Source organism: Sus scrofa, chromosome X (genome assembly GCF_000003025.6).
Source record: "Sus scrofa isolate TJ Tabasco breed Duroc chromosome X, Sscrofa11.1, whole genome shotgun sequence".
NCBI classification, from domain to species: Eukaryota; Metazoa; Chordata; class Mammalia; order Artiodactyla; family Suidae; genus Sus; species Sus scrofa.
The window spans coordinates 45,836,196-45,968,139 of NC_010461.5; the positions used below are offsets into that span (position 1 = coordinate 45,836,196).

Consider the following 131,944-nt stretch of genomic DNA (forward strand, 5'->3'; position numbering starts at 1 on the left):
TTGTCTTGTCCTCAAGCACCAAGTGGCTTTAGGACTGAACTGCTCAGGCCCAAGAGAGAGGGAAGGAAAGAAATGGCAGAGACGGGGAAAAGGTGAGTATATCCTCATATGATCAGTTAAACAAGGTGAACTGGGCCAAATCCAAGCAATATGATGAAGCCAGTGGGTTTTTTCTCACTGTCTTCCAGCTTCTCCTTCCTGCCCCTCTCCTTTGCCCCAGTCCCTTTCTCATTCCTAAAGCCCTGCCCCCCATCAAGAGTAGAAACGTTATGAGGGGCAGGACTCCCGTATTATAAGTGATGTTGGCTGTTTGGCTGACATTCAGTGTGGATGGTGTCCTCCCTGTGGCTCTACCACTCAAGCCCTCTGTCTCTCATGACGGACTAGAAGGTTTCACCCCTCTTCGGTAATGTCAAGCATAAGCAGGGAGAAGGTGCAAGACACATCTTGGAGCCCCGGGTCCTTCATCTGTGAAACGGGGAGGACCACAAGCTGTGGGACAAAGAGCCAGAGCAGCACCAGACACCAGTTCAATGAGTGCTCGGAGCCAAAGCCAGGGCATCACAGGACTCCTTCTTGAGACCCAGAAGCACCTCAAGTAGATGTCCCCGCCAGGACTGCTGCATCTGCTCCTTCTTCCGCCTGGAATGCTCTTCCTTCAGGTAATCCCATGGCCTTCTCCCTCGCTTTCTCCAGCTGTCTGCGCGATCGTCACCTTTCAGATAGACCTGCCTTTGCCTTTGTTACCCTGAGGAAAACAGAAACATCCTCACCCCATGCCCCTTCCCCTGATCCAGCCTTTTCTGTCTACATTGCACCTGCCACCTTTGATGTGCTCTAATGTGTTTACCGAGCACCTCTATGAAAGGAGAGGCTCTGTCAGTTCTGTCCTGTCCGAAACTCCTAGAACAGTACTCAGAAAACACTTGCTGAGCCATGGCTGGGAATCAGCCCTTTACACTGTTACAGTACACTGTTACACAGGTACTGCCCATGATGGCCATTGGCCCCATTTAATTCATTATGATACATAGTGCAACTCCAGAAGAGAAGTGACTTGCTCAAGACACACAACCAGCACGTGGGGTTCGCGGCTTTGGAATCCTATCTACCAGGTTCCAAACCCCTCCGTTCCTGGACAGAGACTTTAAGGCCAAAACGGTAAGAGACGTTACTCCTGACACCCAAACCCCAAACAGCTGAGATCCTCTACGCCTTTGGACAAAGCCTTCCCAAAGCAGCTCAGAGACTTCATAAGTTGGTAGTCAGAATCGCAAATAGCTCAGACACCTCACAGTCCGGGGTGCACACGCCTACAGAGCAGTCTAAAACCCAGTGACTCCAAAGCTCAGAAAGTGCATACCCAAATATACAAGGCAGACAAAGCCTAAGGCTCTTTGAACCATGGCTCCCAAAATCCAGTTAGATAAACTATTCCGTTCACCAAAAACTCCCCAAAGCGCTCAAAGACATCACATGGACCCAACTAGCATCTATGATGTCAGGCGTAGCGATACATAGCTTCGAACTGCATGACACACGTTACTTCCCAGGGAGAGACACCAAACAAACTCAGAGACCTCTCTCTGGACTTTACGTGAATCTGTGCGATTGACCATGGGGAACCACAAGCTCCAGAATGTGGGCTCGACAAGACTGAAAGAGCTCACGTGAAGACAGCACCGTCACTCCGCACAGCCAGCGACTGAGCCTAACCGCGCTACTGACCGGGGCAGCTACGATACCCCTTCCGGACAGTCAGTAGCACAGACCCGCTCGGAGAAAATGTAGTGTGAAAAATACCCGCACGCGCAAGCGCACGGAAATGCACGCACGCACGCATGCGCAAGCGCAAAGACGCATACGTTCACCTCTCACGCTGCGCTTCAACTCTGCGACCTCGGGGCCCCCCCAAACAGACGGCCAATCGGAACTGGGCAGACGACTACGGAGGGTGGGAGTAGAGGACTTCCGTCGCTGGTTGGGACAACGGAAGAGCAATCTCGCCCTGACCAATCATCACTCATAATCCTTTCCGACCCCTCCCACCGCCTCCGGGAGCCAATCCCTTGCCCCGTTGCCGTCAGCCCCAGCTAGAGGTGACCATATAGAAACGAAGGGGTGAACTTGGAGTAGGTAGAAAGAAGGCTGCATCCTGGTATTCAGTGTGTACTCGTGCTCGAATGCTCCGGGAAGACGGAGAGGATACAATGGGGATGGACCCAGCGGCTCCATGAGAGCCTCCTCCGGGAACTGTGGTTAACGCCCTCCGCAGTGTACGTGAACCCTCAGTATTGGAACACGATGGATTATTCCAGAACGACCGCCTCCTACCCTCTAATGGTACCTTCCGAGTGAATGGTCTTACCTCCGGCCCTGTCAGTGGTACGTCCCATGACAGATGTTCCATCTCGCGCGCCCCTTGGTGGTGTCATCGGGGAACAGCCGATGCAGATGTTAGTGGACTATTCCAGGGTGGTCCCCAAAGGGAGGGAGGGCAAAGTTAGGATTAAAACCTCACAATTCGCTGGAGTCTTGGACCCGGCAAAAAGTCTTGCTAAACAGAAATGTACTTCTTTGTAGTGGCACCAAGCGTTTTCTCTGTGCTGGGCATTGGGCTTGCTTGCGCCTCCCTGGGTAATATAGAATAGGTGTAGTGCGGCAAGCCAGCCAGGGTTCCTCAAGGGGCAGGGGGGAGAAAGGTCCCGACGGGTCTCTGATGTCCTGGTGAGGGGCAGGCCTCTGTCCTTGACTGTGAGTACTAGGGGAAAAAGAGAGCAGGACCTTTGGTTCTGTTAGGAAAAAGGCCCTCTTGGAGTTCCCGTCGTGGCGCAGTGGTTAACGAGTCCGACTAGGAACCATGAGGTTGTGGGTTTGATCCCTGGCCTTGCTCAGTGGGTTAAGGATTCGGCGTTGCCCTGAGCTGTGATGTAGGTTGCAGACGTGGCTCGGATCCTGCGTTGCTGTGGCTCTGGCGTAGGCCGGTGGCTACAGCTCCGATTGGACCCTTGGCCTGGGAACCTCCATATGCCTCGGGAGCGGACCTAGCAAAGACAGAAAGACAAAAAAAAAAAAAAAAAAAAGGCCATCTCCCAGTGGTCTCTCTGTCCCTGAGGACGTGAGATAAAGTCCACAGGATTTGTCACCATCCTGTTACCTCTGAACATGTTCCCTGGCAGAATTCTTGGCTTGTCTAGCTATGCCTCCCTCAAGAACTTTGCATCTGTTTATTCATTCCTTACCTCATTCATTCCTTCTCTCTAAAGTATATGTCAAGCACAATTATGGGTGTTGGGAAAGAGAAGAAAAACAACCCTTGCTCTCATGGAGGGTCTATTCTATTCAGCCCCCAAAGGTATGTGATTTGTCAGGTGTTGGTAACTGCTGTGATTAAAATTAAATCAGAATCGTCAAATAGAGAGGAGGGGGCCTATCTAGAAAGAGCAGTCAGGGAAGGTCTTTCTAAGATTGTGACATTTGAGCGGAAACCTAGAGGAGAGGAACATCTGAAAGAGATGCATGCCCCCCCCCTCCCCCGAGTTCGGTACGGGTCAGTGGAAAAGTTCCGGGGTGTAACTCAGTCTGTCATGTGTGAGAAGGTGAGGAGGCTGATTTGGCTGGCTCAGCATGATGGAGGGAGGGGTAGGAGATCTGGTGAAGGGGTAATGAGGGCCAGGTCCTGTAGAGCCTTCTGGGCCATGGTGAGGACTTTGTCTTGAGCCTCCAGAGGCCTTTTTAGCAGAGAATTCCCGTGTGTCTCTCTGAGGCCAGAGGCCCAAGTCGCCCCCTTGAGGAGGTGGAGCTCTTGGTTTACCCCAAAGAAGAGCCCCCTCCCCAGCCTCTCTGGGGAAGCTGAACATGCTTTCCTGGAAGATTATGGAGACTCAAGGGGAATCCCCCCAACTGCTCCCCATGAATATCCATGTCCAAAGATGATATGCTCATGTGGGGAAAAGCAAGGGCCCTCATGGTGTGAGCGAGGTCACACCCTGTCCTGTACAAAAGCACAGGAGGGAAACGAATAGAGATTGGAACAGAGAGTAGAAGAAGAATAAATATAATCAATGAAACCGAATGTTGTTTCTTTGAAAAGAGCAGTACGAATTCATAAAATTGCACCCAGAGAGACACAGAAAATGATAAATCCTGCCTCATAGCACAGGGTCCTATATCTAGTCACTTGTGATGGAACATGATGGAGGATAATTTGGGAAAAGAATACACACACACACACACACACACACACACACACACACTTCTGGGTCAGTTTGCTGTACAGCAGAAATTGACAGAACAGTATAAATCATTACAATAGAAAAAATAAAAATCTTAAAGAATGATAAAAAGACACAACAATATGAGGAATGACACAGATATAAATGTAAAATGATCTAACAAAATGGGGACACATATTGTGTTCATAGGTTGATAAATGCAATATAATTGGGATGTCAACAGTCCCCAAAAAGATCCATCAATGTCATACAATTCCAATGTAAAATGCCAGCAGGATTTTTTGGTACATATAGACTGATTACAAACTTTCTGTGGTAAGGCAAAGGCAAATGAACGAGAATAGCCAAATTAATTTTCGAAAAGTAAACTGGAGGACTAACACCAACTTTAACATTTACCATGCAGCTTCAGCCAACATATGTTAACGTAAGTGTCCAAGTAAGGATGAATGGGTAAAGAAAACGTGGTGACATACACAATGGGGTATTATTCAGCCATAAAAAGTAGAGTCCTGCCTTTTGCAACAACATGGATGGACGTTGAAGGCTAAGTGAAAGAAGTCAGAGAGAGAAAGGCAAATGCATGTTCTCTCTTACATCTGGAATCTGAACAAAGTCTAAGTCACAGAAATAGAGTTTAGAATGGTGCTTGCCAGGGGCTGGGGGAAATGGTGGTCAAAGGGTACAAACTTCTAGCTATAAGATGAATAAGTTATGGGGATCTAACGTAGAGCATGGTGACGATACTTAATATTGTATTATGTACTGAAAATTAAGTGGCGCAGTGGGTTAAGGACCCAGTGTTTTCACTGCCATGGCTCGGGTGGCTGCTGTGGAGTGGGGTCGAGCCCTGGACCAGGAACTTCCTCATCCTTCAGAGCAGCCAAAAACAAAACAACACACACACACACACACACACACACACACACACACACACACACAGAAGAGAGAGAGAGAGAGAGAGAGAAATAAAAGGAAAAGAGAGAAGAACTGAAATGTTATCACCAAAAAATTCTTAAAAACATAATGATGTGAGTGGATACAGTGCTAACTAACCGTATTGTGGTAATCATTTTGCCATATATGTGTATCAAATCATGATATTGAGCACCTGAAACTTTCATGGTTTGAGTCGGTAATACCTCAATAAACCTGGAAGAATGAAAGAGTCTCTGGTTTTTCAAGTGGGTTGCCTTTGCCTTCAAGCTGTATTCTCTGTCCCCTTGACACATCCTCCTCATTCCTTGAACTTTTCCTTACTGCTGACATGACAAGTGAAGCCAGCCTCATTTATACTCTCCCTCCTCGGCCTGGGAACCCAGCATTTAGTGGAGAATGGAATTTGGAAGCTAGGATCTGGGACGGGGTGTACTTATTGCCATTGGGATCTTGCTGCTTCCACATCTACATGTAAGTATCTGTCTACATGTGCACACTTATCTACTGAAAACCAGGCCTTCTCATGGAGAACTTCCAATTCCAGCAGAACACCTCAGAATGTGTTCTGCTTTACTTCTTTTCCATATCAGAAATTCCCTTTTCCAGAAGGGGCAGACGTGGCGCCCACTATCCTCAAACATTTGCTGAGGTGATGAATTCCCAACGTAAACAAGCCATCCCTCCTCCACTGAGGTCCTCCTCACATGCTGCACTGACCCATCCCTTGCCCTTGACCTCCTCACCCCAACTCAAGCTTGAATCCCTGAGCCAGTTAGCCTGCACCCTCGCCCAAACCCAGGGGTATTCTCCTTACTGCCTTGCGCTCTGACTCTGCAAGTTGAATGTCCCTACACGCCTACACTTGTCTTGTCCTCAAGCACCAAGTGGCTTTAGGACTGAACTGCTCAGGCCCAAGAGAGAGGGAAGGAAAGAAATGGCAGAGACGGGGAAAAGGTGAGTATATCCTCATATGATCAGTTAAACAAGGTGAACTGGGCCAAATCCAAGCAATATGATGAAGCCAGTGGGTTTTTTCTCACTGTCTTCCAGCTTCTCCTTCCTGCCCCTCTCCTTTGCCCCAGTCCCTTTCTCATTCCTAAAGCCCTGCCCCCCATCAAGAGTAGAAACGTTATGAGGGGCAGGACTCCCGTATTATAAGTGATGTTGGCTGTTTGGCTGACATTCAGTGTGGATGGTGTCCTCCCTGTGGCTCTACCACTCAAGCCCTCTGTCTCTCATGACGGACTAGAAGGTTTCACCCCTCTTCGGTAATGTCAAGCATAAGCAGGGAGAAGGTGCAAGACACATCTTGGAGCCCCGGGTCCTTCATCTGTGAAACGGGGAGGACCACAAGCTGTGGGACAAAGAGCCAGAGCAGCACCAGACACCAGTTCAATGAGTGCTCGGAGCCAAAGCCAGGGCATCACAGGACTCCTTCTTGAGACCCAGAAGCACCTCAAGTAGATGTCCCCGCCAGGACTGCTGCATCTGCTCCTTCTTCCGCCTGGAATGCTCTTCCTTCAGGTAATCCCATGGCCTTCTCCCTCGCTTTCTCCAGCTGTCTGCGCGATCGTCACCTTTCAGATAGACCTGCCTTTGCCTTTGTTACCCTGAGGAAAACAGAAACATCCTCACCCCATGCCCCTTCCCCTGATCCAGCCTTTTCTGTCTACATTGCACCTGCCACCTTTGATGTGCTCTAATGTGTTTACCGAGCACCTCTATGAAAGGAGAGGCTCTGTCAGTTCTGTCCTGTCCGAAACTCCTAGAACAGTACTCAGAAAACACTTGCTGAGCCATGGCTGGGAATCAGCCCTTTACACTGTTACAGTACACTGTTACACAGGTACTGCCCATGATGGCCATTGGCCCCATTTAATTCATTATGATACATAGTGCAACTCCAGAAGAGAAGTGACTTGCTCAAGACACACAACCAGCACGTGGGGTTCGCGGCTTTGGAATCCTATCTACCAGGTTCCAAACCCCTCCGTTCCTGGACAGAGACTTTAAGGCCAAAACGGTAAGAGACGTTACTCCTGACACCCAAACCCCAAACAGCTGAGATCCTCTACGCCTTTGGACAAAGCCTTCCCAAAGCAGCTCAGAGACTTCATAAGTTGGTAGTCAGAATCGCAAATAGCTCAGACACCTCACAGTCCGGGGTGCACACGCCTACAGAGCAGTCTAAAACCCAGTGACTCCAAAGCTCAGAAAGTGCATACCCAAATATACAAGGCAGACAAAGCCTAAGGCTCTTTGAACCATGGCTCCCAAAATCCAGTTAGATAAACTATTCCGTTCACCAAAAACTCCCCAAAGCGCTCAAAGACATCACATGGACCCAACTAGCATCTATGATGTCAGGCGTAGCGATACATAGCTTCGAACTGCATGACACACGTTACTTCCCAGGGAGAGACACCAAACAAACTCAGAGACCTCTCTCTGGACTTTACGTGAATCTGTGCGATTGACCATGGGGAACCACAAGCTCCAGAATGTGGGCTCGACAAGACTGAAAGAGCTCACGTGAAGACAGCACCGTCACTCCGCACAGCCAGCGACTGAGCCTAACCGCGCTACTGACCGGGGCAGCTACGATACCCCTTCCGGACAGTCAGTAGCACAGACCCGCTCGGAGAAAATGTAGTGTGAAAAATACCCGCACGCGCAAGCGCACGGAAATGCACGCACGCACGCATGCGCAAGCGCAAAGACGCATACGTTCACCTCTCACGCTGCGCTTCAACTCTGCGACCTCGGGGCCCCCCCAAACAGACGGCCAATCGGAACTGGGCAGACGACTACGGAGGGTGGGAGTAGAGGACTTCCGTCGCTGGTTGGGACAACGGAAGAGCAATCTCGCCCTGACCAATCATCACTCATAATCCTTTCCGACCCCTCCCACCGCCTCCGGGAGCCAATCCCTTGCCCCGTTGCCGTCAGCCCCAGCTAGAGGTGACCATATAGAAACGAAGGGGTGAACTTGGAGTAGGTAGAAAGAAGGCTGCATCCTGGTATTCAGTGTGTACTCGTGCTCGAATGCTCCGGGAAGACGGAGAGGATACAATGGGGATGGACCCAGCGGCTCCATGAGAGCCTCCTCCGGGAACTGTGGTTAACGCCCTCCGCAGTGTACGTGAACCCTCAGTATTGGAACACGATGGATTATTCCAGAACGACCGCCTCCTACCCTCTAATGGTACCTTCCGAGTGAATGGTCTTACCTCCGGCCCTGTCAGTGGTACGTCCCATGACAGATGTTCCATCTCGCGCGCCCCTTGGTGGTGTCATCGGGGAACAGCCGATGCAGATGTTAGTGGACTATTCCAGGGTGGTCCCCAAAGGGAGGGAGGGCAAAGTTAGGATTAAAACCTCACAATTCGCTGGAGTCTTGGACCCGGCAAAAAGTCTTGCTAAACAGAAATGTACTTCTTTGTAGTGGCACCAAGCGTTTTCTCTGTGCTGGGCATTGGGCTTGCTTGCGCCTCCCTGGGTAATATAGAATAGGTGTAGTGCGGCAAGCCAGCCAGGGTTCCTCAAGGGGCAGGGGGGAGAAAGGTCCCGACGGGTCTCTGATGTCCTGGTGAGGGGCAGGCCTCTGTCCTTGACTGTGAGTACTAGGGGAAAAAGAGAGCAGGACCTTTGGTTCTGTTAGGAAAAAGGCCCTCTTGGAGTTCCCGTCGTGGCGCAGTGGTTAACGAGTCCGACTAGGAACCATGAGGTTGTGGGTTTGATCCCTGGCCTTGCTCAGTGGGTTAAGGATTCGGCGTTGCCCTGAGCTGTGATGTAGGTTGCAGACGTGGCTCGGATCCTGCGTTGCTGTGGCTCTGGCGTAGGCCGGTGGCTACAGCTCCGATTGGACCCTTGGCCTGGGAACCTCCATATGCCTCGGGAGCGGACCTAGCAAAGACAGAAAGACAAAAAAAAAAAAAAAAAAAAAGGCCATCTCCCAGTGGTCTCTCTGTCCCTGAGGACGTGAGATAAAGTCCACAGGATTTGTCACCATCCTGTTACCTCTGAACATGTTCCCTGGCAGAATTCTTGGCTTGTCTAGCTATGCCTCCCTCAAGAACTTTGCATCTGTTTATTCATTCCTTACCTCATTCATTCCTTCTCTCTAAAGTATATGTCAAGCACAATTATGGGTGTTGGGAAGAGAAGAAAAACAACCCTTGCTCTCATGGAGGGTCTATTCTATTCAGCCCCAAAGGTATGTGATTTGTCAGGTGTTGGTAACTGCTGTGATTAAAATTAAATCAGAATCGTCAAATAGAGAGGAGGGGGCCTATCTAGAAAGAGCAGTCAGGGAAGGTCTTTCTAAGATTGTGACATTTGAGCGGAAACCTAGAGGAGAGGAACATCTGAAAGAGATGCATGCCCCCCCCCTCCCCCGAGTTCGGTACGGGTCAGTGGAAAAGTTCCGGGGTGTAACTCAGTCTGTCATGTGTGAGAAGGTGAGGAGGCTGATTTGGCTGGCTCAGCATGATGGAGGGAGGGGTAGGAGATCTGGTGAAGGGGTAATGAGGGCCAGGTCCTGTAGAGCCTTCTGGGCCATGGTGAGGACTTTGTCTTGAGCCTCCAGAGGCCTTTTTAGCAGAGAATTCCCGTGTGTCTCTCTGAGGCCAGAGGCCCAAGTCGCCCCCTTGAGGAGGTGGAGCTCTTGGTTTACCCCAAAGAAGAGCCCCCTCCCCAGCCTCTCTGGGGAAGCTGAACATGCTTTCCTGGAAGATTATGGAGACTCAAGGGGAATCCCCCCAACTGCTCCCCATGAATATCCATGTCCAAAGATGATATGCTCATGTGGGGAAAAGCAAGGGCCCTCATGGTGTGAGCGAGGTCACACCCTGTCCTGTACAAAAGCACAGGAGGGAAACGAATAGAGATTGGAACAGAGAGTAGAAGAAGAATAAATATAATCAATGAAACCGAATGTTGTTTCTTTGAAAAGAGCAGTACGAATTCATAAAATTGCACCCAGAGAGACACAGAAAATGATAAATCCTGCCTCATAGCACAGGGTCCTATATCTAGTCACTTGTGATGGAACATGATGGAGGATAATTTGGGAAAAGAATACACACACACACACACACACACTTCTGGGTCAGTTTGCTGTACAGCAGAAATTGACAGAACAGTATAAATCATTACAATAGAAAAAATAAAAATCTTAAAGAATGATAAAAAGACACAACAATATGAGGAATGACACAGATATAAATGTAAAATGATCTAACAAAATGGGGACACATATTGTGTTCATAGGTTGATAAATGCAATATAATTGGGATGTCAACAGTCCCCAAAAAGATCCATCAATGTCATACAATTCCAATGTAAAATGCCAGCAGGATTTTTTGGTACATATAGACTGATTACAAACTTTCTGTGGTAAGGCAAAGGCAAATGAACGAGAATAGCCAAATTAATTTTCGAAAAGTAAACTGGAGGACTAACACCAACTTTAACATTTACCATGCAGCTTCAGCCAACATATGTTAACGTAAGTGTCCAAGTAAGGATGAATGGGTAAAGAAAACGTGGTGACATACACAATGGGGTATTATTCAGCCATAAAAAGTAGAGTCCTGCCTTTTGCAACAACATGGATGGACGTTGAAGGCTAAGTGAAAGAAGTCAGAGAGAGAAAGGCAAATGCATGTTCTCTCTTACATCTGGAATCTGAACAAAGTCTAAGTCACAGAAATAGAGTTTAGAATGGTGCTTGCCAGGGGCTGGGGGAAATGGTGGTCAAAGGGTACAAACTTCTAGCTATAAGATGAATAAGTTATGGGGATCTAACGTAGAGCATGGTGACGATACTTAATATTGTATTATGTACTGAAAATTAAGTGGCGCAGTGGGTTAAGGACCCAGTGTTTTCACTGCCATGGCTCGGGTGGCTGCTGTGGAGTGGGGTCGAGCCCTGGACCAGGAACTTCCTCATCCTTCAGAGCAGCCAAAAACAAAACAACACACACACACACACACACACACACACACACACACACACAGAGAGAGAGAGAGAGAGAGAGAGAGAAATAAAAGGAAAAGAGAGAAGAACTGAAATGTTATCACCAAAAAATTCTTAAAAACATAATGATGTGAGTGGATACAGTGCTAACTAACCGTATTGTGGTAATCATTTTGCCATATATGTGTATCAAATCATGATATTGAGCACCTGAAACTTTCATGGTTTGAGTCGGTAATACCTCAATAAACCTGGAAGAATGAAAGAGTCTCTGGTTTTTCAAGTGGGATTGCCTTTGCCTTCAAGCTGTATTCTCTGTCCCCTTGACACATCCTCCTCATTCCTTGAACTTTTCCTTACTGCTGACATGACAAGTGAAGCCAGCCTCATTTATACTCTCCCTCCTCGGCCTGGGAACCCAGCATTTAGTGGAGAATGGAATTTGGAAGCTAGGATCTGGGACGGGGTGTACTTATTGCCATTGGGATCTTGCTGCTTCCACATCTACATGTAAGTATCTGTCTACATGTGCACACTTATCTACTGAAAACCAGGCCTTCTCATGGAGAACTTCCAATTCCAGCAGAACACCTCAGAATGTGTTCTGCTTTACTTCTTTTCCATATCAGAAATTCCCTTTTCCAGAAGGGGCAGACGTGGCGCCCACTATCCTCAAACATTTGCTGAGGTGATGAATTCCCAACGTAAACAAGCCATCCCTCCTCCACTGAGGTCCTCCTCACATGCTGCACTGACCCATCCCTTGCCCTTGACCTCCTCACCCCAACTCAAGCTTGAATCCCTGAGCCAGTTAGCCTGCACCCTCGCCCAAACCCAGGGGTATTCTCCTTACTGCCTTGCGCTCTGACTCTGCAAGTTGAATGTCCCTACACGCCTACACTTGTCTTGTCCTCAAGCACCAAGTGGCTTTAGGACTGAACTGCTCAGGCCCAAGAGAGAGGGAAGGAAAGAAATGGCAGAGACGGGGAAAAGGTGAGTATATCCTCATATGATCAGTTAAACAAGGTGAACTGGGCCAAATCCAAGCAATATGATGAAGCCAGTGGGTTTTTTCTCACTGTCTTCCAGCTTCTCCTTCCTGCCCCTCTCCTTTGCCCCAGTCCCTTTCTCATTCCTAAAGCCCTGCCCCCCATCAAGAGTAGAAACGTTATGAGGGGCAGGACTCCCGTATTATAAGTGATGTTGGCTGTTTGGCTGACATTCAGTGTGGATGGTGTCCTCCCTGTGGCTCTACCACTCAAGCCCTCTGTCTCTCATGACGGACTAGAAGGTTTCACCCCTCTTCGGTAATGTCAAGCATAAGCAGGGAGAAGGTGCAAGACACATCTTGGAGCCCCGGGTCCTTCATCTGTGAAACGGGGAGGACCACAAGCTGTGGGACAAAGAGCCAGAGCAGCACCAGACACCAGTTCAATGAGTGCTCGGAGCCAAAGCCAGGGCATCACAGGACTCCTTCTTGAGACCCAGAAGCACCTCAAGTAGATGTCCCCGCCAGGACTGCTGCATCTGCTCCTTCTTCCGCCTGGAATGCTCTTCCTTCAGGTAATCCCATGGCCTTCTCCCTCGCTTTCTCCAGCTGTCTGCGCGATCGTCACCTTTCAGATAGACCTGCCTTTGCCTTTGTTACCCGAGGAAAACAGAAACATCCTCACCCCATGCCCCTTCCCCTGATCCAGCCTTTTCTGTCTACATTGCACCTGCCACCTTTGATGTGCTCTAATGTGTTTACCGAGCACCTCTATGAAAGGAGAGGCTCTGTCAGTTCTGTCCTGTCCGAAACTCCTAGAACAGTACTCAGAAAACACTTGCTGAGCCATGGCTGGGAATCAGCCCTTTACACTGTTACAGTACACTGTTACACAGGTACTGCCCATGATGGCCATTGGCCCATTTAATTCATTATGATACATAGTGCAACTCCAGAAGAGAAGTGACTTGCTCAAGACACACAACCAGCACGTGGGGTTCGCGGCTTTGGAATCCTATCTACCAGGTTCCAAACCCCTCCGTTCCTGGACAGAGACTTTAAGGCCAAAACGGTAAGAGACGTTACTCCTGACACCCAAACCCCAAACAGCTGAGATCCTCTACGCCTTTGGACAAAGCCTTCCCAAAGCAGCTCAGAGACTTCATAAGTTGGTAGTCAGAATCGCAAATAGCTCAGACACCTCACAGTCCGGGGTGCACACGCCTACAGAGCAGTCTAAAACCCAGTGACTCCAAAGCTCAGAAAGTGCATACCCAAATATACAAGGCAGACAAAGCCTAAGGCTCTTTGAACCATGGCTCCCAAAATCCAGTTAGATAAACTATTCCGTTCACCAAAAACTCCCCAAAGCGCTCAAAGACATCACATGGACCCAACTAGCATCTATGATGTCAGGCGTAGCGATACATAGCTTCGAACTGCATGACACACGTTACTTCCCAGGGAGAGACACCAAACAAACTCAGAGACCTCTCTCTGGACTTTACGTGAATCTGTGCGATTGACCATGGGGAACCACAAGCTCCAGAATGTGGGCTCGACAAGACTGAAAGAGCTCACGTGAAGACAGCACCGTCACTCCGCACAGCCAGCGACTGAGCCTAACCGCGCTACTGACCGGGGCAGCTACGATACCCCTTCCGGACAGTCAGTAGCACAGACCCGCTCGGAGAAAATGTAGTGTGAAAAATACCCGCACGCGCAAGCGCACGGAAATGCACGCACGCACGCATGCGCAAGCGCAAAGACGCATACGTTCACCTCTCACGCTGCGCTTCAACTCTGCGACCTCGGGGCCCCCCAAACAGACGGCCAATCGGAACTGGGCAGACGACTACGGAGGGTGGGAGTAGAGGACTTCCGTCGCTGGTTGGGACAACGGAAGAGCAATCTCGCCCTGACCAATCATCACTCATAATCCTTTCCGACCCCTCCCACCGCCTCCGGGAGCCAATCCCTTGCCCCGTTGCCGTCAGCCCCAGCTAGAGGTGACCATATAGAAACGAAGGGGTGAACTTGGAGTAGGTAGAAAGAAGGCTGCATCCTGGTATTCAGTGTGTACTCGTGCTCGAATGCTCCGGGAAGACGGAGAGGATACAATGGGGATGGACCCAGCGGCTCCATGAGAGCCTCCTCCGGGAACTGTGGTTAACGCCCTCCGCAGTGTACGTGAACCCTCAGTATTGGAACACGATGGATTATTCCAGAACGACCGCCTCCTACCCTCTAATGGTACCTTCCGAGTGAATGGTCTTACCTCCGGCCCTGTCAGTGGTACGTCCCATGACAGATGTTCCATCTCGCGCGCCCCTTGGTGGTGTCATCGGGAACAGCCGATGCAGATGTTAGTGGACTATTCCAGGGTGGTCCCCAAAGGGAGGGAGGGCAAAGTTAGGATTAAAACCTCACAATTCGCTGGAGTCTTGGACCCGGCAAAAAGTCTTGCTAAACAGAAATGTACTTCTTTGTAGTGGCACCAAGCGTTTTCTCTGTGCTGGGCATTGGGCTTGCTTGCGCCTCCCTGGGTAATATAGAATAGGTGTAGTGCGGCAAGCCAGCCAGGGTTCCTCAAGGGGCAGGGGGGAGAAAGGTCCCGACGGGTCTCTGATGTCCTGGTGAGGGCAGGCCTCTGTCCTTGACTGTGAGTACTAGGGGAAAAAGAGAGCAGGACCTTTGGTTCTGTTAGGAAAAAGGCCCTCTTGGAGTTCCCGTCGTGGCGCAGTGGTTAACGAGTCCGACTAGGAACCATGAGGTTGTGGGTTTGATCCCTGGCCTTGCTCAGTGGGTTAAGGATTCGGCGTTGCCCTGAGCTGTGATGTAGGTTGCAGACGTGGCTCGGATCCTGCGTTGCTGTGGCTCTGGCGTAGGCCGGTGGCTACAGCTCCGATTGGACCCTTGGCCTGGGAACCTCCATATGCCTCGGGAGCGGACCTAGCAAAGACAGAAAGACAAAAAAAAAAAAAAAAAAGGCCATCTCCCAGTGGTCTCTCTGTCCCTGAGGACGTGAGATAAAGTCCACAGGATTTGTCACCATCCTGTTACCTCTGAACATGTTCCCTGGCAGAATTCTTGGCTTGTCTAGCTATGCCTCCCTCAAGAACTTTGCATCTGTTTATTCATTCCTTACCTCATTCATTCCTTCTCTCTAAAGTATATGTCAAGCACAATTATGGGTGTTGGGAAAGAGAAGAAAAACAACCCTTGCTCTCATGGAGGGTCTATTCTATTCAGCCCCCAAAGGTATGTGATTTGTCAGGTGTTGGTAACTGCTGTGATTAAAATTAAATCAGAATCGTCAAATAGAGAGGAGGGGGCCTATCTAGAAAGAGCAGTCAGGGAAGGTCTTTCTAAGATTGTGACATTTGAGCGGAAACCTAGAGGAGAGGAACATCTGAAAGAGATGCATGCCCCCCCCCTCCCCCGAGTTCGGTACGGGTCAGTGGAAAAGTTCCGGGGTGTAACTCAGTCTGTCATGTGTGAGAAGGTGAGGAGGCTGATTTGGCTGGCTCAGCATGATGGAGGGAGGGGTAGGAGATCTGGTGAAGGGGTAATGAGGGCCAGGTCCTGTAGAGCCTTCTGGGCCATGGTGAGGACTTTGTCTTGAGCCTCCAGAGGCCTTTTTAGCAGAGAATTCCCGTGTGTCTCTCTGAGGCCAGAGGCCCAAGTCGCCCCCTTGAGGAGGTGGAGCTCTTGGTTTACCCCAAAGAAGAGCCCCCTCCCCAGCCTCTCTGGGGAAGCTGAACATGCTTTCCTGGAAGATTATGGAGACTCAAGGGGAATCCCCCCAACTGCTCCCCATGAATATCCATGTCCAAAGATGATATGCTCATGTGGGGAAAAGCAAGGGCCCTCATGGTGTGAGCGAGGTCACACCCTGTCCTGTACAAAAGCACAGGAGGTAAACGAATAGAGATTGGAACAGAGAGTAGAAGAAGAATAAATATAATCAATGAAACCGAATGTTGTTTCTTTGAAAAGAGCAGTACGAATTCATAAAATTGCACCCAGAGAGACACAGAAAATGATAAATCCTGCCTCATAGCACAGGGTGCTATATCTAGTCACTTGTGATGGAACATGATGGAGGATAATTTGGGAAAAGAATACACACACACACACACACCACACACACACCACACACTTCTGGGTCAGTTTGCTGTACAGCAGAAATTGACAGAACAGTATAAATCATTACAATAGAAAAAATAAAAATCTTAAAGAATGATAAAAAGACACAACAATATGAGGAATGACACAGATATAAATGTAAAATGATCTAACAAAATGGGGACACATATTGTGTTCATAGGTTGATAAATGCAATATAATTGGGATGTCAACAGTCCCCAAAAAGATCCATCAATGTCATACAATTCCAATGTAAAATGCCAGCAGGATTTTTTGGTACATATAGACTGATTACAAACTTTCTGTGGTAAGGCAAAGGCAAATGAACGAGAATAGCCAAATTAATTTTCGAAAAGTAAACTGGAGGACTAACACCAACTTTAACATTTACCATGCAGCTTCAGCCAACATGTGTTAACGTAAGTGTCCAAGTAAGGATGAATGGGTAAAGAAAACGTGGTGACATACACAATGGGGTATTATTCAGCCATAAAAAGTAGAGTCCTGCCTTTTGCAACAACATGGATGGACGTTGAAGGCTAAGTGAAAGAAGTCAGAGAGAGAAAGGCAAATGCATGTTCTCTCTTACATCTGGAATCTGAACAAAGTCTAAGTCACAGAAATAGAGTTTAGAATGGTGCTTGCCAGGGGCTGGGGGAAATGGTGGTCAAAGGGTACAAACTTCTAGCTATAAGATGAATAAGTTATGGGGATCTAACGTAGAGCATGGTGACGATACTTAATATTGTATTATGTACTGAAAATTAAGTGGCGCAGTGGGTTAAGGACCCAGTGTTTTCACTGCCATGGCTCGGGTGGCTGCTGTGGAGTGGGGTCGAGCCCTGGACCAGGAACTTCCTCATCCTTCAGAGCAGCCAAAAACAAAACAACACACACACACACACACACACACACACACACACACACACACACAGAGAGAGAGAGAGAGAGAGAAATAAAAGGAAAAGAGAGAAGAACTGAAATGTTATCACCAAAAAATTCTTAAAAACATAATGATGTGAGTGGATACAGTGCTAACTAACCGTATTGTGGTAATCATTTTGCCATATATGTGTATCAAATCATGATATTGAGCACCTGAAACTTTCATGGTTTGAGTCGGTAATACCTCAATAAACCTGGAAGAATGAAAGAGTCTCTGGTTTTTCAAGTGGGATTGCCTTTGCCTTCAAGCTGTATTCTCTGTCCCCTTGACACATCCTCCTCATTCCTTGAACTTTTCCTTACTGCTGACATGACAAGTGAAGCCAGCCTCATTTATACTCTCCCTCCTCGGCCTGGGAACCCAGCATTTAGTGGAGAATGGAATTTGGAAGCTAGGATCTGGGACGGGGTGTACTTATTGCCATTGGGATCTTGCTGCTTCCACATCTACATGTAAGTATCTGTCTACATGTGCACACTTATCTACTGAAAACCAGGCCTTCTCATGGAGAACTTCCAATTCCAGCAGAACACCTCAGAATGTGTTCTGCTTTACTTCTTTTCCATATCAGAAATTCCCTTTTCCAGAAGGGGCAGACGTGGCGCCCACTATCCTCAAACATTTGCTGAGGTGATGAATTCCCAACGTAAACAAGCCATCCCTCCTCCACTGAGGTCCTCCTCACATGCTGCACTGACCCATCCCTTGCCCTTGACCTCCTCACCCCAACTCAAGCTTGAATCCCTGAGCCAGTTAGCCTGCACCCTCGCCCAAACCCAGGGGTATTCTCCTTACTGCCTTGCGCTCTGACTCTGCAAGTTGAATGTCCCTACACGCCTACACTTGTCTTGTCCTCAAGCACCAAGTGGCTTTAGGACTGAACTGCTCAGGCCCAAGAGAGAGGGAAGGAAAGAAATGGCAGAGACGGGGAAAAGGTGAGTATATCCTCATATGATCAGTTAAACAAGGTGAACTGGGCCAAATCCAAGCAATATGATGAAGCCAGTGGGTTTTTTCTCACTGTCTTCCAGCTTCTCCTTCCTGCCCCTCTCCTTTGCCCCAGTCCCTTTCTCATTCCTAAAGCCCTGCCCCCCATCAAGAGTAGAAACGTTATGAGGGGCAGGACTCCCGTATTATAAGTGATGTTGGCTGTTTGGCTGACATTCAGTGTGGATGGTGTCCTCCCTGTGGCTCTACCACTCAAGCCCTCTGTCTCTCATGACGGACTAGAAGGTTTCACCCCTCTTCGGTAATGTCAAGCATAAGCAGGGAGAAGGTGCAAGACACATCTTGGAGCCCCGGGTCCTTCATCTGTGAAACGGGGAGGACCACAAGCTGTGGGACAAAGAGCCAGAGCAGCACCAGACACCAGTTCAATGAGTGCTCGGAGCCAAAGCCAGGGCATCACAGGACTCCTTCTTGAGACCCAGAAGCACCTCAAGTAGATGTCCCCGCCAGGACTGCTGCATCTGCTCCTTCTTCCGCCTGGAATGCTCTTCCTTCAGGTAATCCCATGGCCTTCTCCCTCGCTTTCTCCAGCTGTCTGCGCGATCGTCACCTTTCAGATAGACCTGCCTTTGCCTTTGTTACCCCGAGGAAAACAGAAACATCCTCACCCCATGCCCCTTCCCCTGATCCAGCCTTTTCTGTCTACATTGCACCTGCCACCTTTGATGTGCTCTAATGTGTTTACCGAGCACCTCTATGAAAGGAGAGGCTCTGTCAGTTCTGTCCTGTCCGAAACTCCTAGAACAGTACTCAGAAAACACTTGCTGAGCCATGGCTGGGAATCAGCCCTTTACACTGTTACAGTACACTGTTACACAGGTACTGCCCATGATGGCCATTGGCCCCATTTAATTCATTATGATACATAGTGCAACTCCAGAAGAGAAGTGACTTGCTCAAGACACACAACCAGCACGTGGGGTTCGCGGCTTTGGAATCCTATCTACCAGGTTCCAAACCCCTCCGTTCCTGGACAGAGACTTTAAGGCCAAAACGGTAAGAGACGTTACTCCTGACACCCAAACCCCAAACAGCTGAGATCCTCTACGCCTTTGGACAAAGCCTTCCCAAAGCAGCTCAGAGACTTCATAAGTTGGTAGTCAGAATCGCAAATAGCTCAGACACCTCACAGTCCGGGGTGCACACGCCTACAGAGCAGTCTAAAACCCAGTGACTCCAAAGCTCAGAAAGTGCATACCCAAATATACAAGGCAGACAAAGCCTAAGGCTCTTTGAACCATGGCTCCCAAAATCCAGTTAGATAAACTATTCCGTTCACCAAAAACTCCCCAAAGCGCTCAAAGACATCACATGGACCCAACTAGCATCTATGATGTCAGGCGTAGCGATACATAGCTTCGAACTGCATGACACACGTTACTTCCCAGGGAGAGACACCAAACAAACTCAGAGACCTCTCTCTGGACTTTACGTGAATCTGTGCGATTGACCATGGGGAACCACAAGCTCCAGAATGTGGGCTCGACAAGACTGAAAGAGCTCACGTGAAGACAGCACCGTCACTCCGCACAGCCAGCGACTGAGCCTAACCGCGCTACTGACCGGGGCAGCTACGATACCCCTTCCGGACAGTCAGTAGCACAGACCCGCTCGGAGAAAATGTAGTGTGAAAAATACCCGCACGCGCAAGCGCACGGAAATGCACGCACGCACGCATGCGCAAGCGCAAAGACGCATACGTTCACCTCTCACGCTGCGCTTCAACTCTGCGACCTCGGGGCCCCCCCAAACAGACGGCCAATCGGAACTGGGCAGACGACTACGGAGGGTGGGAGTAGAGGACTTCCGTCGCTGGTTGGGACAACGGAAGAGCAATCTCGCCCTGACCAATCATCACTCATAATCCTTTCCGACCCCTCCCACCGCCTCCGGGAGCCAATCCCTTGCCCCGTTGCCGTCAGCCCCAGCTAGAGGTGACCATATAGAAACGAAGGGGTGAACTTGGAGTAGGTAGAAAGAAGGCTGCATCCTGGTATTCAGTGTGTACTCGTGCTCGAATGCTCCGGGAAGACGGAGAGGATACAATGGGGATGGACCCAGCGGCTCCATGAGAGCCTCCTCCGGGAACTGTGGTTAACGCCCTCCGCAGTGTACGTGAACCCTCAGTATTGGAACACGATGGATTATTCCAGAACGACCGCCTCCTACCCTCTAATGGTACCTTCCGAGTGAATGGTCTTACCTCCGGCCCTGTCAGTGGTACGTCCCATGACAGATGTTCCATCTCGCGCGCCCCTTGGTGGTGTCATCGGGGAACAGCCGATGCAGATGTTAGTGGACTATTCCAGGGTGGTCCCCAAAGGGAGGGAGGGCAAAGTTAGGATTAAAACCTCACAATTCGCTGGAGTCTTGGACCCGGCAAAAAGTCTTGCTAAACAGAAATGTACTTCTTTGTAGTGGCACCAAGCGTTTTCTCTGTGCTGGGCATTGGGCTTGCTTGCGCCTCCCTGGGTAATATAGAATAGGTGTAGTGCGGCAAGCCAGCCAGGGTTCCTCAAGGGGCAGGGGGGAGAAAGGTCCCGACGGGTCTCTGATGTCCTGGTGAGGGGCAGGCCTCTGTCCTTGACTGTGAGTACTAGGGGAAAAAGAGAGCAGGACCTTTGGTTCTGTTAGGAAAAAGGCCCTCTTGGAGTTCCCGTCGTGGCGCAGTGGTTAACGAGTCCGACTAGGAACCATGAGGTTGTGGGTTTGATCCCTGGCCTTGCTCAGTGGGTTAAGGATTCGGCGTTGCCCTGAGCTGTGATGTAGGTTGCAGACGTGGCTCGGATCCTGCGTTGCTGTGGCTCTGGCGTAGGCCGGTGGCTACAGCTCCGATTGGACCCTTGGCCTGGGAACCTCCATATGCCTCGGGAGCGGACCTAGCAAAGACAGAAAGACAAAAAAAAAAAAAAAAAAAAGGCCATCTCCCAGTGGTCTCTCTGTCCCTGAGGACGTGAGATAAAGTCCACAGGATTTGTCACCATCCTGTTACCTCTGAACATGTTCCCTGGCAGAATTCTTGGCTTGTCTAGCTATGCCTCCCTCAAGAACTTTGCATCTGTTTATTCATTCCTTACCTCATTCATTCCTTCTCTCTAAAGTATATGTCAAGCACAATTATGGGTGTTGGGAAAGAGAAGAAAAACAACCCTTGCTCTCATGGAGGGTCTATTCTATTCAGCCCCCAAAGGTATGTGATTTGTCAGGTGTTGGTAACTGCTGTGATTAAAATTAAATCAGAATCGTCAAATAGAGAGGAGGGGGCCTATCTAGAAAGAGCAGTCAGGGAAGGTCTTTCTAAGATTGTGACATTTGAGCGGAAACCTAGAGGAGAGGAACATCTGAAAGAGATGCATGCCCCCCCCTCCCCCGAGTTCGGTACGGGTCAGTGGAAAAGTTCCGGGGTGTAACTCAGTCTGTCATGTGTGAGAAGGTGAGGAGGCTGATTTGGCTGGCTCAGCATGATGGAGGGAGGGGTAGGAGATCTGGTGAAGGGGTAATGAGGGCCAGGTCCTGTAGAGCCTTCTGGGCCATGGTGAGGACTTTGTCTTGAGCCTCCAGAGGCCTTTTTAGCAGAGAATTCCCGTGTGTCTCTCTGAGGCCAGAGGCCCAAGTCGCCCCCTTGAGGAGGTGGAGCTCTTGGTTTACCCCAAAGAAGAGCCCCCTCCCCAGCCTCTCTGGGGAAGCTGAACATGCTTTCCTGGAAGATTATGGAGACTCAAGGGGAATCCCCCCAACTGCTCCCCATGAATATCCATGTCCAAAGATGATATGCTCATGTGGGGAAAAGCAAGGGCCCTCATGGTGTGAGCGAGGTCACACCCTGTCCTGTACAAAAGCACAGGAGGGACAATGTAACAGGCACAGAGAAGACAGAAGGAAAGATAAAGCATTAGAGAGACAGGGACGTAGAAACTATTTCTGGGAACACAGTGTCCCCACTTAATTACCACCCTCGCGTGGGCCTGCAGCTCTGTCACTGGATGTGGTGTCTGCTCTGCAGGGGATGAGAAGCCCCTCCCGAGGGACTGTCTCTAGGGAATGACTCAGCTGCCTGTGTCCTGGCCTCAGTCACATTACCTTGACACACATCAGGGCCCTCTGCCCCTCAGGACAAAGACATGTTCCCGTTATAGGCAGGTTCATGATGTACGCAAGTTTCCCCACCTCCCTTCTAGCCCTTGACTGGCCTCCTGTTGATCTCAGTGCCAAGAAGGGCTTGAGGGGGAAAGAAGAGTGAAGGATCTCTACATTTTTGGTGGGTCCTTGGGTGCAGTGATGAATCGGATGTATTTCCCAACCTGCTTGGAGGCTCACCTGTACTTTCACTACCCCCTCCACAGGGAAGGTGAGAGTTCCATTCCATACATCAGGAGTCAAGCAGGGTGTTTGATCCAGAGACACAGAAACATATCCTGACGGTGAGTCGGTCCCAGGGTCCTTGTTGTCTCAGGCCAAACCTCCCCCTCCCCATACTCCCACAGCCTGGCCTGGGCTGTACTGAGCCTTTCCTGCCTCCTCCCAGGAGCCCAAGTTTGCATCCATTTCCTCCTGTCCTCTTGAGCTGAGAACTCCCATCCACCCTGGCCTCAGGCTCCCCATCTGCTAACGGTGACCTCCTTGTTGGGGGTTGGGCAGAGTAACTGCGTGAATATGTGTACATAGGTTTTGTCCCAGGCCCCCTAGCAAGGGTAGGAGTGATGCCACAATATATTGTCCTTATCCTTATCATTACCGTGGTCTCCTGTGAGGTGTACATGACTGAGGACGTGCCCTCCCTGAGGATGGGGACCCTAAGCTTTCATTTCCATGGTCCCAGGGCAGGCATGGGAGACTCACAGCAAACGTGAGATCTCACGCCTTCTTCTAGGACCTGTGAGAGTGAGGCCCATCCTGCCTTCCTCTCCAGAACATTCTGGATTCAGATACGTGAACAGCTCAGAGAACCAACCCTCTGGGAAAAAGACACCCCCCTCCTAAACAGTTCAGAGACCTCATGCCCTGGTACAGAGTCCCACAAAGAGTGCAGACATCTCACATCCTAGACACCACCCACAAACAGCTCAAATACATTACACCTGTCTGCACAGTCCCCAAGCAGCTCAGACAGTTTTGACTGTGGATGCAGAAAAATTAGGATCCCTCAGACAAGGAGAGGCATTCACCCCCCACGGGTTCTGCAAGGGTTAAGGTGTAAAACCCCTGCAGTTGCTGACCAACAGTGCACTCCGAAGGAATTCCGGGTGAAAAACAGGATGAGGCCCTCTGTGCTCTGGACAAGCAGGCCCTTATTTAGTTATGTGCATATCTCAGGAAGAAGTTCAGTGACCCAAGATTCTTCCATCCACAGAAAAGCGTGAACCTCCTTAACCTTAGCTATCTGATTTTTGTGGTTAACAGGAATCTTTTTACCAATACGCATGCTTGACTGCTAGCATTTTCTAGCCCCAGATCATCTCGGTTTCTCCGCTACCTCTCCAGAGCTAACCGAGGAGCTGTCTCCCAGGCTGTAGTCCTCCGGATGACCCCGAGTAAAACTTAAGCCCACAACTCTCAAGTTGTGTGTTTTGCTTTAAGTGCACACCACTCCAGGCAACAGGTCCCCTTCAGCTTAGAGGCCTCACACACCTCCCCCCAGAGCCTAGAGGCTGCACTCTGGGACACAGAGCCACACATCTCCAGTTCTGGGCTGCTGTGTGGGCAGTGACAGTGAGTCTTTGTTCCAACAGGCCAGGGGAGAGGCCTGGTGTCTGCCATCCCTGCAGTCTTCCATCACCGGCATTTCATTGTGACAAAGGCAGGTTCACTCCAGGGATGAGGAGCACCCTGGGGCTGAAGGTTCTGAAGGGCCGTCCCAGGTCTGGGTCCTGGGCATGGCCATCGTCTGACCCATTATTATCACCTCTGGTCATGATGATACTGCATCCTACTCCACAAGGGGTTTAGGGTAAATCCTAGATTCCCAGCGGGAGACCTGTGGAGCTGGTCATCTCTGCCATCTCTTAGCACCCACTTTGCATACTGGATCCTGGAGATGTGAAGTCTTCCCTTCTCATCGCCTATGTCAACCCCCTTAAATCCCTCTGATCATCCCTGTCTTTTCTCACACTCCCTCTCTTGGTACAACTGCCACAACTCCTCTCTCTCCCCACATTCCTCCCACCAGGCCTCCCCTTCCACCCCAGGTGCCTCTGTAGCCCCCTCCCCCAGCCCCATTCTCAGGACATCAGTTATATCCTCACCCCCATTGAGTCCCTTCACCCAGCACCCAGGGCTTCCTCAGAGGATCCCCTCAGGACCCTCCCTGCTCCGTGCTCCCTGCAAGGGCACAACATTCTACAGGACACTTCTCTCCTGCCTAGACACAGGGATTGGTCATAAAGTCCCTGTTAGGGTGGAATTGAACATCTCTACAGGATCCAGGGGAAATCCAGACCCAGACTAGTAGTCCAGGGCAGTTCCTGCAGGGCTGGAGGGAAAGGGATAGGGTTTCTCAGGAGCTTAGCTGAGTGCCCTGCAGGAGGTGGGATGACACAGTGTAGGGCTGGGTCTGTGAGGACAGGGAAGGGGCCCTGACAGGGCCTGGGGCAGCAGGAACACCAGGACTGCCCGCCCCAGCTGTTGTCCTCATGGGCTCTGGCACCTGGCCGAGCTCTGTCCCACCGGAGTTAGAGGATTAAGCAAGCCACTTACGTGCCCTCCCTGGGCCCAAGTGTCCTCATAGGGACGGGGTGACAGGGTTTTCTTCCAAGAGACCTAGTGAGGATTAATTGAGATGCTACCTAAGAAGTGCTTAGGACACTGCAAATCAGATCACTGACTATCTAAAACTCAGAGCCTGGTGCGTGGGTGCCAGCTGACTCCTAGAGGGACATCACTAAATTGGCCACTGACTGCGGTGCTCAGGGCAGAGGCCCCCACTTCGAGCTCCCGCCCCTCAACCTCAGCATCTGACTGTGTGAGCCTGGGGTCTGGCTTTGGGGCTCTGTTCCTGTACCCAGTGAGAGCCTGAGCCAGGTGTCTCTGGTTGGACCATGCAGAGTGGTCCAGGATTCCTCTCCTCCCACGTCTCACAGCTAATCAACTACCCCCTGGTTGGCTCCCGGTGCATTCAAATCTGCAGGAGATGAGCTTGGCCAAAATGGGACTGGAGCCAACTCCCAGGCTGTCTGAGAAAGTGTGGGGGGTCCACCTAGGATGGGATTGGAGGCTGGGGTACCAAGACAGCGTCCTCCCCACCTCTGTCAAAAGCTAGGGGCTGGTTCCCCTGGGGTCAGGCGGATGTTCTTATCCCTCCATACACAGTACTTGCATTGTTACACAATAGAAGCTCCTCCCCTATGGTACCTCCAGTAGTGGTGCCTTCCAGCCCCGCACCTGCAATGGTACATTCCAGCAGTGGAGCGTTCTGTCCTCACACCTCATCCTCTCCACCATCCCTTCCCCCCTCCGACCCTGACCTCCAGGAGGTGTGACCCGCCGGATGGGGGGCTGTTTCTCACTTCAGCCCTGTGGGTTATTCTGGTGGATTTAATGCAAATGTGGAACTTTACCATAGATCCCAGAAATCTGGAGGGCTTATTAAAACTCTGGTCGCTGCCCCCACCCCGCCCCATCGATGCCCCCCACTCCACCCCATCGCTGTGTTTCTGATTCTGTTAAGTCCTAGGTGGAGCCTGAGAATTTGCGTTTCCAACCAGACTCAGCCCCCTCCTACACAATTAAGTGGAGCCTTTGATCCCAACATCCCTTCACCATATCACTAGTGAACTGTTCCTTCTCTTCTTTCCCTCCCTCCTCGCCCCCTAACACACCCAAATGAACAATCTTATCGCCAGACCCTGAAGATCTTGAAGGGAGCAAAGTTCTAAGCATTCTGTTCACTATAGAAGGGCGTCTGCCCCAAGAATGGTGTGAGAAGCTTGTAACAAGTTTTTCTTCTCCTGCACCTCTGATGGACAGCGTTCAGGCAGCAGCTGTCAAACTGAAAAATCCTTACAATGCTCAGTTTGTGAGGGCAGAGACTTTTTTTCCCATCCAATGTAGTCAGTCTCCCCAGTGCCCAGCACGGAGTAGGCACTCACTGGATGATTGATGAATGACTGAGTTTTGACTCAGAAATCCCACCTAAAAATGTATGACAGGAGTTCCCGTGGTGGCTCAGGGGAAACGAATCTGACTAGTGTCCATGAGGACACAGGTTCGATCCCTGGCCTCGCTCAGTGGGTTAAGGATCCAGCGTTGCTGTGAGCTATGGTGTAGGTTGCAGACACGACTCGGATCCTCTGTTGCTGTGGCTGTGGCACAGTCCAGTGGCTACAGCTCCGATTCAACCCTTAGCCTAGGAACCTCCATATGTGGTGGGTGCGGCCCTAAAAAGACAAAAAAAAAAATGTATAATAAACACATTCAAAGATCTGTGTGTACAAGGAAGGTAGCAGCGATCATGAAAAACCACTAAATGTCCATTAATAGTCAGTGATCATTGGATGATAAGTGAACAGCAATGGGTTCATATTATACCACAGAGCACACCCTGGCCATGGAAAAGGATGAGGGGACCAGTGTGTACTGATCAGAGGCATCTTTTTCAGGGCATGTTGTGGGGGGGAAGGGAAGCAAATGGGGAATGTTCACGGTGGAGCCTGGTGTGTGCATGTGTGTGTGTTGTTGTTGTTGCTGTTTAAGTACGGAGAAATATGTTTGAAAGGAACAACGAAATACCTGTAACTAACCCCAGCCCTAGGCACAGGAAAAAGAATGTGAAGGAAAGGGATGACCTGTGTATTCCATGTACTGATGTACTAATGGAATCTTTCACAGCAACCCCATACTCACCTATTATTGAAGAACTCTTTATAAAACAAAGTTGTGTGGTGAAAACAATACCTGCGCCACAGAGCATTTGTGTGAGGGCATCTGCATGGTGTCCAGGACAGGGTTCTCAAACTCACATGCCCCAGAGCCAGGCAGTTAATGTGCACAGGAGAACCCAGCTCTGGGGAAGGTGAGGAAGAGCAGAACATGGTAAATGTTCCCTACCAATCAGCTTCCGGAGTGGGTACAATAGAGAAGATGGGACTGGTGCAGACCCCAGACCCTCACGACAACCTCCTCCTCATCATTAATAGTGGTAGTTGCCAGAATAGCAACAGCTATCCTGACAAGACCTCAGGAGTTTCCCTCAACCTCTTCATCTCAGCGCGCGCGCGCGCGCACACACACACACACACACACACACACACACACACACACACCTCATGATAAAGATAACAGATCCTTTTAACACAGCATTCGGGAACTAGTTAAGACTTACTTAGGAACTGGTTTTGCCCATGATGAATGAATGGGTTTGGATTTACCCTCCCACTGTAAATAACTAAAACTTTGGAAGTGATGGCTTTCAAACCATGCAGGATGTTGATGTCTGAGAGAAGGGGGAAAATGAGGTGAGCATTACAGTTTCCCCCAGCTTACTTCCTGGAGAGAGTTTCCAGACATCGGTGCAGGGAGAGGAAAGCTGAACAGAGGCCAGAATTTCTCCCAGGTGAGGAAATAGAGTTTAGCATTCAGGGAAGCCAAGGAAGCTAGAACTCCTAGAGCAGAGGACCAGAGAAAAGAGAGCTGCATGGACAGGGGAGGGCTGCAGATAGAAGAGAGAGAAAGAGAGAGTGAGCAAGGATCTGGAGTTCTGCAGAGGGTTCCCTGGGACTCTCCTGCTAAATTCAGGCTGGGAAAAGAACCACCAAAAAGGAGTGGGAGTACAGAGCTCTCAAAAGGATAGAAATAGTTTATTTTCTCACCTACCAGAAGTAAGAAAACCTCAAAATAGTTAAGGTATTGGGTAGATTTCTCAGCTAGTTTTTACCCCAGTCGTTAGGAAAATTCGTTCTTGACTAAAAACTATTCTGGTCCTATCTTAATAATGCTTGAGAGCAAGACTCAAAGGGATAGAACTCTTTCCAAGTAACTTAACTATGTCCTGGGATGAAGTTCCCAGAATGTAAAGAAATTACTATTAGTGTAATTACATAATTCAGAACCCAACATGAGAAAATTCACAATGTCTGGCACCAATAAAAAATTATTAAGCATGCACTGGAAGAGAAAATATAACTAATAATGAGGAGAAAAGTCAATCAATAAAAACAGACTCAGAAATAACACAAGTGATACAGTTAACTGACAAGGATATTAAAAGAGCTACTATAAAAGTATTGTACATGTTGAAGAAGATAGAAGGAAGATTAAGTTTGTTAATAGAAGACATGAAGTTATTTTTAAAAGATCCAGATTGAACTTCTAGGGATAAATACACATGGTCTGAGGAAAAAAAAAAAAAAAAACACTGGAAGAAATTCACAGGAGAAAAGACTAGTGAACTTGAAACATAATGAAATTCTTAAAACATCCAAAATGGAGCACAAAAGGAAAAAGAAAGCTCCGTTAAAAATGAATGAAGCAGAGTGCCCACTGTGGCTCAGCTGTAACGAACCTGACTAGTATCCGTGAGGATGCAGGTTTGATCCCCAGCACCACTCAGTGGGTTAAGGATCCAATGTTGCCTTGAGCTGTGGTGTAGATCTCAGAGGTGGCACAGATCCTGCGTTCCTGTGGCTGTGGCTGTGGCTTAGGCTGACCTAAGTCACCTAGCCTAGGAACTTCCCTATGCCATGACTGTGGCCTAAGAAAGCATACCAAAAAAAAAAAAAAAAAAAAGAATTTATTTATAAAAACAGAAATAAACACATATTTCAGAATCAAACTTATGATTACCATTGGGGAAACCACGGTGGGGCAGATGAATTAGGCTGATGGGAATAACATATACACACTACTGTATATAAAATAGATAATTAGGAGTTCCTGTTGTGGTGCAGCGGAAATGAATCCGACTAGGAACCATGAGGTGGCAGGTTTGATCCCTGGCCTCGCTCAGTGGGTTAAGGATCCGGCGTTGCCATGAGCTGTGGTGTAGGTCACAGACACGGCTCGGATCCTGCGTTGCTGTGGCTGTGGCGTGGCCAGCGGCTACAGCTCCAATTGGACCCTTATCCTGGGAACCTCCATATGCCGTGGGTGTGGCCCTGAAAACACAAAAAGCCAAAAAAATATAGACAGATAGATAATTAACAAGGACCTACCATAAAGCACAGGGAAATCTACTCAATAGTCTGTAATAACCTATATAGGAAAAAAGAATGACTATATGTATATGTGTAAGTGATTCATTTTTCTGTATGTCTGAAAATAATACATTGTAAGTCAACTATACTCCAATAAAAATTTTTAAAAAGGCATTATCACACTGAAAACATAATCTAAATAATTACAATGGAAAAAAAAGAATGAATACCTATCTCACACCATATGCAAAAAGTAACTCAAAATGGATCAAAGACCTAAATTAAGAGCTAAAACTATAAAAATCTTGGAAGAAAATGTAGACCTAAAACTTCATGACCATAACATAGGTTCCTTAGGTATGACAACAAAATCACAAGTAACAAAAGAAAAAATAGATAAATTGGACTTCATCAAAATGAAAAATATTTATGCTGCAAGGGACACCATTAGAAAGTGATAAAGCAACCCATATAATGGGAGATTTTTTTGTAAGTCATGTATCTGATATCTAGATTGCAGAGAGAACTCCTACACTAATAATTAAAAGACCCATAGGAGTTGTGGTACCACAGGTTAAGGATCCAGTGCTGTCAGCAAGTTGCTGCTGTGGTGTGGGTTCAATCCTTTGCAGGAACTTCCACATGCTGTGGGCATGTCCAAAAAAAAAAAGAGCCCAGTTTTCAAATGGGCAAAAGATATGAGTAGACCTTTCTCCAAAGAAGATATACAATGACCAATAAACACATGAAAAGATGCCAACATCTTTAGCCATCAGGGAAATGCAATCAAAACTATGTGAATGACCGCATCATATCCACTGGAATGTTGGTGAGGATGTAGAGGATTGGAACTCTCATCCACTGCTGAAAATGTAAAATAGTGCAGCTGCTTTAGGATACAATCTGACAATTCCTCAAAGATTACATATACAATTACCATGTGACCCAGTAATTCCACTCCTAAATATATACCCAAGAGAACTGGAAGTATATATCCACATGAAAATTTGTACACAAATGTTCAAAGCAGCATTATTCATAAAAGCCCAAAAGTGGAAAAAACTCTAATGTATATCAACTGATGAATTGATAAATAATATATGGTATATCCAGTCAATGGTATATTATTCAGCAATAAAAAGAAATGAAATAATAACACATTCTACAACATAGATGAACCTGAAAGCATTATCCCAAGTGAAAGAAGCCAATCACGAAAAATCACATATTGTACAATTCCACTTACATGAAATTCAGGAATTCCTCTTGTGGTTTCGCAGTATGAGCCCGACTAGTACCCATGAAGATGTGGGTTCCATCCTTTGCCTCATTCATTTTATTAAGGATCCAGCATTGCTGTGAGCTGTGGTGTAGGTCACAGATGAGGCTCAGATCCCAAGTTGCTGTGGCTGTGGTGTAGGCCGGCAGCTGCAGCTCTGATTAGACCCCTTAGCCTGGGAACTGCCATACGCCACAGGTGAGGCCCTAAAAAAAATCACATTTATATGAAATTCCAGAACAGGACCGTTGATAGAGATGGAAAGTAGATTAGTGATTGCTTAGGGATGAGGTAGAAGGGGGACTCATGTGCATAGGTTTTTTTCCCTTTGGAGGAGTGATGTAAATGTTCAGAAGTTGTGATTATTGCATAGTTCTGTGAATATAATTTTAAAATTTAATCGTATCTTTAAAACAATAAATAGTATGGCATGTGAATTAAAACTCAATAAAGCTGTTGTTTTTTAAAGGACATGATAGGATGTTTGGGGTGACAGTAATGTTTGCATCTTGTGGTGGGTTTTTTTTTTTTCTTTTTTTTTAGGGCCGCACCCTTGGCATATGGAAATTCCCAGGCTTGGGGTTGAATCAGAGCTACAGCTGCTAGCCTGCACCACAGCCACAGTAACGCAGGATCCGAGCCACTGATCGAGGCCAGGGATTAAACCCGAATCCTCACGGATACTAGTTGGATTTGGTTCCACTGTGCCACAACAGGAACTCCTTGTGGTGGTATTATAATTGAGTGTATATATTGGTTTGAACTCACTGAAGTGTATGCCTAAAATGAATGCATATTATGGAACGTAAACTGTACCTCAATAAAGTTTTTTTTTTTTAGAGAAAAAAGTAATAATATGGTAAAAGATATTCCATACAAATACTAATATAAAGAAGCCAGAGTGGCTATATTAATATCATAAAAAGTACTCACAGACTTTGAAAAACTTATGGTTTCCAAAGGAGATAGGTTGGGGGGGTGAGTGGAATGGGCTGGGGGTTTGGAATGGAAATGCTATAAAATTGGGTTGTGATGATCACTGTACAATTACAAATGTAATAAAATTCACTGAAATAAAAAAATTTCAAAAACAAAACAAAAAAGTAGAAAAGTATTTCAGAGTAAAGGATGTTACCAGGGATGCAAAGGGCTATTTTGTAATAATGAAGGAGTCATCAGCAGGATATAGCAATTCTGAACATTTATGCACCTAATAATAGAGCTTCAACATACATGTAGCAAAAACTGATGGAACTAAAATGCAAAATGTAAAAATTCATGATTACAGTTGAAGGATTCAACCCATCTCTCTTGTAATCTATAGAACAAGTAGACAAAAAAAATTAATTAGAACATAAGAGTTGAAGAACACTATCAACCAACTTTACCTAACTGATATTTATAGAACACATCATCCAACAACAGAGTAGACATTCTTTTTTTTTTTTTTGGTCTTGTTGCCTTTTCTAGGGCTGCTCCCGCAGCATATGGAGGTTCCCAGGCTAGGGGTCCAATCGGAGCTGCAGCCAGCGGCCCACACCACAGCTCACAGCAAAGCTGGATCCTTAACCCACTGAGTGAGGCCAGGGATCGAACCCACAACCTCATGGTTCCTAGTCAGATTCGTTAACCACTGAGCCACAATGGGAACTCTGAGTAGACATTCTTTTCAAGTGCACACAGCCAAGATAGGCCATAGTACTGGGTTTAATAATGGCCTCTAAAAAGATGTCCAAATCCTAACCGCCAGAACTTGTGAACATGGCCTTATTTGAAAAGAAGGTCTTTGAAGATGTAATTAAGTTAAAGATCTCAAGATGAAAGATGAGATCATGCTGAATTTTGGGTATACCCTAAATGCAATGACAGGCACCCTTATAAAAGAAAGGCAGAGAGAGATTTGAGACACAGAGAGGAAGGCATTGCAAAGGCAGAGACAAAGGCTGGAAGGAATGCCAAGGAATGCCAAGGATTGCCAGGAGGTACCAGAAGCTGGAGAGAAGCATGGAACAGATTCTCCCTTAGAATCTCCAAAAGGAACCAATCCTGCCTACCCCTTGATTTCAGACTTCTGCCCTCTATAATGTGAGAGAATAAATTTCTGTTGTTTTAAGCCATCAAGCTGTGGTAATTTTTTATGGCAGGCTTGGGAAACAAATGCAACCATATTCTGGACCATGAAACAAATCTCCATAAACTTAAAAGATTCAAATAATACAGAGTATTTTCTCTCAACACAATGGAATTAAATTAGAGATAAAAATTTCAAGGTATTCGCAAAATATGCAAATATTTGGAAACATAACACTACTAAATGTTGTGTCAAAGAAGAAATAAAAAATGGGAATAGAAAAATTTTCAGCTTTATTGAGGTATAATTGACAAATGAAATTGTAATATATTTAAAGTGTAAAACATGGAGTTCCTGTTGTGACTAAGCGGTAACAAACCCGACTAGCATCATGAGGATGCAGGTTCGATCCCTGGCCTCGCTCAGTGGGTTAAGGATCCAGCATTGCTGTGAGCTGTGGTGTAGGTCACAGAGGCTGCTCAGATCCAGTGTTGCTGTGGCTGTAGCTGGCAGCTGCAGCTCCAATTTGCCCCCTAGCCTGGGAACTTCCATATGCCAAAGGTGCAGCCCACAAAAGCAAAGAATATGATAATAAAAATAAAGTGTAAAACATAGTTCTATATGTGTACATTATGAAAGTATCCCCACCATCACATCCATCACCTCACATATTAACTTTTTTGGGTTGTGGGTTTTTTTGTGAGAACATTTAACTTCCACGCTCCTAGCAAATTTCTATTATATAATGCAGAATTATCAGCTATAGTGACCATGTTATACATTAGCTCCTCAGACCTTATTCATCTTATAACTGAAAGTTTGTACCCTTTTACCAGCCTCTCCCTAGCAATCACCATTCTACTCTCTGTTGATGAATTTAACTTAAAAAAAAAAATTACACATGTAAGTGATACCATCCACCATGCCTTCAAAGTTTATCCATGTTGTCGCGAATGGCAGAATTTCCTTTTCTTTTTTTTTTTTTTTTTATCTTTTCCAGGGCTGCACTTGCCAGATTCCCAGGTTAGGGGTCTAATCGGAGCTGTAGCTGCCAGCCTACACCACAGCCACAGCAACTCTGGATCCGAGCTGCATCTTCGACCTACATTACAGGTCACGGCAACTCCAGATCCTTAACCCACTGAGCAAGGCCAGGTATCAAACCCGCAACCTCATGGTTCCTTGTCGGATTCGTTAACCACTGAGCCACGATGGCAACTCCCAGAATTTCCTTATTTTTAAAGCTGAATAATATTCCTGTGTGAGTATGAAAATACCACATTTTCTTTATTCATTCATCTGTTGACAGATAAGTTGTTTCCATACCTTGGCTATTGTGAATAATGTTTCATTGACATGAGTGTACAGATTATCTCTTTGAGACAGTGATTTCATTTCCTCTGAATACATACTCCATAGTAGGATTGCTGGATCATATGGTAGTTCTTTTTTTTTTTTTTTTTTTTTTTTTTTTTTTTTTTTTTGCTTTTTAGGGCTGCACCCTTGGCATATGGAAGTTCCCAGGCTAGGGGTCGAATGTGAGCTACAGCTGCTGGCCACAGCCACAGCAGCGCGGGATCTAAGCTGTGCCTGTGACCTACACCAGAGCTCACTGCAAAGCCAGATCCCTGACCCACTGAGCAAGGCCAGGGATCAAACCCGCATCCTCATTGATACTAGTCAGATTCGTTTCCACTGCACCACAACAGAAATTCCTGTAGTTCTATTTTTAATTTCTTGAGGAAACTCCATACTCTTTCCCATAGTGGCTGCACCAGTTTACACTCCCATCAACAGTGTACAAGTGTTCCCCTTTTTCCACATCTTCGCCAACAGGTCTTTTTTTTCTTTTTATAATATGTCTTTTTTTTTTCTTTTTATAATAGACATCCTAACAGGTGTGAGGTGATATCTCCTGGTGGTTTTGATTTGCATTTCCCTGATGATTACTTATGTTGAGCATCTTTGAAAAACCTACAGCTAACATCACACCCTATGGAGGAAAAACTGAATGCTTTCTCTTTAAGATCAGCAACAAGACAAGAAGGTCTGACCCTACTTCTATTCAACATTGTACTGGAGGTTCTAGCCCTTGCAGTATAGTAAGAAAAAGAAATAAAACATACCAGATTGTATAGAAAGAAATAAATCTATCTTTTTTGCATATAACATTATTGTCTATAGAGAATCCTAAGAAACATACCAAAAAAACTACTAAATGAGTTTAGCAAGGTTGCAGGATAAAAGGTCAATATTCAAAACCAAATGTATTTCTATAAACTAGCATTAACAATTGGAATTTGAAATCAAAATATCATTTATAATAGCATCACAATATATAAAATACTTAGGAATAATCTGATGAAAGATGTGCAAATCCTGCATGCTGTGCATTACAAAACATTACTAAGAGCAATAAAAGATCTAAATAAAAGAAAAAATATCCTATGTTCACAGACTGGAAGACTCAATATTGCTAAGGTGCATACATTGACAAGCCAATTCTAAAATGTATATGGAAATGCAAAGGACCTAGAATAGCCAAAATAATGTTTAAAAAGAACAAAGTTAGAGGACTTACACTACTTGGTTTCAGGCTGCAGTAATCAAGACAAAGTGGTATTGGAGTAAAGATCAGTGAAAAAGAAGAGAGTCAAGAAATAAGCCCATACATAAATGACTAATTGATTTTTAGCAAAGGTATAAATGCAATTCAATAAGGGAAAGAATAATATTTTCAATAAATGGTGCTGGAACAATTGAATAGCCATATGAAAAAAAAATTTGAATTTTGAACACTGCCTCAAAACATGTACAAAAATTAATGCAAGATGGATCATAGGCCTAGATGTAAAACTGAAAATTACCAAAATTTATTAAAGAAAAGTTAGAAGGAAACCTTTTTTTTTTTTGCTTTTTAGGACCACACCTATGGCATATGGAAGTTCCCAGGCTAGGGGTCCAATCGGAGCTACAGCTGCCAGCCTACACCACAGCCACAGCAACATCAGATCTGAGCCACATCTGTGACCTACACCGCAGCTCACAGCAATGCGGGATCCTTAACTGATCAAGGCCAGGGATCGAACCCGCAACCTCATGGTTCCTAGTTGGATTCGTTTCCACTGCACCATGACAGGAACTCCGGAAGGAAACCTTAATCACCTTTGGGTTGGCAGGTATTTCCTAACTAGGATTCAAAAAGCATGGATATAAAAGAAGCATTGATAACTTGGACTTTATCAAAACTAGAAATTTTTTCTTCAAAAAGAGGCTGCTATGAAAATTAAAAGGCAAGCCACAGAATGGAAGAAAAATTTTTGTAGAGCATATATCTGATAAAGGATTGTGGAGTTCCCTGGTGGCTCAGTGGGTTAAGGAACCCACAGTGTCACTGCTGTGGCTGGGTCACTGCTATGGCGCAGGTTTGATCCCTGGCCCAGGAACTTCCGTACGCTGAGGGTGTGGTAAAAAAAAAAAAAAAGTTGATAAAGATCTTGTATTCAGAATATGTAAAGAACTCTGAAAACTCAGTAATAAGAAATCAAACAACCCAATTTTTTAATGGACAAAAGATCTGAACAGATACTTCACTAAAAAAAATACGCAGATGAGAAATAAGCACATGAAAACATGTGCAATAGCATTGGTCATTAGGGAAATGCAAATTAAAGCCATCATTAGATGCTACCATACACTTATTAAAATGGCTAAAATTTAAAAGACTGAACATTCCAAGTTTTGGCAAGGATATGAAGGAACTGGAATTCTTATACACTGCTGGTAGGAATGAAATGGTACAGCTACTTTGGAAAACAGATCTAGCAGTATCTTACAATGTTAAACATATACCTACCATATGATCTAGACTTCCCATTCCTGTGTATTTACCCAAGAGAAAAGAAAGCATATGTCCATACAAAGATGTGTGCGCAAATGTTCATAGCAGCTTTAATTATTATAATAGACACAAGTGGAAACAAACCAAATATCCATCAACAGGTGAGTGAATAAAGAAACTGTGGTATATAAATACAATGGAATACTACTCAGCACTAAAAGGAATGGACTATTGACACACAACCAAAAAGATGATCTCAAACTAATTATGCTGAGTGAAAGAAGCCAGACCAAAATAAAAGAAAGAGAAGAAAACATACTGTATGATTACATTCATATGAAATCTAGAAAGTGCAAACGAATAGATTATTAGACTTCAGGATGTGGGATGTGAAAGAGAGGGAGGAGTGAAGAATATCTCTAAGAATGAGTCCAGAGCAACCAGAAGGATGGAATTGCCAACATGGTAAGAGAAAGACTGCAGGAGGAGCTGGGTTTAGGGGTAAAGTCAGGAGTTTAGTTTTGGTTTTGGTTTTGTTGAGTCTGAGAATGCCTATTAGACTCTCAAGTGGAGATGCCTACTAGAAAGCTGGATATGAGAAACTGGAGATCAGAAGGGAAAACTGAAGAAGTTACTTGGTAGCCTAATGGTTGAGGATTCGGTATTGTCATGGCCATGGCTCAGATTTAATCCCTGGCTCAGGTACTTCTGCATGCTGCAGGCACAGGAAGAAGAAGGAGGAGGAGGAAGAAGAAGAAGGGAAGGAGAAGAAGAGAGAACTGGGCTGGTGAAAATTTGGAAGTCTGACTCTGGGACTTCCAAGCATAACCACCAAAATATATCATTCCCTGAATGTTGCTGTAGCTTCTTCACAGGCCTCCCTGACTCTTGCTCTTATCCCCCAGCCAATCCATCTTCCCTGCCCACTGTTGGAGGAATCCTTCTAAACTGCAAAATAGGCCTTATGATCCCCTTTCTTGAAAAGTAAAGAGGAAATGAAGGAGGAGGAGGAGAAGAGAAAAAAATTTCCTTAGTGTCCCAGTCCCCTAAGGGATAAAGTCTCATCTTCTTAACCCAGCACCCTAGGATTTCTGTGTGACATATTCTTTGCCTCACTAATTTACTCTACAACTTTATTTTCCCCCCTCCACCACTAAATGCAGTGCCCTCTGACCCAGACTTCCCAAAATGGTAGAAGTTCCTGGCTCCTCACCGTGTTCTCCCCCTGCCTGGACTGGAATCTATATATATATATATCCCCCTCTCTTTCTCATAGGATAATAGGGTGAAAAGGTAATAGGGTGAAAAGGATGGGAAGGAGGATGCAAATAAGGTACAGGGCATGGGAGAGTGACATTTCTCTGGGTATAATTTTTTGTATGGTTTTGACTTTTAAAATCATGTTACCCTCCTACACTGTTGGTAGGAATGTAAATTGGTGCAGCCATTATGGATAACAGCATGGAGGTTCCTTAAAAAACTAAAAATGGAGTTACCGTATCATCCAGCAATCCTACTCTTGGGCATATATCCAGAAAGGATGAAAACTCTAATTCGATGAGTTCCTGTCATGGCACAGTGGAAACGAATCCCACTAGGAACCATGAGGTTTCGGGTTCAATCCCTGGCCTTGATCAGTGGGTTAAGGATCTGGCATTGCTGTGAGCTGTGGTGTAGGTCACAGACATGGCTCAGATCTGGCGTTGCTGTGGCTGTGGCATAGGCCGGCAGCTGTAGCTCCGATTGGACCCCTAGCCTGGGAACCTCCATATGCCGAGGGTGCAGCCCTAAAAAGCAAAAACAAAAACAAAAAACCCCTCTATTTCGAAAATGCACCCCAATGTTCATAGCAGCACTATTTACAATAGCCAAGACATGGGAGCAACCTACATGTCCACTGAGATGAATGGATAAAGAAGATGTGGTACATATATATACAATGGAATACTACTCAGCCACAAAAAGGAATGAAATAATGCCATTTGTGGCAACATAGGTGGACCTAGAGATGATCATACTAAATAAAGCAAGCCAGACAGAGAAAGACAAATGCTGTATGATATCACTTATATGTGGAATCTAAAAAATGATAAAAAAGAAATTACAAAACAGAAATAGACGCACAGACACAGAAAACAAACTTATGGTTACCAAAGGGGGAAAAGGAGAAGGGATAAATTGGGAGTTTAGTATTAACAGATGCCCTCTACTGTATATATAATAGATAAACAATAAGGACCAACTGTATAGCACAGGGAACTATACTCAATATCTCATAATAACCTATAATGGAAAATAATCTGAAAAAGAATGTATACATGTATAACTGTCACCTTGCCATGCACCTAAAACTAATACAACATTGTAAATCAACTATACTTCAATTTTAAAAAATCATGTTAATGTTTTATATAGTCAATCAGTCAACAAGTATGGGGGAGAAAGAAAATGAAATACAAATATGAACAAATGAGTCTATTTCAAATGAATAACATAACTACAGTAAAGGAGAAAAAAATTATAAACAAATATTAAACCTAAGTTAGTAGCTTTATTTTTCACAGTAGTAGGTTGGCTGTTCTGAAACTACTACATGCATATTGATTGAGCAAATAAGTAAATATATTGTGGATAATGAGAAACAGATTTCTCACTGTCAGAGAAGGGAATTAGAAATGCAGAAAAGGGTGGGGAGGCCAGAATGAATCTTGTGGTTTGAGATTAGAATTGGAATACCATTATGAATTCAGGATTTTAAGATGACACAGAGATTTCATAGTTAGATGGATAGATAGACAGGTAGATGGATGGATGGATGGATAGCTAGATAGATAGACATGTTTATGTGTTTAAAACTATATACGTATACACCAGCTCTGTCCACTGAGATGGACTAGAAGCAATGACCCCTAGTTGCAGCAATGGTCACACACTAAGTGCCCCTATCTTGGTATCTCTACCGGAAGGAACCAAGGCTGGATTCTTGGAGAAATGGCTGGTTCCAGAGCTGGGGCAGGAAAAGTACAAGACGCGTCTGGAGCATCTTGATGTTCCAGAAAGTAAGTAAAGGCTCAAAAGATGATAGGCATATCAAAAGGACACAAAAGCAAGCTTGAAAGGACTCCCCTTGTCAAATTCTAGGACAATTTGGGAATCAAAATAAACAAAAGTGTAGCCGTTTATGAACCATTGGGTAAAATAAGAATTCACAAACCATATCACAAAACTAAATGAATGAATAAAGGAAGGAAGGAAAAAAGACAGCTATTCCTCATTGTAGAATGTGAACAAATAAACGTAGAAGGAAAAATAGAATTAGAAAATCACCATTTGGCAACCACCGTAGGAATAATTGTTTCAGCCAAGTGCAGTGAGATTGAGAGAGCGAGCAAACCATGGCTTATTGTTCCATATACTTCTGTGTTGTTTGAGCATCTCACGAGTGTGCATGTTCTCATGCATCACCTGTGTAATTAAAAATATGTTTATTCTTTTGACATGCTGAAGGACAAGTGTTTGTCACTGTCAGTGCTTGCTGCAAGATAGTGGGAGATAAATAAGTCGCACTGAGGCAGCACCCAGGAGCACTGTCTCCTGAGAGACAGAGATAAGAGCAACAGCTCTAATTAACTGTAATACCGAAAAAATACACTAGAACATGGTGATAAGTGGGATCACTCGTGCCTGAATACCTCAGCACAGTGCCAGGAATATAATAAGCATTCAGTGGGAGCTTCCATAAGGCGTAAAACAGCATATCCAGTCAATACCCTTGCACAAGAAAGGGGGGCATGCAAAGTATAAATATGATCTATAAATATACATAGGTACATATATAAGCATTTAAGTAGATACTTATATTTTCAAAAAGCAGTATTGGAAGGATAAACCAAAAACAAGTTTTAAAAAGTGATCTATGAGGGAGAGGGTGTAACAGGATGTAGGGAGGATGGAAGTTATGTAGTTTAGACTATATGTTGGAAACATAAAAATGTTTTTACCTATTCAAAAATTTAAATTCAGTTAAAAATTTAAAGCAATCCCTAAAAACTGGAAAATAAACTGGAATGAAAAGCCCTAACTATATCACATTCATGACATAGCTTACAAAGATAATATATTATTTCCAGCAACTTTAGAACACCGTGTTTTGAATGTATGCCCTTAATGGAATATATTCCAAGGACAAATAGAACTGCTAAGAAATCTTAGACCTCTTACAGGGTCTAATTGCTGGTAGAAATATTGGTTTTTATTACTTTACTGCAAAGAAGCCATTATATAAATGTTGTTAGGAACCAAGATTTTCCCACTTTTGAAGTATAATATTTTTAAATTGCATAACCACTGGAACACTAATTTTCAATTGGAAATATCAATATGATCCAATGACTTTTTTGTTTCTCTCAAAGAAAAAAGTCTTGCTCTGTTCATTGAAAATACCTAGAAGCAGGGACACCCACTATCAATGTGCACACCTAGTACCCTTATTTTTTTGTCTAAAAACATCCCAACTGAAAAGAACCAGGACTCCTTGAAAAAGTGGCTGATTTCAGATATGGAGCAGGAAATGTCTAGAATGAGCCTGAAATATCTTTTTTTCCCTAGAAACCATGAAAACTATCAAAGTTTTACTCATGTTATGTGGAAAATGTACAGAATCAAATTTGAAGGGGTTCCCACTGGCCAAATGAGGGAAAATTTGAACATCAAATAAAATAATTGCAATGGACTGAGCACTAAATGCATTTTTATAAAACAAAAACTATAAGTTAATAATGACACTAAAAACAAGAGGAAACAAGATAAGATTAAACGAAAACCTCATTTGAATCATTGGAACCATAGGGCATCAATTCCTTACTCTAAAATTGGCATTTGTGTAGTTCCCTTAGGGCATAGTGGGTTAAGAATCCGGCCTTGTCACTGCAGCACCTTGGGTTGCTGCTGTGGTGCTGGTTTGATCCCTGGCCCAGGAACTTCCACAAGTCACAGGTATGGCCAAAAAACCCTGGCATTTGTAATGACAGAATTACATCTTTATCTTGTCTTTTCTGTATTTTGGGTGACACAATAGCCTGAGTTGATGAAGGAAAATTGGATGGATTTATTTATTTATTTATTTATTTATTTATTTATTTATTTACTTATTTATGTATTTATTGCCACTCCCACATGTGGAAGTTCCTAGGCCAGGGATCAAACCCATGCCACAGCAGTGACCTGAGCCACTGCAGTGACAATGCCAGATCCTTAACCCATTGCACCACATGGGAACTCCAGGAAAGTTTTTGCTTACATAAAAATGCCAGTTAATAAACGTAGAAAAGTGATAGAATTTTAGAAAAATGGTCACTCTTCAAGTCCTAATAAAATAACTGATTCAGGCAACTATCATCAATAGATGAAATCATTAAAGGAAAGGTTGATGGGGAAATTTTTCATGGAAGGATCTGGCTTAACCCACCGATAAATCTTAACATCATTAAAAGCAGGACCACCAGATATTGTACACCTCCTGGTATGATGAAATAGGAATCTCACAGAACCACCTATGAAGTGTTAATAATAATAATAATAATAAATAATCTGAATGCAATACAACCCTCAGAAATAACTTCTATCTCCAGGAAAAATGGAGAGTAAAGAACATGTTAAATGACACCACAAGAGAGCAAACAGACTAATTCAGAAGATGAGTCCTTCTACTGCAATAAGTAAAGGGCATGACACAAAAAGTGGGAAGAGAGGACTTGCTCTAAATTAAGCGACCCTCAAGAGACGTATTAAGCAATGAAATATGTTCTGATTAGAACAAACCCACTGTAAAAAGACATTTGATTATGAAGACAACTAAGTGATTGTGGACTTGCTCATTATTAGTCATTACCAAGGAATTATTGCTATGCCTAAGTGTAATAATGGAATGATGGTTTTATTTAATTATGTCCTTTTTTTAAGAAATGCATACTGAAGTATATATGGATATGATTTAGTGTCTGGGATTTGCTTTTAAATACTTCAATAAAAGAAAAAAATGGAATACTTTAAATATGGCAGAATCTTATTCATTGTCCAATCTTAATGGTGTGTGTGTGTTTAGGCTACCTACTCTCTTCTCATATGTTTGAAATGTTCATAATAAAAAAGTTAAAGTTTGTTGAGAGAATGAAAGGGGCCCTGGGCTATGACAAATCCCAGAATAAGTTGGAAAGAAGCATTTTTATTCAAGCCTGGGATAAAAGCCTTGTTTACATTCAGTAACTAGGACAGTTAAACATGAGTGAGAAATGTACCAAACCATTCCCAACTGTTTAGACACCAAGTAGAACATTCCTTATGATAAGAATGTGGTGGTGGTGGGGGTGTTTTTGTTTTTCTTTTTTGGCCGCCCAGCAGCATATGGAGTTCCCAGGCCAGGAATCAAATCCAAGCCGCAGTTGTGACCTAAGCTGCAGCTGCAGCAACACCGGATCCTTAACCCATGGTACCTGGCCAGGGATGGAACCTGCGTCCCAGAGCTCCCAAGATGCCACCAATCCCGTTTTGCTATAGTGGGAAATCCCGGAAGTTTTTTGTTTTTAAAACAAAAGAATCAGGCATTCCCTGATGGCCTACCAGTTAAGGATTGTCACTGCTGCAGGTTTGATCCCTGCCAGGGAACTTCCACATGCTGTGGGCGGGGCCAAAAAATAAATGGGGGACTGTGGCTACAAGTATATGACTCAGTTTACCCTGTCTTCTCCCCTACAGCTCTGCCTGTTGGATCCTATGTATTTATCTCATAGACAAGTGCCTTTTTGGAGAACTCTTTTTTCCCCCTGCAAAGGGGGGAGAGGAGGGAAGGGAGCTTGGGTCCAGCTGTCCTCTCTTACCTTCTTTTGCAAGCCCTTCTTTCCTCATCGCTGTTCCTCTGCCATCTCCAGCGACCTCACCAGAACAATCCTTTCTCCAGAGGGCCTTAAAAGGACATTGGTTGGAGGCTAAGGGCAAATCAAGAACAGCAGGAGCCCAGGTCAACATCTCTGTGTTCAAGAGAAAGTCGGAGATCCTTAGCCTGGCATTCAGTGTGTAGCTCATGCTGGAAGAGCATCCCTCATCCAGGCCACAATAAATTGCTTCTACCATGCTCCGATTTCACCTTGCCTTCTGGGACCCTCAACCCTTTGTACAAGCTGTTTCACTTGCCTAGGCGCTATTTTTTATTTCATCAAAATGTGCATGGCTGTAATTTTATGCCTTGGCTTTATTATGAACACTTTACAAATATTACCTCATTTATCTTCCCAACTCTATGTTGTAAGCACTATTATTACCTCATTTAATAGCTAAGGACCTTAAGGAGTTCCCTGGTGACCTAGTGGTTAAGGATTCGATGTTGTCACTCTGTGGCTCGGGTTTGATCCCTGATGTGGGAACTTCCTCATGCCATAGGCATAAGAAAGAGAAAGAAAGAAAGAAAGAAAGAAAGAAAGAAAGAAAGAAAGAGAGAAAGAAAGAAAAAAATGAAGGAAGGAGAGAGGGAGGGAGGGAGGGAGGAAGAGAAGAAACTTGAGGTGCAAGGAAGGGAAGAGGCATGTTTTCAAACCCAAGCAGCCTGGAGGCAGTCAGTGCTCTTAGCCACTACACTACGTGGCCTCTTTTTTTTTTTTTTTTTTTGTCTTTTTGCCATTTCTGGGGCCGCTCCCACGACATATGGAGGTTCCCAGGCTAGGGGTCCAGTCGGAGCTATAGCCGCTGGCCTATGCCACAGCCACAGCAACGGGGGATCTGAGCCACATCTGCGACCTACACCACAGCTCACTGCAATGCCGGATCCTGACCCACTGAGCAAGGCCAGGGATCGAAACTGCAACCTCATGGTTCCTAGTCAGATTCGTTAGCCACTGAGCCACAACAGGAACTCTACTATGTGGCCTCTTAAACTTCTCCCAACTCACTTCCACTTCTTCCTCACTTACCCTGGATATCAACACCTCTCCCCACACCACCCATGGCATCTTCCAGCTCCCACAGCTCTCAGTCTCCACCTTTGTCTTCTGTTAAAATGAAACATTCTTACTGCTTATTTTACAATTTCATTTTTTAAAACTTTTTTAAATTGAAGTTTAACACACATAAAGAAAAGGGCATAAGGAGGAATAAATGTACAGCTCTCAATATACTGTTACTAAGTAACCGCACATTTAATAAACACGGAAACCAAGAAACAGAACATTCTTAGCACTCCAGAAAGTCTTCCCTGCCTCCTACTCAGACCCCAAAGGCGATCAAGATTCTGACTTCTATCACCATAATTTAGCTTCACCTGTTTTAGACCTTTGTATAAATGGACCCATGCACTATGTGTTCTTTTGTATCTGGTTAGTCTCCTCAGTATAATGTTTGTGGAACCCATCCATATTGTTGTATGCAGTTGGGGGGCATTTCTTCTCATCGATGTGTAGTATAGAATTATGTGAATATACTACAATTTATCATTCTTCTGTTAATGGCTTCTGTGTAGTTTCTTATGAAATAAATGTTATTGTATATGACTTTTTTTCTTTTTTCTTTTTCTTTTTTTAGGGCCACATCTGCGACATGCAGAGGTTCCCAAGCTAGGGCTCAAACCGGAGCTGTAGCCGCTAGCCTACAGCCACAGTAATGCCAAATCATAGCCGCATCTATGACCTACACCACAGCTCATGGCAACGCCAGATCCTTAACCCACTGATCAAGGCCAGGGATCTAGCCTGCATCCTCATGGATACTAGTCAGATTCGTTTCTGCTGAGCCACAAAGGGAACTCCTCAAATCTCCCGAATTAGTATTTCTAGGAGTTAGCCCTGGGGATCCCAAACTCTATGGAGGTTCAGATGCAGGTGGGTTGCAGGACCACAGCTTGGTTGTGGAGCAAGCATTTACTAAGGGCAGAGAGTAAGTCTGACTCACCAGTCTCCCCTTGTAGCTCACTGGGTTAAGAACCAGACTAGTATCCTTGAGGATCCGGCATTGCCGTGAGCTGTAGTATAGGTGGCAGACTCAGATCAGATCCCAAGTTGCTGTGGCTGTGGCAGGCAGGCAGCTGCAGCTCCAATTCAACCCCTAGCCTGGGAACTTCCATATGCTGCAGGTGCAGCCCTAAAAAGGAAAAAAAAAAAAAAAGATTCACCTGTATTGCCAGTGCTCACCACTGGACCTAGCATACAGCTAAGTTTAAGAAATGGGTGAGGGGAGTTCCCATCGTGGCTCAGTGGTTAACGAATCTGACTAGGAACCATGAGGTTGCGGGTTTGATCCCTGGCCTTGCTCAGTGGGTTAAGGATCCAGCGTTGCTGTGAGCTGTGGTGTAGGTCGCAGACACGGCTCGGATCCCACGTTGCTGTGGCTCTGGCTTAGGCTGGCAGCTATGGCTCCGATTAGACCCCTAGCCTGGGAACCTCCATATGCCACGGGAGCGGCCCAAGAAATGGCAAAAAGACAAAAAAAAAAAACAAAAAAAAAAGAAATGGGTGAGGGAGAGTTCCCATCATGGCTCAGCAGTAACAAACCCGAATAGTATCTATGAGGATGCAGGTTTGATCCCTGGCCTCACTCAGCGTGTTAAGGATCCAGTGTTGCTGAGAGCTGTGGTGTAGGCCAGCAGCTGAAGCTCTGATTTGACCCCTAGCCTAGGAACTTCTATATGTCATGGTGGGCCCTTAGAAGACCCCCACCAAAAAAAAAAAAAAAGCGGGGGGTGAAGAATTCCCATTGTGGTTCAGCAGGTTAAGAACCTGACATAGTATCCGTGAAGACGTGGGTTCAATCCCTGGCCTCGCTCAGTGGGTCAAGGATCCAGCATTGCCGTGAGCTCCTGTGTAGTTCGCAGATGCAGCTCAGATGTGGTGTTGCTTTGGCTGTGGTGTAGCAAGCAGCTACAGCTCTAATTCAACCCCTAGCCTGGGAACTTCCATATGCCACGAGTGTGGCCCTAAAAAGTAAAAAGAGAGAGAGAAAGAAAAGAAAAGAAAAAAGAAAAGGAAGAATCTGGGAATTCCCTCATGGCTCAGCAGGTTAAGGATCCAGCATTTTCACTGCTGTGGCTCTGGTTACAGCTGTGGTGCCAGTTCAATCTCTGGCCAGGGAACTTTTGCATGCTATGGTGTGGCCGGAAAAAAAAAAAGAAAGAAAGAAATGGGTAAAACCAATGAATGAGGAAGAAAACAAATAAAATTGCTTACATCAAGAAAATTGGAATTCTTGAATGTCATAAATTAGGGGAAACACTATGGAATCATTTGGTCCCAATTTAATTTATTCCGGATGGAAATATTTTTTTCCTTGCCTTCGAACCTCTGCCTACAAGACTTTCTCCTTGCCTGTCCCATTCCGCTGTGCTGCAATGTGGCCTTAAGTATGGGTGCGTGTCTCTCTACTGGCCCAGAGAAAGTAGAGGTGGCCCCGGAGATGAGGTCCTGAGAAGGGCTGTTCGAAGATGGGCAGCTCTGCCTGCCCCGCCCCCGCCCCCGCCCCACCCCATCCCACCCCCATCCACCTGCAGGTCTTGCTGGGGAAATGCCCACAGAACCCATTCTAAATAAGGTTGCCTATCCCACCTCTCAGAGCATTAAGTCTCTCCGCCGAGCCAAAGCTTTGAAAAACTTCCACCGGACCTTTCTGCCCTGACCCCGACCGCAGATCCCCCACCCCTGCCTCCTCTCCACTTGTAGCTTATGTGAGTTGCTCCCTCGGCAGCCTCTTGGCCACCTCTCCCCACCTCCACGCTTGCCTCTCTCCAGCATCTCAGAAAGGCCGAAGTCTGAATTCCCCGGCCTGCTACTGTCCTGGCAGCACAGCCGCCACGCCAGCATCCCCACCCAGTCGGCCAGCCAGCCAGCCGGCTGCTCCCGGACCTCGTCAGCGGCCCCCGCCTCTTCCCCGCCCCGCCCCAGGGAGGACCAGGCTGGCGGCTGGGAGTCTCCCTGCCTGTGCAGCCTCCCTCCTTCCCTCCCTCTCTCTCCCTGCCTCCCTCCCTCCTCCGCCCGCCCCTGAGGCAGGGACCGTGCAAATCGAGGAGAGGGGGGACGGACAGGCCGGATGGGGTCCAGCTTAGTGCCTTGGGCTCCCTCCTGATGCCCTCTCCACGCTGGGTGTTTCCAGCATCTTGGGACCTAAATTTGCGTGAGCTTGGGTGGTTCCCAGGCTGGGGAGTCCCCTCCGGTAGGTCCACGGTGCCCCCGTTTTGCTTCAGGACCCCCCCCTCGGATGCTCTGAGCCACCCTCCTCAACCCGGATCTAAAACCTGGGACAGAGCTATCAGGCCAGCCTCTCTCTCCACCCCACCCCCTCTTTCTGGCGTCCATCCCCTCCCCAACCCCACCTCTGCTGCTGCCTCTGGCTGTGGACCTACACCTCTTCCCCATCCCCAGCAGGCCTGGGGAGCAGGGTGAGCCTGGATGAGAGCTCCCCCAACCTGGGGCTCTCCCAGGCCATGGCCCAAGTGCTCCCAGGGAGGAGCCCCGGACCCTGAGCATCTGCTAGAGGCTTGGCAGAGGCCCCGTGGGGACCGTGTCTTCTGAGGACAAAAGGCGGCGGCCAGCAGGCAGACAGGGAGGGGGAAGGGGGGGACCGGCAGCCAGGCGGGCAGACGGGTAGCAGGGACCAGTGCTGGCCCCCCTCCCAGTTTGGCGGTGGCATGAAGATGGGGGTGGGAGTGTATAGTTGGGGAAGCACCTGCCGGGACCCTCACCTGCCAGCTAGCTGGGCACCCCAAGGCTATGTGCTGCCCACCTGGTGTTCCCCAACACCCACAGCCCTGCCCAGTGCACCCCTCCGGTGCTTGCTTCCTCTGATGTCTGCGATTTAGACCAGCCCGGCTGTATCCACGGCAACAGAAGCAGGAGTGTCACTGGCGGCCAGATCACTTGAGGGTCCCACAATGTGGCCTGGGCTGTGATTTATCCTAGGTGAGACAGCGTGAGCCCCTTCCCTGGATTCCAAGACAGCCCTGCTGAGAGAGACCAGGTAAGTAGTCAGCCTCCCTCCACTGACGGTGGGGGGCTGGGACTTCTCTTCTGCCTCCCCACACATATTTCACAGTCTCCATCACTGCCATGCTCTCTGTCTCTCTCTGACTCTATTAGTCTCTCTCTCTTTTTGCTCCATACAAGGGCTACTTGGGCACCCAAGCCTGGAGAGTCTATTAGCCATCTCCATCTTCCTCAATCCCACATGTCCCATGAGAAAGGGAACCACCACCTGTTCCCCCCCCATCCCCGTACAAGGGTCTGTTTTTATCATTATGGTTGCATTTGAGCATGAGGCTGTGTTCATATTTCCTTGTGTGCTATCTGTGTAAGGCATGCCTGGAGCCCGGCGGTGTTCCCCTCCCGATGCCTGCACCCTGGGCAGGCTCAGGCTCCTGCAGCTGCCTCCTCTCCCTCTCCCTCCTCCTCCACTCTCCGCCAAGTTGCTTGGCCGGCATGCAGGGTGTGTGTGTATCTGCCCGTGTGTGTGAGCAGGCAGGTGGGTAGACATGACAGAAAAGCTACTCTCAGCCCAGACCACCCCCCACTCCTTTTTTCCTTCTTTTCCTTCCTTCCCCTGTCTCTCCCGACAGGTAGCACAGACTTTTGCTCATTCACCACGGAAGGTACAGCTGTAATTCCCAGCTAGGGGAAGGAAGCCACTGTAGGGCTAAAAAGAAGGTGAGGTGGGGGTGGGGAGCACTTCCAGGCCTTAGACTGCCTCATGCCTCTGTGGGAACAAGGACCATGCCACACCACCCTGCAGGGACTAGACACAATATGGTTGTCCCCATAGTGTGAGCCCAAGCCTTCATCCAACCCTCTCAATCTCTGTTTCAGATGTCCATGTTGTGTGTAGGACTCCCCAGATATTATGGTCTTGTCCACAGTGGCCAGTGGTCCCTATGTCTGGAGAGGCAGGAGTGCCTGGTACATGGAGAACATGGATTCTCCAGGGACACCTCCCTCAACTACTGGCTCAGCAACTTTAATGAAAGTGTGCTACTTATTGAACCTTGGTTTTCTCATCTGTCAAAGAGACTGATAACCCTTCCTTCATGGTGTGTGTAGTGACTAGATGAGTTGGTGCATGTAAGTAAATGATGTGTATAGAAGTGGCCCTGGGGCAATATTAGCAAAGCTCATGGTCAATACTGTTGCTGAAGATTCATGATTAATATTGTTATTGATAATCTGGGGGAAGGACTGGTCCCTCTTCTCCAGAGTCTTGGCTGAGATCTGGGGAGGGCAGCAGGTAGGTAAATGGGAGAGGGGTGGGGAGGCAAGGCAGGAACAACTCTATATTGTTAACTGCTTGTTTATAAGTGGTAGCTGAGGACATAGCCTCCTGCCCTTACTCTCCTCCAGGCTCCTTCCCTGCACTTGCCCCTGTCTGTACACACACACACACACACACACACACAGGCTTGAGCCCCCATGAGCTTGCAGAGGCCTGGCTTGCAGCCTGCAGCATTCCTGGCCCTGGTGATGTATGCGTCTCCCTGTTGAGGGGAGACTTGGCAAGAGTTGGGCCTGTGGTCAGTGGTTGGCAGGGCCTAGTGACAAGGCTGAAGCTTCTGAGATCACAGGGCTTTGGGTAGAGCTGGGGTGTGGCCCATGCAGCAGCTAGACCTGTGGGGGACAGGTCTCAGGGAGTTTCTAACATAGAATCTGGTGGCTGGAGGGTTGGTTGGATCTCCTGGCTTGTTTCTGGATGTGGAGATGTGGTGGAACACTGAGTGAGAGGTCAGTGGCTGCAGGAGAATCCTCAAAGCCAGGGGAGGAGTAGGTGGAGGGGAAAGACTGAGACCCAGAAGACCTCCTCGGTTGGAGCAGGGAGGGGTGGGGTCTTGAGGTATAGACTTTTCTGAAGAAACATTTGGTGCAGAAGGGAGAGAACCCTGCCTGTGGTCTAGAGGCATCTAGGACTGAGTGTGAGGGTACATGGGCAACTGAAAATGTATGGATGTGTGTGCAGTCTGTGTGCACATGTCTGCTCATGGGTGTGTGTGTGAGTGAGCAGGTCACATGATGGTACGCAAATGTGTGGGTGTCTGGGTAGGATGGTGTACAAGGGAATGGGTATGACTTAGCATGTCTGTCTGAGTGAGTAAATGGGCATGTTTGATTCTGAACCTGAGTGAGGGTGTGTTTCTCTGAGCCAATAGGCCTGTTGAATGTCTGACTGTACATGTCTGTGGTATCCATTTGTCTTTGAGTGTATATGTCTGATTGCATGTGTATGAATGTGAGGGTTACAGAATGCCTGGGTGTGCATGTCCTATTAGGTGATTGCCTCAGTGTATCTGATTATGTACATTTGCATGTGCCCATGTGTGCATAGGAGTATAGGTGCATCTATATGGTGTGTTTGCAAGTGTAAGGGTGTGCGTGTGTCCATGCATGTATGTGAGGGTAACTGTGTGAACATGCTTCTGTGTGGGTGTGCCTGTCATGTATGTGTATGAGTAGGCCTCTGTGTGAATGTCTTTGTGGACCCTCCAACATTTTGAATTATGTATATGTCTGCGTGTGCATATTGTCTGTAGACAGAGTACATATTGTCTGTAGACAGACCCATTAGTCCACATCTGATTAGGGAAATGTTACTGTAGATGGTCACAGTAGTGTAAGGAGAACTAATTGTGTGGGTAGGGAAAAGTGTGTAAGTACATGTTTTGTGCATAAAAGTATATTTTGTGAGTTTGCCTATGTGTGCACATTTGATTATATATATGGGTATGGCTGTGGGGGAGTATGCCTTTAAGTATATGAACAAAAGTCTGTGTGCATAGGTAAATTGATGCATGTATATATGTCTAGTTGTGTTTATGGGTACACTGTTGCGTGTGAGTGCATGTCTAAGTGTGGTGTGCATGAGTAACTACGTCTTGTAATACGTGATGAACATCTCATTATGTATCTTATTTGAACTTCTGGGCGTGAGTGTCAATGTGTGAGTGTGGAAATACCTGTGAGTGACTAGAGTGAATATGTACGTATATGGTTGTATGTGTGAACATTCGGCTGTGTGTGCATTGTTTTTTTTTTAGGGCTGCATCTGTGGCATATGGAGGCTCCGAGGCTAGGGGTCAAATCAGAGCTACAGCTGCCAGCCTATGCCACAGCCACAGCAATGTGGGATCCTAGCTGCGTCTGTGACCTGCACCACAGTTCATGGCAATGCTGGATCCCCGACCCACTGAGTGAGGCCAGGGATCAAACCCGCATCCTCATGGATACTAGTCGGATTTGTTTCTGCTGCACCACAGCGGGAACTCCGGCTGTGTGTGCATTTGAGTGAACATGTCTATATATTTGCCTGTGTATTCACACACATCTAAGCATATGTGTATGTGACTATGCCTGTGTAAGTGCCTGTTTGAATGTACAGGTGTCTGAACTGTACCAGTTTGTATAGTTCCAGTTATTTACATATGTGTATTTGTATGTATCTACTATTGCTTGTTCTGGAGCATATGTTGTAGAACAGTGTGCATGAATGTATGTGCATGTCACTCTTGACCTATAAATGCATTTTAGTGTATGTGTGAGGATGTCTTTGCATGTGTGTGTCTCTGATGAACATTATCAATTATTTTTGTGCAGATGGTCAAGTGTGTAAGAATATGTGACTGTTCTTCCACGTGTGCATGAGTCTTCTTTTGTTTGCATAGCTTCTCCTACGGGTGTACGAATGTGTGTACCTGGTGTGTGTAATTGTTTGAATGTGTTTTGTAAATATATTTGTGTCTCCATGTCTGATTCCATGCATGTAGGAATAAATGATGTACAGCCTGTGTGTATGTGAATGTGCTTATAGGTGTAAAAGCCCAGCACTGTGTACAAGTTGTGTGTGTTAGAAGGTTCATGTATGAATATACCATCTAACTGACAAGCATGTGCACATCTGGATGTTTGTGTGTATGAATACATCCACGTGTGAGTGTGTGTGATCATACTTATGTGGTCATGTCTGGCTATATGTGTATACATTTTAGAGCTTACCTGTGTGTGTCATGTTTGTTCATTGTCTCGAGTATGATAGAGTCTGCCTGTCTGTGGACATATGTGAATATGCCTGTGTATACACTGTGTTTGTATATATGTACTTATGTATGTATGTATGTATGTATACACTGTGACTGTATGTCTTTCATGGCATTATGCCATGTGAATGTATGCTATACATATATATCTTTGAGAATAAATGTGGGACCAAGTGCAGTGAGTGTGCACTGTTGTGAGTGTACCTGTGTAAGGATGAGTGTGGGTATTTGTGCCTGTCTCATGGTATGTATGTAAGGGAGAGAGAGAGATTCGGCCTTGGGCCTGTGCAGATAGGCCTTATCATTGAGCAGGTGACAAGGGAGGGTACTTATGAGTCTACATGATGCTATGTGCATCCCAGCATGTATTTATGCGTGTGTCTGAGAGTCAGTGGTATCCTGCTAGTCCATGTCTGGCTCTAACTGTGTAGACATCCTACAGGATAGCAAGCCATAACACCTGAGCAACCCATGACCCCATCCGGCCTTGACCATGTACTGGGCTTTTGTGAGGGTCTCAGGATAATTCGAGAAATGAGACCCAATCATGGCTAATATCCTACTAAGGAAGGGGGCCTGTGACTTCTTTTGAAAAGGATTTCTTGAGGCACAGAGACCTCCTTTCGCATCCTTTCCCCCACCATTAAAGGCCCAGGACAAAATGTATTGTATGGTATCTAGGGTAATGATAAACCATTATGTAAATTGTTTTCACACGCAACACCCAAATTGTGCCATCCATGCAGAAATCTAGGTGTAAATCTGAATGTATAAGTGAAAAGTGAAAGTATATCTGGGTAGAGTGGGGTGTGTGTGTGGAGGGGGTGCTATATTGGATGAGAGAGAGAGTTACACAGAGACAGAGAGAGAGAGAGGGAAAGAGAGATGGAGAGAAGGGATTTGGGTTGTGTGTATATACGAGAAAGTCAGTGTTTCTGGGTAGGGGGTGTATATGGGACATTTGTGAGGCACAAATGGACTATATGGGTGGAAGATGGTATGAGTGACAGTTTAGGTGTGGCTGTGTGGGAGTATGTGTGAGGATGTGTATATTTGAGAGGCATGTGTATATGCATGTATCTGGATGGTGCAAGAGAGAGTGTGGGTTATCTAGATGATGTATGTTTTACAGTGTAGACCTATTTGTTATGTGTATAAGAGAGACTGTGGGTGTTTCTGGGTAGAGTAAATGTGTGAAGGAGTCTCAGTGTATTGGGGTGGGGGCAGTCAAGTGTGGGCATGTCTGGGTGGTGTGTAGGTGGGTGAGAACACAAGTGTATCTGGGCAATGGAAGTGTGTGATAGAGTATATATCTAGTTGGTGTGTGTGTTTTTATGTCTGTGTAAGAGAGAGAATTTGGGAACATCTGAGTGAGGGTGGGGACATATGTAAGTGTGTTTGTAATTGAGGATATCTGTAGATGCTGTGGGGGTATATGTGGGTGAGGTGTATGTAGTGTGTGTGAAACAGTCTGAGTATATCTGAATGGTGTGTATGGAGTGTGGATATTCTGGATGATGGTGATTAAGGGAGTGGGGAGCTGGATCATGCACATGTGTAAGAGTGTTTCTGAGTGTGGTGGGGATGTGAGAACGTGAATGTATCTGGTGGGAGGTGTGTATCTGATAGGGGTAGAAGTATTTGGGTTTAATTGGGTCAGCGAGTACTTCGGGGGTGTGAGTGGGTATATCTGGATTATGTGTGTGTGTGTGAAATGGATATATCTGGATGGTGTGTCAGAGAGTGTGGTACACCTGGGCTGTTTGTAAGACAGTGCGTGAGTGTATTTGGGGTGGAGGGTATTTGAATGTGAGTGAGTCTGGATGGTGGGTGGGTGAAAACACAGGTTATTTGGGTGGTGGAGTGCGTACTAGGTATATCTGGATGGTGTGTTGTTAGAGTTGTGGTTGTATATCTGGGAGTATATGTACTTGGGTATGTTGTGAGTGTGTGTATAACTGATGGGGTGTGTGAAAGAGAGTTTGGGGGGCATTTCTGGGTGAGAAATGTGAGTTTGGATATAGGTGCACCTGAGTGGTGTGGAGAGGATGAGAACATTGAATGTGTCTGGCCAGTGGAGTGTCTGGGGAGGTGCACCTGGATAGCATTGTGAAAGTTGGATGTATCTGGGTGGGATGTGTGTGTGTGATTTAGCAAATGTATCTAGATAGTAGTGGAGTGTATCAAGATAATGTGTGTGGGTGTGAGTCTATCTCAGTGTCCACATGGGATGAATCTGGATGTTGTGTATATGCATGAGAGGGTGGGTGCATCTGGCTGAGGCTGTGTGAGCGGGGCTCTGTTTGTGTTTGTGTGTGTGTGTTTGAGAGAGAGACAGAGACACAGACATAGACATAGAGAGAGACAAAGAAACAAAAAGAACATGAGAAGTGTAGGCATATATGGCTAGGATTTGTGTGTGAGTGGGTGTCTCTAGATTATGTGTAGGTAGGTATCTGTGCATGTGGATGTATTTGAGTTGGGTGAGTATGAGTATCTGGGTGGGGTGTGTGTAAGTGTAGTGTCTTTGAATGATGTGTGTCTGTCATTGTGAGTATGTCTTGATACAATGTGTAAGAGAGATTGTAGGCATGCCTGGGTTGGGTATGAGGGCTCTAGGTTGGGAGTGTGTATGAGTTTGAGTGTATCTGAATGTTGTATGTGAGAGTGTAGGTGTACTGAATTGGGAGTTTGCATAAATGTGGCTGTATCTGGGTGGAGTGCATGTGGCTGTAGGTGCCTTTGATGTATGTACATTTGAGGATGGGTGTGTTTAGATGGAATGTGCATGAGAGAGAGTGGCTGTTTCAGTACTGGGTGTGTGTAAGAATGGGTGCATCTGAATACTGCGTGTGAAAAAGAGAATGTGCACCTACCTGGGTTGGGGCATGTGGGAGGGCTATACCTAAGTAGGTTGTATGGGGTTCTCTATGGATGGTGTATGGGAGAGAGATGGGTGTGTGTGTGTGTGTGTGTACATATGAATCTATGTGGATAGTGTGTGAGACCATTTGGGTATATTTGGGTGGAGTGTGTATTTGAGAATGTGGATGCCTCTGTATGTGAGTGTAGATTTATCTAGTGTGTAGGTGGTCTGTATGGGTGTTTTTGTGTTTAATAGTGGGGTATGTCTTGGTGGGTATGTGATTGTGGGCATGTGTATGAATGTGTATATCTTTCCTAGGGCAAGATTACCTCTGCTGGAGTGTCTATAAATGTGAGCATGGCCGTGTGTGTGTGTGTGTGTGTGTGTGTGTGTGTGTGTGACTGTTTGTACCCGAGTGTATCGGTACATGGTTTGTGTGTGCATATACTTGTGCTAGAGTAGTGTGTCTGAGTTATAGTGTGTTTGTGTGTGTATATACTTGTGTAGAGTAGTGTGTATGAGGTGAGTGTGTTTCTACATGTAAGTTGGATCTGCAAGGTCTTGAGCCAGGCTTTGGATTTGCATCCTGATTCTGCCTTTATTAGCTGGATGGCTTTGGGCAAGTCACCTAACCTCAGCTAAGCCCTAGTTTCTCACTTGTAAAGTTGGGTAATAATACTAATATTTCATTGGGTGAGGATTGGATGAGTTAGTATGCAAAAAGTACTTTGGACAGTGCCTGGTACATACTGAGTCCTCTGTGTCATGTAAGATGTTACCCAGTACTAAAATTGTCACATGCACCTATGTGTAGGTGACAGTGTGTATCTGTCTGCAAATGTAAATAGAGTAATTCCTATGTGCACACTTGCCACATTATCAGTATCCATGTGTATTTGTGAGAAAATGAGCAGATCCTGTGTGTATGTGAGAGTGTGTTTCTACATAAAAGTGGGTTTGTACTCATATGTGCCCCGGTTTGTATCTAAAACCATGGGTGTATGAGAATGGAAGTGTGGGTCTAGGAGGTTGATGGAGGGGGTTTGGCCTTATGTGTATGTTTCCCAGCATACACACATCTGAGTGTATGAGTGCATATACCTATACCTGTGGTAGGGGCAGTGTGTTTTTATCTGAATATGTAAACTGGTTTGTAGTGGTCAGGATATAAATGGGTGTGTGCTGTGAATGTCTGTAAATGTAAGATATTCAGGTTTATATGTGATGATGTGGGTGGGCATGTGTGTGTGTGTGTGTGTGTGTGTGTGTAAAGGATTTATGCCTATATGGCCATGTACTAGGATGTATTATCTGTGTCATGTGCATGCATGTGTAGATGTGAATGAATGTGTCCGCATTAATAAGCAGTGGTGGCTATGTGGGTGTGTATGCGTGAATCTGCATTACTCCACATGCCTGCCTGCCTCTGTGTGTATGGCAGTGAGCCTGAGCAATGTGCCTATATATGGGAGCATGTCTGTACTGTGTGCATATGTACCTGTGCCAGGGCAGGGTCTGTATAAGATAGTAGGCTTTAATCTCTTAGCGTAAGAGCCTGGGGTGGGTAAGGACCTGGATCTGTAGGATATGCACAGGACTTGCTCTGCATCTGAATTTTAGTTCTTTCAGTCATGCATGACTGTGTCTGAAAGCATATAAGTCCATATGGTTTGGCTTGTAGGTGTGTGTGTATACATGTGCCCATGTGAATGGTGAATGTGTCAGTGCCTAGGCCTGTATTTCTATAGAAGGGTGGTTATATATGTGTATGTTGTATTTATATGATTTGCTGGTAGGTGAATACCTACACACAGGCCTAACTCTTTATGTGTAAAAGGGGAGGTGTGTGTGTGAGGACCTGATTGCACTCATCAGCTGGGGTAAATGTGGATGTGAAATGCACATTCATATCTCCACGTACACATATGCTTGTGTGCTCGTATCTGTTCGGGTGCGCAAGTGTCTACATAATATGACTACATATGAATGTGTTAGGCACAAAGAGGTGAAATATCTGTATGGTACACCCGGAGTAAACTTAAGATTTAGGGGTATTGGAGTTTAGTGAAAAAAATGCCTTACATATTTGTTATATTATAGAAATTATGGTAAGAAAAACAAAAATGCCAAGTTTTAGGAGAGTTATTAAATATTGAATTTGTATGTGACTTTCAAATGAAATCTTTTCCTATTTTTTTTCATAGCACACTTGAGCTCACTTTTTAATTCATACATACAAATTTGTAGTTGTCAATGTCATGCCCACTTCTTCTGAGCCTTTGGTCTTTGTCTTGATTTATTTTATGATCACTTTCATCACGATTTGGTAAGTCACTTGGTGCTTTAGATCCTTTATATCAAGTTAGTATGTTTCCTGGTAAAAAAAAAAAACCCAAACAAAACAAATTAAGCAAATAACCATCAGTACTTTTTTTCCCTTGCCCACCAGATGGCCCTTTTAAAAAAATTATTATAGTTAATTTACAATGTTGTGTCAATTTCTGCTATACAGCAAGGTGGCCCAGTCATACATATATATACATTCTCTTTCTTATATGATCTTCTATCATGGTCTACCCCAAGAGACTGGATAAACACTGAATTCACAGATACGCTATTTCTACTAATCTGTTTCTGTTTTCTAGATAGGTTCATTCGTGCTATATTTTAGATTCCATAAGTGATATCATATGATATTTGTCTTTCTCTTTCTGACTTACTTCACTTAATATGAGACTCTCTAGTTTCATCGATGTTGCTGCAAATGGCATTATTTCATTCCTTTTATTCATTATATCACATCTTCTTAATCCATTCATCTGTCAACTGGTGCTTTTGACACAGATATAAACTTCCACGTGGCCTGCCTCTTCTTGATATTGAAAGGCATGTTGTTGATGGTAAGACCCATTCCATGGAGGTTGTTTAGGGTACTTTGCCCTAGTGTTCTTGTAATTAGTTTGAATGTATGAAATGTAGCAGCATGGTTCTACAGGTCAGCAAAGCTTCCCTTAAAATCATGAGCTTTGGGGTCATCAGGTACCATTTTGGTTTCTCTGAAGCATCAGGTGCAGTTTCTAATGTTGAATATGGCTGATGCTTTCACACCATACCAACATTTCATAAGAAATGGAACAACTAACTGCTTGTTCTTGCCTCCCTTTTCTACCTCCCTTTTATAACTCACTTGTTCTTGCCACGCCAGGCAGAGACCCAAGTTTTATGTTCGGAATAGCTACAAGATCTCTTCTTCCAAGAGGAAGTCACCATCAACAGGAAACTTCTTGCATAAGTAAGTGGTAGCAAATGGTCAGAGGTTATTTTTTTTATTGATTAAAACTCCTTTCTCATCAATAATCAGAACTTGGATAATCCTTAGTCTTTGAATTTTGTGTTTCGAAGTCGAGATCCTTCAAGATTTTAATTTTTTCCATTATAGTTGATTTACAATGTTCTGTGAATTTCTGCTCTACAGCAAAGTGACCCAGTGATACATATATATACATTCTTTTTCTCATATTATCCTCCATCACATTCCATCACAGGTGACTAGATAGAGTTCCCTGTGCTATACAGCGGGAGATCCGCATTTAAATCTAACACCTCTTTCTTTTTTTTCAATCAAATTTGTTGTTGAAATTTCTTTTAACAAATGCTCATAAATTTTGAATCCAACAGGAAATTTTCATTTTGAGTATTTAAAAATAATGATGAAGTTTCCCCCAAGTAGACCTTGTTCTACTCATCCTACTGTCTTCTTATAACACTAACTAAACATCATCCAGAGAACCATTCTTGACCTAACCTCTTCTAAGTTGAAGCTTGACTTCAAATCCATAAATGTTGTTGGTATACTTTCATGTATCTTTGAGTGTCTTAAATTTTTGATGTAATTTTTTCATGTACTCAAAGAGCCATTTGTTGAAGCCAGTAAGCATCAAATCTGCAAAATGAGAATCATTCACAAAGGAATGTTGAGATCTCTCTTTTAGCTCATAAATCCTTTATGAAATTCTTACACACTTAGGTTTAAAACAATAGAGAAGGGTGGACTAATTCCAGTGCTTCACAGAAAGCTGACAAGTTGGGTGGGTAGTGCCTTGGATCTAATTAAATTCACCTGGCACCATTTACTGTGGAAGTTAGACCTTCAGGCAAACTTTTATAGGTGAAGGCGCCTCAGTGAATGACTCTCAGCATTTTCAGAACAAATTCCAGCTGTATACTTCTTTGCCATCACAACAGCAGCATCAGTCCACAGACTTATGCAGAGTTTCCACGGTATTTCTAAATATTTATGTATCACTTTGAATATTTCAATCTTAGTTTATTTTGGTGTTTCTGGCTTTTCTCTTCAGGCTTTTTGACTAGTTCTATGAACCGAGCACAGTTAATCAACATCCGGAGTTACATCAAAATAAAATGAAAACCCTTTTAATTCAACAGTCTTCTGGGTTGATGTCCTTTGATCTGTCATCAGTGTGTCTCCTAATAGCAAGAACTGAAAGTGGGCCCTTTCCTATTTTTTTTTACCTCGTTGGTCTCAAATATAGCGTGGATAATTTACCGGCAGACTGCTAACATATGAGATTCTACTGGGCAGGCATCTTAGCTTTACTTGTTCATTGTATAACCCTGTCACTAGCTCGTTGAACTCCATCTATGAATGTTCTAACTCATCTCATCAAAGAGCCCAGTTCCTTCCTTCCTTCCTTCCTTCCTTCCTTCCTCCCTCCCTCCCTTTCTTTCAAGGCCTCACCCACAGCAAATGGAGTTCCCAGGCCAGGAAATGAATCCAAGCAACAGCTGTGACCTGAGCCACACCTGTGGCAATGTCGGATCCTTTAACCCACTGCACTGGGCCGGGGATCAAACCCGCACTTCTGTAGCCATCCAAGCCTCTGCAGTCAGGTTCTTAACCCATTGTGCCACAGTAGGAACTCTTCATTTGCTCTTCCAGATGCTTCCAAAAGTCCAAATCTCTCTCTGTGCGATAAAGTGTTTTGTGTTCTGTTGATCACCATAGCCTACTAGGAAGGCTGCTTTGGATAACTTTTTCACACAAATTGGACATTTAGGCTGAGGAAAAAAGGGCTAACTGGGCACCTGAGTCCAAATTTGAGACAATTCTCATTAAATTGCTTAAATTAGGGATATCCTGGATTATTTTGGAGGGCAGACCTACTACGTTTGTCTCATGAGTCACCTTTTTACTGTCTGGACATGAATTTCTTAGATAATATAATCTCTCTGCATATATAATTTCAAAAGAAAATCCATATAGTATTTTATATAATATCCATATTATATTAACTCTAATACAAATAAGAAATAAAAGTGATTTATAAGAAAATAGTTTGTATTTCAATATGGAAATACTTGGGCATGGCACTCCCCAGGAGGTACAGTGAATCAGAGGCTTGTAATGTCTGATAACAAGTAAACAGGGATCTAGGAGAAGGGGAAAAATCAGAAGCTCTCTGTTGCATGAAGTGCAGGAAAATGACAGGCAAAGGCCTAAGGGTGAGATTTTCTGAAATAGTGAACAACTCAAGGAAAGTGCTCCACAAAACAAAGTACAGTCTCTGGGTGTTTATGACAGCCACATTTCTGGATAATTCAGGGTATATTAAATCAAGGGAACAACTGTGTTTGTGAAATAGAGTTAGATTCTAGGTTCAGCTCATTACAGATCCAAAATCCTATGGGATGCAGACATAGGTTGCCTTTGTGGGACTGTCCCATAGATCACTGGCTGGCCAGCATCCTTGCCGAGGACCCCTGGATGTTAGAAGGACACACCCAGCACCATGGCAACCAAAACGACTCCTACAGCTTTCCAAGATGACCCCTAGGGGGCAGTAATGGCTTTGAGGAGGACAGAGCTTTGGCGTTTAAGCAGGGTACACTGTGCCTGTGTGAATGAGGCGACATGTATGGTAGACTGCGTGTGTGTGCGCGCGCCTGCATGCCAGTGTCCCTATGCGTGAACCGGTTGCTGTCTGTGGATCTCCATAGCAGAAGCCTAAGTGTCTATGAGTGTGTCCCTAGGTGTCTGTGCTTCTCTAAGGGCATCTGGGGCACAAGCAGGTGTGTGCATGTTACGTGTATGCACACACAGCCTTAGCTTCAGGTGGTCCCGGGCTGTGTGGCTACCGGTCTGTACTCAGAAGAACCCTCTCACTCTATATAATCTCCTCAGCTTTCCAGGCAACATCAGGGTTTTGTTTGCTTGCTGCTATTGGTTTGTGTGTTTTGTTTTAGTGTTTGTTTTTGTTTTTGCTGAGACTCTGGGCTACACATCACCCACCTTCTCAGTCTTAGTGTCTCTCTGTATCTCCCTCTCTCTGTCTCCATCTTTATTTCTGCTCTGTTTCTATCCCCTCTCTATATATGTCTCTCTGTCCCTGTCCCTCTCTCTCTGTTTCTCTATATGTCTCTTTCTTGGCAGTAGCCCTCTCCTTCTATCTCTCTGTCTCTGTCTCCCTCCTCGCTTTCCTCTCTCCACCTCGCTCGATTTTTTTCTATCTCTCTCTCTCCGTCTCTATTTTTTCCCTTTCTGCCTCTATTTCTGTTTCTTTCTGTGTGCATGTGGCTTGTCTCTCTTTTTCTCACTTTCTCTCTTCATCCTCTTTCTGTCTCTATTTCTATCTCCTCTCTGTGTAAGGCTCTCTCCTTTCTCTGCTTATTTTTCCCACCCCTTCCCACCCTCCCTCCTATGTCTCTGTCTCTCTTTCTCCTCTCTCCTCTGTCACTCGTGTGTCCCTCTGACTCTCTCTTACATTCAGTCTCGGTCTCTGTCTCTTCCCCTGCCTCTCCTCAAGGCTGAGTATATGTGTGTATGTGCATGTGTAAAACACAGCCAGCTATCGGCTGGTCCACGGTTCTGTAGCAGTTGGGGCCCCCCAACTCCGCTTCTCCCAAGCCCCCGCCCTAGCACTTTCTCTTGACCCCTGGGGCATCGGCTCTGAGACTTAAGGGTACCATCAAAAAAGCCTCGCCCCAGGTGGCTGTGGCAGGCCAGGTTGGACTGAGTTGGGAAACAGTAGAGAGGGGAGCCATTTTCCTGGGAAGAGGTAGAAAGACATCCACATAAGCCCCACCTCCCCCACCCTCAAGCCCATAGCAGCCCCAACAGGAGTTCTTTTTTTTATTTTATAATGATTTTTGTTTTTTCCATCATAGCTGGTTTCCAGTGTTCTGTCAGTTTTCTACTGTACAGCAAAGTGACCTAGTTAAACATTCATGTATACATTCTTTTTTCTCACATTATCATACTCCATCACAAGTGACTAGATATAGTTCCCAGTGCTACACAGCAGGATCTCATTGCTAATACATTCCAAAGACAATAGTTTGCATCTATTAACCCCAAATTCCCAAGCCACCCCACTCCCTCCCCCTCCACCTTGGCAACCACGAGTCCCCAACAGGAGATCTGAGCTTCTCCAGCTTCTGCCTTGCTGCCTCTACTCAGGAACCTTCCCTGCTACCTGATAAGCCAGCTATCCCCCACCCCACACCCCCTACCCCAGCCAACATACCTAGGAGATCTCCTGCTGCCTACCAAGTTTTGCCTGTGCCCTTCCATTCAGGCACTGCCCAGACTACTTTCTTTTTGTTTGTTTTTTTATTACTCAATGAATTTATTACATTTATAGTTGAACAATGATCATCACAATCCAGTTTTATAGGATTTCCATCCCACAACCCCAGTGCATCCCCCCACCCCCCAAATTGTCTCCTTTGGAAACCATAAGTTTTTCAAAGTCTGTGAGTCAGTATCTGTTCTGCAAAGAAGTTCATTCTGTCCTTTTTTCATATTCCACATGTCAGTGAAAGCACTTGATATTGGTGTCTCATTGTCTGACTGACTTCACTTAGCATGATAATTTCTAGGTCCACCCATGTTGCTAAAAATGCCAGTATTTCGTTCCTTTTAATGGCTGAGTAATATTCCATTGTGTTTATGTACCACATCTTCTTGATCCACTCCTCTGTCAATGGGCATTTAGGTTATTTCCATGTCTTGGCTATTGCAGATAGTGCTGCAATGAACATTGGAGTACATGTGTCTTTTTTAGTCATGGTTTTCTCTGGAGAGATGCCCAGGAATGGGATTGCTGGATCAAATGGTAGTTCTATTTTTAATTTTCTGAGGAATCTCCATACTGCTTTCCACAGTGGTTGCACCAATTTACAATCCCACCAACAGCGTACTGGGGTTCCTTTTTCTTCACACCTTCTCCAGCACTTACTGTTTGTAGACTTTTTGAGGATGGCCATTCTGGCTGGTGTAAGGTGGCACCTCAGAGTGGTTTTGATGTGCATTTCTCTAATGATGAGTGATGTTGAACATCTTTTCATGTGTTTTTTGGCCATCCATATGTCTTCTTTGGAGAATTGTCTGTTTAGACCTTCTGCCCATTTTTTGATGGGGTTGTTTGTTTTTTTGGTATTGAGCTGCAGAAGGTGTTTATAAATTTTGGAGATTAATCCCTTGTCAGTCAGTTCACTTGCAAAGATTTTCTCCCATTCTGTGGGTTGTCTTTTCGTTTTGTTTAGGGTTTCCTTTGCTGTGCAGAAACTTTTAAGTTTAATTAAGTCCCATTTGTTTATTTTTGTTTTTACTGTCATTACTCTAAGAGGTGGATCTGAGAAGAAGTTGCTGTCATTTATGCCCGAGAGTGTTTGGCCTCTGTTTTCCTCTAAGAGTCTTATAGTGTCCGGTCTTTTATCTAGGTCTTTAATCCATTTGGAGCTTATTTTTGTGTATGGTGTTAGGGAGTGTTCTAATTTCATTCTTTTCCATGTGGCTGTCCAGTATTCACAGCACCACTTATTGAACTGGCTGTCTTTTCTCCATTGTATATCCTTGCCTCCTTTGTCATAGATGAGTTGGCTGTAGGTGTGTGGGTTGAATTCTGGGCTTTCTATCTTGTTCCGCGGATCTATATGTCTGTCTTTGTGCCAGTACCATACAGTTTTGATGACTGTTGCTTTGTAGTATAGTCTGAAGTCAGGGAGCCTGATTCCTCCAGCTCCATTTTTCTTTTTCAGGATGGCTTTGGCTATTCTGGGTCTTTTGTGCTTCCAAACAAACTTTATTTTGTTCGATTTCTGTGAAAAATGTCCTTGGTGATTTGATAGGGATTGCATTGAATCTATAGATTGCCTTGGGTAGTATATTCATTTTGATAATATTGACTCTTCCAATCCAAGAGCATGGTATGTCTTTCCATCTATTTGTGTCTTCTTTGATTTCTTTCATAAGTGTCTTATAGTTTTTAGAGTACAGGTCTTTTGTCTCTTTAGGTAGATTTACTCCTAAGTATTTTATTCTTTTGGATGCGGTGGTAAACGGGATTGCTTCCCTAATTTCTCTTTCAGCTCTTTCATGGTTAGTGTACAGAAATGCTGTCGATTTGTGTGTATTAATTTTGTATCCTGCAACTTTGCCAAATTCATGGATGAGCTCTAACAGTTTTCTGGTAGAGTCTTTAGGATTCTCTAGGTATAGTATCATGTCGTCTGCAAATAGTGATAGTTTGACTTCTCCCTTTCCAATTTGGATTCCTTTTATCTCTTTTACTTCTCCGATTGCTGTGGCTAGGACTTCCAAATTTATGTTGAAGAGTAGTGGCAAGAGCAGGCATCCTTGTCTTGTTCTTGATCTCAGTGGGAATGCTTTCAGCTTTTCACCATTGAGAATGATGTTAGCTCTGGGTTTGTCATATATGGCCTTTATTATGTTGAGGTAGGTTCCCTCTATGCCCACTTTCTGGAGGGTTTTTATCAGAAATGGGTGTTGGATTTTGTCAAAGGCTTTTTCTGCATCTATTGAGAGGATCATATGGTTTTTATTCTTCAGTTTGTCAATGTGATGTATCACACTGATGGATTTGCAGATATTGAAGAACCCTTGCATCCCTGGGATAAATCCCACTTGATCCTGATGTACAATCCTTTTAATGTATTGTTGGATGCAGTTTGCTAGTATTTTGTTGAGGATTTTTGCATCGATGTTCATCAGTGAAATTGGCCTGTAGTTTTCTTTTGTTGTGGTATCATTGTCTGGTTTTGGTATCAGGGTGATGGTGGCCTCATAGAATGAGTTTGGGAGCATCCCTCCCTCTTCAATTTTCTGAAATAGTTTCAGAAGGATAGGTATCAGCTCTTCTCTAAATGTTTGATAGAATTCACCTGTGAAGCCATCTGGTCCTGGACTTTTGTTTGTTGGGAGTTTTTTAATCACAGTTTCAATTTCAGTTCTTGTGATTGGTGCCCAGACTACTTTCTCAGCAGTCCTACCTGAACGCCTCCTGGCAGCCCTCCCTGAGCCACCAGCCCACCTAGTCCCTCGAGCAATTGATTTGTCAGCTTTTGACTGAGGCCTGCCATGGGCTGTGCACTGCTCTTCTAGAGGAGAGTGTGGGAGTCAATAATCCCCTCCCTTGTGGAGCTTTCCTTCTGATAGGGAGAGTCAAGAAATTAACCACGGAATTCCCGTCGTGGCATTGTGGTTAACAAATCTGACTAGGAACCATGAGGTTGTGGGTTCGATCCCTGGCCTTGCTCAGTGGGTTAAGGATCCAGAGTTGCTGTGAGCTGTAGTGTAGGTCACAGACGCGGCTCGGATCCCACGTTGCTGTGGCTCTGGCATAGGCTGGCGGCTACAGCTCCGATTAGATCCCTAGCCTGAGAGCCTCCATATGCCATGGGAAGTGGCCCTAAAAAAAGGCAAAAAGACAAAAAAATAAAAAATAAAAAGAAATAAACCACAATTTAAAAGTATATCTTATAATAACTGTAAATGGAGTATAACCTTTAAAAATTGTGTATCACTATATTGTACAACTGTAACTTATAGGATATTGTACTGCAACTACATGTCAATGAAAATAAATAAAAACAACTATTTAAAAAATAATTCATGGCGTTCCCACTGTGGTGCAGTGGGTTAAGGATCCAGCATTGCCACAGCTGTTGGTGTAGGTCACAGCTGTGGCTCAGATTTGATCCCTGGCCTGAGGAACTTCCATAGGAGCAAGTGCAGCCCCCCCCCAGACAAAAAAAAAAGAGTAAATTATGTAGTGCATTAGAAGAGAGAAATTATAGGAAGAGAAATGAAGCAGGACAAGGAGCATGGGGCTGCTATTATTCCTCCCCTGGATTGCTACAGGAGTCTCTTAAGTAGTCTCCCTTCTTTCACCTTTGCCTCACATGGTCTATGCTTCTTACAGCAGCAAGCAGGATCTCATTCAGTCCTGGGTCATGTCACATCTTGCCTGTGTTCAAAACCCTCACACAGCTCCCATCTTTCCCAAAGTGAAAGTCTCTCTCCCTCCCTCCCTCTCCTCCCTCCTTCTTTCCTTCTCACTATGGCCTATGTGATCCAGCCTCAACACCTTGCTAACCTCACCTCCCACCACTTTCCCCTCACACACTTTGTTCCACCCACCTCCTTGCTTTTCCTCCAGTGCACCACGTGCAGTCCCACCTCGAGGCCTTTGTTCTGGCTGTTCCCTCTGCCTGGTCTTCTCTTCCCCAAGATATCCACATGGCTCGCTCTCTCAACTCCTTCATGTCTTTTCTTGGAGGACATCTCCTCCATGAAGCCTTCCCTGTCCACCTCATCTGAAACTGTACTTCTCTCACCCCTAGCACTTCCTAGCTCCCGTCCCTCCTTAATTTTTATTTGTAGGAATTTATCATCATCTGACTTACTATACTTCACCTATGTATCTTTATTATCTAGAATGTCAGCTTCACAAAGGCAAAGATCTTTGTCTACTTCACGGCTGTATCACTAGTGCTTGGCACACAGTAGATGCTCAGATAGTTTTTCAACAAATGAATACACACAAGCATGTCTACATCTTTATATTCACCCATACTCCCCACCTCACTTAAAGTAAGAACCCAAGTCCTTGTCATGGCCCTGGACCCGTCTATGAACTCACCTTCCACTGTCTCCCTCACCCTCCCTGTTCCAATCACATTGGTCTTTCCACTGTTCCTCCAGCATGCTAATAAGCATATTCTTGATAATGAATAAAGAAACCAATGAGTGGCTACCAGCAGTAACCCCCCAAACCATGAAATAGAATAGACACTAATAAAATACATTACACATAGGATATGTACTGTGTTGTGAAAGTTTTGTTTCAGCTATATGCCCACATACATATGTGTACCAGGTTGTGATATAAAATGTATTTCTTACTATGGCTGGCAGTTTAAAAAGTTTGAAGAACACAACTTTGGGCTTTGCAAAGGGAGAGAAGAACCACACCAACATCCCTATTCCACAGACCCACCATTGGAGGAAACAGGTAACTGAAGACATCCAGAGAGACAAGGCTCCCTCACCAGCAAGGAGGGAGGAGGAGCAGCAGTGGGCCAGGGGCAGGGCCTGCCTGACACCAGCCGGGGAGTAAGTGGGGAGGCCACCGTAGATACACTAACACTGCCCTTTCTGTTTCTTCCTCACCTTTCCTTTCCACCTGTTTCTCGCTGTCTCTTTCTTGTGTTTCTCTTTCTCCCTCCCTCTCTTTCCTCCCTCCTTCTTTCCCCCTCTTCTTGTCTCTCTGGTTCTGTCTCCTTATCTCTTCTCATTCTTTCTTATCCCTTCCATTTCTGTCTCAATTTGTATCCATTTTCTATCTCTTTGTTCTGTCCTTTCTCACTCTGTCTCTGTGCCTCTATGGGTATTTTTCTCTCTGTCTCCCTCCTGCCCTCAAATCTCTGTCTCTCTGTGTCTGTGTCTCTCCCATTATCCTCATTTGCAGGTGCAGCCCAGCAGGACAACTGATGGAGTCCCCCGGTGCCCATCGAGTACCGGACTGGCTAACCCCATAGGGTTGGGAGCAGCCTCTGCCCCTCAGTATGGCCAACACCACTGGAGAGCCCGAGGAGGTGAGCGGCGCACTGTCTCCACCATCAGCATCGGCTTACGTGAAGCTGGTGCTGCTGGGACTGATCATGTGCGTGAGCCTGGCGGGCAACGCCATCTTGTCCCTGCTGGTGCTCAAGGAGCGTGCTCTGCACAAGGCTCCTTACTACTTTTTGCTGGACCTGTGCCTGGCCGACGGCATACGCTCTGCCGTCTGCTTCCCCTTTGTGCTAGCTTCTGTGCGCCACGGCTCCTCATGGACCTTCAGTGCACTCAGCTGCAAGATTGTGGCCTTTATGGCCGTGCTCTTTTGCTTCCACGCGGCCTTCATGCTGTTCTGCATCAGCGTCACCCGCTACATGGCCATTGCCCACCACCGCTTCTACGCCAAGCGCATGACACTCTGGACATGTGCAGCTGTCATCTGCATGGCCTGGACCCTGTCTGTGGCCATGGCCTTCCCACCTGTCTTCGACGTGGGCACCTACAAGTTTATCCGTGAGGAGGACCAGTGCATCTTTGAGCATCGCTACTTCAAGGCCAATGACACGCTGGGCTTCATGCTTATGTTGGCTGTGCTCATGGCAGCCACACATGCTGTCTATGGCAAGCTGCTCCTATTTGAGTATCGTCACCGCAAGATGAAGCCCGTTCAGATGGTGCCAGCCATCAGCCAGAACTGGACATTCCATGGCCCTGGTGCCACCGGCCAGGCTGCTGCCAACTGGATCGCTGGCTTTGGCCGTGGGCCCATGCCACCAACCCTGCTGGGTATCCGGCAGAATGGGCACGCAGCCAGCCGGCGGCTGCTGGGCATGGACGAGGTCAAGGGTGAAAAGCAGCTGGGCCGTATGTTCTACGCGATCACACTGCTCTTTCTGCTCCTCTGGTCACCCTACATTGTGGCCTGCTACTGGCGAGTGTTTGTGAAAGCCTGCGCCGTGCCCCACCGTTACCTGGCCACTGCTGTTTGGATGAGCTTCGCCCAGGCTGCCGTCAACCCCATCGTCTGCTTCCTGCTCAACAAGGACCTCAAGAAGTGCCTGAGGACTCACGCCCCCTGCTGGGGCACAGGAGGTGCCCCGGCTCCTAGAGAACCCTACTGTGTCATGTGAAGCAGGCTGGTAGGCAGACAGGCAGGCAGAAGGTCATGGCCACAGCGATGCGGCCAACAGAAGGGGAGAGATGGGACCCCATACAGGAGCCTTTCTTTCTGAGCTCCAGCCCCAGCCCCTTGAACCACTCGGAATGTAGGCACCTTTGCCAATACCTCCCCAGGGTTGGGGACTGGGTGGGGACTGGGAAAGAGGCATTTCTAGTCCTGTGAGGCCTGTCTCCACTGCCTCCTTCTCCACTTATACAATCTCTCTCCTTCTCTCTCTCTCTCTCTCACTCTCTCTCTTTTTTTTCTCTCTCTCTCTCTCTCAATTCAGAAAAAAAAAAACAACAACTGAAAATGCAGATTTTTCTACTAAAAGCTGAGGAGACAGGCTTTCTTGCTTTAATGTCTCTCCTCTGACATTGTCCAGAAGGGGGAAATTTGTCCTGTAAAATAGATTTCCAGAGCTCTTACTGTCCCCTCTGCTCCCACACACCCTCCCCCTTTCAAGTCCTTTAGCAAGGCCTGGATGTTTAGGGAGAAATTGCTCTGCTGACAAGAAGGACTGAAGGGGGTGCTGGGTCCCCAGGGAGCAAGGAATGTTTAATTGCTATGTTGTGTGCAATGTTGTTTTAGGCTAACCCTGATCCCAAGCCCGGTCTCCTCTCCCTCCCCACCATGTCCAGACCTCCCAAGTGTTTCTTGAGCATCTGTTTGAGAAGCCAGGAGGGAAGGGAGATGGGCCTCTGGGATGGGCTCAAGTTAGGTGAAGAGCAAGATGTGAGCTACACACCTTGCTCTGAAGAGACCCCAGCTTGGCTGCATCCTCTCGAATCCAGCTGCCTCCTGGATCCCTATCTCCCACCTCTCCTTCCTGAGGATGGAAATCCACTTCAACCCCACTGGAGTTGATGTGGGTGCCATGCAGATAGGAGCAGCACCCTCCCTCCATCAGCCCAGGGAAGCGTAGGGAGAAAGTTCAACTCCCCAGAGTGGCTGGATCTCAAAGCCTGGGGTCAGAGAAGAATTCAATCCAGAATTGTCTCCCGAGTTCATGCTGCTCTCCTAAAGATGAAAATTCTTTGAGGGACTTGGTAAATTATGGTGGTATAAGCTCCAAGGCACTATAGACTTGAGTCCATTCCTCTCTGACCTCTTTTTGCCCCCGTCAAGCCTCAGGGGCCTCAAGCTCCTCTGTGGTAGCCCTTGGTAGCCCCCAACTTCTTTACCCTGAACAGCCCTCCCCCTTTCCTTCCTCCACCATAACTTCCACCCCCAAGTGGAGCAGACTGCAGCCAGATTCCCCGGTGGGAGATCCCAAGCTTCCTTCCCAGGGCATAGTCCACTCCGGGCTCACATCAAGACTGGTTCTTTTGGACAGTTGAGCCAAGTTGGCATTTCTTTGCCTGGTCTTGCCCAGGTTCTCTGTCCCCCTCTCATTTCCTGAGGGAGGGGGAGATCTGTATTTACCCCCTTTCCCTTCCCCATAGAAGCCCTTGTCCCAAGCTCCCTCCCTACCCCAAGACAGCCCCAGAACTGGGCAAGCCTTGACCCAAGGGCAATGGGGAAGGCACTCTAGGCATTAATGAGCCTGGCTGTGGAGTGGTCCTGGAAAGGCAGGCCAGAGTGGCTGAGAGGCTTGGGTTGCCGGGGGTACCTATTCTCTCAGTGATGGTGATGGGGGTGCCTTTCCCAGGGGGTGGGATGGGGGGACCACAGGGGTGGGGGTAGATAGGGAACATGCAGGAGGGTTTTCCTCCATTTCTTTTTTCTAACTGCCTGGATTCACCATTGGATTTTGTAAATGGAAAACTGAAATGAACAATGCTATATTGGATGTTTTCTCTTTCTGACTGTGTGTGTGTGTCCTGTCTGTGTGACCACATACGGGGAGGTATGGTCAAGTGAGACAGTGTGTGTCTGTGTGACTTTGTTGGGGATGGGCAGCCCTGCCTGGTGCACACATGTGAGCAAATGCCTGTATGTGGAGACATATATGGCACAGGGGCGTGCGCGCGCGCGCACACACACACACACACGTGCGCACCTGAGAGGAGACAAAATAGAGTATGTGCCTGCAGCAGGAAGTAGAGTGATCGGAGAGATGGAACTTGAAAACTGTACTTGAAAATGGTACGTATATACGTAGCAAGAGGATAGACTCCCATCTCATAAGATCTCCCTCCCTTGGTCCAGGCTCTGAGCAAGCAGGATACTTGAGAACCCCATCTCTCCCCACGTACCACTTCTAACTCCTGTATCAGTCTCCTCTCTAAAACCCAGATAATGTGTTCCTGAAACTGGACCACCATGGAGAATAGGGACGGGAATTGGGGATCAAACTTGGGGGGAACTGTTGGGGTTAGGAAATGCCCCCCCCACATGCAAAGTAATGGCTTCTGGAGGGACTGCCCCGTCTGGGATTGGAGCCCTTCCAAAGGATCCAATGTGTACAGCTGGGGTTTGGGGTAAGCTTTGACTAAATTCAAAGGGAGGGAGGTCACAGGGAAAAAAAAAAAACAAAAAAAACCAAGCCTATAAGTCTACCCAGCCAGCCTGTTCCTTGGTCACTCAATTACTTTACCATTTATTTATTTATTCTCTCAGGTGCACAGAATTGAGTTGACCATACTCCTCAGTTCTTGGCACGCTGTATCATCGTTGGTCCAAGTGAGGCCCTTATGTTTTTTTGTTTTGTTTTCTTTTGTCCTCTTCACTACCCATCCCTGATTCCATCCCCCCTCCCACATAGGCACTCACTCTTGTGTATTTACTGTATGTCCTTCCAGTCCATCGTTCATATGTTTATTTACATATATGTGTATCTGTGAAAAATGTATGGTATTGTGTGTTTTAATTTACATAAACAGTGTTGTACTATAAATCTTGTTCTGTTTCTTTTTTCACTCAACATTCTGTTTTTGAGAGATCCAGCCATGTTGCCCTATGTAGATCTAATTCATTCTAGTCCATCTTATACATATATCATATTTTTTCTTATCCATTCCCCTGGGTGATGGGTCTCTAGATTGCCTCCAATTCTCTGCTACCACAAGGCTGCAATGGGCAGTTGCCTACATGTCTTTTTAGGGACTCCTAATTTACAAGAGAAGAAACAAGCTCAGGGAGAGGCAGTGATTTGTTCAGGGTTAAAAAGTGAGGAGCAGACCCATAACGCGAATCCCAGACCAAAGCCAGAACCCCACCACCGTGCCTCATGAGAGACCATCCGGCTGGCCCTCCCAAAATCAAAAATGCAGTTCGGAAACAGCATACATTGAGGAAATGGAGAGGAAAGGATGGGAAGAAGTATGGAGTCAGTGAAGAAACGGAAAGTCCTAGAAAGATCTAGCAGATAAACCGAATCACAATCATTTTCATGACGCAGAGGAAGTTACTTTTTTGGTGCGATTATTATTTCTAGAGCCATCTTGCAGAAATGGAAAACGCCACGTCAAAACCTGGCCCCCAACCAAAGACCCCAGGTTCCTTAACCCCAGGTTCCTTTAGAGCCACCCAAGCCCCAAAAGATCGCCTCCGAGTTCGCCCCCGCCAAAGGAGCAAAAGCCTGGGCGAGGGGAAGGGGCAGATTTAAGAAGTTCGTAGTAACCGAGGGGAGGGGAGAGGAGGGGGAGAATGACAGCGAGGCTCTCCGAGTCTATCCGAGCACATCCTGCTCAAGGCCTGCGCTTGTTTTTTGTTTTGCATTTGGATCTTCAGAACCACTGGTACTTTTCCCATTGGATAAAACGTCGGCAAGGGCGAGGGACAGGGGCTTCTTCTGCTCAGCTCTCTCCGCGGCCAATCACCCCGCCCTGCCCCTCTGGTCACTGAGGGAGTCGGCACGCTGATTGGCGGGCCCGAGGGGAACCAATGGGAAAGTGATGAGGTGCAGTGTTGGCAAGCAGATTGCGTGCGAGCGGCAGGGGTCGGGGGAGCGCGAGCGCCGCCGCGGCGGCTGGCAGCCAATGGCGAGCCTGGACGGCTCCTGGCGTCAGCGAGGGGGCGGGGCCTGGTGCTTGGCGCGGAGGGAGTAGGGCAGGCGCTGTGGGAGGGAGCGCCAGAGCGAGGCTGAGAGCAGAGCTGGTCGCGTGAGGCGCGGCGGCTCTGCTTCAGGTGTGACAGGCAGCGGCGGCCGGGCTGAGAGCGAAGGGTTGAGCGCGAGCCCCTGGGCTGCGAACGCGGTCACCATGGACCGCCCGGATGAGGGGCCTCCAGCCAAGGCCCGTCGCCTCAGTGGCTCCGAGCCCCCTCAGAACGAGCTGCAGCCGCCGCCTCCGCCGCCTCCGCCGCCTCTCCTGCGCCTGCCCCTGCCTCCACCTCAGCAGCGCCCGAGGCTCCGGGAGGAAACCGAGGCAGCACAGGTGCTGGCTGACATGAGGGGGGTGGGACTGGGCCCCACTCTGCCCCCACCGCCGCCCTATGTCATTCTAGAGGAGGGGGGGATTCGCGCGTATTTCACCCTGGGGGCTGGGGGTCCCGGCTGGGAGCCCGCGATGGAGTCAGGGTATGGGGGGGCGCCCCCTCCCACGGAGAGCCTGGAAACATTCTCTCCCTCGGAGGTTGCTGGGGGAAGCCTGGAGATTGACTTCCAGGTGACGGAGCCCAGCAGCTTTGCAGGAGAGAAGGCCCTAGAAACCTGTAGCGCAAGGGGGCGGGGGTACCAGAGGTTAGCTGGCCCACGGGGGAGGGAAGAGACCGTCATCATCGTGGAAGACGACGACGAGGATGAAAAGGAGAGTGTGAGGAAGAGGAGGAGGAGGAGGAAGAGGAAGCCCAGGAAGGTGAAGAAGGAAAGCAGAGAGAAGAATGCCGAGAAGATAGAGTGCATCCTGCAGGCGCTGGAAAATATTCAGCTGGACCTGGAGGCGGTGAATATCAAGGCGGGCAAGGCCTTCCTCCGTCTCAAGCGCAAGTTCATTCAGATGCGAAGACCCTTCCTGGAGCGCAGAGATCTCATCATCCAGCATATCCCAGGCTTCTGGGTCAAAGCAGTATCCTTGTCATCTATACTCATGGGCCAAGAGCCCATGACCAGAAATGGGGGTGGGGTGGGGGGAGGGACAGAATGGGTGAAAGGGTGTGGGGGCGGGCCCCTATTGGAAGAATGACGTGGTCTGGTGGAGGAGGGATGGAAGGAGTGTGGCAAAACATCAGAGAAGCTGGATTGGAGATCGTGAAGGGGGAGGGGGGGCACACAACATAAAAACTGGACCACAGATGGGAAAGGGGGGAGAGGAGGAGCATAACATAAAAAAATGGATCACGGACGGTGGAAGGGGGAGGATAGTAGAGGGCCACACAGCAGAAAAATTCGACCAGAGATGATGCTAGGAGGAGGGGAGGGGCACACAAAAAATAAACTGACTCGGAGACAGTGAAGAGGGAGGGGAAGAGCACACAGAAATGGCCCAGAAGGGGTGCCCAAGTCACATATGCCTGTGATAGCCTAGGTCTCTGCTGAGATGCCAGGGAGACCCCAAGCCTGTCTGGAGAGGAGGGGGCCAGAAAAGGGCTGGAGCCCTGAAAGATCAGGAGAAGGAGTACCTAGGAATGGAGATTAAGGAGTTAAATGAAGGAAAGAGAAGAATAAAAAGAATCCTTTTCACTATTGTTAAGCTGATCTCTGGGTGATGTCCCTGGGGGATACTCATACTTACATGCAACATGTTAAGAACATGGGGGTTAACATCCTAATAGAATTACATGGACACAGACCCTTGGCATTCTCATACAAAGCATCTCATGATCACAGGTTCTCAGCACCTAGGCACAGTATTATGTGGCAACAGGTCCTCAGCACACAGACCACAGCATGGTCTGGACACGAACCCTCAGACCCAAACACAATATCATGTGGACAGAGACCCATAACACCCAAAAATACTACATTATGTGACGACAGTCCCTCAGCATCCAGATACAGCATCATCTGGATACAGGCCTTCAACCCCCAGACACACAATGGCTTATGAACACGAGCCCTCAGCACCCGGAGACACGTCACTTGGACATAGACTATCAGCACCCAAACACGGCAAATATGAACTGGCAAAACCACCTAATACACAGGTTTGACATTTTATAAACACATATTCTCACCACATAATATCGTGGGAATATTGCTCCACACATATCACATGAACACAGAAGGAATTCTCCTGCTCCAGCCTCTCTTTTGTTCTGCCCTGCCCAGCCCTGCCCGGCCCTGCCTGGCCTTCCTTCCCTCCTTCTCATTGAATAGTCACTCCTTGACCTAAACTGCTCCCTCCATCAGTTCCTCAACCACCCCAAAATTTCAATCTTGATCAACCAACGTGATGAAGACATTTTCCGCTACTTGACCAATCTGCAGGTCAGGCCAAAGAGATATCTTTTCTACTAGGACCGGGCAAGGAATCTGGTCCTTGGAGGTGAGGGGGGTTTGGGTGGGAGGGGTCACGGTGTGGTGGGGAATTCCACCATTACCCCCACCCTGAGCAGGTACAGGATCTCAGACATATCTCCATGGGCTATAAAATGAAGCTGTACTTCCAGACAAACCCCTACTTCACAAATATGGTGATTGTCAAGGAGTTCCAGCGCAACCGCTCGGGTAAGAGGCAGTCTCAGGGCAAATTCATGCCCCCCTCAAATCTATCCTTGTCCAGTGCCTGCCTTCTCTATAGCCTTCTCCCCCCCCCCCACCCCAGGCCGGCTGGTGTCTCACTCCACCCCAATTCGCTGGCACCGCGGCCAGGAACCCCAGGCCCACAGGCACAGGAACCAGGATGCCAGCCACAGCTTCTTCAGCTGGTTCTCAAACCATAGCCTCCCAGAGGCCGACAGGATTGCTGAGGTAGGGCCCCTCCTGGCATTGCCAGGGAAGTCCTTTCTGGGCTTGCCCCTGGGGTATTGGGAGTAGGCACTTGGGCTTGTACTCTGTTCTCTCTTCCTCTCCCCCCCCCGCCTCTCTTTCAACAGATTATCAAGAATGACCTGTGGGTTAACCCTGTGCGTTACTACATGATGGGAGAAGGGGGCTACAGGGCAAGCAGAAAGAAACAAGAAAAGGAAGAAAGGTGATGAGGGGACTGATGACTGCGAGGTGGTTGGTTAGGGATGGCGCAAAGACTAGTCTAGTGTCACACGGGATTTGTAGAGCCAAAAGGGACTTTTGAGATAATCCAATCCTATATGTTTTATAAGTGGGGAATGATGCCCGGAATTAGGCAGTCAGGGGCAGAAATGGGACTCTCCCCACCTCCCCTCATCCCTGGGAACTCTTGTAGCCCACTACCTCCCCAGTTACTTACCTAAAGTGTCTGCCCCAAGTACACTACCTCCCACCAACCCTATGCTCAACCCCAGGCTTCCCCTCAGTAAAAACAGGGATGAATATGAGGTGGTGATCGTAGAAGACTCTGATGACTATCACATCATGGAAGACATTATTGGCGAGACCTCAGACAGTGATGGTATCACCGACAATGAGACCATCCATGACATCAAGATCTCTGACTTCATGGAGACCACTGATTGCTTTGAGACCACCGACAACGAGATAACTGACGTCAGCGAGAGCCTCTGTGACAGCGAGTGTCCTGGCCACAATGAGACCACCGACAACAACGAGAGCCCTGATGACAATGAAACCACTGATAACAATGAGAGTGCTGATGACAACGAGACTACTGACAACAATGAGAGTACCGATGACAACAATGAGAATCCTGATGACAACAATGAGAATCCCAGTGACAACAGTGAGAACCCTGAAGACAACAACACTGATGACAATGAAGAGAACCCTGATGACAATGAAGAGAACACTGATGACAACGACGAGAATGCTGATGGTGACGAGAACCCCAGTGGTGATGATGAGAACCCCAAGGGTGGCAACCATGGCAGCAATGGCAACAACCAGGACAACAGTGGCAGTGACAACGGAGACAATGATGGCAGTGACATTGAAGATAATGATAGCAATGAAGGTGACAATGAAGGCAGTGATGACGGCAATGAAGGTGACAATGAAGGTAGTGATGACGATGACAGAGACATTGAAGACTACGAAAATGACTTTGAAGACTCTGACAAGGATCACCATAACAGCACCTACGACGACGAGGTAGAGAACATCTTCGAAGAAGAATCATCAGTGGAGGAAGAAGAGGAGGAGGGCAGTGAGGAAGGTGAGCTAGACCCTCACCTCTGTCTTACCTCCTTTCTCTTCTCTCAGAGAAAAGCTGCCCAGGGTCAGAATATCAAGGCATGAGCACAATCTGCTCTTGTGGAGGAAAGAGGAGAGCATTCTGTGTAAATTTTTCAACAAAGAAAAGCCAGGGAACATTTAATTTACAGATGTAACAAAACCAGAGAAATAAATTTCAGTTTTTGGTGATGGTATATAGGTTGTAACAGAGCACAAGACAAAATGAAACAGAGAGGAGAGATAGGAGACAGTGGGTGGAACTAAGAAAGATAGATTCACACACACACAGAGAGGGGAAAAAGTGGCAAACATTGCAATTCAGCACACCCTGTACCCAGCACTAGCCTTCTGGGAACTCCCAGGCTTGTTTGGGGAGCTGGGGGTGAAATGAACAGTGAGGCCAAAGGAGGGAGGTGCTAATTCTATCTCCAGAATTGGGAAGGGGAGAACTAGAGAAAGGAAGTGATCTTTGAATTAGTGGCTGCATTATGGGGCATTCTTGGTGGAAGGGATCACATGTAAAAGGACCTGAAAGGGTGAAAGTGTGTTGGGCGTGTTTTCCCAAATTGTCTTCTGAGGATCCTTCACCAGTTCCAAAAACTGCTTACAAAAAGGTTCAGTGGTCAAATATGTTGAGGAAATAACTGCATACAGTAATATCCTCATGTAGAGTCACATATATGTTGGCATCTTACAGGCGCTGATAAGTCCTGCTCTAAAAATCCTATTTAAACGTTATAGAAGCCAGCATTTCCCAGATATCTTGATCACAGAAGCCATTTTTCACTGTACACCAAATAATTCATTTTGAGAAGTGCTGAGGAAGGGTTCACATGAGGGGTTGAGGAAGAAGGCAATGTTTAAGGTGACAGCCAGGTTTGGTTCCGGCCTGGATGACTGGCCAAAGGAGGCACCACTTCCTGGGATGGGGAAGGGTCTGGTGGTGGGATTGATGGGATGCAGGGAGGAACATGGAGTTGGAAGGGCTTGTTGGATGGACATAAAGCAGAGGTGGGCCCAAAGCCAGGTGGCTGGTGATATGTCTGGGAAGCCGGGAGTGGTAAAGAAGGGATAACAAGCCAGAGCAGAATCCTAGCTCTGGATCCTGGGGCCAGTTAAGATTAATTGGGTTCCCTTAACATTAATAAAGTGTAAAGCATATGCCAGGCACTATTCTAAGTGATTTTCTAGCTTTAACTTATTTAATCCTCATGTCAACTCCTATGAGGTAACCTTTTATAAATGAGGAAACTGAGGCTCTGAGAGGGTAGAGTTAGGAGGAGAACCAGGTCGTGGAATAGTCTAAGAAGGAGGGGATTGTCAGCAGTGTCCAGTGCTCCTGAAAGGTCATGTAAAATGAGGACTGGGATGTGTCCATTGGATTGGGGGCTGAATAGATCATCTGTGACCTTGGGAAGAGTAGTTTCAGTGAATTGGTGGAGGCAGAGCCATAGCACAGTAGGGAGGGGGAGAGAATGAGCAGGAGGTAAGGTAATAAGAGTCAAACCTTTTAGGAGGAGGATGGCAGAGAGCAGGCAAGGGAGCCTGTTTGAGCCTGGCTATAGGTAAGCAGACACAGGAGAGGCAGCCCCTTGGAGGAGGTGGAAGGAGCAGGAAGACCAAACACTCCTGGGGGTTTTGGCCATAGGATACCTGACAGACTTCTAGAGGCACTAAAGGAGGAATTGAAAGAGCAAGTCTACTCAATCTACACATATTTTTAGGTAGGGAAACTGAAGGAATTGCTGGCCCCATCCCCTCCTACCCGGTGGCATCTCTTCTTGCAGAAAAGGGTAGGCAGAGTTACCTGCACAACTCTAGGGTGGGAGTGGGGGTGGGGAGGTGGGCTGAAGAAGACACACTGAGGCCTCTTTGGATCAGACTGGGGAGAAGGAGTGAGGGAGCTGCCTTTGGATGAATAGAAGTTTTATTCAGCTGAGGTCAGAGCACAGGAAGAGACACACATTGCATACTGGGGAGAAAACACTACTTGGAGAGATATATCAGTTTTGATAGGACAGAGGCAGCCTGCTCTGCCTTCCTGCTTCCCTTCGCTCCCCCTTACTGGAGTTCACATACACACCTGGCTGCTTGTTCCAAGCAGAGATACTTGGTGAGTGGTCCCAGGCCCCGCAAAGCCTTGACTGTGGGCTCTGTTCCCTGTAAGAGTAACATCTACCTGCCTGTCTAACCAACATCCTCTGTTTCCCCCTCCTTGGTTCTCTCTCTCCCTGTGCAGCCAGCGAGCAGGAAGGTGAAGACAGCGATGATGAGGAAGGAAGTGAGGAAGAGGAAGGAATCGAAGAAGATTCAGAAGGAGGGGAAGACTCAGAAGACTCTGACATGGAGGAGGTGCTTCAGGTCCAAAATCCTTGGGCCAACCCTGGGAAGAGGGGCAAAATGGGATAAAACGTCTTACCCTTGCGGGGGCTGCCTCTCTGTATCCCTTTCCCCCTGCCCCACTTGCCCTCCCTATCAGCTAGGGCCGAGCGGCCCCACATTGCACTTCTGGGGGGTGACTGACTTCACTTCGTACACGGGTTTAAAGTTTATTTTTATGGTTTAGTAATTGCAGAGTTCTTATTTTGGGGGGAGGGTAAGGGGGATTGCCCCCTTCCTTTTGGCCCTCCTCCCCCGCAGGCTTCTGTGTGCTGCTAAACGTATTTATTGTGATGCCTTGGTCAGGGCCCCTCTATCCCCCTCCTCGTGCTGTGTGGAGTGGACACCCTTAATCCCAAAGCGGGGAGGGCCGCTGTGGCCTTGGGGGGCTCTGTTGCCACCCTGTTCTCCCACGTTTCTCTTTCTTTCCCTCTCCCCCTCTCTCCCTCCCTTTCCCCCCACCTCCACCTCCATTCCTCGCCTTTCCCCTGCTGTGCCCGCTAGCCCGCCTCGGTGTCTATGCAAGGCCGCTTCGCCATTGCGGTATTCCTGTCCCCCTCCCCCAGAAGTCCCGCCTCGTTCCCTGTGAACCCTTATAATCCTAATAAAATACTGAGCAAATTCAAAGTGCTGCTTTTGAGTCTTTTGTCCCGCCTGCTGCGCGGTCCCCAACAGCCAGTCTCCCTTCCCACAGGCCCGCAAGTAGCCGCCTCGTCTGTCTACACAGTGGCCTGCAAGAAGGTAGTTGCTGGGGGTGAGAGTGGGGGCGGCTGGTGGGGGCGAGCTCCGCGGGGGCCGCAGAGGTGTTGCGTCAGGCCAATGCGGACCATCCTGGCCAATGGCAGGGCGAGGCTGGAGAAGCCCCTCCCTTCCCCAGCGGCTGCAGTAGACCCGGGCAGGTAGCAAACAGCTTCCCACGCCTTCCCTTCTCGCGCAAGCGCACAAAAAACGCTCTGCGCCCTAGAACATTCATTTATTCAGTGATTCATCTTTTTATTTATCGTGCGTCACACCTTTCCTCGGGCCTAGTGTGAGCTTGGGCGTGGGGGAGCCTGAGGAGTCCATTTTTCTCAATCGCCTGTAGTAAAATAAAAATGATAGCGGTCGAGACTTACACAACCCAGTAATGCAGGAGTGCTCTCTTAGGAAGGAGGTGCAGGATCCTTGGAATTGGGCTTGGGAGAAATGGCAAGAAAAGACAGCCCAGGCTGAGGCGTTTGCATAGAAATAAGGGAAAAGCAAAGGAAAATTTTATTGTTGTAGCCGTGTGATGGTCGAAAGTTGGGCATCTGAAAGGCTTTATCTGGGAGAACTTGGAAAGGCAGTTACTTTAAATTTGGGATACGGTAACTTTACTTTCACGGACACCAGAAAAACCTCCCAGATTCTTTCTGGATTATAATGATAATTTATACAGATATCCTGGTCTGTCTTCTGCAACATCCCTCCCGAACTTTCCATCCAACAGCCATATTTTGCTGGAAGGCTTCAGATATAGTCAGATTTGCATTTTACAGAATGCCCTCTGCTGGCTGCCAGGAGAATGGATTGGAAGGGAGGGAGAGCAGTGAGGAAGCTGACACTATACCTACAGTGAGAGTGGCAGTGATGGGGGTAGACATGGGAGGTTTTTAAAAAATTGTTTTTTTTAAAGTTTTAGATTTACAGAATACTGCAAAGATAATACAGAGAGTTCCCGTATACCCTACAGCCAGTTTCTCCTATTGCTAACAACTTGCATTAGTATGGTGCATCTATCACAATTATTGAACAAATATCAATACATTATTATTAACTAAAATCCATATTTTGTTCAGGTTTCCTTAGTTTTTAACCTAATTTCCTTTTTATGTTCCAGGATGTCATCCAGGACACAACATTACATTTAGTCATCACATCTCCAGAGACTCCTCTTTTTTGTAACAGTTTCTCAGAATTTCCTTGTTTTTGATGACCTGGAGTCATCAACATTTGAAGAAATACTGGTAAGGTATTGTGCAGCATGTCCCCCAGTTGGAATTTTTCTGATGTTTTCCTCATGATTAGATTGGGATTATGGGTTTGGGAAAGGAAGGTCACAGAAATAAAGTACCACTCTCTTCACATCAAAGGTAAATGCTATCAACATGCCTTATCCTTGCTGATGTTAATTTGATCACCTGGCTGAGATAGCCTCTGTCAGGTTTCTCCAGTGTAGAATTGCTCCATCCCCCTCCTTCCATACAATACTCTTTGGAAGGAAGCCACTAAGTGTAGCCCACGCTTGGAGAATGGGGAATTACACTCCAACTCCTTGAGGGGGAAGTAGCTACATAAATTAATTGGAATTCTCCTGCACAAGAAATATGTCTATTCTATGAGTGAGTTTAAGATGATGGAATCAACAGGTTCTAGGTATAGGAAAAGACAGATTAAGAGAAGTCAGGGATAGCTTCCAGGTTGCTATGGGACCTCCTCTGTGAAGTGGTCATAATACCAGATCTTGGAGTTCCCGGCGTGGTGCAGTGGAAACGAATCCGTCTAGGAACCTTGAGGTTGTGGATTCGATCCGTGGCCTCACTCAGTGGGTTAAGGATCCGGGTGTTGCCGTGATCTGTGGTGTAGGTCGAAGACACAGCTTGGATCTGTCGTTGCTGTGGCTGTGGTGTGTAGACCGGCAGCTATGACTCCGATTCAGCCCCTAGCCTGGGAACCTCCATATGCCGCGAGTGCGGCCCTAAAAACAAAACAAAACAAAACAGATCTTGGATATATTCCAGATTTTGGTAAATGTTTGGGGGAGAGCATGGGACCACATTGTCAGAAGTGGGTAGAAGAGACGGTGGCCCAGAAAGGAGAACACCTTGCCCCAGGGCCAGAGCTGAGAGTGCAGGATGCTGAGTCAAGTCATCTTGTGCAGAAAGAAGAGACACCTATGTGCAGTATCTGGAGCCACTCCCAATGAGCACATGGTGAAGTGGAGGGGAGGGGAAAGCAGCAGAGGCAAAGGGCCTGAACTGGGCCAGGAAAGGATCAGCCTGGCAAGAAGCTCCCAGCCAGTCTGAGAGATAGATGGCCTGGGTATCCTTGCCTCTATCTGCTCTGGCTCCTTCATCCTTTCTAGAGGGTCTCAGTTTTCCTATCTGCAAATTTAGGCTAATCATGCCAGGGAATCAGCCCAGGCGAAGCAACCAGGCTAAGATCCCAAGATGGAGTCTAGCCTTGAAGCAGACCTCTTGAAGCCTGGCCTTCATCATGCTCTTGCCCATCCTCTCTGTCCCTTTATTCAAATCCCCAGCCTTTCATCCTGGCATTTGTGGCTCCTCTTCACCTACCCTGTCACAGAGGGCCTCTGACTTCAGGGACACTGTTAGGACACAATTACGGGATTCTAATACAGTTGGCCAGGGTGCTCATGTCCTGGACTTAAGCATGGGATAAGAGGATGTTCTTTGCCTAGGGTGACATCTTGTTCCCTGTGCCCTCACTCCTCAGTATGTGGTGTGGCTTCAGGTCCTGCCTAGTCTGGTCCTCCAAAAGGGAGGACTGTTTTAGAAGGTCACATCCAACTCCAAAATACAATCTTTGCTGAAGACCAGTGAAGACAGGGCCATTTGCTGGGACCCCAAACAGAAACCAGGAGGAAGATGAGGAGTTGTGGACCCAATGCCCCCCAGTGTCTCTCCCATGCTGAAGCTTCTTGTCTCTGTATCCTTCACAACTCACCCCACTCCCCTGCAGCAGAGGGCCCTGCTCCTGAGGGTGAGGTTCACAGGATCTCCTAGGGAAAGACCTTTAAAGTGCCACCTACTTCTGTGAACAAAAGCAGATTGATAGGGACAAAACTAAATTCAGAAAACTAGATCCCTCTGTGGTGACCAAAAAGGCCAGCACTGGTTCCCTCAGTTGGAGGTGTGGAGGATGGTTAGGGAGGCATCCTATTTTTCATTCAGTAAACACTTATTGAGCACCTGCTGTGTGCCTGATAGAAACTGGGTTACACAGATACAACAAAGAAACACAATCAACCAAATCTTTGTCCTCCCAGAGCCCAGAGTCAAATACAAGTGTTCTTAACATTTATTGTGTGTGCCATGGACCTGTTTGGTGATCTGGTGAAGGCTTTGGGCCTTTTCTCAGAAAACAATATATTTTAAATGCATAAAATAAAATATAAAGCACTATACAATATTGACTGTGGTGAAATATAGTTACTAAGACATGGAAAAGCAAATATGTGCTATAGTAATATATGTGCTCTTTGTTAATCACAAGATATACTGGGGAGGTCTAATGTCAATCATGATTTTAAGATAGAGATTACAGGATATTTCAAGAAATGTGCAACATCTGTAATATGGTATGAAAATCTGTGATTTCTATTAGTGACAGAGTCACAGGTACTGCTATTACTATAGTGAGTTACATTCTTTACCAAAAAGATGCTAAATTTCAATTAGGAGACTGAAAACAAAGATGTAATTTTTTCCCATCCAAATTCATGGACCCCTCTAAACCCTGTGTCTGGACTGGATTGGAGATCTATGAACCCAAATTAAGAACGCTTGGTAGTAGAAAGATCCTTCCTTTCCTGTCTCTCCTTCCCACCCCACCGCTTCCTTTTTAGACAGCGTTCGTTTGGAGGAGAGAAGCCTGGGTTTTATGCTGGGTCTTATTGCTGTATGACCTCAAGCCAATCGGTTTGCCTCTCTGGGTCATGGTTCCCTCAGGCTGAAACAATGGCAATGGCAAGAAGGAGAGGAGACCAATTTTTATGCCCAGACAACTAATTTACCTTCTCTCATTGAATCCTCCATTGAAGGAATGGCATTGTCAGGAAAGATTTTTAAAATTATCTTCCCATTTCACAGACAGTTAAACTGAGGCTCCAAGCAAAGTGGCCACTTGACCAATGTCTTAATCAATATGTAGCAGGGGCTGGTGGGTGACTGGCCAGACCCCTATAACCAGATCATCCTCCAGGGATAAAATTAGGAACCACGTTCTTTTTAAGCGAGAGAAATCTCTGCTCAAGAAGTCTCTGCAGGTGGGCGTAAGCTATGGGAAACTGGAGGCAGAGTCGTGTCTCTTAGCGGAGCGACGGCTTGCGCGAGGGGGCTTACGGAGAATAAGACGTCAAGAAGCCGCGGCTCTCTAGTGACTCGCGTCAGGCCTCACTTTAGGCTTCGCGCCTGCGTGCTCCCAACTAACCTCTCAAACGCCTGTCGAATGGACTGGCAAACAGCGATGACGAGTCCTCTTCCTGGCCAATGCTAATAAAGGGTGGGCTTGGCACGTAAACCAATCAAAGACCCCCAAAGGGGCGGGTTTTCTTCGGCCTGGATCCAGCCTTGGGGGGTAAAAATAAAGTGTTTCCATTTCCAGCCAATCCCAGGAAAGGCAGGAGGGCACTCCTCCAATGGGAACCTGGAGCCGTCGGTAGCGGTGGCGGCCTGCGACCTCGCAATAGCTCCGGCAGGCGGGAGGGACGCGTCCAGTGCTTTCGCGAGGTCCTGCTGCCTGCCGCTGGAACCTGGTCGAGCGAGGCAGCGGCGACGCCGACGGTCTGAAGTTCCCGGTGAGACGCTGTAAAGACGGGGGTGGGTGGGGCGGAGGGCGAGGGGAAAGATGCCGGGCTGGAGCGCGTGAGGGGTGGGACCTCGGCGAGCTTTTTACCCGGGCGGCCTCTCAACCCTAGGTCAGCGGGTTGCGGAGGATCGTGCGGGTAGCAAAGGGAGGGCGAGTGCTCCTGCGGCCCCAGACGGCAACCAGGTGAGTACCCTGCGGAGCCCACCGCCCATGCCCGCCCTCCGCGCTCCCCCCATTTCTGTCTCTTGGGAAACGGTACTGTGCAGGTCTGCAGCTCATGTGATCGTCTGCTTGCGTGTCTGTAAGTCTCCGTCTCTCTCTCTCTCTGCCCACACCCACCCCCCTCTTCCTCTGTCTCTGTCTCCATCTTTCTGTCTCCGTCTTTCTGTCTGGCTCCCTCTCTAAGAGACCTTACAGGCTGAATCCTGACCGTTCTAGTTAAACTAGCCGTAAGACCTTGAGCCTCACCCAGTGGTGTCTCAGTTTCCTCATCTGTCAAATGGAAGTCTAATATAATCTCCACCTATGACAATACGTACGCATCACTTTGCCCAGCACCTGGCCCCTGGAAAAGTTTCAATAAATAATAATTGTTATTGATTGAAAAGAATATAATCTGTCTTTCCCTTTGGCTTTATTTTCTCCCTGCTGTCTCTGACCCTTCCTCCTCCCCAGTTGGTTCTTTTTGACTGCTTCTGTCTTTCTCTGTTTTTGCTTTTCCTCTTTCTGTTTGTCTTTTTCCCATCCCTAAACAGGTTAGTAGTGCATTGTTTATAGCAGTGAGCTTGGCCTGAGAGCACCTTTGAGCTTAGCCTGTGGCTCTGGACTGTTCTGTGGCCCCGGGAAGGGGGGGGGTGAAGCCTGGCCTTAGGCTTCTTCTGGCCTCTTTGAGGCGAGAACTCTCCTCTTTGTTCCCCACCCTACTGTGTTAAACAGGTGAGACCCCCAGGGTGGGGAGCAGCTTAGATGAAAGAGTGGATCAGGTCCTTGTTCTGTATCATGTTAATCACCACACAAAGACCAGAGACCAGAGGTCTCCTAGTTACATTCCCTTACAGCCGTGGAATTGCCCAGGCCTTTGGAAAATCATCAGAGCAAAATCCCCTTCATTCTCACCCTGGTTTCTGAATAGTCCTGTTGTTTTCTTGCCATGCCTTAGTGGTTCTCATACCTTTTGGACACAACACTCCATTTTTATAATGTATATTTTGAAATACTCCCTTCACTCTTCTGAATTGAAGTGCATAGATAAGAGAATCTGTCTACATACATAATTCCTCCAAAACCAATATAATGTCCTAATTGAATACAAGGGAGAAGGAAAGGAATAATAATTTATAATAAAACAGTATGTATTTCAGTATGTAAAGGCTAGGATATAATTCCATTAGAAGACATAATGAAATTGCCTTCACATGATGATGCCTGTACCTGGGAAGGTGACAGCTACACTATGACTCAGACACCGCAGATAGGGTGATGCAATTTTCCTAGATGATGAACAGTTCTTCAGAAAGTTCTAAAAACAAAATGCAATCTTCCCTCAATTTATATGGTGGTTATTGAATTTCTGGAGCAGTCTTTATATATTAAAATCCATGATCTGGCCCCTACAACCACTCTCCCCACTTGCTCCCTGTGTTTCACCCATCCTGGCCTCCTTGTTGCTACTTGAACATATAAGGCACATGTCCACCCCAGGGGTTTGTACTGGACCATCCCTTGTACTAAAAATGCTCCCCCACCCCCACAGTATCCACAAAGCTTATGCCCTCACCTCCTTCAGGCCTCTACTCAGATGTCACTTTCTCAGTGAGGCCTACCCTGACCACCCTGTTGAAAATTTTGGCTCTCCCCAGCACATACCCTGCTCTATTTTTTCCCTAGCACTCCTCATCCCCTTACATAATACATAACTTACATCTTTATTGCATTTGTTGTTTATTTTCTGATTCTCCTACTTGATTGTAAACTACAGAAGAGCAGAGGTGGTTGTCTTTCTTGTGCCTTGATGTATCCCTATTACTTAAAACAGTGCTTGGACATAGTAGATGCTCTCAATAAATGTTTGTTGAATGAATAAATGAGTGAATGAACAGGTTTTTTCACCTACATGATTGGTGAACATTTAGAATGGTGGAACATTCTAAAGTCATATGGGATGCAGTACTATTCTTTGCTGTGTGGAGCTGTCTTGTGCACTGCAGGATGCTGAGCATCCCTGGGCTGTGCCCACTAAATTTCACAAGTAAGTCCAATTATTGTGACAGCCGAAAACGCCCCCGAACACCTCTTGACTGTCTCTTCCACCCCAACTGAGAACCACTGCTTGAACAGAAATCTGGCTTTCCCCTAAGCACTTGGCTCCCCCAGCAGCCCCCTCAATCCCGCTCTTGCCATATGTCCTTCCCAGACATTCTCTCTCTCGCCTCCTTAAACGTTCTGTTTTTTTAGAATTAAAAATTTTTCGATGGCTCAGTGGGTTAAGGATCTGGTATTGTCACTGCTCTGGCTCAGATTTGATTCCTGGCCCAGGAACTTCCTCATGCCTCAAGCATGGCCAAAGAAAAGTTTCATTTTTGAATAATTTCAGACTTTTTAGAAGTTATGAAAATAGGACAAAGAATTTCCATATATCCTTCACTCAGATTCTCCACATGTTAAGAAATTACACAACTGCAGCTCAGTTATTAAAATTAGGAAATTAACATTGGTACAGTACTCATTTTTTGGTCGCACCCTTGGTACATGGAAGTTCCCAGGCCAGGGGTCAAATCTGCCATGCCTCAGCTGCAGCAACACCGGGTCCTTAAGCCACTGTGCCGGGCTGGAAATCAAACCCATGCTGCCACAGAGACAACACAAGATCCTTAACCCACTGTGTCACAGCAGGAACTCCTGGTACAGCACTCTTAATGACAGCACAGAACCTATTTGAATTGCATCAGTTTTTCCACTAATATAATTTTTCTCTTCTAGGATCTAATTCAGGATCCCACATTGTATTTGTCATATCTCCTTAGGCCCTTTCAATCTGGGACAGTCCTTTTGTCTTTCATGTCTTTGGAAACTTTTGAAGAGTCCTGGCCAGGTATTTTATAGAATTTGAGTTTGCCTGATGTTTCTTTGTGATTATAGTTATGTAATTTGGCAAGAATACCACAGAAGAGATGTGTCTTCAGTGCTTTGTTTTCCTTTTTACAGCTCCACCTGTGGCATATGGAAGTTCCCAGGCTAGAGGCCTATACCACAGGCACAGCAATACCGGATCCAAGCTGCATTTGCTACCTACATTGCAGCTTGCAGCAGTGCCAGATCCTTAACCCACTGAGTGAGGCCAGGGATCAAACCTGCATCCTCGTGGATATTAATCAGGTTCTTAACCTGCTGAGCCTCAGCGGGAACTCCGTCTTCAGTGCTTTGTGTCAGGAAACACATGATAACAGTTTATCCCAATACTAATTTTGCTCACATTGACTATTTGTTTAAGTTGGTGTTTCCAGGTTTCTCCATTATACTCTTTTTCCCTTTGAAATTAGTAGGTAATTTGTGGAGAGATCCAGTAAGATTATGTAAATATCTAGAATTCCCTAGTAGCCTCACAGTTAAGGATTTGGTGTTATCATTGCTGTGGCTCAGGTTTGATCCTCGCATTCCATGAACATGGCAAAAAAAAAAAAGATTATGTAAATATCAACCACCTTGTTTTAACTCTCGAATCACCTACTCGTCTGTTACAGTCAGGTGTAGACATACACACATACCTGCCCATGTCATATCTCATTCCTAAAAGAATTTAGCTACCAGTTATCTGTCTCTCTCTATAATACTGCTCCAGCCTACCACTTGGTGATTTTAACATCCTCATAGATGACCCTTCCAATAGTCTTGTCTCTCAGTTCTGTGGTCTGCTTTTCTACAGTACTCTTGGCCTTTCAGCCCCACCTCAGGCATGTACCCCAGTGGTCTTAGCCTTCCTGTCAGTACCTGTGACTGCATCACCTCCATAATCACAGTTTTAGGCCTCCTGACATCCAACCAGTACCTGTCCTTCTGGTCCTCTAGCACCCCAATTCCAGCCATCCTTCGGTGCCACTGGGACTGAACATTTTCACTACCCTTACTTCTTCCATGTTCCCATGTCCTTTCTTTAATCAGCTTAGATTCTCTGGTCCGTCATAATACTCATTGCCTTGCATGCATCCTCACTTCCTTTGCCTTCTGCCACTTTAGCATACTTAGCAGGCAGAACCCCGGCCCTGCTTAAATCCAACTCTGCCAGCTCCACTGTACTTCCCCAGGCCATTCACTGTCCTACCCTTCTTGATGGCTATTTCAGACTTTCTCTCTCTTCAAATCTCTAACACCTCGTCTCCCATCCTAGGTTCAGGCTGCCTGCTTGACTAAAAATTTTAAACCATCGAAGAGAACCAACACAGATTCCCACTTCCACATCCACCCACCAAACAGCATCTGTACTTACATACTCTGCCTTCTTTTCTGCTATTAAGGATAAACTGTCCCCGCTGTCATCAAAACCCTACCTCTCCAATTTGGGACTAGATCCCATCGTCTGACCTACTTGAGTACATTGCTCCAGCAGCCTTCCCCTCTCTCCTGCCTCAGTTTCCTGGTCTTGCGAGATCATTACCATTAACACACAGACATCTTGTTATTGCTTGCATCTTTTTGTTATAGCTTTGTTGAGACCTATTTCACATAGCATAAAATTCACCCTTTAAAAAGGCACTTACTATTCTATTCGGTGGCCTTTAATATAGTGACAGCATTGTCCACAATCAATTTTAGAATATCTTTATTCCCCCCAAAAGAAGCTTCATACTGATTATCAGTTAACTCCCAATGACTCCTCTCCCCCAAACCCTAGGCAGCCACTAATCCACTTTGTGTCTGTATTTGTCAAGACATCTCATATAAATGGGATCATATTGGCATTTATGAGTGGTTTCTTTCACGTAGCATAACCGTTTTGAGGTTCATCCATGTCGTTGCATGTGGCATTCCCTTTTATTGCCAAATGATATCCCATTGTATGGATATACTACCTTTTGTTCATTTATTTGTCAGTCAATGGACATTTCAGTTTTCGTGTTTGGCTATTACAAATAATGTTGCTCAGAACATTTGTGTACAAGTTTCTGTGTGAATGTATGTTTTCTTTTCTCTTGGGTAGACACCTAACAGTGGGATTGCTTGGTCATATGGCAGCTCTATGTTTAACTTTTGAGGAATTACCAAACTTTGCCAAAGTGGCTGCACCATTTTACATTTCCATCAGCAATGTATGAGGGTTCCAATTTCTCCATATCCTCACCAAAACCTTTTATTGTTTTTTTTTAATTATAGCCATTCTAATGAGTATGAAGTGGTATCTCATTGTGTTTTTATTTGAATTTCCCTAATGACTAATGATGTTGAACATCTTTTCACATTGGCTATTTTCGTGTCTTCTTTGGAGAAAATGTCTATTCAAATCCTTAGCCTTTTAGAAATTAGATTATTTGTCTTTTTATTGTTGGATTGTAAGAATTCTTTATATACTTCAGTTACAAGTCTCTTGTCAGATAGATGAATTGCGAATCTTTCCTCCCATTCTTCAGGTTGTTTTTTCACTTTCTTGATGGTGTCCTTTGATGCACAAAAGATTTCATTTTGATGTTCAGTTTATTTGCTTTTTTTTTCTTTTATCTCTTGACTTTTTGTGTCATATCCAAGAAACCATTCCATAAACCAAGGTCACAAAGATTTAGTCCATTGCTTTCTTCCAGGAATTGCAAGGCTTTAGCTCTTAAATTTAGGCTGGTGATTCATTTGAGTTAATTTTTGTGCATAGTGTGAGGTGGGGGTCCAAATTTTATTCTTCCATTTGTGGATATTTAATTTTTTTTTTTTTTTGTCTTTTCAGGGCTGCACCTGCCGCATATGGAGGTTCCCAGGCTAGGGGTTGAATAGGAGCTGCAGTTGCCAGCCTACACCACAGCTACAGCAACGTCAGATCTGAGCCATATCTGTGACCTACACCATAGCTCATGGCAATGCCAGGTACTCAACCCTCTGAGGGAAGCTAGGGATCACACCTGCATCCTCATGGATACTGGTTGGGTTCGTTGTCACTGAGCCACAATGGGAACTCCTGTTTGTAGACATTTAGTTTTCCCAGCACATTTTGTTGAAAAGAGTATTTTTTCCTTCATTGGAACTGTCTTGACAACCTCGTGAAAAATCAGTTAACCATTAATCATAATGTGAAGGTTAATTTTTGGACTCTCAATTCTATTTCATTGATCTATATATTTGTCACTGTGCCAGATTACACTGTCTTGATTACATTAGCTGTGTAGTAAATTTTGAAATCAGAAAATGGGACTCCTCCAACTTTGTTCTTTTTCAAGATTGCTTTGGCTGTTCTAAGTCCTTTGCACTTCCATATGAATTTTAGCATCCTCTTGTAAGTTTCTGCAGAAAATCAGCTGAAGCTTTTATAGGGATTGTATTGTCTTTGTTTATCAATTTGGGAAGTATTGCCATTGAACAATATTAAGTCATCCAATCCATGAACATGAGAAGTCTTTCCATTTACAGCTTCATTCTTTCAGAAGTGTTTTATAGTTTTCAGTGTACAGGTCTTGCACTTACTTTGTTAAATTTATTCCTTAGGTATTTTATTCTTTGTGCTGCTATTATAAATGGGGCTGTTTTCTTAATTTCACTTGCTGATTATTCAGTGCTAGTGTGTAGAAATACAATTGATTTCTGTTTATTGATCTTCTATCCTGTCACATTGCTGAACTTGTTTATTAGTTCAAATAGTTTTTAGTAGATTCCTTAGGATTTTCTGTATATAAGACCACATCATCTACAGAGAGAGATAGTTTTACATTTATTTTCCAATCTGGATGCCTTTTATTTACTTTTCTTGACCAATTGCCCTGGTTAGACCTACAGTGTTGACTAGAAGTAATGAGAGCAGACATCCTTGTCTTGTTCCTGATCTTAGGGGGAAAGTATTGAATCTTTCTCCGTTAAGCGTGGTGTTAGCTGTGGGTTTTACATAGTTTTCCTTTATCAAGTTGAGGAAGTTCCCTTCTAATTTTAGTTCTCTGAGTGTTTTTGCCATGAATGGGTGTTGGATATTGTCAGATGCTTTTTCTGCATCTACCGAGATGATCGTGTGGAGTTTGTTTGTCCTTTTAATAGGGTATATTACATTGATTATGTTTCAGATAATAAACTAACTTTGCATTCTTGAAATAGATCCTAATGTTATATAATGCAATATATAATATGTGCCTGGACTTGTTTTGCTGGTATTTTGTTGAGAATTTTTACACCTCTATTCATAAGGGATATTGGCCTATAGTTTTCTTATGTCTTTGTCTGTTTTTGGTATCAGAATAATACATGTTGCATAGAGCGAATTGGGAAGTGTTTCCTTCTCTGTTTTTTGGAAGAGTTTGTAAAGGATTGATATTTGCCTTGTGTGTGTGTTATGTCATTTATGTTCTTTTGTTCTTCAATTGCTCTCTTCCTATATATCAAGTAGATGTTTTCTCCTATAACTTTTTTATTTCCTTGTTAACTGTATATTTTTGAGTTAAGTTCTTAGTGGTTGCCCTGGAAATTACAACTAACATCTTAACTTGAAACAATCTACTTTGGGTTAATTCTAACTTAATTTCAATGGCATATAAAAACTTCGCTCTAATATACTTCTGTTCCCTTTCACCTCCTTCATAGTATTATTATCATACAAATTACCTCTTTATACATTATAAGCTTGCCAACATAGTTTTTTTAATTATTGCTTATGTAGTTATCTTTTAAAACAGAAGAATAAAAGTGTTACAAACAAAAATACCTGTGTAATTCCTTTAAGTTACAAACAAAAACACCATTCGTAATAGTTGTGTAATTACCTTTAAGTTACTATTTAGTGTCCTTTAATTTCAGCCTGAAATTAGTATTTCTTGCAAGATAGGTCTATTAGCAACAAATTCTTTCTTTCTTTTTTTTTTTTTGTTTATCTTCTCTTTCATGTTTGAAGGACAGTTTAGCTAGATGTAGAAGAATTATCTATCTCTTTCTTTCAATGTATTAAAGATGTCATTACACTGTCTTCTGGCCTCCAGTGGTTTCTGATAACAAATCAGCTGTTAATCTTAATAAGGATCCCTTATAATGCAACAAGTCATTTTTCTCTTGCTGCATTCAAGATATTCTTGTCTTTGACTTTCATCAGTTTCACTCTGTGTCTAGGTGTGTATCTCTTCGAGTTTATTTTACTTGAGCTTCTTGAAAGTATAGATTATGTTTTCCATCAACTTTGTGATGTTTTGGCCCTTTTCTGAGGCCCCTTTTTCTCTTGTCCTTCTGATACCTCCATTATATATATGTTGGTACACTTATGTGTGAAGCTTTTTCTGTTTTCTTCTTTCTACTCTTTTTTCTTTCTGCTTTTCAGAACGGATCATATCTGTTTGACCTATCATAAAATTTACCCTTTCTCTCTTCTGCCAGCTCAAATATGTTGTTGAGCCCCTCTAAGTGAATTTTTCATTTCAGTTATTATACCTTTCAGCACAAGATTTTCTATTTGATTTTTTAAAATGATTTCTGTCTCTTTATTGATATTTTCCATTTAGTGAGACATTGTTCTCACACTTTCCTTCAACTCTTTAAATACAGTTTCCTTTAGTTCTTTGAAAATATTTATAATTACTAATTTAAAGTCTTTGTTAAGTCCCAAACATTGGCCTCCTCAGGGACATGTTCTTTTGGCTGATTTTTTTCCCCTGTATATGTAACATACTTTCCTGTTTCTTTTCTTGGTTCATAATTATTTTGTCAAAAATTGGACATTTTAGATACTCTGCTCTAATAACTCTAGTTTTAGACTCTCCCACCCTCAAGGTTTGTTGTTCTGGTGTGTGTGTGTGTGTGTGTGTGTGTGTGTGTGTGTGTGTGTGTGTGTGTGTTGCGTCGCGTCGTTGTCATTATTGTTATTTTTCTTGTTGTTAATTTGTTTAGTAACTTTACTTGACTGAGTCTGTGGATTCTATATTTCCCTGCATTATGTGGCCTCTGAGTTCTCTGGTAACCTTTTAAAAAAAAAAAAAAAGATCTTGTTTTTAAGCTTGGATTCCTAGGGGTCATACCTGGTAAGTATGATTTGGTGATTGGTCAGATAGATTTCCTTAAATGCCTTGTCTGTATGTCTTCCACCCTCTGCCAAGGAGATCTGTGTGAGAAGACATGCCTTCAAACTTCAGTAAGTTTGCAAGGCAGTCTTAGCTTTCACTTTCCGCTTGCACAGGACCTCACAGTCAGACAGAAGTAATGACTTAGTCCCTCTCCTTTTCCAGCTTTCTTGGGCATGCACATAACCATGTATATAGCCCTTTAGATACCAAGGAGTATGTCAGAGCTTTTCAGAGTTCCCTATAGTTGTCTCATCCTCCAGGATTTTCTTTTAAATTCCCAGCCAAAGCATGGCTCTGTTTTCTGGAATTTGTTCAGCTTTTGGCTATTGAACCACTAAGCTGGAGAGGGTGGGAGGGTGGGAAGAGCCACAAGTTAAAATGTCACACACACAAAAATGTCATAAAATCTGCTCTCTTGCCAAGATTCAGTTGTTTCTCTTGGATCGCTGATTTTCACTTCATTCTATGCCTTTGTTAATTGCCAGAGTTTTGAACTGGTTGGTTTTAGTTGGTTTGCCCATATTTTCATTGTTTTGGAGAGAGAGCTGGTTCACCAAAGTCCTCACTCTGCCATTCCATCGGTCTCCTATTGCTCCCATCTTTAAAAAATTTAAAACTCTTCATCCCATGTCCCCTTGCAAATACGACTTTGTTTCTCTATTCTTCTAACAACAAAACTCTTCAAGAGTTGTCATTCCTCAATTCTTCCTATTCTTTTCCCATTCCTCGTTTGTTCATACAAAATATATTAGACATATAGTAAAAGAATATATACCTTATATACGTGAGTTATAAATAATAATAATAATAATAATGAAAACCCAGAACTTACAACCCCACCCAAGGACAACATTAATGATAGTATCTTTCCCTATGTCGTTTTCTGTCCCATTCTCTAACTCCCTGCCAGAAATTACCCGTATCCTAAGTCTTGTGTTTAACATTCTTTTGCTCTTTTTGATATCTATTTTTTTCATATTTGTGGAGCTGCTTAACCAATACATTGTTTATTTGACTTGGTTATGAGATTTGTAAAAAATAGTATCATACTGTATATGGTCTTTTGTGATTTACTTTTTTCACTCGTTGTGTTTCCAAGATTCCCTGTTTTGCATGTAGCTGTAGCTTGTTCATTCTCAGTGCTGTATAATATTCCATCAGGTGATCTTAAAACAAATTATTCACCCATTTGCCTATTGAGAGACATTTAGGTCATATCTAGATTTTTGCTCTTATAATAAGTGCTATTATGAACATTCTTGTACATATCTCCTGACACACATGCACACCCATTTTTCTAAGTTGTATACCTAGGAATGGAATTGCTGGTTAATGTAAACATTCGTCATGATGGGATTATGCCAAAATGTGTTTTAAACTGTTGGTACCAATTTACACATCTTTCAGCAATTTATAAGAGGTCCCATTGATTCGTACCCTATCAATACTTGATATTGTCCCACTTTTTAATTTTTGTCATTATAGTGAGTCGTGGACTTAATTAGCATGTTTCAAATTACCAGTATGATTGAGCATCTTTTAATGTTTTATTGGTCACACATGTTTCTTCTTCTGTACAATGACTATTAATGTCTTTTGCCCATTTGAAAATTTTTACTGATTTATAGAAGTTAATTATTTGGATACTCATTATTTGTCAATTATATGGCTTTTAAATGAGTTGAGCAATTCAGTTTTTTTCTCTGTAGCCAGCACTTTTTGTGTTGTCTTCCCTAACCTATGGTTATAAAGATATTCTTTATTTTCTTCTAATAAAAGTTTAAAGGCTTGCCTTTCACTTTTAAGCCCTTAATCTAACTGGAATTGATTTTTTGTGGTGTAAGTTACAAGGTAGGGAGCCAATTGTATTATTTTCCCCATAGATAGCCTAATGATCTGAAGTGCCACTTCTGTCACATATCAGAATTTCATATCTGCATAAGTCTGTTTCTGGGATCTCTGCTATTGGCCAGCTTTTTGCCCCTGAACCAGTATGACACTACTTAATTACTTTAGCTTCATAAGGAATCTTGATATCTGGTAGAGCAAAATCTTCTCATCCTGTTTTTCTTCAGGAGTATCATATATTCTTGGCCATTTGTTATTTCTAATACATTTCAGAATCTGCTTGTTATTTTCTACCAGAACATTTGAACTGGAATAAATCTATCAATCCATTTGAAGAGAATTGGTATGTTTATGATGTTGAATCTTCCTAGCTATAAACATGATATATCCTTTCACTTTAAATAAATTCTCAAATGTCTTTTGGTGTGGAGCTTTATAATTTTCTGTATAAGGGCCCGCATATCTTGTGTTAGAATTATTCCTTGGTACTCTTGGCTTTTACTGCGATTATGAATGAGATCTTGTTATTTAATGTGTTTCATCTCTCTTGCAGGTGCATAGAAACGAAGTTGATTTTTTATATTTTTATTATAGCCATCCAGCTTGCTAAACTTCCATTACCTTTAAGCAAACTTAATTTCAGGATAATTTTAAGTTATAGAAAAGTAAATAAAGAGACAGTATGGAGAGTTCCTGTATACTCTTCACTGTGGTGTTTTTGTCAAAACTAAGAAAACAGCATTGGTATATTACTATTAACTAAACGTCAGACTCTCTATAGCTGTACCAGTTTTCCACTAATGTCCTTTCTCTTTTCTAGGATCTAGTTCCAAATATCACATTGCATTTAAGTTGTCATGTCTCTTTAGTGTTCTCTGGTCTATGACAGTTTCTCAGTCTTTCCTTGTTTTTTTGTTGTTTTTTTTTTAATAACCTTAACAGTTTTAAGATGCACTATAGAATGTCCCTCAATTTGGATTTGTCTGAAGTTTTCCTCATAATTAGACTGGGGTTGTTCTTGGAAAGAATCCCACAGAGTTGAAGTACCCTTTCATCACATCAGGGGCATGTGATATCCCTATGACATCACTGGTGATGTTGACCTTCACCACTTAGTTAAGGTGGGGTTTGCCAGGTTTCTCCATTGTAAATTTGCTGTTTTTCCCCGTTTCACTCTCTTCTTTGGAAGAATCTACCCCATCCTCAAGGAGAAGGAGAGGAATTAAGCTCCACCTCTGGAAGAGGGTGTATTTACATATATTATTTGGAATCCTTCTGTAAAAATGGTGTTTCTTCTCCTGTATTTATGTAGTTATTCAGTTTCTTGATTATATTTGTTTAATAATTTGACTTATAAATCCTATATTGTTACTTGTCTTGTGGTCAGATTGTTCCGGCTTTGGCCAATGGGGACTCTTTTAGGTTGGCTTCTGTGTCCCTTGGACATGGCCCCATCCTTCTGTGTTTGATTACCTCCTTACTTGCCAGCACTGCACGATGCTTCCCACTCATCTTTTCTCTTCCTGCCCTAACCCCAACCAGAACCAACCATTTCTCAAGGAACCCTGGTTCCTTTTAAGTTGTCTGTATATTCCTTTGTGTTTTCTACGTTGACAGCCATATCAGCTATTAATAATGACAGTTTTGTGTTCTTCCTCCCCAACTTGATGCTTTTCATTTCTTTTTCTTGTCTCACTGAGATGGCCAGGACCTCCAGTACAGTGTTGAATAGAAAAGATGGCCATGGGCATCCTTATCTTGTTGAATATTTTAGATTTTCCCTAGTAACTAACTTTTCCCTAGTAAGAATGATATTTGCTGTTGGTTTTTACAGGTTTTATCAAATGAAGCAAGTTCCTTCCTATTCCTTTTTGCTAAGAAGTTTTAATTATTGTTTTTAACTCATGAAAGGGTGTTGAATTTTTATCAAATACCTTTGGTTGGGACGATTATGGTTTTTTCCTCCAATAATCTGATAATGTAGTAAATGACATTTATAGATTTTCCTCATGTTAGACCACCTTTGTATTTCTGGTATAAATACAATTTGGTCATGATCTTTTCCTTTTTATACAGTACTAGATTCAGTTTGTTAATATATTGTTTAGGATATCTGTATCTGTGTCCATGAGTAAAACTGGTCTTTAATTTTCCTTTCTCATGCTGTCTGTATTTTCTTTTGGCATCAAGTTCTGCTGGTATTATAGAATGAGTCAGTGTTCCCTCATTTACAATATTCTGGAATACGCTGTATGACTTTGGAATGATCTGTTTGGTAAAACCATCTTGGTTTGGTGTTTCCATTTTAATATTAAGTTAATATTAAACTTCGAAATAAAATATTTTCAGAAATTTCAATGAGAAACTTGAAACCTGCTCCCATAACATGTTTATTTTATATCAGGTTTTATGCTCAAAGTGATTACACACAAATCCCAATCAAGACTTTAATGATGTGTTCTTTAAATTCTTAACAGTCACCATCAATAAAAATCTTTCTTTGTACAATTAGGTGATAAAGTATTTGAAACCAATTTTTGAATTGTTCAAAAATGTTTTAACAAGTGAAATGATACCTTTTTGTTTCACTGACAAATATATTGTTAGAATTTCTTCTGAGAATGTGATTAGACTTCGAATCCAATTGAACTCTTTCATATTAACTATTTCAAAATAATGATGAAGCTCTTATTTGCAGAACATACATCATTGTTAGAATCATCACCCTGCAGCTAGCTTGGACACCATTAAAAGGGCTCATCAACTGCAAACGGATAGAAGTATCTGATATTCGTGAAGACAGAGTTTCAGGGCTTCTGCCTGGAGCTACACTCTCCAGAAGCCCCTGCTTGGCCTCTCTGCACCCAACCCCACCCCAACCAGTCACAGCTTGGGTCGTGTGTGGTGTTTCTTGGCAACTGGAAAACAGACTCCTCCAGCAGCTCCACAGGCCCCTTGTCCTCACTGAGCAGAAGACTACAGAAGCTGGCTACTGAAGAAGCTGTCCAAGTCTTAGAGCTCCTCCTTGGCCCTGCTTAGCACACTTACCACAGAGCAGTAACCGAGTGCTGGCTGTTACTCATTTGCGCTTACTACCTGCAGGGACTTCAGAGGGATTTGTCAGACCCCATTTCACCCTAAGGCCACTCCCTAAGAATCTCCACAGGAGGCTACCCATAGAGAGAGGTGGCTTGCCTAGGGTCTCCACTGCCTTAGGTCATACGTGGACACTTCCAGGGCTAAGGGGATTAATATCTTTTTGCCTACCTGTAACCCACATATCCATTGGAAAATTCTGCCTCCTGCTATTTTCTGTTCTTTTATTTGTTTTTTGGTAGGAAGAGTTTTAACTACTTCTTCAGTTCCTTTAATAGTTGGAGGATTATTCAGGATTTCTTTTTCTTCTTGCGTTAATTTTGGTAAGTTATAGTTTTCTAGGAATTGGTCCATTTTGTCTGTGTTCTCAAACTTGTCGGCATAAAGTTTCCTTGTTTTTTTGTTCTCTGTTCTATCTGTAGTTATGTCTCCTTTTTCATTGCTGATATTGGTTATTTGTGCTTTCTCACTTTTTTTCTTGATCAATCTCTCCAGAGGTTTGTCTATTTTATTAGTCTTTTCAAAGAACCAGCTTTTGGCTTTGTTGCTCCTCTCTATTGTGTCTTTGTTTTCTATTTCTTTAATTTCTGCTCTTATCTTTTTTGATCTCCTTCCTTCCACATTTTTTGGATTTATTCTGTTGTTCTTTTTCTAATTTCTTAAATTGGGCACAGAGCTCATTAATTTTTGTGCATTTAAGGACATAACTTTCCCTCTAACTACTGCTTTTCTTCAAGTTCAGACATGTCGTATTTTATTATTGTTCGGTTCCAAGTACTCAGCATTTCCATCGTGGTTACTTCTTTGACCTGCGAGAAGTGTGTTTCTAAATATTTGGAGATTTAAAATTTTACCTCTTTGTTATTGAAATTTGTCTTAATTGCATTATGATCAGAGGATGTGATCTGTGTGATAAAAGCTCTGAAATTTATTGAGACTTGTTTTATGGCTTAGTACGTGATCAGTATTTTTGAATGTTTCCTATGTGATTTATAAGAATGTATGTTCTCTAATTGTTGAATACAGAGTTCTACATATGTCTATTATCAAGTTTGTTAATTGTATTGTTCACATTTTCTATATCTACTGATTTTCGGGGGGTCGTACTATACCATGAATTGTAAGGTGTGTTAATATTCAGTTCTGATGGTGGATTTATCTGTTTCTTCTTGTAATTCTCTTTTTCTTTACATGTTTTGAGGGTATTTTATTAGGAATATTCAAATCAAGAATTGTTATATATTCCTGCTAAACATGTATGACGTTCTCTATTCCTGATAATGCATTTTTCCTTGAAGTCTATTGTATCTTACAGTAATATAGAAACACAGACTTTTCTCCTGTTAGGATTTGTGTTACTTTGAAACATTTTCATGCCTTAATACTTTAATTATGTCTCTTGGGAATGGCATACAGCTGGACCTTTTAAAAATCGAATCTAATGCTCTCTATCTTTTAATGGGCAAGTTTAGTCTGTTTACATATATTGTGAAATATTTGGATTTTTCTCTACCGTCATAGTTTTTTATTTCTATTTCCTACCACCACCTTTGTGATGCTTCATTTTTCTCTTTTTTTGCCTGCTTTTTTCATTTGTTTGTTTCCTTATTCTATTTTTTTCCTCATTGCGGTTTGGAATTTACCTGTTCTTTTCCCATTATTTCTGTGGTTATCCTTGAGGTTTTGCTGTGCACATATAAGTTTTTAAGTTAAAACAGTGCTGGAGTTCCCATCATGGTGCAGTGGAAACGAATCCGACTAGGAACCATGAGGTTGCGGGTTCGATTCCTGACCTTGCTCAGTGGGTTAAGGATCCGGCATTGCCATGAACTGTGGTGTAGGTCGCAGACATGGCTTGGATCTAATGTGGCTATGGCTGTGGTGTAGGCCTGCAGCCGTAGCTCCAATTCGACCCCTAGCCTGGGAACCTCCATGTGCCATGGGTATGGCCCTAAAAAACAAACATAAATCAATCAATCAATAAAGTTAAACAGTACTTTAACATCCTTCTTGAATGCGAGAAGCTTAGAAACATTCAACTCTAGTCATTCCTCTCTTGGACCACGTGTTATTTTTTTGAGTATATTTATTTCCTCCCTTTCCCCCCCTAACCTCACAAATTCTATATCATCCTTAGTATTATTTTATGTAGATGGTGTGTGTTTGGATTTTCATGCATATATTCTTGCATCTCAGACCATCATTCTGGGATCATTTTCCTTCATTATGAATACAGTGTTGAGATGCCCTTTTAGTACAGATTTGTTGGTGTTAAATTCTCCCAGTCTTTATTATATGTAAATGTCTTTATTCTATACTCATTCTTAAAAGATAGATTGTTATAGGTAATATTAGAAGTCCATTGTCAGTCTAATTACTATTTTTGTAGGTGTTTTTGTTTTCTGGGTATTCTCAAGGTCTCTCTCTCTCATGGAGGAGAATGTTCAGGGGGTTCTGCACTTTCATTCTATTAGTGTTTCGGTATGTATTTCTTTTTTATTTATTGTACTTTGGAAATGTGCTTCATGCCTCTGGATTCATGTTTTTCATAATTTCTAGAAAGTTCTCAGTCATTATCTCTTCAAATATTGCCTTTCCTCCATTATTTCTATGTTTTCTTTCTCAGAATTCAGTTAGTCATATTTTGCATCTCTTCATTCTATCTTCCATATCTCGTAACATCTCATTGATATTTTCTATCTTGTCTTCTTGCACTTCATTGTGGACAATTTCTTCAGATATATCTTTCAGCTTATTGATTCTCTCTTCAGCTGTGTCTGATCTGCTGTTTAATCTGTCCACAGAATTTTTTATTTCAACAATGGTATTTTTCATTTGTACAGCCTTCATATATTTCACTTACCAATCTGCCTGGTCATCTCTTAATAGTTTCTTGTTGCTTGCTCATCTTTGTGGTTGCCTCTGTTATTTCTTTAAACATTTTATACAATTTTTGTTCAACCAGTGTCACTGTTTGCCTGAGTATGGCATTGTAAATATTGTTCACATCCAGACTACATAGTACAGTCTAATGACATATCCTTTGTTACATACCTTTTTGTTTTCCTAGTAATTCCCTCGTTTTTTTGGTTTGTTTTTTTTTTCTTTTGCCTAGTGTTCTAATACCATTACTAGGTCTTCTCTGAAATTCTTTTAAAAATCCCTATCAGGCTGTGTCCCTCCTCTGCTCAAAATTCTCCCATAACTCCCATCTCCCTCAGAATAAAAGCCAAAGCTCTCACCATGGCCCCAAAGTTTCTACACAAGCTGGTCCCCATAACCTCTCTGACCTGGCCTCATATCACTCTTCCCATCACTCACTCTTCTCCAGCCACATTGGCCTCCTTGCTGTCCCTTAAACATGCCAGATATCCCCCCTCTTCAGAGCCTTTGTACTTGCTGTTATCACTGTCTGGAACACTCTAAATTGTAGATAATCTGATGACTTGCCCACCCACTTCTAGTATGCTCAAATGTCACCTCCCTCGAGAAGCATTCCCTAACCACCATATCTAAAATAACCCCATTCACCAGCACTTTCATCATCCCCTTATCCTATTTATGGCTTATGTTTTTCTGCAGAGCACTGATCACCACCTGATATATTTATTTATTTATTGTGATTAGTGTTTGTCTGTCCCCAATAGACTGTAAGCTCCACAAAGCAGGACTCTTGTTTTTGTTCTTTGCTGTATCCCCAGTGCCGAGAACAGTGCATAGTAATATTGAGTAGATACTCAATAAATATTTGTGGAATAAACTGAATGAATTAATGAACTAATTAATGTGGAGGATAGAGGGAGAAATACATTGAGAACTGGGCTAGACATGAAGGCCTTTCATTCCATGCAAAAGAGCTTGAGCATCATTGTTCAGAAGGGCGGGGGCTGTGAAGAAGCCATGAGGGTAGTTCCTGGGGTCTTTTGAGTAGCAAATTTAGAGTTGATAGGGTGATGACAAAGCCTTGTATTCATGACTGGCTCCTGAACATGTTCGGTACCCTGGACTCCTGAAGATGGACCTGCCTCTTTCTCAAACAGCCCTCAAACTGCTGTGTGGTCATGCCTGCCTGTTACATGCTGAACACCAAAGCCCTAGCTCTCATTAGGCCTTCTAATCCCAGCTAGGATTTCCCCTTTCTCCTGCCCTGTGAGAAACAGTTTATTGGTTCTCCAATAAAAGCCAAGCAGATCACCCCAATTAGACTTTTTCTGTGGTAGTTGGATAGGGAGGGAGCTGGTAGAAAGACTGGCACATAGTAAATGCTGTCATAATGTGGACACTGCCGGGAGGTAAGTTTTAGCTCAGAAAAACTTTTTTCATTGTCAAGGCTGCAGTGGATGTGAGTTTTCTTCCTGACTTTTCCTCTAACCCCCTTGGGGGCCAACGAGACTCCAGTGGTTTCCATCTGCCCATGACTGTTTGGATACTAATTCTGTTGTCTAATATATGGCCTACTCCCCTGGTTTTTTGTCACCCACTAGTTTTATCAGAATGCCATCAGTACACACAGGTCCTTGTGGCATTCCCCTAGAGACTTCCCTCTGCGGGCCAACATCAGTTCATTAATCGTTACCACACTGGGTTTAACTAGCCAACTAGTTACTTGAGCAAAACTGACTGACCAGCTACTATGTGTCAGGCCTCCTGATCCACACTGAGGACACAGAGATGAACAAGGTGTGTTCTCAGACACAGGACCATAATTTCCGGTGGTCAATGCAGTAACAGTGATGGGTATGACAGACTGTGAGAGCCCCTAGGGAACACACAACCAAGCTCAAGGGACCAGGGAGGGTTTTTCTGGTTGAGATGGCATATGACCTGAAGCTAAAAAAATGAGTAGGAACCTTTTGGATGACTCATAAGGGAGGAGGAGGGCAGTTCAGGCAAAGGGTACAGCATGGGCAAAGGCCCAAAGATGGGAAGCCACATGATGTACACCAACCTCACTAACTGCCTTCGCTGTTCATTTGTCTTTCTACAAGTTCATTCTAGGAGACTGGCACATACCAAAATTCTGACATGAGGAATTTGTGACCTCCCCTGACATGCTAATCTGTTAACTCTTCAGAAAGGTAATGAAAAGTTGATTGGACATGACTGTCCACAAACTTGTCCATACCAGCTTCCAGTGTCCCTGCCTTCCTTATCTAGATGATGGTGCTTATGTTACCTGCTTCTTTTATATCCAACCCACCCACCCCACCCCCCGGGGTTGGGGTCATTTCCACTCTCCTGGAGGTGATGAAGTCTCTTCTCAGTTCCATGTGTGGAGGTCTCGTTGTAGAGAGGAGTTTTTCTGACTCCTGATACCATAAAGACCTTTATCTTTCAGGGAATGGACAGAGCCTGCCTATCTTGTCCTCAGATATTAGGGTTCACCTCCTCTGGCATTCATTCATACCTGTAATAATCTAAGACAAGGTGGAGTTCACGCTAGGGCGCAATGGGATCGGCTGCATCTCTGGAGCCCTGGGATGCAGGTTCAGTCCCCAGCCTGGCACAGTGGTTAAAGGATCTAGCATTGCTACAGCTGCGATATAGGTTGCAACTGCAGCTCCGATCTGACCCCTAGCCTGGAAACTCCATGTATTGCACAGTCGCCAAAAAAAAAGAAGAAAAAAAAATGAGTTAATTGTGGAGTCTGGCAAGCCCAGTTTCAAAGTATAGAGCTCCCCAGTGTCTTGGTTGCGTGACCATGTCGCATGTCCTAAATGTCAGTTACCTCATCAGTAAAATCAGCGGAATGCCCACTTTGGATAGTTGTGGGTGTTACAGCGTATGTAAGGTACTTGGCACCTGGCCACCATTTATTGAACACCTACTACTATCAGTATTAAAGGGAGAATGGCATAGTGGTTCAGAACTTGAGCCGTAGATCCAGACCACCTGGATTTGGATTGTAGCTCAACTACTTACTAGCATCGTGACCTTGGTCAAATTTCCTAACCTTTCTTACCTTTAGTTTGAGCATTTGTAAAATGAAGTTACTGTACCTGCCTCAGTTATCATGTGTATTCTTGTAGCAGGGTATAGATGGGAATTGGGGACCTTCACAGGCCTTTCCCCAGCCTTCCCTCTCTAGAGACCTCCCCCTCCCCAGGGGACCTACCTTTAGCCTCCCCCTCTCTCTAAGGCTAACAAAGAAGACCGAGCTGAGCTGCCCCATCCCAGTCACAGGGCCACGTTGTTATGGGAGCTTTCTAATGTTAAACCACTCTTGCATTTCTGGAATAAACCACAAACTTTCGTGTTATATTAAATTTTTTTTACTCATCCTGGATTTGGGGTTGATTTGTGGTGCAGCAGATTAAGGATTCAGCATTGTCACTGCAGTGACTTGGGTCACTGCTTGTGGCTCGGGTTCGACCCCTGGCCCAGGAACTTCCATATGCTGGCGGTGCAGCAAAAATAAAATTTTTTTAAAGTAAATAAATTGTTTAGTATTTTTGCATCTTTGGTCATCTGCCATAGTGGTCTGGTCAAGGTCACTAGTGGACTCATCCAATAAATAAATTAGTTGGTCCAGTTCATCTAAGTTTTCAAATTAACTGTATCCTCTTATTTTATGATTTCTGCTTTGTCTTTTATATTGTTCATATTATTTATTTGTGCCTTCTCTCTGTTTTTCTTCATTAGTCCCTCCAAAGATACTTTACTGGTTAGTCTTGAAAATTTACCACGCATCATTTAACCTAAAGTCAAAAGTTGAACATTACATAATCCCCTACCCAAACAATACAGAGACTTTATAAAATATCAGTGTCTCCCAATTTACATGTTAATGGTTGTCTACTATTTTAGTTCTTTTCTGAGGAAGATATCAACATATAAATGGACCTTAACAATGTTATTATTTTATGTTAATGTCAACTAAATGGACATTAACATTATTATTTTATGCAGACAGTATTTAAATACTTGTTTACCATTTTATTTGTGCACCTTCCTTTTGAAGCCTTAGACCTCTTTATTTGGGCCAGTTTTCCATCTTGAAATATGTACTTTAGAAGATCCTTTAATGCAGATCTCTTAAAAGGAAAATGTTTGAATCTGCATTTATCTGTAAATCCCTTTATTTTACTTTATTCTTCTTGAAAGATAGGTCTGCCAAGTACCCAATTCTGAGTTACCTTTTTTTTTTTTTCCTCTTAACACTTGTATTATGGCACTTTCTTTTGGTTTCCACTGTTGCTGTTGATAAGTCTGCTATCAGTCTAATTGTCTTTTTTTATTTCAGGTGTTCTTTTTCTCTGGCTGCTTTGAAGATCCTTTTTTTTCCTGCTCTTTAGGGCTGCCCCTGCGGCATATGGAAGTTCCCAGGCTAGGAGTTGAATCAGAGCTACAGCTGCTGGCCTATATCACAGCCACAGCAACACCAGATGCCAGATGCATCTGTAACCTACACCACAGCTCATGGCCACGCCGGATCCTTAACCCACTGAGAGAGGCCAGGGATCAAACCTGCATCTTCATGGATACTAGTCCAGTTCTTAACCCACTGAGCCACAATGGGAACTCCCTGAAGATCATCCTTTGATTGTTGCTTGACTCTAAGGGCTTTATGTTGTTATTGTTCTCTGAATGTTCCTTTCTTTGTATAGCTTCCTGATCTTGCTTCATGCATGCCATATTTTTTCTTGTCACTCTGAGGATGTTAAATAATAGTGCCTTTGTTCTTGGAGTTCCCGTCATGGTGCAGCAGAAACAATTCTGACTAGGAACCATGAGGTTTCGGGTTCAATCCCTGGCCTCACTCAGTGGGTTAAGGATCTGGCATTGCTGTGAGCTGTGGTGTAGGTCGCAGATGCGGCTCAGATCCTGCGTTGCTGTGACTGTGGCGTAGACTGGCAGCTGTAGCTCCGATTGGACCCCTAGCCTGGGAACCTCCATATGCCAAGAGTGCAGCCCTAAAAAAAGAAAAAAAAAAAAAGGTGTGGGATATCCAATTCATTAGGTAGTCAGAATGGGGTAGGATTCTTCAGTGGGAAAATGGGATGCAGTGTTTACGGGTAGGCTCCCGTTGAAAGGTGACCCATATTGTTATTTTGTTCATTGGAGCAGAACAATACCAACTGGTGGAGCAAAGACAGTGAGGGTTACTCTAGGGTAAGGGATTTCCTAAGCAATTTATGATGATTTTCTCTTTGGATCTAACCTGTGAAGTACTGAGCATCTTTACAGGGTATGATGGCTCTTCAGGCTGGGGCAATGAGTCTGTTGAAGGGCACGTCTGCTGCCAGGAGTTGATTCACACTCTCAGAGGTAGGACTGAGCACATCACAAATGCTTTCAGTCTTTATTCTAAATTCTTCTGGGCCGTCTCTGAGTTTAGGGAAATTCCCAGCCTTGGTAACTATCTCAGACACAATCTAGAGGATAGGAAGAGGAGGAGTCGGGCACACTGAAAAAAAAAAAAATGCTTGATGGAAGTCAAATTTGAGGAAGCAAGTGTCAAAAGTGAAAGTTCGAGATATGCAAAAATTGTAAAGAAAATTTTATCGAAGCAAATCCAACAATGTATTTAAAAAGGTAAACCAAGTAGAGTTTATCTCAGGAACATGAGTTGGTTTAACCTTAAGAAAATTTTATTTGGGATGAATGGGCGATGGGGCTCTGTGGCGCAGCACAGGGAACTGTGTATGACTGAGTGACTTTGCTGTACAACAGAAATTGAAGAAACATTGTAAATTAACCATACTTCTAAAAAACGAAAAAAAATGAAAATCAGTCAGTGCAACTCACCATGTTAACAAACCAAAAATAAGGGGGAAAAAAAGATTATCACAATAAATGCAAAAAAGCATTTAAAGTCCAATATCCCTTCCCGATTTAAAAAGAAAATCTTTTGACAGACTAGGACTGTAAGGGAACCTGCTCAGCCTGATACAAGGCATCTACAAAAATCCCGCAGCTAACACTTTATTTAATGGGGAAAAACGATGTTTCACCCCCACCATCAGAAACACCATAGGGATATCCTCTTACCACATTTGTTCAGCATTGTACTAGAAGTTCTTGCAAGTGCAATCAGACGAAAAAGAAAGAAAATGAAAGAAAAGGGGGGCACAGTCTTTAAGGCATTAGCCTGCAGTGGCCCCCTTTGCCTGGCAAAGCAATAAAGTTATCTTTTTCTCCTTTAAAAAGAAAGAAAGGAAAGGCCTCTAGATGGGAAAGGAGGATGTAAAACTATATTTGAAAATTACATGACTGTATATGTAGAAAATCCAGTTGCGGAGTTCCCTAGTGGCCTAGTGGTTAAGGACCACCATTGTCACTATGGCAGCTCAGGTCACTGCTATGGCACAGATTCATTCCCTGGCCAAGGAACTTCTGTACGCCATGGGTGCAGCCATAAAAAAAAGAAAAGAAAATCCAATTGAATCTAGCAAACAACAACAAACTAATAGAACTAATAATATCTCCTGCAAGACCCAAGATCAATATACACAAAACAATTGTATATACCAACTGAATATGAACAGTCAGACATGGAAACTTTTTAAATTCCAGCTAAAATGACATTTAGAAATATGAATGAGGGGAGTTCCCATCGTGGCTCAGTGGTAACAAACCTGACTAGTGTCCGTGAGGATAGGGGTTCGATCCCTGGCCTTGCTCAGTGGGTTAAGAATCTGGCATTGCCATGAGCTGTGGTGGAGGTCACAGACGTGGCTCAGATCCCACATTGCTATGGCTGTGGCGTAGGCCAGCAGCTGCAGCTCTGATTTGACCCCAAACCCAGGAACTTTCATATGTGGCAGATACAGCCCTAAAAAGCAAAAAAATAAAAATATGAATTATGAATATATCTGACAGACCTATACACCTCTCTTGCTGAAAGAACAAACAAAACAAATGGAAGGTACACTTTGTTCCTGGGTCAGAAAACTCCATATTGTTAAGATGTCAGTTCTCCATAAACATTCAACACAATCCCTCTAAGTCTCAGCAGGTTGTTTTACACCTTGACAAGGTGATCTTAAAATTCATGTGGAAATACAAAGGTACTGCAGAACCTGACACGGAGTACCAAAGCTTTGGTTAGGGTCCACCCTTCCCACAGGATCAGGACTGTGGAACACATAAGAAAGGTAAAACAGTGGAGGGGGCCTCCACGAAGAGGTCTATAAGAGCTATGAACAAGCAATTTTCTCAAGTGGAAAACCCCAAAAGGTAAGAGGCATAAGATGCTCAAAGGCATTAGTTATAAGGAAAGTACAAAATACAATTATGATGAGATTTCACTTTATTTATTTATTTATTGTCTTTCTAGGGCCGCACCCACAGCATATGGAAGTTCCCAGGCTAGGGGTTGAATTGCAGCTGCAGCTGCTGGCCCACACCACAGCCACAGCCACAGCAACACAGGATCCAAGCCACATCTGGCCTACACCATGCACACAGCTCACGGCAGTACTGGATCCTTAACCCACTGAGCAAACCCACATCCTCATGGATACTAGTTGGGTTCCTTACCACTGAACCACAACGGGAATTCCTGAGATTTCACTTTAGATCTCACGGATGGGCAGCATTTTAGCAAATTCAATCCTGCCAAGTCCTGTAATGGGGATGTGGGGCATGGGGACCCTCATGCACTTCTTGTGGCAGAAGGAACGTGGGCAGCCACCCCAGAGATGAATGTGGCTGTACATAGTCTGATTCAGTATCCCCCCATGCCCTCTAGAGAAATTCTCACACAGATCTATAACAAGTCATGTCGGAGAATGTTCGGTACAGTGTCGTTTGCAGCGGTAGGGCATTGGGAGCATTCTGGGTGTTCATCACCAGAGGATGCACAGGGAGAAAGCTAGGGATGCCATCCATAGCTGGCCTTTCAGCAGTTAGATCACTTGAGTTAGATACACACAGAGCAACACTGATGATCTTCGCACATAGCACTGAGTGAAAAATAAGAAGCCATATAACAAAACGCTATTCATGTAAGTTACCGATACGTGTACAAAGACGCCAAATATACGTCTTACAAGAACTCACATGGGAGTTCCCGTCATGGCTCAGTGGTTAAAAAATCCGACTAGGAACTATGAGGTTGCGGGTTCGGTCCCTGGCCATGCTCAGCGGGTTAAGGATCCGGTGTTGCCGTGAGCTGTGGTGTAGGTTGCAGACACGGCTCGGATCCTGTGTGGCTGTGGCTCTGGCATAGGCCGGTGGCTACAGCTCCAATTCGACCCCTAGCCTGGGAACCTCCATATGCCGCAGAAGCGGCCCAAGAAATGGCAAAAAGACAAAAAAAAAAAAAAAAAAAAAAAAAAAAAGAACGCACACAAACAAAACGATAGAGGTTAAACATATTCGAAGAGATGCCTACGTGGCAGGGCTTGGCATGGAACAGGAGTGTGGATCATAGAGCATCAACAAAACAAGAGAGAAAGAAAAAAAAATAACAAAGCTTCTATTCCTTTGTCTTGGGTCACCCACTCTCCATGGTGTTCATCCTTTAGGCTCTGCTCTTTGCCAAGGAGGAAACAGCAGCACCTGAGGACAGGACGCCCAGGTGAGCCTGGCTCAGAGTCTCAGTACTTGACTAATCTGACCACGTGCTGCTGAAGCGCTTACACACCCTCCCTCCAAACCCTGCACAGCCTGGATCGCGCATGGACACGCATTTCACCCAACAGAAGTTCTGCTGTCTTCTACTCTTGGGTCAGGGAGGGGTCATGGGGAGATGAGAAGTAGAAAAGATAGAGGGGCCCACTCCCATCAAACCATATTGTTACCAGACAACTAATTTTTCTGGTTCATACAGGCCTGCTGGTGCCCTGACTGGTGAGCTTTGTGTGTTTCCTTGGACTCAAGTGTGACCTCACTCACTGATTTCTCCAGACTCAGCTCTCATAAACTCACAGAGAGGCTGGAGCCAGACTATGCCTGAGAGACTCTGTTCCACTTATCCCCTCCTGGGCAGCTATACCTAATAGTAACTTTAGTAACCGGCTAGGTATGTGCATGCCACTCAGGTTTTCAAAACAAAACAATAGAGTATTTAGGTAAACGGTCATGAAAAGCAAAGGAAGTTCCCTTCATCGTGGCTCAGTGGTTAACGAATCCGACTAGAAACCATGAGGTTGTGGGTTCGATCCCTGGCCTTGCTCAGCGGGTTAAGGATCCAGCTGTGGTGTAGATTGCAGACGCGGCTCGGATCCCGCATTGCTGTGGCTCTGACGTAGGCTGGCAGCTACAGCTCCAATTAGACCCCTAACCTGGGAACCTCCATATGCCGCAAGAGCGGCCCAAGAAATGGCAAAAAAAAAAAAAAAAAAAGAAAAGAAAAGGAATGAGAACATGAAGGTCAGGATAATGCTTTCCTCTGGGGCGGGGAAAGCGGGGTATGCAAAAGGATACACAGGCATCTTCTGTAAAGTTCTATCTAGTTCTGAACCTGCTTGGTGGATATATGGGTGTTTTATTATTCTTCCTTAAACTGTACAAATAAGTTTTAAAAACTTTTCTGTGTTGAATGCAGTTAAAACATCAGAAGAAACCGTTTTCAAACCTAATAACATTTACACCTGACAGAACACATAGACTCAAAGAGAATCATAATAAGAGCTCCCCTCATGGCATAGCAGAAACAAATCCGACCAGGAACCATGAGGTGGTGGATTCAATCCCTGGCCTCGCTCAGTGGGTTAAGGATTTGGCGTTGTCATGAGCTGTGGTGTAGGTCGCAGACGTGGCTCAGATCTGGCATTGCTGTGGCTGTGGTGTAGGCTGGCAGCTACACCTCTGATTAGACCCCTGGCCTGGGAACCTCCATATGCCGCGGGTGCGGCCCTAAAAAGACAAGGACCAAAAAAGAAAAAGAAAAAAAGAATCATATAAACATGTTAGAATATCTGCCTGTGGGGACAGAGGGTCAGAAATGGGAGTGGAGGATTAAAATGGAATGCATAGATAAATAAATAATATAGGGAGTTTCCCCTTTAGGCTCAGTGGATTAAGAACCCAGCATAGTGTCAATGAGGATGTGGGTTGGATCCCTGGCCTCACTCTGGGTTAAGGATTTGGCGTTGCCACAAGCTGCCATATAGGTCGCAGATGTGGCTCGAGTCCGGTGTTGTGCTGTGGCTGTGGCGTAGGCCAGCAGCTGCAGCTCCAAATCAACCCCTAGCCCCCCAGGAACTTCCATAGGCTGCAGGTGCATATGTAGAAAGAAAATAATAATAAATGATAATACATATTCTAATAGTTAAAGATAATAAGGAAAGATATGACCCGTGGAGGACAGTTTCTTCTACTTTCTTCACCTGAATAGTGACTATGCTAAGGCATCTGGGCCTTATATATGATTTGTCTAAAACTAATAGGTGCAAAGTCAAGTTACACAAGGACCCAATAGATTATTATAATAAACTATAGAAAGTCTCCCAAGGTGCAGGATTTTGGAAGGCCTCTCTGAGTGGTCATCTCTCCAAAGTTGTATGTGTGGGCTCCTGCCCAGCATTCCAGAAGGATTCCAATGCAGCCCTTGGCACATCAGCCAATTTCACAATAAAACAGAAAAACCAGGAGTTCCCATTGTGGTGCATTGCAAACAAATCCGACTAGGAACCTTGAGGTTGTGGGTTCGATCCCTGGCCTCGCTCAGTGGGTTAAGGATCTGGCATAGCCATGAGCTGTGGTGAAGGTCACAGATGTGACTCGGGATCCTGAGTTTCTGTGGCTGTGGCGTAGGCTGGCAGCTGTAGCTCCGACTGGACCCTCAGCTGGGAACTTCCATATGCCATGGGTGCAGCCCTAAAAAGCAATGAACAAACAAAAACCCCCAGAAAAACCAGCAGTGAAAGCAGGAAATGAAAGAGCCGAAGATCAAACCCTCATAACTTCGAAGAAGCACAGTCCCATGTTGGATCGTGTCTTGGAATTTGCCTTTATGATTTTAAAATCAAACAAAAACCTGGAGATTGGAAAACTGAGTGCTTGAGTAAATCTCAGCCATCCTCAGCCTGGAAATGAATCATGAGGGTTACACTGAGTATACTCAGATCACTCCTAGCCAAACTGCCTCCTTTTGTTTCCCAATCCTAGGAGCCCTGTCTCTTTTGATGGGCAAATGGGCATTTCCCCCCTGACAGTAAGGCCACCTGTTCCACCCTGTGTCCTCATGCTGAGTTTGCCTCATTAGGTCTGTTTGCTGGAATTGAAATTGAGATCAAACTAGTTATCCCTAACCTTGTGAAATGGCTTCCTGTTACCGTGGGATGCCTCACTAAGGTATGTATGTGTCTTCCTGCCTAACCCTTGTGTATCTACTAACATATCAGGTAGAACTAATCCTTTCAAATTAAGCATAGTAATATGGTGTAAGCCTGTTGGGAGTATAATTGGACCTCCCTGTGCCCTCTGTGACAACCTCATCTGACCCACAGTAGCCAGCTTTCTGGGTAGGGCTCCTGCAGGCATCCCAGTCAACTTGCAGACAGCTGACTTTAACAAGGGAGGACAGCTGCTTAGGACACTCCCATTAGAATAAAAATTGTGGAGTTCCCTGGTGGCCTAGCAGTTAAAGAATCTGGTGTTGTCACTGCTGTGGCATAGGTCACTGCTATGGCATGGGTTCTATCCCTCCCTGGCCCAGAAAATTCTGCATGCCACAGGTGTGGCAAAGAGAGGAAGGCAAGAAGGGAGGGAAAGAAAAAAAGAAGGGAAGGAAGGAAGGAAAGCAAATTTATTTCAAAGAACAAATAGGTCTGGCACCACATTCAGGAGCCACACCTTGTTAATGAATATGTCACTCCTTTCATTTTCCATGAACCCAGCTCAGACTTCTTTGAGGTTGATCTGAGCAACACTTTTTTCTCTGTCTTGGGGCAACCCAATTACTCAAAACTCTCCCTTCACCCATCATCAACAACAAATAAGTTGGACTGCCTTCCCAGGCCCCACCGCCCTTAAGGAAACTAGACTGCTCTGCTGGTCCTCCGTATGCCTCAGTGTCACCTGAGACTCATCACATCCAATGTACCTTTAACTGTTCTGAAATGGAATTCGCTACTAATGGAACCCACCTTACACAGTTCTTAAAAAATCAAGAAAATGCACTAACTTCAGCATAAAAGGAATATATCAAATTATTCTGCATCAATCAAACTAATCTTAAGACTTTTATCCTTTAGGCCATATATATGGTGACTTGATATTGAACCTTATCATTTTTATATTCCTGGGTCATCATCTGTACTTTTGAATACACTATTAATATGTCTTAGCTAACATTTTATAGTGGATTTTTGTTTCATAAATGAAACGGTCCTAGGATTTTCTTTTCTTGGGTTCTCCTTATCTGGTTTTGCAATCTCAGTGGCACTAAGCCCAAAAAACTAAATGGATAATTTTCACTCTTCTGTTACCATGCATAAAATCGGAAACTTGAAAGTTTGCTACAACCCACCTGCAAATCAACTGGGGTTTGGAGGAGGAGAGTTCCTTGACTACCATTTCAGTTTCCTTAATAACTCACTGGACTATTTAAGACCTCTCTTTTGTGCCAATTTTAGCATGTTTTGGGAGTTCCCGTTATGGCTCAGCAGTAATGAACCCAACTAGTATCCATGAGGATGCGGGCTCGATCCTTGACCCCACTCACTGGGTTGAGGATCCGGCATTGCCGTGAGCTGTGGTGTAGGTCGCAGGTGTGGCTCGGATCTGGTGTTGCTGTGACTGTGGTGTAGGCCAGTGGCTGCAGCTGCAATTCGACCCCTAGCCTGGGAACCTCCATATGCTGCGGGAGCAGCCCAAGAAATGGCAAAAAGACAAAACAAACAAACAAAAAAAAACCTAGGATAATGTTTGGCTAAACAGCTGGCAGTCAGTGGCCCAGTCAAGCTGACACATAGAATTAACTATCACAAGTTTACACCTTGTCAAATTGACATTCATAGGCATCTCTTTAAACCATAGTAGTCATGACAATGACAGTCCTCATTTCTGTAAATGGTCATAGTTTTTTTTTTTTTTTTCTTTTTAGGGCCGCATCCATGGCATATGAAAGTTCCCAGGCTAGGAGTCACATGGGAGCTACAGCACAGCCACAACAACACCAGATCCGGGCCACCTCTGCGACTTACACCGCAGCTCCTGGCATCACCCAGATTCTTAACCTACTGATCGAGGCCAGGGATCGAACCCACGTCCTCATGGATACTAGTTGGGTTTTTTGCCACTGAGCCACAATGGGAACTCTCATAGTTGTTATTTATAACCACCTTCTTCTGCTACTCATTCTGTATTTCCTTTGCCTTCCACCAGCACCTCAGGTAGCTGTGGTTGTGGTTCTTTACACAATGGGGTAACCCAATCCTTCATTCCTAAAGGGTCTGGGTCACTACCAATCCTGCCTGGATTGGGTTGTTTTAGTTTTCCATTTACTTTAGCCACAGGGCATACAATACCCCAGGGCATCTCCTGTATTGCAGACATATTCTTCCTTCCCTCTGTTATACAGTAGCAGCCCCATGTTCCTTGGTTGTCAGGATCAATTACCCCAGCCAGTGCAGTAACTCCCTTCTTGGTCTATTTGATTCAGAGGCATTAGGTGCCCAGAGTGGTAGGTCTTAACTTCCAGCTCAATGGAATCATTGTTTTGTCTCCTTGTGGAAGCGCTCCTCCCTTTGGAACTAAGACTTCTAGGCCAGCAGAGCATAAGGTCGTGGGAACAGGAAGCAAACATTTTGCATGTGGGTCACTAGTAATAGTGAGTAGTGCCACTTCCATTTCCACCCCCTGATTCCTGGACCCCTGAATCCCAGCTATGAGAGAAACAGCACGACACATTGCTCTAGCCCTGCAAGGTATCGCCACCTAACTGGCCCTGTAACTGAGTCTTCCAAAGGCTATTCCACTGTCCCATCAGGCCAGCTGCTTTATGATGGTAGAGAACATAGTAAGACCAGTGAATTCCATCAGCATGGGCCCATTGCTGCATTTTTTGTGAGTTTCCTTGATCAGAACCAATGCTGTGTGGAATACCATCATGGTGCGTAAAGCATTCTATAAGTCCATGAGTAATGATTTTAGCAGAAGCATTGTGTGTAAGGAAGGCAAGTCCATATCTAGTAAGGACAAAATGCTTCCCCTTCTGTGATGGGAACCAGCCTGCCGCCAGGTTGGCTGGCTGATCACCCTGGAGAATGGTGGCATATAAAGGGTTCAGTGTTGGTCTCTGCTGCTGGCTGTAGTCTCCGTGGTAACCGTGGCCAGGTCAGCTTTAATGAGTACAAGTACATGTTGCAGAGGCCATGCCCAACCCCCATTGCTGCCACCGTGGCCACTTTGTTCATGAGCCCCTTGGGCAATGAGATAGGGGTGGCTGGGGAAAGAGGCTGACAGGTATCCACAGAATGGGTCAACCTATCCACTTGATTATTAAAATCCTCTGTTAGGGTCACGATCCAGTGAACATTGCCATGGGATTCAGTTATCTTCATGTTTTATTAAAGCTATCCACATAACTCTTCCCTAAATTTCCTTGTCACCAGGTTTCCAATCGTGTTCCTTCTACCATCCAGCCAAACCGTTGGCCACAGCCCATGAGTTGATATGTAATTACAGGTCTGACAATTTCTTCTTCCAGGCAAAGTGAAGAACCAGGAGCACTGTGCAGGGTTCTGCCCACTGGCAAAGTGCCCCTTTGCCCCTGTCCTTCAAGGATGCCCAAGAGAGGGGCTGTAGTGCTGTAACTGTCTACTTTTGTGTGGCACCTGCAGGTTGTGCAGAACCGTCAGTAAACCAGTCCTGAGACTTTTCTTCCTCTGTCAGCTGATCACAGGGAGCGCCCTGTGAGGCCACAGGTGCAGTCAGGGGTAGAGAAGGTGGTGTAGCTGGGGTGGGGACTGTGGACATTTCAGCCATTTCTTTATGTAACTTACTTGTGTTTTCAGGGCCTACATGGGCCCAATCACATATATGCCACATTTTTTTTTTTTGCTTATTTTTTAAGGGCCACACATGTGGCATATGGAAGTTCCCAGGCTAGGGGTCGAATCGGAGCTGCAGCTGCCAGCCCACGTCACAGCCACAGCAATGGCAGGATCTGAGCCAAGTCTGCAATCTACACCACAGCTCACGGCAACACCGGATACTTAACCCACTGAGAGTGGCCAGGGATGGAACCCACATCCTCATGGATACTAGTTGGGTTCGTTACCACTGACCCACAATGGGAACTCCCGAGTATTTGCCATTTCTATTTGATGTTGGAGTGTTGCTGTGCACACCCAACTTTGTGGCTTGGGCCAGATAATGCCTAGTTTGTGATGGGAAGCTCAGATCACATGGTAACTTGGTGGCCCATGGTCAAGTGTTCATTCTCTAGCAGGCCGAGAGCTGTTTCTCAGAAGGAGAATAGTTATCTGTGGAAGATGGTAGGGCCTTGCTCCAAACTGCTAAAGGCCTGTGCTGCAATCCACTTATAGGAGACTGCCAAAGGCTCCAAACGGCATCCCTATCTGTCACTGACACTTCAAGCACTTCCAGCATTGGATCCGCTAGGTGACATGGCCCAAGTGACAGAGCAGCTTGCACAGAAGCCTAGATCTGTTGAGGAGCCTTCTGTTCTGGGTCTCACTCAGAACTAGCAGCCTTCTGGGTCACTTGGTAAATGGACCAGAATAGCCCACCCAAATGAATATGTTGCCTCCAAAATTCAAAGAGCACTGCTAGGCATTGTGCCTCTTTCTTGATTGTAGGAGGGCAAGGTGCATTCTTCACCTTAGGAGGGATATTTCAATATGCTCCTACCACTTGACCCCTAGAAATTTCACTGGGGTAGAAGGCCCCTGAAATTGTGTCAGACTTATTTCCCACCTTCTGCCAATAAAATTTCTTCTTACCGATCAGTCTAGGGTAGCTGCTACTTCTTGCTCACTAGATCCACTCAGCATAATATCAATGTAATGGACCAGTGTGCTGTCACGAGGAAAGGAAAAGTAATAAAGAAATATGCAAACTAGATTATGACATAGGGCTAGATCTAACCCTTAGGTAGGGCTGTGTAAGGTATATTTCTGGCTTTGCCAGCTGAAAGCAAACTACTTCTGGTGGGCCTTAAGGACAGGAATGAAGAAACAAACGCATTTGCTAAATACCAGGGTATGTGTTAATTAGCTCAAGCTCAACCACATCTGGTGTAGCAGCTGCAGTTGGAGTTACCACCTAGTTAAGCTACCACAATAATCCACGGTCTGACATACTTGGAAAAGAGATGGCACCTTGACAGATATCATGGGGAGGGAACATTTCTTTAAAGTTTGTAAAATTTCCACCAAAATGACAACTTTTTTTTTTGCAAATATTTCTTTGGGTCACTGAAATGCACCAGAATTTCACAAACTATGTTTTCACCTGCTGCAGATGGCAAAAAGTGATATATGCCTGCAAAATGATGGAGAGAAGCAATAATGCCAAACAGATGATTCTAGGTTAAAAATACTCAAGCAAATCTTTCATGAATTGCTTTTCATTTTGGAGCAGTCACAAAGTTTACAAGAGCAGCAGAGAGAATTTTTTTTCTCTTTTGGCTGCACCACAGCATATGGAGTTTCCGGGCCGGGAATCAGACCCAAGCCGCAGTTGCAACCTACACCAGTGTTGCCGCAGCTGGAGCCTTTAACCCACTGTGCCAGACTGGGGATCAAACCCACATCTTGGTGCTGCAGAGATGCCACTGATCCCATTGTGCCATGGCAAGAACTCCCATAGAACTTTTTCCTGAACCATTTGAGAGCAAGTTGCAGGCCTCGTTCCCCATCACTCCTGAGTATTTTAGTGCGCTTTTCTACCAACAAAGACATTTTCCTAAATAACTACAATACATGAAGTTCATGTTGATTCAAACACTACTACCCAATCCTCACATCCCGTTTAAAATTTCACCAACTATCCTAAAAATATCCCTATAATCTATAGCAAAAGGACTCAATTCAGGATCATGCATTGCATTTTTATGAATTTTTTTTTTTTTTTCGTTTTTGGCTGCCCCTCGACATATGGCATCCCTGGGCCAGGGATCAGAGCCAAGCCACAGTTTTGATCTATGCCGCAGCTGCAGCACCAGATCCTTTAACCCACTGTGCTGGGCCAGGGATCAAACCTGCATCCTGATACTGCAGAAACGCCACTGCTACCGTGGAACTCCTTATGAATATTTTGAAACAAATAAATTTGTGTATTGAGTGAGGCCACAGTGATAGGGAGATGTAAAAGCTTTGCATCTAGAGTTTGTTCTGAACACCCTGAGATTCAAGTAATACATTGTTATATTTATTGTTTTATACAGAGGAGCCTTCATCTGTTAAGAGTTTGCCTTTTGATCTGATTTCCATGGGAAGTGGTCCTATCAGTCTGTTGAGTCTAATTAAATACAAGGCACTAACCTCCCACCTGTTTTCAGCTTTGTAGAAAGACAAGAACATCATTCTCTGCTGTTTCATGAGTTTGTGAGCTGATCCAAAGAAAGAATATTTTCAAAAGTTTGTGAGCAGGAGTTCCCTCTGCACTGCGGTGGGTTGAGAATCCGACTGCAGTGGCTGGGGTTGCTGTAGAGGCATGGGTTCGATCCCCAGCACAGCTCAGTGGGTTAAAGGATCCAGTGTTGCTGTGGCTGCAGCATAGGTGGCAGCTGTGGCTCAGATTCCTGGAAACTTCCATATGTTGTAGGTGCATCCATAAAAAATAAAAATAAAAAATAGTAGTTCCCTGAGTGGCTCAGCGGTAACAAACCCGACTAGTATCCATGAGGACTTGGATTTGATCCCTGGTCTCACTCAGTGGGTTAAGGTGTTGCCGTGAGCAGTGGTGTGGGTCACAGATGCGGCTGGGATCTGGCGTTGCTGGGCTGGCATAGGCTGGCAGCTGTGGCTCTGATTTGACCCCTAGCCCGGGGAACTTTCATATCCTGCAGGTGTGGAATTAAAAAGGAAAAAAAAAATCGGATTATCTGATGGGGCAAAACCTCTCACATTGTTCTTCAGCATTCATGGCTATTTTTGGCCTTTTTCATGCCTATATAAATATGGGGTCACTTATACATGGATTCTAATAAAAATGATTCCACCAATTCGAAGGCTCCGATTCAATCTGTAGCCTGGGAACTTCCATATGCCATGGATGCGGCCCTAAAAAAGACAAAAAATAAAAATAAAAAATTCAGATGTGGGCACTGAGACAATAAGTCATTTGCCAAAAACCACCCAGCCAGATGGAGGCAGCATTTGCACCCAGGCAGTTCAACAGCCCCTGGGTGAATGGCTCCTCCCCTCCAAGCATCCTTTAATGTGCCTGCTTCTTCTGGGTCCCTTTCTGCTCCCCTCGGGCCTCAGCTTTTCACCCGCAAAGATTGGCTGTGTAGAAGGATCGATATCAGACTGTCCCAGGTCAAGCTACAAGCTGAACAGGGTGACCACACAGCAGGACAGACGCGGCTGAGTAATAGAGGAACGGATGCACCAGCCCCTGGTCCAGCCTGACCCTAAGCCCCAGTCTTAAGGAAAGACCTGGCTTTTGGTCTACACCTCTCTCTGGAGCTGATCACAGGGCAACACAGAGGATGCCATTGTCCACAGGACAGGGATGTTCTGGAAGAGAGGTCCTTAGAAGAGAATGAGGACTGATTAGCAGGTAAAGAAAGGAAAGGACTCCAACTCGGAACCCCTCCTGGCAGTAGGTGAGGGGTTGAAATGGCCTTAATGGGTAGTCATTGTTTTGGGGAACTCGACTGATTTTATTGGAGTATAGCTGACTTACAAAGTTGTGTTAGTTTCAGGTATACAGCAAAATGAATCAGTTATACATATATATATATATATATATATATATATATATATATATATATACCCATTGTTTTTCAGATTCTTTTCCCATATAGGTTATTACACAGTATCGAGTAGATTTCCCTGTTCTATACAGTAAGTCCTTGTTACTCATCTATTTTATATATAGTAGTGTGTATATGTCAATTCCAACTCCTTAATTTATCCCTCCTGCCCCACGTTTCCCCTTTGGTAACCATAATTTGTTTTCAAAATCTTTGAGTCTGGAGTTCCCATTGTGGCGCAGCAGAAATGAATCCGACTAGTATTCCTGAGGATACAGTTTCGATCCCTGGCCTCCCTCAGTGGGTTAAGGGTCCAGCATGACTGTGAGCTGTGGTGTAGGTCGTAGACTCAGCTGGGATCCCACATTGCTGTGGCTATGGCGTAGGCCCAGTTGCAGCTCCAGTTTGACCCCTAGCCTGGAAACCTCCATATGCCACAGGTACAGCCCTAAAAAGAAAAAAGAAAAAAGAAAAGGAAGCAACTTCTTTTTACCTAGAACCACCATAAATCATGCCAAGATAAATTACATCATGGGAAAAGATATAGTTGTATCACTTGAAACCATCAAAGATGTCATGTCTAGATTATAAAATGAAATCCTACAGTTCAACAAGAGAAAGAGAAAGATGGATAATCAATAGAAAAAAATAGGAGTTCCCGTCATGGTTCAGTGGTTAACGAATCTGTCTAGGAACCACGAGGTTGAGGGTTCGATCCCTGGCCTCGCTCAGTCGGTTAAGGATCCGGTAATGCCGTGAGCTGTGGTGTAGGTTGCAGACACGGCTTGGAAAGAAAAGGCAAAAGGACAAAAAAAAAAAAAATCAATAGAAAAAATATTCCAAAGAGTTGAATGAGCATGTCATGAGAGAATACCCAAGTGGCCAGTAAGTATATGAAAGAGTGCTCAATTTCATTAGTTATTAAGATCATGTCAATTTAAACCATTTCATGCTCCTCAGATTGGCAAAAGTTAGAAGTGGACAGTGCTAAGGATTGGTAAGGATGTAGAACATCATGGCCTGTTATACTCTGCTGAACCTAAAGTTGCTCTAAAAAATAAAGTCTGTATCAAAAAACAAGAGATCTCTGGATCTCTTCTAATCACTGGACTGATGTAGCCTGAAATCAGACATAAAGCCAAATCCTGCAGGTTGCTGAATTACAATACAGGCTAAATGCACAAGATCTCCAGGTCTCTTATGTGAAACCAAAAGTCCACTGTTGCAGGAAGAGTGGGACCCTGGAAATTGAAACATCAGGGTTGATTTCCCTGAGTTCCCTGAACCCCAGCCTCCACTGACCCTCCTTTGGCAGCAGAGGCAGCTCTTCCTCTCCAGTCTAATATGGCTATATCTGAATGGCTTGGAGACCCTCTAATGATCTGGCGAATCTTTCTCAAGATCCATTCATGGAGTTCCCGTTTCAGCTCAACAGGTTAAGAACTCGACTAGTATCCATGAGGTTGTGGATTCACTCCCTAGTCTGGCACAGTGAGTTAAGGATCCCGTATTGCTGCAAGCTGCAGCATAGGTCACAGATGCAGCTCGGATCTGCTGTGGCTGTGGCTGTGGCTGTGGCTGTGGCCGACAGCTGAAGCTCCAATTCGACCCCTAGCCTGGGAATTGCCACATGCCGCAGGTGTGGCTGTTTATCACCCTTTTTTTTTTTTTTTTTTTTTTTTTTTTAGTCTTTTGTCTTTTGTTGTTGTTGTTGTTGCTATTTCTTGGGCCGCTCCCGCGGCATATGGAGGTTCCCAGGCTAGGGGTCCAATCGGAGCTGTAGCTGCCAGCCTACACCACAGCCACAGCAACGCGGGATCCGAGCCGCGTCTGCAACCTACACCACAGCTCACGGCAACGCTGGACCGTTAACCCACTGAGCAAGGGCAGGGACCGAACCCACAACCTCATGGTTCCTAGTCGGATTCGTTAACCACCGCGCCACGACGGGAACTCCTGACAAGACTATTTTTAAGCAGTGGCTGCATCATTTTTCATTCCCACCAGCGACATAGAAGGGATCCAATTTCTCCACATCCTCTCTGATGTTTGCTATTTTCTGCATCAATTGAGATGATCACATAGGTTTTTTTCCTTTGTTCTATTAAACTTGATTGATTTTCTTTTCCTTTTTCTTTTTTTTCTTTTTTCTTTTTTTTTTTTTTTTTGGTCATTTTAGGGCCGTAGCTGTGGCATATGGAGGTTCCCAGTCTAGGGGTCTGATTGGAACTACTACAGCTGCTGGCCTAGGCCACAGCCACAGCAACTCGGGATCCGAGCCGAGTCTGCGACCCACACCACAGCTCATGGCAGCACCGGATCCTTAACCCACTGAGCAAGGCCAGGGATGGAACCCACGTCCTCATGGATGCTAGTCAGGTTCGTTAACCGCTGAGCCACAACGGGAACTCTTTTTTTTTTTTTAATTGAACTTGAAGGTGTTTATTGAGTTCTAATTTTGGTGGAAAAAAAGTCACATACATTCACTTGGCACAGCCTTGTGAAATACACAAAGCATTAACCAGGGATGAGCATCTTCTACTCCTCGGCCACCTCAGAGGACTGGATCACTCAGTGGAGTGAGGTCCTTCCTGCAGTAGCTGGGCACTAAGTCCCACACTGATTAGTTTTCTCCTTTCAGGATAGGCAGCAGCTCACCATTTTGTTGTTGTTGTGGTTGTTGTTGTTGTTTTTTTTTTTTTTTGATTGATTGATTTTCTGATGTTGAGCCACTCTTGCATTTCTGGGATGAATCCCACTTGATCATGGTGTGTCATCCTTTTAACATTCTGTTGGATTTGGTTTGTTAGTATTTTGTTGAGAAGTTTTGCATCCATGTTCATAAGGGATATTGGTCTGTAATTTCCTCGTGATGTCTTTATCGGGTGTGGTAGGGCCAAACTTTTCAAATCCCTTCTAATCTTTCTCTTTGTTTTTGGCCACCCCGCAGCATATGGAGTTCCTGGGTTAGGGATCAAATCCAAGTCCAGGTTGCTATCCCACAGCCATCAGATCCTTAACGCACTGTGTCAGGCTGGGGATCGAACCTACATCCCAGTGCTCCAGGGATGCCACCCATCCAGTTGTGCCACAGCAGGAGCTCTGCGCCAAAATTTTCAGTATGCCTGCACTTATCAGCATTCCTGGATGTTCTATGTTAGCAGAAACAGCCAGGAGTATTTCTAAGATTTGTCCTATTGATTGGTTGAAACCTGGACTCAACAGTACCCTATATGTTAATTGAAGTTAAGATGCCAGATGTACAATGTAGAGGGAGGGATCTAAATGCTAGTGGCGTTGGTGGTAGCTGCCTTCCACATGTTTAAGGCAATAAGAATGTTGGAATCAGGAATGATTGTCATTGTGGCTTAGCAGGTTAAGAACCCAGTTAGTGTCCATGAGGATGCGGGTTTGATCCCTGGCCCCGATTAGGGAGTTAAGGATCTGGTTTGCCCCAAGCTGCAGTGAAGTTTGCAAATGCATCTTGGATCCAGCATTGCTGTGGCTATGGTGTAGGATGGCAGCTGCAGCTCTGATTCAACCCCTAGCCAGGGAACTTCCATATGGTGTGGGGGCAGCCCTAAAAAGAAAAAAAAAAAAAAAAAAGAATGTTGGGTTCAATTCATTCATCACGCGTAACCTGTTTAAATCACCCTTTAACTGTGTGGACGCTCTTTTCACAAGGGCTTTGAGAAATACATTATGAGCTGTGGCAGAGACTAGCTAAATATTCATTATCTCTGTTTCCTCTTCCTCTCTGGGACAAATTCAGACGACATTTTCTGGCATCATTTGCGAATATGACCACTGTCTGAGTTCTAGCTAAAGGAATGTGAGCAGAAGTGATATGACTATGTCTAGACTTAGCTCATTAAAACCTCCCACATGGGAGTTCCCGTCGTGGCGCAGTGGTTAACGAATCCAACTAGGAACCTTGAGGTTGCCGGTTCGATCCCTGGCCTTGCTCGGTGGGTTCAAGATCTGGCGTTGCCATGAGCTGTGGTGTAGGTTGCAGACGCAGCTCAGATCCCGCGTTGCTGTGGCTCTGGCGTAGGCTGGTGGCTACAGCTCCGATTCAACCCCTAGCCTGGGAACCTCCATATGCTGCGGGATCGGCTCAAGAAATGGCAAAAAAAAAAAAAAAAAAAAAAGACAAAAACAAAAAACAACAACAAAAAAACACCTCCCACATGGTCTTTTCCTCTTCTAGTCGGCTGGGATGGAGATGACAATAGTACAATGGTGACCACGTTTTGAAGATGGCAGACTGTCTAGACAGAAGATGCCTAAAACCCCAAGTCACCACTCAGAAGAGGGCAGCCCAGCTATTAACACACATGTTTCGGACGACTACAGGAGCAAGAAGTACATTTATTATCCTGAATTTCACGGAGATGTTTTTGTCCTGTCCCAGAAGCTAACTTTACCTTAACTAATACTTGACTAAGCACCAGCCCCCTTAAAAAACATCGCAGCGGTTTTTTTTCTGCAACTTGGGGTCATGGTGAGAGCTGGGCTTATCACCAATGGCGATAAGAGGATTACCTTCCAAGACAAGTGGGATCCAGTTCCTATAATGGACAGCAGAGCCATAGCAGTAATCAGAACGGTTGGACTTGTGTGGATCTGTAGTGGTGGCAAATTAAACGTGGTTACCCTAGGGCCAAAATAGATGGACAGCCTACTAAGGTCCTACTTGATTTATGTAATCAAAACAAAACAAAGCAAAAAACAGTCTAGCAAATGGAGGCTTGATCTAGTCCCCCAAATATAGAGTCCCAGCCCCTCTCCCAGTTCATGGACTAGAGCCCCTTGGATGAAGGGGAGGATCTGCTTGTAGAAGGACCTTGCTACACTTTTCACAAGAGTGTGTGGGGAACTCTCCCACCATGCTTTTCCCACAGGAGCCTGCAGCCAACGTAATTGTGCTTTGAGGACCCGGAAGTACCCAGAACTTTTGAAATAGACTGCCTACTGGTTCTGAGTTAACCTTCCTTGACCTAGACTGTCATCATGGTCCACTGGTCAGAGCGGGATAAAGTCTTACATAAAATGTCAGCCTGAGTTCTTCTCCTATTGGGCCCAGCAGATCCAAAATCCCATCCTGTGATGTGCCCAGTGCCTGGACACATAATTGGAATACATATGGAATAGATGGCATAAAGGGTATGAGGGCTACAGATGAAGAAAAATGTGTGAGTGGTGGAAAGACCAGCTTGAGGACCTCTTGTGGATATCAACAAGAAAGAATAAAGAGATAGAAAATATTTTTTTTAGGAGTTCCTGTCATGGCTTAGCGGCTAACGAACCCGACTAGGAACCATGAGATTGTGGGTTCGATCCCTGGCCTTGATTAGTGGGTTAAAGTCCAGCATTGCTGTGAGCTGTGGTGTAGGTTGCAGATGCGGCTCGGATCCCACATTGCTGTGCCTGTGGCCTAGGCTGGCAGCTACAACTCCAATTGGAACCCTATCCTGGGAACCTCCATATGCTGCGGGTGCAGCCCTAAAAAGACCAAAAAAAAAAAAAAAAGAAAAAGAAAAAAGAAAGAAAGAAAAAGAAAACATTTTCTTAAAAAAACTAAATGGAGGGTAAAATTAGAGGTGGCCACATTGTGATAATAGGAGTCCCAGACACAGAGAAAGATGAAAATGGAAAAACAAATTTATTTTGTGAATGAATGCCTGACCACAGGACACCATGTGATCTGCACAAGCTGAGCTGCCAGGGCAGCAGGTGTTGATGGGCCCGTCAAACCATGAGGTCGTCTGTGTGCAACAGCACTCCACCACCAAACAGAGAAAGCAAGCTGCCTGAGCAGGTGGCTCATACTCCCACTGGCTGCATTGCTGTCCCTTTCTCACTCATACCTGAGTCTCATGGGGCATTCCCCCTGATTAGGTGACTAAGAGACACAATATTCAAATTTAGTTCACAGATGGTTTTGCGTACTATGCTGGCACCAGCTGGACGTAGCTAGCTGCAGTGTTATAGCGCCACTTAGAGTTGATCCTGAAGGACAATGGGAAGGGAAATTCTCACAGCTTCATCACATATATGGTGAGAGGTATAGATATCTACTGATTATATCTACTGTTACATTATAGTAGTTAGTAATGATTTGGCTAGGTGGTCAAGGACTTGGAAACAACAGGATTGAAATATTGTTCAAGGAGGAGGTCTGGGGAGGAGGCATATGGATGTCCCTTTTGGAAATGGGCACAGAATGTGAAGATATTCACGTCCCATATACATGAGCACCCGAGAGAATGCACTGTGGAGGAAGAGCTCGACAAGATGCACGACATCCTGTCCTGTGGATGTCGGCCCACCTCAGTTCCTTACCCAGTGGACTCCTGAATAAAATGGCAGCACACATGGAGCTTATTCACAGGCTCCACCATACAGACTTTCACCGTGGCCAGTCTGGCTATAGCAACTGCTGAGTGCCCAACCTACCAACAGTAGAGGCCACGAAGCCCTGCTATTGGAATCATTTCCCAGTGGCAGCTGATTACAGAGACAGTACCAAATGACAAGAAACCAGTGGGCCCCCAAAACTTTCCTGGCGGGAAGCAGACTGGGGAAACTACTCAGCTGCAAGTACGTGCTACCTTTCACATAGAAAGAAGGGCACCAAGGGTGGGATCAAGAGCCCAGAAAGCAGAGCTGAGAGCCATGGAGAAGTATTCCCAGGCCTTGAAACCTAATCCAGGAACTTCCATTTGCCCAACTGGATTTCACAATTGCTATAGACCTAGTGACTCTTTGGTGTCTCCCATTTCCCCCATTTTTGAAATGGAATGTCTATAGCAGTATCCCGTGCCTGTTCCACTGTTGTATGTTGGGCGTGTTGGGGACAGATAACTTGTCTCTTAAGTCTCACAGATCTATTGGTGGGAAAAAAAAATAGTACTTAAGGAGCTATGCTTAAGGAATATACCGAAAGAGCCTCGTTCACACCTGGACCTGATTTAGAGGAGATTCTAGACTTTGAGGCAGTGCTGGAATGGAATGAGATTTTTACAGGCCTTGGGAAGGGGTGAATGCATTTTGCATGTGGAAGGGACATGAATCATTGGGGGCCAGAGGACAAACTATAGTAGTGAGTCTCTGAGATGGCCCCCAGTGATCTCCACCTCCAAGTATTCATATCCTGGTGTAATCTCCTCCCTGTGAGTGTGGCCTGGACCTAGTGACTAATATTGCAGAAGTGGTAGCATGTCACTTCCGAGACTAGGCTGTAAAGACTGTGACTTCTATCTTGCATGTGCGCTATTTTTTCCCCCTGCTCCCCCAACTCCTCCTTGTCTGTCCTCACTTGATCACTCTTTTGAAACAATTAGCCGTGTTATAAGTTGAGCTATGGAAAGGTCCACATGGCAAGGAACCTGAGGATGGCCTCCAGCCACCAGCCAGCAAGAAACTGAGGGCCTCAGTCCAACAGCCTACAAGGAACTAAATCCTGCCAACAGCCATATGATTGATCTTGGAAGCAGATCCTTCCCCATTCGAGCCTTGAGATGACACCTTGATTGCAGCCCGTGAGAGATCCTGAAATAGAAATCCAGCTAAATTGCACCTAGATTCTTGACCTCCAGGAACTGTGAGATAAACGTCATGGCTTTAAGCCATTAAGTTTTTTCAAGTGTTTGTTATGCAGTAATACATAACTAATACAGGTAGGCATGGAAGTTATGTAAAAGTTTGGCAATATGCACTACTGCCTACCAAGGCCAATCTGGCCATAGCACTGCTGAGGTTCCACCTGCCAACAGGAGAGAGTAACACTAAACCCCTGCTACGAATATTTCCTGAGGGGGCAGGCTTATTACTTTGGACACTTTCTCTCATGTGGCACAGGCTGTAAGGGTCACAGAGACTTGGTAGGAATCCTGGCTCTGCCGGGCTGGTATTACCTAAGCAAGACATGTTCTTCGTGGGATCTGTTTCCTGTGTATATGACAGAGACTTCGTGAAATATCTCACATGGAGATGGCACCCAGAAAGGTTTGCAAGAGGCTGTCCTCCCTTTCCTAGAACGTGAGTGCCCCAGAAGCAGGGAACCCATCTGCCTCCCAACCCCTCTTCTCCCATCATCACGATTTCAGGACTTCTGGGAAGCATGGTGTCTACCCCTTCAGAGCCCCAATGACCATGGACCTCAAACCCCAGGCCCCACTCCCATGGGGTAGCACCCTTAACTGAGCTTTATGCAATGCAGAGGGGACAGAGTGGGACTCCAGCTGCTCTTCCTGCCTCCCTTCTTTTGAGCCCAGACCATACAGGTGCCTGAGCTGGAAATAGGGGCAGAGGGCTCAAACCCGGGCCTTACCTTACCTCCAGGAGCTCCCAATTTGGGGAGCTTCAGGGTAGAAGAGACAGACCCATTAATCCTAGAGCATTTCAGGTGCCACCTAAGGCACAGTGGGGGCACGAGGGAAGGGAAGGGACTTTGTGGAAAGTCATTAGTAAAAGTGATGTCTTTTCCCCATCCCTGTGTCACCTGCAGACTCAGGAGCCATTCTTAGGGATATGGCAACCTCAGGGAGGATGCAGCAGCAAGGAGGTGTCTCTACAGTAGAAAATGACTTTGGAGTGAAGATACTGTGCTTCCCCAATCCTCTTTCTCCCCATCTCCCACTTATCTGTGCCCGCTCCACCTCCCTGAGCCAGTCACTCCTCCCATTCTAGGTAAGTGTCTTAGAAAGGGGGACAGATCTGCACCCAGAGCAAGCTCTCTGGACGAGGTCACATTTGAGCTGAGTCTTACAGGATGGGGGCTAGCACTTCTGCAGAGCTCATGGGATGCACATCACTATGAGGGATGGGGCAGGACGGTGCCCGAATGGGGAAGGCTGCCTGGAAACTGGTGAGCCCCTCACCCTGGAGGACCTCAGGCTAGTTCTCAAGCCTGGGAGCTGCTGCAGGTCATAGGCACCCTCTTCCTCTCCTGTCAGGCCATGTTTTCTGGGGGCTGATTGCCTCAGGGCGGGAGTGACTGTGAAGTGCTGAGACTGAGTCCCTTGTCCCTGCCCCAGTCTCTGAGGTGGTCTCTGCCAGCCCATGCTCAATTCCATATAGGTAGGCAAACAAAAGACCAGCCATCCCCCATGGACTGTTGTCGAACTGGGCCCTGGACAGGGGTGTCCACAGGCCCCTGCCTCCCCTTACTTGCACAGCCCAGCACCTCCTGACTGGAAAACTGGAGGTGGCAGGGCTGATCCGGAAATCAAAGGCCCCGCCAAAGCTGCCAAAAGTGGGACTTTCTCACTCATGGCTAGGCTCCCATCAACTGGAAATCTTAAGGGAAGCAGAGCAAAATGCACCCACTGAGCATTCTGAGAAAAAGCACAGTGACCGTGTGCTGGGCATCAGAGTCTGGCCATTAGCCCTTAAGCCCTCAGTGCAGCACCTTGAGAGAAGCGAAAGCCCTTGCAGAGCCAGGCATGATGGGAAGCTGGTGAGCTGTCTTAGGCGGGTTTCAGCATTTTTGCCTCCTCCTCTGTATCCTCATATCATGGCCAGACTCTGAACACACAACATTCTTGACTACAAAGAGTGGTTCTTAAGCCTTTGGAGAGATAAGAATCCCTTTTATGAATCTGATGCAACCTGGTTGGTCTTCTTGCCAGTAAAATACATGCACACAAATCCCTTCATAAAAACATGTAAACAAACCCTCATGAGGATCCCTGACATCCTCATTTTAAAGACTTTGGGGCCTAGGAGGGTGAAAAAAACCTGTCCAATGTAAAGGCACCATTATATCTCCATTTACATGAACTGGGAAGTTCCCTTGTGGTGGAGTGGATTAAGGACCTGGCTTCATCGCTGCAGCAGATCCACCCCGGAAACCTCCACATGACATGGGTGTGGTCAAAAAAAGGAAAAGTGAACTCAAAACAATTATGCCAACTGAAAGAGCAGTCTCAAAGGCTCACATGATTCCATTTATATAGAATGTCTGAAATAGGCAAATCCACATAGATTAGGTGGTAGCCTAGGAGGCGGGACCAGGGGATGAAGGTGAGGTATAAGGAATGCAGTTTCCTTTTGGAATGACAAAAATGGTCTAAAATCTTTTGTGGTGATGATCACACAAGTAGAATATACTAAAAGCCACTAAATTGCATACTTTTAGTGGGTAAACTGTATAGTATATAAATTACATTACAATAAAGCTGTTTCTAAAAAGTGAACTCAGGGATCACAAAGGACCATACACCTACCTTTAAGTTCCCATTCACAGGGGCAGGAGGAACCCTTTAGGGTAGAGAAAAACCAGGGAAGGGTCCTCGAATGTGGCAAATAGTTCCAACAGGAAAGCATT

At 45.2% G+C, this 131,944-nt stretch overlaps 2 protein-coding genes and 3 long non-coding RNA genes across 15 annotated transcripts; 4 read left to right on the forward strand and 1 right to left on the reverse strand.

Moving 5' to 3' along the window:
* On the reverse strand, positions 986-8,965 carry LOC110257827. Its single transcript, XR_002340836.1, has 2 exons — positions 7,707-8,965; positions 986-2,761 (listed from the first exon to the last, which is right to left on the reverse strand). It is a non-coding gene; the product is annotated as an uncharacterized LOC110257827 (long non-coding RNA).
* LOC102157934 lies at positions 20,148-44,002 on the forward strand. Of its 2 annotated transcripts, XR_309220.3 has the most exons (3): positions 20,148-20,465; positions 22,589-22,666; positions 43,316-44,002. It is a non-coding gene; the product is annotated as an uncharacterized LOC102157934 (long non-coding RNA). The 2 variants fall into 2 exon arrangements; XR_002340629.1 differs by lacking the exon at positions 43,316-44,002 and having other exon boundaries at positions 22,589-28,617.
* On the forward strand, positions 47,543-72,002 carry GPR173 (G protein-coupled receptor 173). 9 transcript variants are annotated; one of them, XM_013986174.2, is made up of 5 exons: positions 47,543-47,746; positions 48,493-48,550; positions 58,673-58,759; positions 67,706-67,802; positions 68,259-72,002. In XM_013986174.2, the coding sequence occupies exon 5, from the start codon at positions 68,356-68,358 to the stop codon at positions 69,475-69,477; it is 1,122 nt and encodes a 373-aa protein (XP_013841628.1). In that variant the 5' UTR covers positions 47,543-47,746; positions 48,493-48,550; positions 58,673-58,759; positions 67,706-67,802; positions 68,259-68,355; the 3' UTR covers positions 69,478-72,002. The 9 variants fall into 9 exon arrangements, with proteins under 9 accessions (XP_013841628.1, XP_020935729.1, XP_013841629.1 ...); XM_013986173.2 differs by lacking the exon at positions 47,543-47,746 and adding an exon at positions 47,765-47,972; XM_021080070.1 differs by lacking the exon at positions 58,673-58,759.
* TSPYL2 (TSPY like 2) lies at positions 73,493-80,664 on the forward strand. 2 transcript variants are annotated; one of them, XM_005673642.3, is made up of 7 exons: positions 73,493-74,455; positions 75,739-75,816; positions 75,945-76,056; positions 76,154-76,299; positions 76,425-76,522; positions 76,824-77,638; positions 79,898-80,664. In XM_005673642.3, exons 1-7 carry the CDS (start codon positions 73,652-73,654, stop codon positions 80,065-80,067), a joined length of 2,223 nt encoding a protein of 740 aa, XP_005673699.1. In that variant the 5' UTR covers positions 73,493-73,651; the 3' UTR covers positions 80,068-80,664. The 2 variants fall into 2 exon arrangements, with proteins under 2 accessions (XP_005673699.1, XP_005673698.1); XM_005673641.3 differs by having other exon boundaries at positions 73,495-74,455; positions 76,812-77,638.
* On the forward strand, positions 83,848-103,535 carry LOC102158661. Its single transcript, XR_309221.3, has 3 exons — positions 83,848-85,594; positions 85,715-85,788; positions 99,373-103,535. It is a non-coding gene; the product is annotated as an uncharacterized LOC102158661 (long non-coding RNA).

What these genes read in the sequence shown, in the direction of transcription:
- GPR173 (XM_013986174.2), top strand. Translation starts at nt 68,356, where the DNA reads ATGGCCAACACCACTGGAGAGCCCGAGGAGGTGAGCGGCGCACTGTCT.
- TSPYL2 (XM_005673641.3), top strand. Translation starts at nt 73,652, where the DNA reads ATGGACCGCCCGGATGAGGGGCCTCCAGCCAAGGCCCGTCGCCTCAGT. An exon ending in GTTCCAGCGCAACCGCTCGG is followed by an intron (nt 76,057 to 76,153) that starts GTAAGAGGCAGT and finishes CCCCCACCCCAG; the next exon opens with GCCGGCTGGTGTCTCACTCC. An exon ending in AAACAAGAAAAGGAAGAAAG is followed by an intron (nt 76,523 to 76,811) that starts GTGATGAGGGGA and finishes GCTCAACCCCAG; the next exon opens with GCTTCCCCTCAGTAAAAACA.